We start from the raw sequence: 121,896 nt of genomic DNA on the forward strand, positions 1-121,896 counted from the left end.
CAGTTCAAGAATACAACTCACTACCACCTTCTGAGGGGCAATTAGGGATGGACAATGTGATTGCTGGCCTAACCAGCGACACCCACATCCCGTAAATGAATTTTTAAAAAGTTGGATTTGGATTTATTGTCACGGTTACACGAGGTACAGTGAAAAGTATTGTTCTGGATACAGTCCAGGCAGATCGCTCCATACGTGTCAAAGAACATACGATAAATACACAATGTAAATACATAGACACAGGCACCGGGTGAAGCCCATAGAGGGTTAGCTTCTGGCTGCTTTGAGTAAAGAGTCAATAGTTCTGCTCCTTTATTTTCCTTGAACATTGCATACAAAACTCTATCACCACACACCACAAATGCCACCTGCAATCTCCTTACATAGCAGTGTCAATTATTGGATACTTAACATCAATTTGACATGTGATTGGAATGCCTCTTAACCCATTCCTAACAGTCTCGCCTTCCTTGGCGAGAAAAATAAATTTGGTAAATATTTGGGCAGCACGGTAGCATTGTGGATAGCACAATTGCTTCACAGCTCCAGGGTCCCAGGTTTGATTCCGGCTTGGGTCACTGTCTGTGCGGAGTCTGCACATTCTCCCTGTGTGTGCGTGGGTTTCCTCCGGGTGCTCCGGTTTCCTCCCACAGTCCAAAGATTTGCAGGTTAGGTGAATTGGCCATGGTAAATTGCCCTTAGTGTCCAAAATTATCCTTAGTGTTGGGTGGGGTTACTGGGTTATGGGGATAGGGTGGAGGTGTGGACCTTGGTAGGGTGCTCTTTCCAAGAGCCGGTGCAGACTCGATGGGCCGAATGGCTCCTTCTGCGCTGTAAATTCTATGAAATCTATGGTGTCCCCCCCGAAAAAACAAAATTACAAGAAACTCAAAAACACATGCAATTTCCCCCTTCCTGCCATCTTTTTGTTATAATTCATTTTTGTAAAGAAGAAAAAAGTCACAGAAACAGGTGTTAGCAGTTTTAGTTACTGTGGTATGAAGATTCTAAAGTACTTGTTCTTTTTCACCAAACACCCTTTATTTCACTTCCACAGCCTCTGCACAAAACTCTTAACAACACACCACCTGACGAGGCCACCTGAAGTCCCTTTACATATCAATGTCAATTAATGGATACTTGACTTCCGGGTGCGGCGATAACCAGCTGAGTCGCACGTTTCGGCAGCTCCCGGTGGAACGGACTTTTGGGCTCTTAATAAGAGCCCCAACGGCAATTTTAACGGCTAAAAGTACTGTGCGGTGAACCAGAAGGGAATCCCCCCTGAATACGGATGAAAAAAGGAGAGGAAGGTGGCCGGATTGCGGTGGATCCTTTAGAGCAGCGGCAAGGAAGGCAAGCAAAAACCAAGATGGCGTCGGAAGGTGGCAGTTTAATATGGGGCCCTGAACAACACGAGTTTTTGAAACGCTGCGTGGAAGAACTCAAAAAGGAAATGAAGAAGGAGCTGTTGGCCCCGATATTACAGGCGATTGAAGGGCTAAAGGAGGAGCAAAAGACCCAGGAGCGGGAGCTTCGGGTCGTGAAGGCAAAGGCTGCCGAGAATGAGGACGACATACAGGGCCTGGTGGTGCAGACGGAGATGCACGAGGCACACCATAAACGATGTGTGGAAAGGCTGGAGGCGCTGGAGAACAACGCGAGGAGGAACAACCTAAGGATTCTTGGTCTTCCTGAAGGTGCGGAGGGAGCGGACGTCGGGGCATAGGTGAGCACGATGCTGCACTCGTTAATGGGAGCGGAGGCCCCGGCGGGTCCGCTGGAGGTGGAGGGAGCATACCGAGTGATGGCGTGAGGACCGAGAGCAGGAGAAATTCCGAGAGCCATAGTGGTGAGATTCCTCCGTTTTAAGGATAGAGAGATGGTCCTTAGATGGGCAAAGAAAACTCGGAGCAGTAAGTGGGAGAACGCGGTGATCCGCGTACACCAAGACTGGAGTGCGGAGGTGACGAGAAGGAGGGCGAGCTTTAATCGGGCCAAGGCGGTGCTTCACAAAAAGAAGATAAAATTCGGAATGCTGCCCGGCAAGACTGTGGGTCACATATCAAGGGAGGCACCACTACTTTGAGACGGCGGATGAGGCGTGGACTTTTATCGTGGAAGAAAAATTGGAATGAGCGGGTTATTAAAAAAAAGAACGTTTGAAACAAAGTGGTGGGGCGAGTATGGGGGGCGAAGAGGGGGATAAAAAGGGGGGAAAGAGGAGCTTTATGTTATTAATCCTGCGATGTGGTAACTTTTCTCTCTTCCACAGGAGGTGGTGGGGGGAGGAAAGGAGGTGGAGGAGATGGGGCGTTGGCCATTGGGGGCGGGGCCAAGGGGGAAGCGCGGGCTCGGTTCCTGCGCTAGGATAATTATGGCGGGAATAGGGAAGCAGGAAGGAGGGGGCGTCTCACGGTGCAAGCCCAGGTCACAGGTGGAAGCCAAGGTCGGCCAGAGTTTGCTGACTTCTGGGAGCAACATGGGGGGTGTAACTACGTTAGTGGGGGATCTAGCGGGGGGGGGGTGGGTGGGGGAAATTATTGGGCTGCTGCTGCTGGGGAGAGGGGGGAGCTGGCATGGGGTGGGATGGGCGGGGGGGCACCGCCTTGGGTGGACACAGCTGCGTGGGAACCGGGTGAGGAGCTGGAAAAAGGGGGTGGCTAATCAACAAGGGGGGGGTGGGTAAAAAGCCCCCCAACCCGGCTGATCACGTGGAACGTGAGAGGGCTGAACGGGCCGATAAAGAGGGCACGGGTACTCGCACACCTTAAGAAACTTAAGGCAGACGTGGTTATGTTACAGGAAACGCACTTGAAACTGATAGACCAGGTGAGACTACGCAAAGGTTGGGTGGGGCAGGTGTTCCATTCGGGGCTAGATGCGAAAAACAGGGGGGTGGCTATATTAGTGGGGAAGCAGGTAATGTTTGAGGCAAAGACTATAGTGGCGGATAGCGGGGGCAGATACGTGATGGTGAGTGGCAAACTACAGGGGGAGACGGTGGTTTTGGTAAACGTATATGCCCCGAACTGGGATGATGCCAATTTTATGAGGCGGATGCTAGGACGCACCCCAGACCTAGAGGTGGGAAAGTTGGTAATGGGGGGAGATTTCAATACGGTGTTGGAACCAGGGCTGGACAGGTCGAGGTCCAGGACTGGAAGGAGGCCGGCAGCAGCCAAGGTGCTTAAAGATTTTATGGAGCAGGTGGGAGGAGTAGACCCGTGGAGATTTAGCAGACCTAGGAGTAAGGAGTTTTCGTTTTTCTCCTATGTCCACAAAGTCTATTCGCGAATAGACTTTTTTGTTTTGGGAAGGGCGTTGATCCCGAAGGTGAGGGGAACGGAGTATACGGCTATAGCCATTTCGGATCACGCTCCACATTGGGTGGACTTGGAGATAGGGGAGGAAACAGAAGGGCGCCCACCCTGGAGAATGGACATGGGACTAATGGCAGATGAGGGGGTGTGTCTAAGGGTGAGGGGGTGCATTGAAAAGTACTTGGAACTCAATGATAATGGGGAGGTCCAGGTGGGAGTGGTCTGGGAGGAGCTGAAGGCAGTGGTTAGAGAGGAGCTGATATCAATAAGGGCACATAAAGGAAAGCAGGAGAGTAGGGAACGGGAGCGGTTGCTGCAAGAACTTCTGAGGGTGGACAGGCAATATGCGGAGGCACCGGAGGAGGGACTGTACAGGGAAAGGCAAAGGCTACACGTAGAATTTGACTTGCTGACAACGGGTACTGCAGAGGCACAGTGGAGGAAGGCACAGGGTGTACAGTACGAATATGGGGAGAAGGCGAGCAGGTTGCTGGCCCACCAATTGAGGAAAAGGGGAGCAGCGAGGGAAATAGGGGGAGTGAGGGATGAGGAAGGAGAGATGGAGCGGGGAGCGGAGAGAGTGAATGGAGTGTTCAAGGCATTTTATAAAAAATTATACGAAGCTCAACCCCCGGATGGGAGGGAGAGAATGATGGGCTTTCTGGACCGGCTGGAATTTCCCAAGGTGGAGGAGCAGGATAGGGTGGGACTGGGAGCACAGATTGAAATAGAGGAAGTAGTGAAAGGAATTAGGAGCATGCAGGCGGGGAAGGCTCCGGGACCGGATGGATTCCCAGTGGAATTTTACAGGAAATATGTGGACTTGCTCGCCCCGCTACTGATGAGGACCTTTAATGAGGCAAAGGAAAGGGGACAGCTGCCCCCGACTATGTCTGAGGCAACGATATCGCTTCTCCTAAAGAAGGAAAAGGACCCGCTGCAATGCGGGTCCTATAGACCTATTTCCCTCATAAATGTAGACGCTAAGATTCTGGCCAAGGTAATGGCAATGAGGATAGAGGATTGTGTCCCGAGGGTGGTCCATGAGGACCAAACTGGGTTTGTGAAGGGGCGACAGCTGAATACGAATATACGGAGGCTGCTAGGGGTAATGATGATGCCCCCACCAGAGGGGGAAGCGGAGATAGTGGTGGCGATGGATGCCGAGAAAGCATTTGATAGAGTGGAGTGGGATTATCTGTGGGAGGTGCTGAGGAGATTTGGTTTTGGAGATGAGTATGTTGGATGGGTGCAGTTGTTGTATAGGGCCCCAGTGGCGAGTGTGGTCACGAATGGGCGGGGATCTGCATACTTTCGGCTCCATAGAGGGACAAGGCAGGGATGCCCTCTGTCCCCATTATTGTTTGCACTGGGGATTGAGCCCCTGGCAATAGCATTGAGGGGTTCCAAGAAGTGGAGGGGAGTACTTAGAGGAGGAGAAGAACACCAGGTATCTCTGTATGCAGATGATTTGTTATATGTAGCGGACCCGGCGGAGGGGATGCCAGAGATAATGCGGACACTTCGGGAGTTTGGAGAATTCTCAGGATATAAACTGAACATGGGGAAAAGTGAGTTGTTTGTGGTGCATCCAGGGGAGCAGAGCAGAGAAATAGAGGACTTTCCGCTGAGGAAGGTAACAAGGGACTTTCGTTACTTGGGGATCCAGATAGCCAAGAATTGGGGTACATTGCATAGGTTAAATTTAACGCGATTGGTGGAACAAATGGAGGAGGACTTCAAGAGATGGGACATGGTATCCCTGTCACTGGCAGGGAGGGTGCAGGCGGTTAAAATGGTAGTCCTCCCGAGATTCCTCTTTGTGTTTCAGTGCCTCCCAGTGGTGATCACGAAGGCTTTTTTCAAAAGGATCGAAAAGAGTATCATGAGTTTTGTGTGGGCCAGGAAGACCCCGAGAGTGAGGAAGGGATTCTTACAGCGTAGTAGGGATAGGGGGGGGCTGGCACTACCGAGCCTAAGTGAGTACTACTGGGCCGCCAATATCTCAATGGTGAGTAAGTGGATGGGAGAAGAGAAGGGAGCGGCGTGGAAGAGATTGGAGAGGGCGTCCTGTAGGGGGACTAGCCTACAAGCTATGGTGACGGCCCCATTGCCGTTCTCACCAAAGAAATACACCACAAGCCCGGTGGTGGTGGCGACTTTGAAAATTTGGGGACAGCGGAGACGGCATAGGGGAAAGACGGGAGCCTTGGTGGGGTCCCCGATAAGAAATAACCATAGGTTTGCCCCGGGGAGAATGGATGGGGGATTTGGAATATGGCAAAGAGCAGGAGTAACGCAACTGAAAGATCTGTTTGTGGATGGGAAGTTCGCAAGTCTGGGAGCGCTGACCGAGAAATATGGGTTGCCCCAAGGGAATGCATTCCGGTATATGCAACTGAGGGCTTTTGCGAGGCAACAGGTGAGGGAATTCCCGCAGCTCCCGACGCATGAGGTGCATGACAGAGTGATCTCAAAGACATGGGTGGGGGACGGTAAGGTGTCAGATATATATAGGGAAATGAGGGACGAGGGGGAGATTATGGTAGATGAGCTGAAAGGGAAATGGGAAGAAGAGCTGGGGGAGGAGATTGAGGAGGGGCTGTGGGCGGATGCCCTAAGTAGGGTAAACTCATCGTCCTCGTGTGCCAGGCTAAGCCTGATTCAATTTAAGGTGTTACACAGGGCGCATATGACTGGAGCACGGCTCAGTAAATTTTTTGGGGTAGAGGATAGATGTGCGAGATGCTCGAGAAGCCCAGCGAATCACACCCACATGTTCTGGTCATGTCCGGCACTACAGGGGTTCTGGGTGGGGGTGACAAAGGTGCTTTCGAAAGTAGTGGGGGTCCAGGTCGAACCAAGCTGGGGGTTGGCTATATTTGGGGTTGCATAAGAGCCGGGAGTGCAGGAGGCGAGAGAGGCCGATGTTTTGGCCTTTGCGTCCCTAGTAGCCCGGCACAGGATACTGTTGATGTGGAAGGAAGCCAAGCCCCCGGGGGTGGAGACCTGGATAAATGACATGGCAGGGTTTATAAAGCTGGAACGGATTAAGTTCGTCCTAAGGGGATCGGCTCAAGGGTTCACCAGGCGGTGGCAACCGTTCGTCGAATACCTCACAGAAAGATAGAGAGAATGGAAAAGAAGAAGGCAGCAGCAGTTCAGGGGTGGGGGGGGGGGGGGGGGGCGGGTGGGGGAGGAACCAGAAGGACTCTCAGGGTTGTTAATATATATGTATAATATGTATAGGTCGTTGCTATAAATAATTGTATATTGGACTGTTAAATCATATTTTTGGAGAGTGTTTATCTGAGATAAGGCAGTTGCCATTTAGTTTTAGTTTTCGTTTTTGTTATATATTATTTATTCTTTGTTTATAAAACAGGTCATTGTTATTTATACTGTTATATTATTGCGTAAAGGATACACAATGTACTGTGATGGTTGACCAAAAATTTTCAATAAAATATTTTTTTTTAAAAAATTAATGGATACTTAACATAAATGAGACAACTAATTGCAATGTCTCTTGTATTGGATTGGATTGGATTTGTTTATTGTCACGTGTACCGAGGTACAGTGAAAAGTATTTTTCTGATTTTTGGAGATGTGCTTAACCCATTACTTAAAAGTCTCCCCTTGCTTGGAGAAAAAATAATAATTAGGTGAAAACAAAATTTCAAGAAACTCAAAAACACACACATGATTTGCCCCCCTTTTGTTTTTTTTTGTTTGGATGAGAAAGAAAAAAAAAACAGTCACAGAAACAAGCGCCCTTCATTAACAATATCCAAACGTTTCTGTGAACTCGCCCCTCTTTTCGTAAAACAGTCTGACAGTTGATAGCTCCTGTCGACCCATTTAATTTTTGTTATTTCCCCTCTGTCCAACATCTGCTTCAAACTTGCGGTGTCTATCCGTAACCTCTTTTCATTGACACGTTTTGCAGAGTGCACATTTTCCCACAAGGATTTATTGTCAATGTGACAGTCAATAGGTATATTACCCAAATCCCCTAATTCCAAAATTTCTGTCAATATCATACTTATATAAAAAGCCATATCCACCACCTCTACAAGGCTTAACGTCTCAGCAGCCTAAGTGCTTTTTAACCACTCTCCTTATTTTCTTTGTTTCCCACACAAGCGGGCAACATTTACCATTGTTCCCCAAAAGGAAAATTATAAAACCTCCTGCGCTTGAAACCCCATCACATAAATTTGCGTAGGACGCATCACTATAAACTATGAGTTTCAAGTGCTTACGGTCATATAAAACCGGGAACTTCAAAACACACTCCTGCATTTTTAGTTTGGCCAACGCTTTATTTGCTCTTATTATGTCTTCCACTTTGGGATCATTCATTTTTGTACTCAACTCTAAGATATCAAAACTCATGTCCGGTCTAGTCTGTCTACCTAACCAGTTCAGTTGCCCAATTAAACTTCGCAGTTGCTCTTTTTCTATCTTTGAAACCATTGCGTCTTTTTGTGAAACTCGGCCACGACTAATTGCTATTGGGGTGATGCTTTCCAAATAGGATTGCTGACATAAAGTTGCCCCTAACTTACTCTGTCCAATTTCCAGTCCAATATATTTAAATGCACCGGAAGCCTGACTTCCAACCCTGAATTCTTTCCTCAAACCAGAGATTACAATAGCTTCAAAATCACTAGCCCCACCCCACAAAAAATCATCGACATGCATCATAAAAATGCCAGAAAGATTTCCTTTATAGTGCCAGTAAAACATTGCAGGATCTGCTTTCGACTGGCAACAGCCTAACTTTAACAAAACTGACCTTACCGAAAAATACCAGACTCTAGATGCATCATTTAATCCATATACACATTTGTTCAACTTCCAGAGTATCCTTTCTGCGTTAGCTGCTTCTTTAGAACGGAGAAAAATGTCTCTCTGGAGCTGATGCCCCTGCAAAAAGGCAGCTTTTATATCTATAGATTTGCATTCCCATGCCTCTGTGGCTAATAGAGCCAAGAAGATCTTTAAAATAATCATTCTCTGCTACCAATTGTTAGCCGTTTTAGTTACTGTGATATGAAGAGCCTAAAGTTCTTGTTCCTTTTCACCAAACACCATTTATTTCACTTCCACAGCCTCTGCACAAAACTCTTAACAACACACCACCCGACAGAGGCCACCTGAAGCCCCTTTACATATCAGTGTCAATTAATGGATACTTAACATAAATGAGACAACTAATTGCAAGGTCTCTTAACCCATTACTTAACAACAGGCGCCATTCATTAATAATATCAAAATTTTCCTGCAAACTCACCCCTCTCTTCGTAAAACAATCGGACAATTGATAGCTACTGTCGACCCATTTAATTTTTGCTATCTCCCCTTTGCCCAACATCTGATTCAAACTTGTGATGTCTATCCTTAACCTTTTCTCATTCACACTTTTTATGGTGTGCACAATTTCCCACAGGGATTTATTGTCAATGTGACACTCAGTGGGTATGTTCTCCAATCCCCTAATCCCAAACAGTCTGTCAATATCTGGGATATATAAAAGACCATATCCACGCCTCTACAAGGCTTAATGGCTCAGCGGCCAAAGTTCTTTAGACCACTCTCCTTATTGTCTTTGTTTCCCACACAAGGAGGCAACATTTACCATTGTTTCCCAAAAGGAAAATTCTAAAACCTCCTGCGCTTGAAACCCCATCACATAAATTTGCACAGGACGCATCATAATAAACTATGAGTTTCAAGTGCTTAAGACCACCTAAAACGGGGAACCTCAAAACACACTCCTGTATTTTTAGTTTGGCCAATGCTTTATTTGCTCTCATTATGTCTTCCACTTTAGGATCATTCATTTTTGTACTCAACTCTAAGACATTAAAACTAGCGTCCGATCTACTCTGTCGACCTAACCAATTCAGTTGCCAAATTAAACTTCGCAGTTGCTCTTTTTCTGTCTTTGAAACCACTGCATCTTTTTGCAAAACCCGACCACGACTAATTGCTATTGGACTGATGCTCTCCAAGTAAGATTGCTGACATAAAGTTGCACTTAACTCAGTCTGTCCGATTTCCAGTCCAATATATTTAAATGCACCGGAAGCCTGACATCCAACCCTGAATTCGTTCCACAACCCAGAGATTACAATAGCTTTGAAATCACTAGTCCCGCCTCACAAAAAATCATCGACATGCATCATAAAGATGCCAGAGAGATTTCCTTTATAGTTCCAGTACAACATTGCATGATCTGCTTTCAACTGGCAACAGCCTAACTTTAACAAAACTGACCGTACCGAAAAATACCAGACTCTAGATGCATCATTTAATCCATATACACATTTGTTCAACTTCCAGAATACCCCTTCTGTGTTAGCTGCCTCTTTAGGAGGACGGAGAAAAATGTCGCTCTGAAGCTGATGCTCCTGCAAAAAGGCAGCTTTTATATCTATCGATTTGCATTCCCATGCCTTTGTGGCTAACACAGCCAACAAGATCTTTAAAATAACCTTTCCTGCCATAGGTGAGTCTACCCTTAAATGCTGATCTTCTAAGTTTTCTTCAAATCCCCTCACCACAAGCCCGGCCTTTGCCTTATAAGTTCCATCTGGAAGAACCTTTTCCGTGCAAATCAATCTGGGGGATAGAGCTCTTTGACCCCTATCCGGTACTTCCGTGTATACCCCAAATTCATTTCAACTATGCAGTTCTTGTTGTTTGGCATCTTTGATAACTTTTTCGTCTAATTTACTGGAGGCCACCAAAATCTCACGAGCATGTGGTCTTCTACTCCTAGTAGCATTTGTAGTCTTCCCCATCTTCCAAGAGCTTGACAAACTATATCCCCTATCCCGCCTGGTATCTTGTTCTGTACTGCTACTGCTTGATCTTTCCCTCCTGCTGTGGCATGTCCTTTCACTAGTTCTCGACCTTTTCCTGTGAACCTGTTCACTATCCAATTTACCATCTGAACTGGCACTGCGTTTCTGTGCTCTCCATTTTTGAACTTTGTGTTCCCAATCCATTGTCCTGACACCCTCCCCTGTATGCTGTACATTAAACCAGTGTTTCTCCTTTCCAGTGGCCTTCCCTGCTCTACTAAGAACAGTTGCATCCTTCCATTGGCTAGACACTTCAGGCAAGTATGTCACTTTTGTACCAACTTTTTGCAGTTGTCCTTTCGGAAAAATGGCCTGTTCTAGTTCATCAGAAATTTTGTGTTCCTCTACAGAAACCTTGTCTATCTCAGTTAACTGGTCCTCATAGTTCTGTAACACGTGCATATCAGATGACCCTGGTTCCTCACCATATACATCTGCTCTGTTTAAATTTGAAAGTTTGCAATCTGTACCCATTATCCTTGATGAATGTACCCTAATAGCCTGATTGCCATGTTGCAAAACAATTGTTTTGCCATCCATGCCTATGATCTTCCCTGGGCCTTTCTATTCATAAAAATTGTCTCTCTTATAGTATACTTTGTCTCCTTGCTGAAAATCGGTATTTAATGGCTGTACATTATGCCTTCAAGCTCTCTGTGAATTCTTTCAGAGACTTCTGCTTCCAAAAAAGCTTTCCTATTGCTATGTAATGCATTTAAATGCTCAGCAAAGGCAGAGCAAATTGTACTCCCTTCCCAAGATGGTCATCCAAAATGGACGGAATTATAGGATTTCTACCAAACACTAATTGATTGGAAATATAGCCCCTAACCATCTGCAACAAATTCTTCGAATGTACCGCCCATGCGAAGGCTGAATTTAACTTGCAATTTGGTCGATCTGCCAAAATTTTCCAGAGCATGTCATCTATTACCGCATGGTATCTTTCACACACACCATTGCTAAGTGGGCTTTGCGCAGCCGTATTCATAACTGGGATATTCATGTTTTCACACATATCCCGAAACTCATCATTAGCAAATCCTGCCCCCCCCCCCCCCCCCCCCCCGCTGTCTGTAAGGAATTTTCCCCCCGCTGTCTGTAAGGAATTTTGCCGGTGGGCCCATTCCTTATTTCATAGAATTTACAGTTCAGAAGGAGGCCATTTGGCCCATCGAGTCTGCATCGGCCCTTGGAAAGAGCACCCTACCTAAGCCCACACCTCCACCCTATCCCCCCACACCTCCACCCTATTCCCGTAACCCCACCTAACCGTTTTTGGACACTAAGGGCAATTTAGCACAGCCAATCCACGTAACCTGCACATCTTTGGTCTGTGGGAGGAAACCGGAGCACCCGGAGGAAACTCACTCGAACACGGGGAGAACATGCATACTCCGCACAGACAGTGACCCAAGCCAGGAATCGAACCTGAGACCCTGGAGCTGCGAAGCAACTGTGCTACCCACTGTGCTACCGTCCTGTCCCTATCCATTTTCCATTATCTGATCCAGGATTACTCTCATTTCTTCACTGCGTACCATGGTTGATTGACTAACTCTGGTCGCTAAATCTGCAAAATGCAAAATAAATATATTGTTAGCTTTATCCCAGATCTTAAGATCCACAGCCACAATGTTGTTAAAATCCCGGGCCAAAGGTAGGGTTATTATCGGTCGTTATGGTGTCCTGCTGTACTTCCTACAAACCTCACAGCGATCACTAACCTGTCCTATCAGCTTCATCCCTTACCCCTACATCCTATAATAAATTTTTATCAGCTGAAGTCCCATTTCCAGCTGCCAATAACACATCCTTAACTACTGCACCCGAAATATTATTTGTCAGTAATGGAATACAATAGTGTCCCCGACTGTGTAAATTGTAGGTCCACCGTCTTTCCAAAAACTGTTGCCTTATCCTGTTCCATATTCAGTTTCATGTGTGCTTTCTTCATCGATGGTCTGCTCAGAAGCAAAGGTATTTCACTTGATACAACATCCGTGCTAATGAAATGATTCACTCCGGCAATATTGCAAGGGATCACCACTCTTTTCAGCGACTTCAGGGTATTATCATCCCCAAATCTGAAACTTGTGGAACTTTCAAATTCCTTAACCTTATTACGACTTTCAGCATTCAAAGAGTCCAGGTAACATTTTAACCCGTCAATTCCACACACAGTAGATGTACAGCCACTGTCCAATACAGCACAATTGAAGGATTCTGCAACCAAAACTCTCATTACCGGCGTAAAACTGCTTGTTAATAGGACAATACCTTCTTTCTGGTCACTATCTTTTTCCTCTTCTGACTCTTCCGTGTCACGTGTAGCTTCAAACACTCTATTGTACCGTGTTGGACAGTTGAAAGCATAATGGTATTGAGAGACACACCGAAAATATCGATTTATCATACCCCGGGCATTTCTGGGGTTCATTTTCCTCTTACCATTCTCCATGTCCCTCCTGTTATTGGTTTTAAATGGGTTTCCTCATAATTTCCGGGTCCCGATCTCCTTCTATACTCTCGTAACCTGTTTGTAGCCGTACGATCTCGCCATCCTGTCAGTAGTGCATCTATCGTCTGCTTTATTGCTGACTGACCCATTTTTGCCATAAGGGCCATAGGAATTCAACGTTTCCCCAAAAACTTTTTTAAGGCCTCTGTCGTCTGATCGAATAAGGTATCATTATCTGTAAACTTAACTCCTATCAAAACCAGGATCCTATCCATATTAGTTACTCTAGCACAGTCCAGTAACTTAAATGCCAACACGGACTGTGGAAATTTCAGGCGGTGTTTGTGCAGCCTTCTGTATAGTCTGCTAAATTCCATTATATGGTCCTCCATAGAGATATCCTCTGTTTTCCAGAATCTATCAAATTCTGACCAGGCTTCATAAGCACTTAATAAGTCATACTTTTGATAAATCTTATCCATAAAACACAATAGAGTCTCCAGACCTTCTTCTGAGTCTAACTCTTCCAATTCCAGTTCAGAAAACACTGGTCCTGATTTTACTCTCGTAAGGTAGAGAAAGAGCCAATGCCTTGTTTCCTCTTTCCCAAGGCAGTTACCTCAGTCCACATAACAACTTCAGTTCTCCATTTGTCATACGATCCCCTTTCAGAAAATAATGGTAGACAGTCATATCCTGACATCTTGGGCGGGAGTCTCCGACCCCCCCCCCGCCGGGTCGGAGAATCGCCGGGGGACGGCGTGAATCCCGCCCCCGCCGGCCGTCGAGTTCTCCGGCACCAGATATTCGGCGGGGACGGGAATCGCGCCAGGCCGGTCGGCGAGCCCCCCCCCCCCCCGGGCGATTCTCCGGCCCGCGATGGGCCAAAGTCCGCTGCTGTAATGCCGGTCCCGCCGGCATGAATTAAACCACCTCCGTTACCGGCGGGACCAGGTGGCGCGAACGGGCTCTGGGGTCCTGTGGGGCGATCTGGCCCCGGGGGGTGCCCCCACGGTGGCCTGGCCCGCGATCGGGGCCCACCGATCCGCGGGCGGGCCTGTGCCATGGGGGCACTCTTTCCCTCCGCGTCGTCCATAGCCTCCGCGATGGCCGGCGCGGAGGTGACCCCCCCTGCACATGCACGAGGATGATGTCAGCAGCTGCTGAGGCTCCCGCGCATGTACGGACTTCCGCCGGCTGGCATGGCGCCAAAGGCCTTCCATGCCAGCCAGCGGGACGGCAACCACTCCGGCGCGGGCCTAGCCCCTAAAGGTGAGGGCTTGGCCCCTAAAGGTGCAGAGAAATCCATACCTTTGGGGGGGCCCGACGCCGGAGTGGTTCACGCCACTCCATCACGCCGGGACCCCCCGCCCCGCCGGGAAGGGGAGAACCCCGCCCCTTTAGTCTAGGTTCAGCCATATTTTTTTTTTTTTCTTCTCACTCACTCCTTGATTGATGCAGAATTTTTTTTTTCTTCTTCATGAAAAGTTGTATCTTTCAACCCATTACTTTTTCCCAGCAACCATCCTCTGCTACCAGTTAGCTTCTGTTGAGTAAAGAGTCAAGCGTTCTGCTCCTTTCCCAAGACACCTTTATTTTCCTTGAACACACCCTATACAAAAATCTTATACCACACACCACAAATGCCACCTGCAACCCCTTTACATAACAGTGTCAATTAGTGGATACTTAACATCAATTTGACATGTAATTGGAATGTCTCTTAACCCATTGCTAACACGGAGTGTAGTACTACTCAGCAGAGACGATGTGTGAAGATTCAGTCTGTAAGAGGGTAATTTAGGAGTCTGGTAACAGCGGGGAAGAAGCTGTTTTTGAACCTGTTAGTTCGTGTTCTCAGACTTTTGTATCTCCTGCCTGATGGAAGAGGTTGGGAGAGAGAATAAGCCGGGTGGGAGGGGTCTTTGATTATGCTGCCTGCTTTCCCCAGGCAGCGGGAGTTGTAGGCAGAGTCAATGGGTGGGAGGCGGGTTTGCGTGATAGATTAGGCTGTATTGATGACTCTCTGTAGTTTCTTACGGTCTTGGGTCGAGCAGTTGCCATACCAGGCTGTGGTGCAGCCAGATGAAATGAAATGAAAATCGCTTATTGTCACAAGTCGGCTTCAAATGAAGTTACTGTGAAAAGCCCCTAGTCGCCACATTCCGGCGCCTGTTCTGGGAGGCTGGTACGGGAATTGAACTGTGCTGCTGGCCTGCCTGGGTCTGCTTTAAAAGCCAGCTCTTTAGCCCTGTGCTAAACCAGCCCCAGGTAGAATGCTTTCTATAGTGCATTTATAAAAATTGGTAACAGTCAATGTGGACATGCCAAATTTCCTTAGTTTACTGAGGAAGTATTGTCGCTGTTGTGCTTTCTTCGTTGTAGCGTCAATGTTGGTGGACGAGGACAGATTGTTGGTGATGTACACACCTAGGAATTTGAAGGTGTCAACCATCTCCAGCTTGGCACCATTGATGCAGATAGGGATGTGTACGATAATTCGGCTCCTGAATTCAATGGCCAGTTCCTTAGTTTTGCTGACATTGAGGAGAGATTGTTGTCGTTACATCACTCCACTCGGTTCTCTATCTCCCTCCTGTACTCTGACTCATTGTAGTTTGAGGTCCGACCCACTTCGCTCGTGTCATCAGCAAACTTGAAGATGGAGATTGAGCCAGATTTTGCCACATATAGGAAGTATAGTAGAGGCCAATTACGGATCATTGCAGTGACCCGGTATTGACGACTATTATGGAGGATGTGTTGTTGTTTATCCTTACTTATTGTGGTCTACGGATCAGGAAGTCAAGGATCCAGTTGCAGAGGGAGGAAACAAGTCCTAGATTTTGGCACTTTGATATGAGTTTGGTTGGGATTATGGTGCTGAAGGTGAAGCTGTAGTCAATGAATAGGATCTGATGTGGGAGTCCTTGTTGTCGAGATGCTCCAGGGTTGATTTGATTTGATTTATTATTGTCACATGTATTAGTACACAGTGAAAAGTATTGTTTCTTGCATGCTGTACAAACAATGCATACGGTACACAGGGAAGGAAGGAGAGACTGCAGAATGTAATGTTACAGTCATAGCTAGGGTGTAGAGAAAATATCAACTCAATACGAGGTCGGTCCATTCAGAAGTCTGATGGCAGCAGGGACGAAGCTGTTCCGGAGTCGGTCGGTACGTGACCTCAAACGTTTGTATCATTTTCCTGACGGAAGAAGGTGGAAGAGAGTATGCGTGGGGTCCTTAATTGTGCTGACTGCCTTTCAGAGGCAGTGGGAATTGTAGACAGAGTCAATGGATGGAAGGCTGGTTTGTGTGATGGACTGGGCTACATTCACAACTTTTTGTAGTTTCCTGCAGTCTTGGGCAGAGCAGGATCCATACCAAGCTGTGATACAACCAGAAAGAATGTTTTCTATGGTGCATCTTTAAAAGTTGATAAGAGTCGTAGCTGACATGCCAAATTTCCTTCGTCATCTGAGAAAGTAGAGTCATTGGTGGACTTTCTTAACTGTAGTGTCAGCATGAGGGGACCAGTGCAGATTGTTGGTGATCTGGACATCTAAAAGCTTGAAGCTCTCAACCCTTTCTACTTCGTTCCCATTGATGATTGATGTAGACAGGGGTATGTTCTCCACTACGCTTCCTGAAGTCAATGACAATCTCCTTCATTTTGTTGACATTAAGGGAGATATTATTGTTGTCGCACCAGTTCACCAGATTCTCTATCTCATTCCTGTACTCTGTCTCGTCATTGTTTGAAATCCGACCCACTATGGTGGTGTCATCCGCAAATTTGAAAATCGAGTTGGAAGGGAATTTGGCCACACAGTCATAGGTGTACAAGGAGTATAGTAGAGGGCTGAGGACACAGCCTTGTGGGGCACCGGTGTTGAGGATGATCGTGGAGGAGGTGTTGTTGCCTATCCTTACTGATTGTGGCCCGTGGGTTAGGAAGTTCAGGATCCAGTCGCAGAGGGAGGAGCCGAGGCCAAGGCCACGGAGTTTGGAGATGAGTTTTGTAGGAATAATGATGCTGAAGGCTGAGCTGTAGTCAATAAATAGGAGTCTGACATAGATGTCTTTGTTATCAAGGTGTTCTAGGGTAGAGTGCAGGGCCATGGAGATGGCGTCTGCTGTGGACCTGTTGCAGCGGTAGGCGTACTGTAGTGGATCAAGGCAATCCGGGAGGCTGGAGTTGATTCGTGCCATTACTAACCTTTCAAAGCGCTTCATAATGATGGATGTCAGAGCCACTGGCGAAAGTCATTAAGGCACGCTGCTTGGCTTTTCTTTGATATAGGGATGATGGTCGTCTTCTTGAAACAGGTAGGGACCCCAGATTGTTGTAAAGAGAGGTTGAAGATGCCTGCGAATACCCCCGCCAGCTGACCCGCGTCTAGGTACCCCATCCGGGCCAGTGGCTTTCCGTGGGTTGACCTTCGAGAAGGCTGCTCTGACATCTGCAATGGTGACCTCAGATACAAGTTCATCAGAGGGTTCTGGGGTGGAGGGCGTGCTCTCGCTGACCTCTTGCTCAAAGCGTGCATAGAGTGTGTTGAGCTCATCAGGGAGGGGTGCATTGGAGCCGGTGATTTTACATGCCTCCATCTTGTAGCCCGTTATGTCTTGCGGACCTTGCCACAGTCGGCGGGGTTCCGTGTGGCTAGCCTGGGACTCGAGCTTGGTCCGGTACTGTCTTTCGGCATCTTTTTTTTTGGCAGGCAGAATAGAAATAATTTTATTGGTGCACAAGTACAAGTCAGGAAATATTTAATTTCCAACATCAAACTAGATTACAGAAACAAAAAAACTCAAAAAAGCAAAGTACAAAAAAGGAATGGAACAGAGGGCAAACAGGTCAAATCAAACAGGTCAAATCAAGCAGGTCAAATCAAACAGGTCAAATCAAACAGGTCAAATCAAACAGGTCAAATCAAGCAAGTCAAATCAAACAGGTCAAATCAAGCAAGTCATGTAAAAACTGAACAACTTGCAATGTTTCTGAAAACATTTCTTGTAAAACAAAACAGCTCTAAATATGCTGCAGGAAATCATACAAGCATAACTTCAGACTTGTAGTTACATGGTCAAGAATGTTTGCCCCCGCGTTCCCAATACAACGACTTGCTAACCCGGTGCAATCTTAGGAACTGACTTTCTCTGCAACAAATGATCAACACTTGGTAAGTGACTGTGCGACAAAAGATTCCCATGGTTATCCGATCAGGAGAGCTGGCCAAATGCCTTTAACAGGAGAAGGAAAACCAGCATATGGCCCTTTGAGAAACAAATTCTTTATTAGCACGGTTATAGGCAATGCATCCACCTTATTTCCAAGTCTTCGGTCAACAGTCCCAAACAAGCTCTTAAGCATGACTGGCAGGCTGAAATTTCTTTATACGGTAAGACATGCCGAAAAAGCGCAGTCACAAAAAACACACACGGTTTAATTGATTAAAACAAAACGCGGAGAAGAGTGCCAGCTCCTAATCATTTGCAGAGCACCCAGTCGACATCACCCAAAAGCATAAATCAACAGCTTAAAAATATAACCCAAGAAAAAGTTTTAAGTACCATATACCAGATTTAAAACAGATGACCATCAAATTAAACCAGGCTTAAATTATATTTATATTGATTTCTAAATCCCGGCGTTGGACTGGGATGAGCACAGTAAGAAGTCTTACAACACCAGGTTAAAGTCCAACAGGTTTGTTTTGAATCACTAGCTTTCAGAGCGCAGCTCCTTCCTCAGATGAATGACGAGGTGGGTTCCAGAAACATTGATATAGACAAAGTCAATGATGCAAGACGATACTTTGAATGCGAGTCTTTGCAAGTCATTAAGTCTTTACAGGTCCAGATGGAGCGACCGGAGAGAGGGATAATCGCAGGTTAAAGAGTAGTGAATCGTCCCAAGCCAGGGCAGTTGGTAGGATTTTGCAAGCCCAGGCCAAATGGTGGGGAGCGAATGTAATGCGACATGTAGCCAAGATCTCGGTTGAGGCCATAGTCATGTGTGCGGAACTTGGCTATCAGTTTCTGCTCAGCGATTCTGCGTTGTCGCGCATCCTGAAGGCCGCCTTGGAGAACACTTACCTGGAGATCAGAGGCTGAATGCCCTTGACTGCTGAAGTGTTCCCTGACTTGAAGGGAACATTCCTGCCTGACGATTGTCGCACAATCTTCGTTCATCCGTTGTCGCTGCATCTGCATGGTCTCGCCAATGTACCACGCTTCGGGACATCCTTTCCTGCAGCGTATGAGGTAGACATCGATGGCCGAGTCGCATGAGTGTGTACCGCGTACCTGATGGGTAGTGTTCTCACGTGTAATGGTGGTATCCATGTCGATGATCTGGCACGTATTGCAGAGGTTGCCATGGCAGGGTTGTGTGGTGTCGTGGTCACTGTTCTGAAGGCTGGGTAGTTTGCTGCAAACAATGGTCTGTTTGAGGTTGCGTGATTTTTGAAGGCAAGTAGGGGGGGTGGGGTTGGCCTTGGCAAGATGTTCGTCTTCATCATTGATGTTTTGAAGGGTCAGAAGAAGATGTCGTAGTTTCTCCACTCCGGGGAATTACTGGACAACGAAGGGTGCACTGTCGGTTGTGTCCCGTGTTTGTCTTCTGAGGAGTTGGTGCAGTTTTTTGATGTGGCGCGCTGGAACTGTCGATCGATGAGTTGAGCTCCATATCCCGTTTGTACGTCCAGTACTTCCCTGGAGCTCAAGCAGGGGTAATGCTGGGCCAGCATTTATTGCCCATCCCTGGGCAGGTGGCATGGTAGCTCAGTGGTTAGCACTGTCGCTTCACAACTCCAGGGTCCCAGGTTCAATTCCCGACTTGGGTCACTGTATGGACTCTGCACGTTCTCCCCGTGTCTGCGTGGGTTTCCTCCGGGTGCTCCGGTTTCCTCCCACAATCCAAAGATGTGCAGGTTAGGTGGATTAGCCATGCTAAATTGCCCTTAGTGTCCAAACAAATTAGGTGGGGTTACGGGGCTAGGGTGGAGGCGTGGGCTTAAATGGGGTGCTCTTTCCAAGGGCCGGTGCAGAGTCGGTGGGCCGAATGGCCTCTTTCTACACTGTAAATTCTATGATTCTATGATTCGACACATTCTTTCTTAAAGCTACATTGCAGTATTTTGATTTTAACACAATGCCAACTTTAATGAGATTTAACATTCCAGTAATTCATACAGATTAAGGTTGTTCATCATTAAGCTTCGGTATAGTACAGTTCGATGACTTAAGCCTCACTAATTGCACAACTACGTCAACCAGGTAAGGTCTAACAGCACAGTAAGGCTTTATGATATGGATTAGTTTTTCCAGATCATTGAAACTGAGACAGTAGGGATGGAACTCCTGCGGATTTGCTGACAGTGAGATGGAGGATATGATGTAATTTTGGAAGAGGTTTGGTGACCCAGTCTGAAATAGGTGGATAATGAAGCTTTAAAAAATTTAATTTCTGAGCAATCTGGGTAAATCAAAAAGCCAGTTTAATTGCACCGTAGGAAACTCCAAAACTTAAGTGCTGAATATTTAGTTTATTGCAAATGCGCTTACCCTAGTACTAGCAGCACTTTATCAAAGGAGTTATTGTTCTATAAAGACTAATTAGTTATGTCTAGTTGCCAAGGCCACCAGCAAATTTCTGATCTAACTTAGGCCGGGTTTGGCCATGAAGTAAATATTTCCTGGAACAGACTTGTGGAGATGCAGCTTCGAATAAAGGAATGCGGTGGGGTTGAGTGATGGAGACTTCCTTGCACCAGATATTCCTGGACCTCAGCTCAGAGTTTGGACCTGATGCAGTTCTCCCCAGACATACGGGGGAGGATTAAATACAATCACTATTACCAGCGAATTAGTTTTAGGCAGATTAATAGGGTTGAAGTAATATGTTCTAAGTCCCCTGAACCTGATGATTTTCACCCCAGGAGCTTAAAGGAGATAGCTACAGAATCATGGGTGCATTGATTGTCATTTTCCAAAAACCCTTGGGTTCTGGAACGGTGCCAAAGGATTGAAAACCTGCCATTGTGTTACCCTTATTCAAAAAGTGATGGAAACAAACTGCAGGAGACTGTTCCGTATTGGGAGAATATGAGAATTGATTATTAAGAGAGAATAGCAGTGCATTTGGAAAGTCATAATCTGATCAAGCAGAGTCAGCATTGGCTTCATGAAGGGGAAATCATGTCTGACAAATTTACTAGAGTGCTTTGAGGAGACATCAGCTAGAGTCGATAGGGGAGAACCAGTCGATGTGATATATTTTGATTTTTCAAAAGGCATTTGATGAGGTGCAACGCAAAATACCATTGCGCAAGATTTGAACTCATGGTGTTCAAAGTAATATTCTGGAAAGGTTAGAGGATTGGTTAACCAACATGAAGTAACGAGTAGCAATAAGTGGGTCCTTCTCAGATTGGAGGCAGTAACCAGCGAAGTGGCACCGGGATCAGCGCTGGGGCCGCAGCTCTCCACAGCATGTGTCAATGATTTGGAGGAAGGAACACGGTGTGCTGTGGCCAAATTTGAGGATGATACAAAGGTGAGAGGGAAGGCCGACTGTAAGGAGGATGTAAATAGTTTACAGAGAGATGATAGGTTAAGTGAGTGGGCCGAGTATTGGCAAATGGAATTCAATGTTGGAGAATGTTCATTTTGGAAGAAAGAATGAGAAGGCGGGATTATTATTTCAATGGAGGGAGATTGTAGGAAGCTGTCGCACAAAGGAACTTGGGGGCTGTAGCACCGCCAATATGACGCGAGGCAGGTTGAGGTAATGTCAATTGAAGGCTTTATTAAGCAGAACTTTATTCCCAGCAGCGTGGTTACAGAATGCAGCTGCTGAGGGAAATGGAGGGAAAAGCTGAGTTCTTACACCGGCATTTCTGGGTGGAGTCCAGTAGGTGGCAGATCCTATCAGGATCTGGCATCCCTCCACCAATAGCCTGTCGACACGTGGTGTACCGTATTACCCCTAATACATACCACCACAGGAGGTATGTGGTGAGGAGACGCAAAAAGCTACCCTACAGCTGCACAAGGTAATAGGGAGGGCAAATGGAATGCTGGCTTTTATTTCAAGGGGGCTGGAGTACAAAAGTAAAGCTGCTGCAGTTAGAATGTTGTGTGCAGTTTTGCCCCCCCTTTTTTAAGGAGAGCTATATTATCATTGGAGGCAGTACAGAGGAGGCTTATTAGGATGATCCTGGGCGTGGAGGGACTGCCACGTGGGGAAAGACTAAACAGATTGGGTCTGTGCTTCTTGGAGTTCAGAAGAATGAGAGGTGACCTGACTCAAACATATCTGATTCTGAAGGAGTTAGGCAGGGTAATTGTTGGGAGGATGTTTCCACTCATGGGAGAGTGTAGGTCCAGAAGGCATCGTCGCAGAATAAGGGGGTGCTCATTAAGACGAACGTGAGAAAGAATTTCTTCTCTGAGTGTGGTGAATCTTTGGAATTCTTTATCCCAGGAAGCTGTGGAGGCCGAGTCCTTGAAAATTCGCATGGCTGAGGTCAACAGGTTTTAAATCAATGGGGGAGTTAAAGGTTATGCAGCTAAGGGCAGGAAAGTGGACTTTGTGAGTGCCAGATCAGCCTTATTAAAGGGCAGAACAGGCTCAAAGGGCTGAATGGCCTCCTCCTGTCCTTATTTCATGCAGTCTTATGGTTTTTCTGAGGGTGGTTCATGCTGGCTTCTTGGTTTCACGACCCGCCTCCCAACTCCTGACCCCCAATTAGAACTCTTGCCTCCCCCCTCAACCCCTAAGACCGGCTGCATCAGTGACCCTAGAGTGTTCTTTCAGACACCATCTGTGGAGAGAAAAGGGAGCTGACATTTTGAGTCTGGGTGACTCTTTATCAAAGCTGGAGAGAACTGGAAATAGGCCGAGTCCCTGAACATTGTCGAGGCTGAGATCGATAGGTTTTTAATCAGTAGGGAATTAAGCATTAAATAGATAAGACTCCAGTTCTCGCCAGCATTGATGGAGAGTCATCCAGGCTCCAAACGTTAGCTTCCTTCACACTCCACAGATGCTGTCCGACCTGCTAGCGATGGTCCAACATTTTCTGTTTTTGTTTCAGCTTCCAGCATCCGCAGTAATTTGCTTTGAGCTTTCTTTCAGCCCTCATTTCCTATTTCCTGTGTTTTGAATTGCCAAACAGTGTTCAACAGCAGCCTCCCAGAACTCAATGCAAGTCCCCTTTAGAAGGGACAGACTTCCTTTAAGAACAGAAGAGTGGCTGCAGCACTGTTTGGCATCTGCTGAACATAGAGGCAGTGCAGCAGGCACTCACTCCTGTGTTCTGTGTGTAACTGAGGTGACAGCACAAGGTTTACGTGTTGCCTACCTTCACTAAACCTGACACGGGCAAGTCACGAATTGTGATTACTGTGGCCGTAAAATGCCACAACCCGATTTCTAGTCTTAAGATTGTTATTTACATCAATAAATTGAAGGGAAGCCTCTTGTGCATTACCTTACCAAAAGCTTTTTGGGCCTCTAGGCTGGCAAAGGCCAATGGGTCAAGCTGGTAGCTATCAAATCAATCAGGCATCCCTCATCGAACATCTTAGTGACTTACTCAAAACATGTAATCCAGGACCACCTGTTTTGAAACCATGTTGAATGACCCTTGACCTGATCAGACATTGAGTGAACTTTGGGTCAGGATTCAATTTAATGGGTCCAATCTGGAATGGTTACTGACACTTACGTCTTAGATTCAAGCATGAAGAATTACATTTATGACACTTTCGATGGCTCACAGCAAATGATCTAGTGAGTAGCCAAGATATACGGACCAGGGCAATCCCAGGTTAGAATCCCTAATTAAGGTAGCTGATTGTGTGTGGATGAAAGCACCAGTGCAAAGCCCCTAAATTAGGGAGTAATTCCCCAGCTCCAGCAACTGAGCACCCTTTGCCACCCTCAGTGCTTCTTCCAAGTGATGCTCAAACATGGAGGAGTATTGATTCATCAGCTTAGGGGGCGGCATGTTATGCGGTAATCGGCATCAGTTTTCCTTGCCCATGTTTGACCTGATAACTTGGAATTAAATACTTCCAGTCAAAGCCAGAGCATTCTGCACAGGACCTGGAATCTAATCCAAAGATCCATCCATTAGCCACGTCATCAGCAATTTCACATTCTGTTGCAATGAAGACACAATTATATATCTGCGCGGTCAGTGGTTATTCGTATTTGTTCAGGTGCAACATTTTTTAAAGTAAAAATATTTGTGGTAGTCAGAAAACAGATTTTCATTTGCAGTCTTGTCTTGTCTTGTCTTTCATCCATCCTCATTCTGAGGATTGGCCGCACTATGACCAATCTTTCTCCACTGACTTCTATTCTTTGCTGTGCTCACTGCCTGTCCTGTCGAGAGGCTAGTCCACATTCTGATATTATCCATCCATCCTTGGCTCTTCCTTCGGCATCTTTTCATCTATTTCTAAACAGTTCCTCTTGTTCACATCACATGTCCAAAGTATGAGGGCTTCCTCGATATCACTGCCTCAAACAAGTTCCTGTTCACACTGGCTTAGTTGAGCACCCACCCCTTGGCCGTCCATGACGTGTGTAATATCTGTCAGTCTTTTCATTTCAAACGTTCTTATTCGAGGCTCAGCATTCTTCCTGTTGGTGCAGCTTTCACAGGCGTACATTGTCACTGGCTGCACACGGGCTTTCTAACATGAATCTTTACTTGTAGGTTAAGTAAAAGCAGGTAAAGTCGCCCTAGTCCTAGCTGACCAGAGGCTACTTTCCCCTTTGAGGAGGACAGCTGACTGGTGGTTCCCGGGTTCGAATCCCGGCTTGGGTCACTGTCTGTGTGGAATCTGCACGTTCTCCCCGTGTCTGCGTGGATTTCCTCCGGGTGCTCCAATTTCCTCCCACTAGTCCCGAACGACATGGGCCTGGATTCTCCCAAAATGAGACTGTCTCCACGCCGGTGTAAAAACGGTGGAGTTTTACTCCAGAAATTCCTGCAAAACAAGTTCAATGAATTCTGAGCCCTGCAGGGGGCTAGCAGGGACCCCGAGTGAATCTCGCAGATTTTGCTGCAGATACGGGTCCCCCGCACTTCTGCGGCCCTGCCGTGTTCCATGGCAGACTCGGATCACGGAGCCACACCGAAGAAAGAGACCCCTCAATCAGCGCGTGCCCGACCCTCAAACCCTGCGCTTTTAATCGCCGGCCGCCTATAAGCAGCCCCCCCGCCCACCCCCCCCCCCCCCCCCACCCCCCCACCCCCGGTCTCTGATCCGCCTTTCCCCAACCAAGGCGACCGCGGACTGAGTCCGCAGCAGCCACGCGAGCACCCGACCGGCAATAGGTGGTTTCCATGCCATCAGGAACTCGGCCAGTCGGGGGCAGAGAATGTCGGAGCGGGCCTCTGGCAATGGCCCCCCGGTGGAGCGACGTACTCTTCGGTGCCGCCGATTTTCGGTGCCTGGAGAACCGCCGAACCAGCGCCCGGCCCGATTATGGCGTCAAAGTGGATTCTCCGCCCCCTCACCGGCAGCGATTTTGGTGTAGGGCTGCGGAGGATCCAGCCCGTGCTGTTAGCTGAATTGGACATTCTGAATTCTCCCTCTGTGTACCCGAACAGGTGCTATAGTGTGGCGACGAGGAGATTTTACAGTAAATTCATTGCAGTGTTAATGTAAGCCTACTTGTGACACTAATAAAGATTATTATTATTAGTTAACCTGAGCATCACCACACTTCAGGCACGGGGCAAGGTTGAGAAGGCAGTGCCTTCATGAATAACCTTTAGATTAAGTATATCAATGGGAAGAGAATTACCAGGGAAAGTGTAGGGCCCATTCGACACCAAGAGGGCAATCTGTGGGTGGAACCAGAGGACAGCACGGTAGCATTGTAGATAGCACAATTGCTTCACAACTCCAGGGTCCCAGGTTCGATTCCGGCTTGGGTCACTGACTGTGCGGAGCCTGCACGTTCTCTCCGTGTGTGCGTGGGTTTCCTTCGGGTGCTCCGGTTTCCTCCCACAGTCCAAAAATGTGCAGGTTAGGTGGATTGGCCATGATAAATTGCCCTTAGTGTCCAAAATTGCCCTTAGTGTTGGGTGGGGTTACTGGGTTATGGGGATAGGGTGGAGGTGTTGACCTTGGGTAGGGTGCTCTTTCCAAGAGCCGGTGCAGACTCGATGGGCTGAATGGCCTCCTTCTGCACTGTAAACTCTATGATTAAAAATTATGATCTATGACATTGCTAGGGTGTTGAAAGAATACTTCAGCCAAGAGAATGAGGAGGTAGGTATGGATCTCAGGGAGAGAGACTGCGAGGTTCTTGAGCAAATTGTCATAGGGAGTGACAAGGTATTGGAGGTTTGGTAGGCTTAAAAATTGGACAAATCTCCAGGTCTGGATGAATTGTATCCCAGGATGCTGTGGGAGGTGAGGGGGCAGATTGCTTGGGCTTTGACCCAAATCTTTAGTTCCTGTCTGGCCATGGGGGAAGCGCCAGAGGACGTGAGAGCAGCTAATGTGGTTGCACTATTTAGGAAAGATTGCAGAAAAAAGCCAGGGAATTGCAGACCAGTGAGCCTCACGTCAGTGGTAAGGAAACCATTGGAGACAATTCTGAAGGAGAGATCTATCTTCACTTGGAGAGGCAAGGTTTGATCAGGAATAGTCAGCATGGCTTTTTCAGAGGGCGGTCATGCCTAATAAAGCTGATTGAATTTTTTTGAAGGGGTTACCAGGTGTGTAGATGAGGATAGTGCAGTTGATGTAGTTTACATGGATTTCAGCAAAGCTTTTGACAAGATCCCACATGGAATATTGATAAAGAAGGCTAATGCGCTGGGATACAGGTGAACTTGATAAGGTGGATTCAAAATTGGCTTAGTTGTAGGAGACAGAGGGTGATGACAGACGGCTGCTTTAGTGACTGGAAGCTAGTATCCAGTGACGTACCACAGGGATCTGTGCTGGGTCCCTATTATTCATCATTTATATAAACAACATGGATGACTGTGTGTGGGGGTAGGGTCAGTAAGTTTGTGGAAGACACTAAGATTGGCCGGGTGGTTAACAGTGAGGTTGAGTGTCTTGGGTTACAGGAAGATATTGACGGGATGGTCAGATGGGCAGGAAAGTGGCAGATGGAATTTAACTGAAGAGTGTGAGGTGTTACACTTTGGAAGGAGTAATGTGACAAGGAAATATTCATTGAATGGCCTGACACTGGGAAGTTCTGGGGAACAAAGGGATCTCTGAAGATGGAAGGGCAGGTTAATAGGGTGGTGAAAAATGCATATGGGAAAATTGCCTTTACCAATCGAAAGCAGGGAGGTCATGTTGGACTGTATAGAGTATTGGTGAGGCCACAACTGGAGTACTGTGTGCAATTCTGGCTGCCACGTTATAGGAAGGATGTGATTGCACTGGAGGAGGTGCAGAGAAGATTCACCAAGATGTTGCCTGGGATTGAACATTTAAATTACGAAGAGAGGTTGGATAGGCTTGGGGCGTTTTCACTGGTGCAGAAAAGACTGAGGGGCGACCTGATCAAGGTTTAAATGATTACGAAGAGCATGGACAGGTTGGATAGGGAACAGCTGTTCCCCTTAGTTGAAGGGTCAGTTATGAGGGGACACCAAGGTCAAGGTAAGAGGCAGGAGTTTTAGGAGGGATGTGAAGAAATCCTTTTTACCCAGAGGGTGGTGGCGGTCCGTGTTATAACCCCCTCGAAGACCACAGGTAAACCATCATTGATCTCCCCATGGGACTTGTGGAGTACGAGCTTCCCAGATCTGGGGCAGAGGCCATCAGAATGAGGCTTAGAATGGACCAATATAAAAGCCGGCCCTAAGCAGGGCCTGATGTGGTTAGTTCTCCCAGCAAGGACTGTACTGAGAGCGAGATGCTGCTTTGAGCAGAACATTGCAAACAGCTAAATAAACCTCTGTTTATTCACTGCTGCCTTCCTCAAGTCACTAAAGTCTGGAATGCAAAAGAAACAGACTGTCAGACGGGCGGTTCCATTGCGATTTTCAAATTCAAGTCTGAAGCTCAGTCAAGGTGTCATTTACAACTCTTAGCTCAGGGCTTTCACTGAACCTCGGGCTCCATTGTTTGGCACCAACTGAACCCCCTTCCCCCGGGCCCAGGCTCCAGGTCAAGGAAGTATAGGACAAGCAGAAACCTTGGATTGGATTGGATTTGTTCATTGTCACGTGTACCGAGGTGCAGTGAAAAGTATTGTTCTGCGAGCAGCTCAACAGATCATTTAGTACATGGAAAAAAAAGAAAATACATAATAGGGCAACAAAAGGTACACAATGTAAATACATAGACACCGGCATTGGGTGAAGCATACAGGGGTTTTGTGTTAATGAGGTCAGTCCATAAGAGGGTTGTTTAGGAGTCTGGTAACAGTGGGGAAGAAGCTGTTTTTGAATCTGTTCGTGCGTGTTCTCAGACTTCTGTATCTCCTGCCCGATGGAAGAAGTTGGAAGAGTGAGTAAGCCGGGTGGGAGGGATCTTTGATTATGCTGCCCGCTTTCCCCAGGCAGCGGGAGGTGTAGATAGAGTCAATGGATGGGAGGCATGTTTGTGTGATGGACTGGGCTGTGTTCACGACTCTCTGAAGTTTCTCGCAGTCCTGGGCCGAGCAGTTGCCATACCAGGCAGCCTGATAGGATGCTTTCTATGATGCATCTGTAAAAGTTGGTAAGAGTCAGTGTGGACATGCTGACTTTCCTTAGTTTCCTGAGGAAGTATAGGCGCTGTTGTGCTTTCTTGGTGACTGAATAATGCATTAAAGAGGTGTTTCTCGGCGCTAAGACCCCACTATTCAACAGCACTTTGCCTTCTCTTTGGCCTCGGCGAAGAACTCCCGTCAAGGCCACTCTTTAAGTCATTTCCTGCACTGGCATGCTGAGCTCACCAGTGCAGGAAGACTACTCATGGATTGGGGGTGCCATTTTTAAAGGCCTCAAGACACCCTCTCACACTCTACCCAATGTACCACATCCAGGGTTCTTGAGCTCCAGCTCACCCCATCTTTTATGGACAAGGCCCCTCCCTGGATCAGACCCCTGGCATGAGCAACAAGGAACCTGGGCAGCTTTAAACTACCAGCCTGGCACTCTGGCAATGCTCCTGCCAGCCTGGTGGGGGCTGCCTGGCACTAACATGGTGCCTGGGTGGCAGTGCCAAGGTGCACAGCTGCCATGGGGAATGCCAGGCTACCACCCTGCCCAGTGCCCAACCACCCCGAGCTGCCATCACCACTGGCTCACGACTTTATGAACCAGTTCCAAACGTGTCCTAATCAGCCTAATAGCTCATTTAAATTTGCAGGCCTGGATCTCACTCAGTGGGAGCGCGGTCCAGATCACGGCACACGTCGAGATTCCATTGAATCTCAAGAGACGTTTCGACTGTCGCAATTTGTGATGAAGGCCTCGCGCAACATGTGTGTGTGTGTGTGTGTGTAGGTATGTGTATGTGTGTATGTTTGTGCGTGCGTGTGTGTATGTGTGTGGGTGTGTGCTTGTGTGTGTGTGTGTGCACATGTGTGTATGTGTGTGTATGTGCGGGTGTGTGTGCATGTGTATATATGTGTGTGTATGTGTGTTGGGTGAATACGTATGTGTGTGTGCATGCGTGTGTGTGTGTGTGTGTGTGTGTGTATATATGTGTGTGTATGTGTGTTGGGTGCATACATGTGTGTGTATGTGTATGTGCAAGCGTGTGTGTGTGCATGTGTTTGTGCGTGTGTGACTCTACATCAGCCTCTTCCTACTCTATTTACTTCACTTCATCTTTCCAACTTAACCTTTTATTCATTTTCCCTTCATGTAATTATCTATGATGTGGAGATGCCGGCGTTGGACTGGGGTGAGCACAGTAAGAAGTTTTACAACATCAGGTTAAAGTCCAACAGGTTTGTTTCAATGTCACTAGCTTTCGGAGCGCTGCTCCTTCCTCAGGTGAATGAAGAGGTATGTTCCAGAAACATATATATAGACAAATTCAAAGATGCCAGACAATGCTTGGAATGTGAGCATTAGCAGGTGATTAAATCTTTACAGATCCAGAGATGGGGTAACCCCAGGTTAAAGAGGTGTGAATTGTGTCAAGCCAGGACAGTTGGTAGGATTTCGCAGGCCAGATGGTGGGGGATGAATGTAATGCGACATGAATCCCAGGTCCCGGTTGAGGCTGCACTCATGTGTGCGGAACCTGGTGGGTACAACCACACAACACTGCCATGGCAATCTCTGCAAGACGTGCCAGATCATCGACATGGATACCACCATTACACGTGAGAACACCACCCACCAGGTACGCGGTACATACTCGTGCGACTCGGCCAACGTTGTCTACCTCATACCCTGCAGGAAAGGATGTCCCGAAGCGCGGTACATTGGCGAGACCATGCAGACGCTGCGACAGCGAATGAACGGACATCGTGCGACAATCACCAGGCAGGAATGTTTCCTTCCAGTCGGGGAACACTTCAGCAGTCAAGGGCATTCAGCCTCTGATCTCCGGGTAAGCGTTCTCCAAGGCGGCCTTCAGGACGCGCGACAACGCAGAATCGCCGAGCAGAAGCTTATAGCCAAGTTCCGCACACATGAGTGTGGCCTCAACCGGGACCTGGGATTCATGTCGCATTACATTCATCCCCCACCATCTGGCCTTCGAAATCCTACCAACTGTCCTGGCTTGACACAATTCACACCTCTTTAACCTGGGGTTACCCCATCTCTGGATCTGTAAAGATTTAATCACCTGCTAATGCTCACATTCCAAGCATTGTCTGGCATCTTTGAATCTGTCTATATATATGTTTCTGGAACATACCTCTTCATTCACCTGAGGAAGGAGCAGCGCTCCAAAAGCTAGTGACATCGAAACAAACCTGTTGGACTTTAACCTGGTGTTGTAAAACTTCTTACTGTGTAATTATCTAGTTTCCTCTTAAAATGTATCTATAGCATCAGCCTCGACTACTCCACGCAGTTGTAAGTTCCACTATTGACTCATGGGTTTCTCCGGAATTCCTTGTAGGATTTACACTTGGATTAGGGCTATTTTACACGAAGGACCTTATTATTTTTTACACCCCCTCACGAATCAAAATATATTTTCTCCTTGTTGAATGTTTTCACAATTTTACATCGTCCTTTCAGGCCATTCCTCAATCTCCTCTTCATCCAGTTTTGAAAAGACGAAGGGCAATTGAATTACGGAAAAGGTGAAAAAAATATGGAGTTAGCAAAGTAAACTAATGGGATGATGACTAATATTTCAGTACAACTCTTTTCAATGCTCAGATTAAAATACACCTTTGCCTGTCAACACTAAGTCTTTCCAACTGTGATTTCCCAGAAGTATCAGCTGCCATCTGGGCGTAGCCTTTTGTTTATTGTGAAAGTATCGTTTTTTGCTTTTATTGGAATCGGGACAAAGTTAAAGATCAGTCAGTAGTTTAATTCTCTTTGTTGATGGGGTATGGGCCCTGCTGGCTCGGTCAGCAAGAATGGCCTGTCCCTGATTTCCCGTGAGAAGCTGGTGGTGAGCTGCTTTCTTGAACCGCTGCAGTTCATACCATGTAGGCACACCCATTGGGCTGTTAGGGAGTTCCAGTTCCGTGGGCGGTGCAGTCGCACAGTGGTTAACACTGTTGCTTCACAGCACCAGGGCCCCGGGCTCGATACCCGGCTTGGGTCACTGTCTGTGCGGAGTCTGCACGTTCTCTCCTTGTCTACGTGGGTTTCCTCCGGGTGCTCCGGTTTCCTCCCACAAGTCCTGAAAGACGTGCTGTTAGGTGAATTGGACATTCTGAATTCTCTCTCTCTGTACCCGAACAGGCGCCGGAATGTGGCGTCTAGGGGCTTTTCACAGTAACTTCATTGCAGTGTTAATATAAGCCTTCTTGTGACAATAATAACATTTATTATTATTTTGGCCCAGTTAAAGTGAAGGAACGGTGATATATTTCCAAGTCACGGTGGGGTGTGGCTTGCAGGGGTAACCTCCAGGTGGTGGTGTTTCCATGTGTCTGCTGTCCTTGCCCTTCTAGGTGGTAGAGATCATGGAAAGGATGTCCCGAAGCGTGGTATATTGGCGAGACCATGCAGACGCTGCGACAATGAATGAACGGACATCGTGCGACAATCACCAGGCAGGAATGTTCCCTTCCAGTCGGGGAACACTTCAGCAGTCAAGGGCATTCAGCCTCTGATCTCCGGGTAAGCGTTCTCCAAGGCGGCCTTCAGGACGCGCGACAACGCAGAATTGCCGAGCAGAAGCTTATAGCCAAGTTCCGCACACATGAGTGCCCCCTCAACCGGGACCTGGGATTCATGTCGCATTACATTCATCCCCCACCATCTGGCCTGCAAAATCCTACCAACTGTCCTGGCTTGACACAATTCACACCTCTTTAACCTGGGGTTACCCCATCTCTGGAGCTGTAAAGATTTAATCACTTGCTAATGCTTGCATTCCAAGCCTTGTCTGGCGTCTTTGAATCTGTCTACATATATGTTTCTGGAGCACACCTCTTCATTCACCTGAGGAAGGAGCAGCGCTCCGAAAGCTAGTGACATCAAAACAAACCTGTTGGACTTTAACCTGGTGTTGTAAAACTTCTTACTGTGTAATTATCTAGTTTCCTCTTAAAATGCATCTATAGCATCAGCCTCGACTACTCCACGCAGTTGTAAGTTCCACTATTGACTCATGGGTTTCTCCGGAATTCCTTGTAGGATTTACACTTGGATTAGGGCAATTTTACACTGAGGACCTTATCATTTTTTACACCCCCTCACGAATCAAAATATATTTTCTCCAACCCCCTTGTTGAATGTTTTCACAATTTTACATCGTCCTTTCAGGCCATCCCTCAATCTCCTCTTCATCCAGTTCTGAAAAGACGAAGGGCAATTGAATTACGGAAAAGGTGAAAAAAATATGGAGTTAGCAAAGTAAACTAATGGCATGATGACTAAAATTTCAGTCCAACTCTTTTCAATGCTCAGATTAAAATACACCTTTGCCTGTCAACACTAAGTCTTTCCAACTGTGATTTCCCAGAAGTATCAGCTGCCCTCTGGGCGTAGCCTTTTGTTTATTGTGAAAGTATCGTTTTTTGCTTTTATTGGAATCGGGACAAAGTTAACGATCAGTCAGTAGTTTCATTCTCTTTGTTGATGGGGTGTGGGCCCTGCTGGCTAGGCCAGCAATGGCTGCCCGTCCCTGATTTCCCGTGAGAAGCTGGTGGTGAGCTGCTTTCTTGAACCGCTGCAGTTCATGCCATGTAGGCACACCCATTGTGCTGTTAGGGAGGGAGTTCCAGTTCCGTGGGCGGCGCAGTCGCACAGTGGTTAACACTGTTGCTTCACAGCAGCAGGGCCACGGGTTCGATACCCGGCTTAGGTCACTGTCTGTGCGGAGTCTGCACATTCTCCCCTTGTCTGCGTGGGTTTCCTCCGGGTGCTCCGGTTTCCTCCCACAAGTCCCGAAAGACGTGCTGTTAGGTGAATTGGACATTCTGAATTCTCTCTCTCTGTACCCGAACAGGCGTCAGAATGTGGCGTCTAGGGTTTTTTCACAGTAACTTCATTGCAGTGTTAATATAAGCCTTCTTGTGACAATAATAACATTTATTATTATTTTGGACCAGTTACAGTGAAGGAACGGTGATATATTTCATCGTCACGGTGGGGTGTGGCTTGCAGGGGTAACCTCCAGGTGGTGGTGTTTCCATGTGTCTGCTGTCCTTGCCCTTCTAGGTGGTATAGATCATGGGTTTGGAATGTGTTGATGAAGGAACCTTGGTGAGTTCCTGCAGTGCATCCTATCGATGGTGAACATTGCAACCTTGAATGACCTCCTTCAGTCTTGTGTGATTCTATGTCTAGGAGTATCTGGGTCAAGAAATCCGCAGGGATACTGCAGTGTGACTTTCCGATTCTCTGAGTAGTGTAATTTTGTTTAAATAAAGTTTTATCAATCTGAAATGTTAATTCTACGTAATTATATAGTTGTAACCCTCCATATTTTGAAATAATTAATCAATGCGTGGGGATATTTATGTTAATTGTGGGAACAAAATAGACAGCGATATAAATACCATTGTGGGTGACATTTAGGTTAGACGTAAGTAAGGGATTGGTCTTCAGTCACCAGTGGCCCTGCACCCTACAGCCACTTAGTGAATTGGCAACTCTACGCCACTAACCACTCAAAGGATCTGAGGGGGTTTAAAGCCTTGTGTTGTGGTTTTAGCTTTCTATGAAGTACCAGCTGCTGCTTTCTGCACCTCTGTCTGAGGCAGCTGGTGTAAGGGACAGGTATGTGAAAAAGCAGTGACTGCTCTTCATTTTTCAGGCAGGGGTGACAGATGAGGGGGGTCTTTAATATAAGGGATCTCTGAAATGGGGGGGCTCTTATATGGGAGGGGCTCTGATATTGGGGGTCTCTGATGTGGTTTCTGATGGGAGGGTCCGGGGAGGGGGGGGGGGGGTCGGGTCGCCCTCATGCGTGCGTGCTGTGGGGTGGGTGACCCAGCAATTCCCGTGATGGGTGCAGGGGGAAGGATGTCTCTACTTGTGAGGGGGGGGGCAAGATCTGTGTTGCTGGGGAGGAGGGAGGGCATCCTCCAGCCCTCGGCATCGAGCTGCCCTCTCAAAACGGTGGCCCAAATGAAGATTTCCCCTTTACACCTCACCTGATCCTTTAAACATTTACTCATTGACCAGGCTCTCAGTCATCTCACCTCTTCCCCAGTCCCCCCCCCCCCAACCCATCCAAGGTTCAGCCTTCCTTTCCACCTTTATTTCCATCTGTGGTCCCCATGGACACATTTTGCTACATTAAGGACAGAATTTATACGTACCTTTTTGTTGTTGATGGTGGCCCGTATGGAAGTTGAATTATATAAATTTGTAACTTTTTGTGTGTGGATCTCCTCCAAATAATGTCAATGTCCTTGGGACCCTCTTTATAAACCTCTGATGGCTGGTATCAGCCACTCCATGAAATCATTATACTCAGATTACAAGAAATATTATTCATTCATGCAAAATTACATCAATTATACAGAATCCTTCCTTGTAAGAACACCCAAAATTACCAAAGTCCAGAGAAATGCTGGAGTGCGCCTACGATACTATTGGGGTTTAAACACATGCAGATTTCCCAACTCTTCCAATCCAATGAAAACTCTGGAAAATGGAATAAATATTGGAGAAAACCTGTAGATTTCCCCCCCCCCCTTCCGACCCCCCCCCCCCCCCCCACCACACCATGTATTTATTTATACAATTTGTAATCTGATCGAGTGTTTGAATGGTCAATCTCATTAACTGCATGCTTCATATTCATTCCTATTGCAAGGTGTCAAGTAGCTTGAATAAAGTAAAGACTTAAGATTTGGATAAAAAATCTTTGAATAATGGGATGAAAGGGGAACTGATGAGAGTGCAGCTGTCTGCGAATTAGCTGAGAAGCAGGGTGAACAACAATTTACTTCAGTGAAGTGGGGAACAACGGAGCATAAAATTGTAGGTGTTAAAACTGCAGGAGAGATGAGTTCAAAGTGGAGACTTAAGAATACAGTTCACACTTATATGCTAAAACCCTTATTTCTAACGCAAGTTGTTTCGATAGAAGGAGATCAAAAGGAAAATATGGTATATCAGTTGCACATAGCTCTGAACTGACAGGAGAAGTGGAGAGGAGAAAGAGAAGCTGCTGGAAAACCTGATCATAGCCACACCAAACTGGAAAGAGGAACTCTCCCAGAAGGCAGATTGCTAGGCTACAAATTGCTGATTTGAAAACCTCAGACAATTACAAGGTTAAACCGAAGAAAGGTTTCCTGAACCTAAAGGTAACTCCATAGAACCATAACATTCTGACAGTGCAGAAGGAGGCCAAACAGCCCACCGGGTCTGCATCGACCCTCTGAAAGAGCATTCCACCCAGTCCCACACCCCACCTTATCCCCATACCCCACCTAACCTGCGCATCTTTGGACACAAGGGGATTATTGTATCTTGGCCAATCCTCCTAACCTGCACATCTTTGGACTGTGGGAGGAAACCGGAGCACCCGGAGGAAACCCACGCAGACATGGAGAGAAAGTGCAAACTCCACACAAACCGTCACTCAAGGCCGGAATTGAACCCGTGTCCATGGCACTGTGAGGCAGTGGTGCTGACCACCGTGCCACAGAGCCACCCACTCATGGGTGGTAACTATTTTCTGGCTTTAGCTCATGAAGTTATACTGCATGGGTTGTTGGTTTGTGACGAGACATTTCTCAGTGTCCAGTGATGTAGATAGGTGGTAACGAAATGAATTCCAGAATATAATTGTAGTTAAGTGTACCTTTGGTGAAAATTGTGACTTTTCCTGTTGTGTGTGTTTACATAATTATAGTACGAAGTCTTACAACACCAGGTTAAAGTCCAACAGGTTTGTTTCGATGTCACTAGTTTTCGGAGCGCTGCTCCTTCCTCAGGTGAATGAAGAGGTATGTTCCAGAAACACATATATAGACAAATTCAAAGATGCCAAACAATGCTTGGAATGCGACCATTAGCAGGTGATTAAATCTTTACAGATCCAGAGATGGGGTAACCCCAGGTTAAAGAGGTGTGAATTGTACCAAGCCAGGACAGTTGGTAGGATTTCGCAAGCCAGACGGTGGGGGATGAATGTAATGCGACATGAATCCCAGGTCCCGGTTGAGGCCGCACTCATGTGTGCGGAACTTGGCTGTAGGTTTCTGCTCGGCGATTCTGCGTTGTCGCGCGTCCTGAAGGCCGCCTTGGAGAACGCTTACCCGGAGATCAGAGGCTGAATGCCCTTGACTGCTGAAGTGTTACCCGACTGGAAGGGAACATTCCTGCCTGGTGATTGTTGCGCGATGTCCGTTCATTCGTTCTTGCAGCATCTGCATGGTCTCGCCAATGTTCCACGCTTCGGGACATCCTTTCCTGCAGCGTATGAGGTAGACAACGTTGGCCGAGTCGCACGAGTATGTACCGCGTATGAAACGACTACACGATGATCTTAATAAGTTCCATCCAACCATCAGACTCACCATGGACGACTCACCAAAATCAGTTGCATTCTTGGACACACTCGTCTCCATCAAGGACAGTCACCTCAGCACTCGGCCAACGTTGTTCAGGAACGTTCCCTCCCAGTCGGGGAACACTTCAGCAGTCAAGGGCATTCAGCCTCTGATCTCCAGGTAAGCGTTCTCCAAGACGGCCTTCAGGACGCCCGACAACGCAGAATCGCCGAGCAGAAACTTATAGCCAAGTTCCGCACACATGAGTGCGGCCTCAACCGGGACCTGGGATTCATGTCGCATTATATTCATCCCCCACCATCTGGCCTGCGAAATCCTACCAACTGTCCTGGCTTGACACAATTCACACCTCTTTAACCTGGGGTTACCCCATCTCTGGATCTGTAAAGATTTAATCACCTGCTAATGGTCGCATTCAAAGCATTGTTTGGCATCTTTGAATTTGTCTATATATGTGTTTCTGGAACATACCTCTTCATTCACCTGAGGAAGGAGCAGCGCTCCGAAAGCTAGTGACATCGAAACAAACCTGTTGGACTTTAACCTGGTGTTGTAAGACTTCGTACTGTGCTCACCCCAGTCCAACGCCGGCATCTCCACATCATACATAATTATAAACATTCTTTTATTTGAATGGGTACAAGATTGAACTTTCCTCACTGGTTTTCATATCTTTCCTCACATTATACCAAATTGACAAAATACATTCTTAAGACCCGCATTCCAAGTAACCCTTCTAGGTTTTAAGAACCTGGAACATACAGTGCAGAAGGCCATTCGGCCCATCGAATCTGCACCGACCCACTTAAGCCCTCACTTCCACCAATAACCCATCCTAACCTTTTTGGGCACGAAGGGCAATTTATCATGGCCAATCCACCTAACCTGCACGTCTTTGGACTGTGGGAGGAAACCGGAGCACCCGGAGGAAACCCACGCAGATACGGGAAGAACGTGCAGACTCTACATAGACAGTGACCCAGCGGGGAATCGAACCTGGGACCCTGGTGCTGTGAAGCCACAGTGCTAGCCATTGTGCTACCAAACTGCCTTAATACCATTGGGGTACTAAGGATATCTTATTTCTTCTTCCAAAAATAAGGTACTCAGTCCAGTTGATGTCGGTGTCCAAAACACACTTTATTACTAAAATTTCACTCAATACACTTGTGCAAGAACTGAATCAAACCTTAGAGCAAAATAATACATACACTTGTCAGAATACAGCAAAAAATCATTAAAAACATTAACACAAGAAAAAGGTAAAGAAAATACTTCAAAATAAAAGTAATTTCAACAGATTATTAAAGAATTCCGGAAGGCTAGAATTCCTCAGAAAAATTATTCATACAATCATTTTCTTAAAGAAATCCTTATCTATAGTTTAGCCCCATACTCATTTTTCATTGTTTTTTGGTCTCAGCTGAGACCCCCTGATTCATTCAGAAAGATGTCAATCACTCAACAACTGATTAGTTAATTAGACATTAATCATTTACTCAAGATTAATTAATGTTTCCCATGCGCTTTCTCCCGGTTTAAAGTCTTTATGTCATTATTAGTTTCTCGCCTAACTATGTTACTAGATTGTTGCAATTCTCTGAATGTGTCTTCATATTGTTTCTTTAGGTGGGGCTTACATAGTATATCCTTCAAAACATTGTTAGTATCTGCAGACATGACCTCTAGGGTTCAATAGTTCACTCATTTATTATAATATAATAATCTTTATTGTCACAAGTAGGCTTACATTAACACTGCAGTGAAGTTACTGTGAAAAGCCCCTCATCGCCACATTCAGGCACCTGTTTGGGTACACTGAGGGAGAATTCAAAATGTCCAAATTACCTAACAGCACGTCTTTCGGGACTTGTGGGAGGAAACCGGAGAACCCGGAGGAAACCCACGCAGACATAGGGAGAACGTGCAGACTCTACACAGACAGTGACCCAAGCCGGGAATCGAACTTGGGACCCTGGCGCTATGAAGCAACAGTGCTAACCACTGTGCTACTGTGCCGTGCCATATAAGTTGATTCTACTTTTTGCAGACTCAGTATTTCTAAGAATCATTTTGTTCTCCAGTATGTGTTTAGTTCATTCCTTAAAGGCCCCAAACAATTAGTAAATCCTACAGATACCCTCACATCTAACATCAGCGGAGTTCTTAACAAAGGACATTATGCTGGTACATAAGTTCTACATTTTCTTCTCTGCACCACGTAATTAATGACCCAAATGATCAAACACACAAGAATCGTGACAACAATTACACTGCAAACAACCTCCAACCTACCATTATTGCCTTTTGGGTGCTCAATCCATGGTACATAGACAGAAATCTTGGCTACATTAGATATTGCAGAGGGCTGATTGATTTTATCATATGCACAAAGAGCAAAATAGACAGTTGTCCCATTTTTCAATTCTGTATTTTCAGGAACAAATGCGACAGTTTCCCTCGAGCCAAATGGTTGCGGGTTCATGCTGGTCAAGTTAACCGGCGCAGTTGTTGAGAAATTGTCCCGTAGCTGTAGGAGGCTGTCACTCATTCTCATCTCATAGCGAGACGCTAAGAAACAAAAACAAAAAAGGAAATTAATGCATTCACAAAGCATCATAAAAATATAGGTGATCTTCGACTTGATAAATCGGATAGTATTTACTCCACCTCGAAATGCTGCTTGAATAAGGCTGAAAATATGACCGGGCGATAGGGGAAGGCCATTTGACCTGTCAAGCCTGTGTGAGATATCTCCACTGGTCATCAGCATTCATCAACAATCTGTTCAAATCACTGCTGCATAGAAATGGTCTTTATAAGCAACTTCAATTGAGCAACAATTACCTGCTCCCTGATCGTAGTCTTCTCCTGGCGCTGTCCATTCCAGCTCAACTTTATTTTTGACGATTGTTGCTTGAAGGTCTGTGATTTTGCACGGTGGAACATCAACAGGGGGTGTTCCTGCGGGAACTGAAATTGCTCCTCCTGATTTGACCCTGCTGAAATCTCCTAACTCAGTCGCAAGACCTTCCAAGTTGATTGGAGGCTGTGGTGGGTTTATTTGAATCACGCCTACATGGAAAGGGAGACATGTCTTTCTTATACCCAAACGTAACTGGCAATACCCTTCAACAAAAAGACTTGATCTACCTGAGTAGCCTGCAATTTCCCACAGGACAATTTTCTGGCTTTGGCTAAACAATCTGAGGCCAAGAAAGGTACCGTTTAATGACAGACAGTTTGAGGATCAATCAGCAAATCCTTCCAACATACCCCAATGGTGGGCATTAAGAATGGGAAAGAGTCAAAGGAACATAGGAATTCGGAGCAGGAGTGGGCCATTCAGCCCCTCGAGCCTGCTCCGCCAATCAATAAGATCAACGCTGCTTTTGATTGAAATGTCAACCCCACATTCCCGCCTAACCCCGATGACCTTTCATCCCCTCGCTTATCCAGAATCTAACTCTTAAAAGTACTGAAAGGTTCTGCTTCTGCCGCGTTTTGAGGGAGAGAGTTCCAAAGGCCCACGACCCTCAGGGAAAAAATTCTCCTCATCTCCATCTTTAATGAGCGACCATTTATTTTTAAACAGTGACTCCTAGTTCTAGGTTCTCTCCCAAGAGGGCAGCACGGTAGCCTTGTGGATAGCACAATTGCTTCACAGCTCCAGGGTCCCAGGTTCGATTCCAGCTTGGGTCACTGTCTGTGCGGAGTCTGCACATCCTCCCCGTGTGTGCGTGGGTTTCCTCCGGGTGCTCCGGTTTCCTCCCACAGTCCAAAGATGTGCGGGTTAGGTGGATTGGCCATGATAAATTGCCCTTAGTGTCCAAAATTGCCCTTCGTGTTGGGTGGGGTTACTGGGTTATGGGGATAGGGTGGCGGTGTTGACCTTGGGTAGGGTGCTCTTTCCAAGAGCCGGTGCAGACCCGATGGGCCGAATGGCCTCCTTCTGCACTGTAAATTCTATGATAACCTCTCCACATCCACCCTGTCAAGACCCCTCAGGATCGTAACTATTTCAATCAAGTCGCCTCTTACTCTTGTAAACTCCAGTGGATACAAGCCCAACCTGTCCAACCTTTCCTCACAAGACAACCCGCCCATCCTCGGTATTAGAATTTCCAAAGATTCATAACCCTCTGAGTGAAGAGATTTCTCCTAATCCCAGTCCAAAATGGTCAATGCCTTGGGCGGAATCTATCCGCCGCGCCCGAATTGGGGCGCGACGCAGCCGGCAATTACGGGTAATTACACACTACGTAGCAGGATTTGCCCGGCTTGCCACGCCTCCTGTAATCTCGCGAGACGTCACGATTTGGATTCCGTCCACAATGAACGGGATCAGTATTTGGCAAATCGGCATGTTAGATGGAGTCTCACTCTATATACATATACCTGATCCACCCAAGGAATTGGGATCAAATCCCTTTGCAATAGAGTCCTGTTGGATGGCATGGTCTTTTACGGCATGGCACACCCGGTTAAATGAGTTCGACACGGGACTCAGTTGCAATTCGGTTAGATCGCGTCCCTTACCCTGAATTGAAGATCTTGGGGCTGGATTCTCCGTTTGCCGACGGCAAAATCATGAAACTCGATTGGGTGGAGAATAACTTTTGACGCCGAAATGGCGGTAGATGCTGGTTTGACGCTAAATCGGATGCTCCGACCCCCGCAAAATGGTGTAAAAGCGGCACTCAGCACGCAGCTGAAAGTACAGTACGCTTATCATTAGCGGGCCTGACACTTGATGTTCCGGGGCCTCCACGATACACCGCCTCTGATGGGCCGAGTTCCCGACAGCGTGGTTCACTTGTGGTAGGAAATGGCGTGGAGTGACTGCAGGCTGCTGGCCAGGACACCGGCCGTGCTGGTCATGGCGGGGAGGGGGGGGACCTTGCCAGGGCCAGGGGAGGGGAGGAGGAGTGGAGGGTAGGGGGAGGGCGGGCCGAGCAGCCGTTGTGTTCCCCCCCCCCACACACAGGATTGGGGCGGTGCCCAGGCACCGAACGCAATTACAGCATCCAGCTTGCTCACCACCCACTCCAGCCTCTAGTTCTACACAGTGGCACCGGCCGTATGGGTGCGCCCACCCCACGCCCTGCCACAGCGTGCACCCCCTGCCCCTGAAGACCCCGCGCAACCAGCAGCCACCCACCAGGGGACCATCCAGAGCCACACTCAAGGCAACCCCTAGTGAGGGCAGTAGGGATGGGTGCCAGGATCAGTGGTACCCACAGGGCCAGATACCGACGGGGCAGAGGTGAGGGGGGGGTCATGCGTGGGTGGGGCCCGCAGTGCCAACCGGGGCCACGATGTAGCCCATGGTACCTGGGTGGGCACAGGAGTATGCGGCATTCTAACATGTTGGCCTTTCACCCCCTGCAGAGAATTTCGGACACCAACCCATAATGCTGGTCGCCATGGCGATGGCTGCAGCTCTGCGAGATGACCTGCGGCAGCATGAGCGGTGCCCTCTCAGAGAGGAGGAGGTGGCTGCAGAGGGGCAGGGCTCAGGCTTGGAGGGCTGGCCGCCCAACAAGCCGAGGAGGAGGAGAAGGTGCCAAGGGGGCACCGCATGAGACCTCGCGTGTACCGCAACCGCATGCACCGGACCGGGCATGCAAATACTACGGAGGAGCAGAGGGACAGATAGCACATCTGGCACCGCAGGAGTGTGGGGGAGGGCACCCGCTCCCGGTGACTGTCAAGGTGATGATCGCGCTGAATGTCTATGCCACGGGGTCGTTCCAGTCGCTGAGTGGGGACCTGTCCGCGATATCGCAGACATCGGCGCACAGGTGCATACGTGCTGTCACGGAAGCCCTATATGCCCAGGCGGGCCAGTACATCCACTACCATGTGGACCACAACCACCAGGATCCCCGGGCAGCGGGGCTCGCTGCCATCGCCGGGATGCCCCGGGTCCAGGGGGTGATCGAGGGGATGCATGTCGCCCTACGGCCACCTGCGGATAACAGGCCGCTCTACACAAACAGGAGGGGCTACCACCCCAGGGGCTGTTTAGCACAGGGCTAAATCGCTGGCTTTGCAAGCAGACCAAGGCAGGCCAGCAGCGCGGTTCAATTCCCGTAACAGCCTCCCCGAACAGGCGCCGGAATGTGGCGACTAGGGGCTTTTCACAGTAACTTCATTTGAAGCCTACTTGTGACAATAAGCGATTTTCATTTTCATTTTTCATTCATTTCATTTTCATGAACGTACAGCTGGTCTGTGACCAACCTCTGCGCATCATGCCCGATACCCGGGCAGCATGCCCGACTCCTTCATACTGGCACACTCGGTGATCCCCGACATGTTTGTGGGGTACCAACCCGGCTGCGGGGCTGGCTACTGGGCGACAGGGGATACCCGTTGTGGTCATGGCTGATGACGTCTATCTGGAGGCCACAGACCGACGTGGAGACCCACTACAACGATGCCCATACAACCACCAGGAGTGTGGTGGAGAGGTGCTTCAGGGTCCTGGAAATGCGCTTCAGGTGCCTGGACCGCCCTGGCGGGGCACTGCAGTACGAGGCAAGGAGGGCCGGCCGCCTCGTGGTGGCCTGCTGCATCCTCCACAATATAGCCCAGCAGAGGGGTGATGCGCTGGAGGAGGATGAGGAGGAAGGGCAGACCGTGTCAGACGAGGAGAATGCGAGGGAGGGGGACAATAAGCGGGACATGACACCCCAGGCAGGCACGGGAAGCTACACAACGCCATCGCCATGACCAGCACGCACGGGATTCCCTCGTCGCCTCATGTTTCACCGACTGGGGGGGGGGGGGGGGAGGGGAAGGGGGGCAGCTGGTCAGGGGCACAGACACCACCATCCCACACCCACACCCCCTCACCACCCACACCACCAAATCCCCTCACCTCCCACACCACCAAACCACCCGCGTGCACACCCTCTCCACGACACATACCTGTGGCGCAATGAGCTGGGAGCACTGGCTTGGCAGTGACAATGGGTCTGGTCCATGGGATGGAGGATGATGACAACCCGCTCTGCGACGAGTTCCGTGCTCCACATCGTTAGACAATGTCTGACTCAAGCCCACAGTAGCACCTTCCACCTGGGTCATCCCTGCATGCGAGCTGACCAGTCCATCACACGGTCCCATTGAATCCCTGGGGTGGGGTGCTGGGAACAGTCGGGGCGGGGGGGGGGGGGGGGGGGGGGGAGGGGGGGGGAGGGGGAGCACGGTCCACCAACGGGGCCTGCACTCGTCACCCACCCCCCACTCCCACTGACCAGCACTGACCATCCCACCCCCACACTCATCAGACAGAGCACTGGGGCAGGTTTCAACGGTGTTAACAGGTGTTTATTGTGGACAAATATACACAGTCTGTGCCCTAGCTCATATTACTAAACGGTGCCCTGCACCCTTGCCAACTTAACTGGTGTCTAACTTTCTGTCCTTACAGGCCGCTGGTAATGTAGTTCTAATATCTCTGTTGAATAGCATTGTGGTAAAAGTCCTGAAACTAATGGAATTGCTCTGTATGATAATAAAGCTAAATGTATGTCAAATTGTGAATCATTCGCTTTACTGATGGGTTGTTTAATGATGTGAACACCTTTTTCTACCTCCCATTGGATTGTGGATAGTGTGGGCTGGACGTCACATGTCGAAAATTGTTGTTGTTTGAAAATTCTGACCATTCCCAACCAGCAAAACATGGACCATTATCGGACATTACCGTTTGTGGAATCCCATGTCGCGAAAATGTTTCTTTACATGTTTTGATGGCTGAAGACAATGTTAGATCTGGAAGTTTCATAACCTCCGGGTAGTTTGGATAGTAATCCATGATGAGAACGCAGTCATGACCAGTTGCATGGAAGAGGTCGATCCCTACTTTTGTCCATGGTGATGTGATGAGTTCATGTTGTTGAAGTTTCCCTTGCATTGTGCAGGTTGGTGTCTTTGACAGGTTTTGCATGTTATGACCATGTCAGTGATATCCCTGTTGATCCCAGGTCAATAAACCGCTTACCTTGCTCTCCTTTTACGAGTTTCTCAATACCGAGGTGTCCCTCGTGAATTTTCTGTCGGATTTCTGAACAAAGACTTTGCGGGGTAACAATTTGATCTTGGCTTAACAATAGACCATTCACTGTTGTTAAATCTGTTTGAATGTTGTGGTATTGAGGACAACGCCCTTTCGGCCACCCATGTTGTAGATGGTGCATTACCCACAGCAGAGTTGCTGCTTTCTTTGTTTCTTGCTGTATTAACTTGAGTTTTTCCATCAGATCCCAGAAGATTCTCCGTGCATAGTTGAGCCTGAGCTTCTATGTCTCTGATGAATTCCATTGGTGTGCTCTCTGTGGCAATGGAACGTGATAGAGTATCTGCAATGATAAGCTCTTTCCCTGCTGTATTTGTCAAGTTGAAATCATACCTTCGGAATTTCATCATGATACACTGGAGTCTAGGTGTCATGTCGTTTTTCTCAATGATGTGGACCAACGGCCTATGATCCGACTCCACAGTAAAGGTTGGCAGTCCATAAACATAGTCATGGGGCGGGATTCTCCACCGCGCCACATTTATGCCCCGACCCGCCGGCGGGATTCTCCGTTACGCCAGCCGATCAATGGGGTTTCCCATTGTGGGCAGCCCCACGCCATCGGGAAACCCCCGGGCGACAGCGTAACGGAGAATCACGCCGGCGAAGAATCCCGCCCATGGAATTTAAGTATTCCGGTCAATAATACAAGATATTCCTTTTCTATCTGTGCATATCTGCACTCTGTTGCAGGCATAGCTCTTGAAGCATATGCTACAGGTATCCAATCTGAGTGTTTATCTTGCTGTAAGAGAACTGCTCCTTGGCTTGCATCAGTGGATATTTTAGTTGCTCTTTATCGGGTCGAAGAAAGGGAGTATCGGTGCGGTCATTAGTTGTTGTTTCACACCTGTCCATTCGTTTTGATGGCTTTGTGTCCATTCAAATGTGGTTGATTTTTTGATCAGATTTCTTAATGCAGACGTTCTCGATGACAGGTTTGATATAAACTTGCCCCAAAAATTGACAAACCCAGAAGCCTCAGAAGAGCTTTCTTATCTTCTGCCGTTTTCATATTTTGAATTGCTGCCATCTTTGTATCGTCAGGTTTGACTCCTTGAGAGGATATGGTCGCTCCCAGGAATTTCAAAGATGATTGTGCAAATGTAAACTTTGCCTGGTTCAATTTTAATCCAAACTTGTTGATTGTCCCAAATACTTTTCTTAAGCGTTTGATGTGTTCTTCCTTGGTCGTGGACCAAATGATGATATCGTCAACATACACCCATACATTCAGATATATAGATCACTACAGAGGCGGCCTGCTGTGACTCCTGCCCTATGACAAGGATCCCCTTGGTGCACGTCTCCTGGGGCGACCCGGCCTGGCTGAACCCCTCTGCTGCTCGGGCGTCACGGTTGGCGTGGTGCCGCCCTGTTCTGCCCGCTGTCCACCAGATTCACCAGGGACAGGAGGGGGGGGTGAAGTCCGAGGTGCTGCGCTGTTCCAGCACCTCCCCTGCGGGAGTCCCAGTCCCAGAGAGAGGTGTCCCAGCACCTCCTTCTCCCTCGGGGTGCCCGATGGCCACCGGGCTACTCTATGGGATGGGGGTGCGAGCGGAGCCATCCACTGAGACCCCCCATGCCAACTGGTGCTGCCAGTTCTGGGCATCCTCTCTGGTCTTGACCAGGGTCTGCACGTTCATGGCCACGGAGCACAGGGTGTGGACCATCTCCGTCTGGGACTGTGTCACCACGCTGAGGGTCCGTGCCACATCAGCCAGTGACTGGGCCGCGTCCCTCTGGGACTGGGACACCTCTCTCTGGACTGGGACACCCCCCTCTGGGACTGGGACACCCCCCTCTGGGACTGGGACACCTCTCTCTGGGACTGGGACACATCCCTCTGGGACTGGGACACATCCCTCTGGGACTGGGACACATCCCTCTGGGACTGGGACACATCCCTCTGGGACTGGGACACCACCCTCTGGGACTGGGACACCCCCCTCTGGGACTGGGACACCCCCCTCTGGGACTGGGACACCTCCCTCTGGGACTGGGACACCTCCCTCTGGGACTGGGACACCACCCTCTGGGACTGGGACACCCCCCTCTGGGACTGGGACACCTCCCTCTGGGTCTGGGACACATTCCTCTGGGACTGGGACACCCCCCTCTGGGACTGGGACACCCCCCTCCGGGACTGGGACACCCCCCTCTGGGACAGGAACAACCCCCTCTGGGACAGGAACAACCCCCTCTGGGACTGGAACACCTCCCTCTGGGACTGGAACACCTCCCTCTGGGACCGGGACACCTCCCTCTGGGAACGGGACACCTCCCTCTGGGAACGGGACACCTTCCTCTGGGACTGGGACACCACCCCCTGGGACTGGGACACCCACCTCTTGGACGCGGCCACCCCGCCCAGTGTTTGCACCACGCCAGCCATCGCCTGGGCAATGCCGCTGACGCTCTCAGCCATGGCCTACTGTGACTGAGCCACGCTGAGGATCGCCGCTGCGATGTCCAGGTGGCTCTGGCACATGGCTGCTGTGAGAGGGCGGCACTGCCCTGAGCCTCAGCCCTTAACTGGCACAGAGTGCCCCAGGTCTTGCACACTCTGACCCATATCCGACACCACCGCCCCCATTGCCTCCACCGCGGACGTCACACCCGTGCGTTGTCGGCTTGGGTGGCAGCCATGACCGTCGCCCACTGCTCCTGCAAGGGGGACTCAGCAGGTGCTGGTAGCCGGCTGTCATCCCCTCCTGTAATCTCTGGGTCTCTGACTGCATCTCCACTGTGGTTTAGACTGGATGTTCCAGGAGCCCGGGACACGTCTGGGGCTGGTCATCCCTCCGACGGTCTGGCCCCTCAACTGCCCCTTCCTCCAACCGCTGTACCGGAGGCGATGCGTGGTGCGCACCAGATAGTGTCCCAAGAGCCTCTTCACTAATGTGCACAACTGAGGTGATGGTCTCTGAGATGGTGGAGTGTGTTGGAGACAGCTGTGATGGAAAGTCTGTGTCCTCCTCCGACCCGAGCTCCAGGGTCTCCAGTTGTGGCTGGCATGGGTGCGGGCATGTGGGGCAGGGTGGGGGATCAGCCGTCCCCTGGGGGAGGGGGGGGGAATATCTGGGTTAAATGTGTTTGGGGGGGGAAGGGGGGTTGTGCCAGGGCCCCAGCGCTACCTACTCACCCTGGCCGCCCTGATGAGGTCATGCAGTTTCTTCCTGCACTGGATGCCAGTCCGGACAACGTTGCCCATGGCGCAGACCGCCTCTGCCACCTGTGCGCAGGCATGGCGAACGGTGATGCATGGTGGCCTTCCTCCCGGGCCAGGGTACAGGGTCAACCGCCTCTCCTCCACAGCGTCCAGGAGGGTGTCCCGCTCAGCGTCCCTGAACAGTGGCTCTGCTCTCCTTCTAGCCATCTTGTTGGCTGGGACGGTGTGTGTGTGGGGGGATGGATCGTTTCAGTGCGGCTGCAGCGTATGAGCCTCTTGCGCGGCAATCACAGACCCGACGAATCCAGCTCCGTTTCTCTTGGAACCGGTTGCGTCCACGTGGTGATGGTGCGTGCCCATTTAGAGTTGTTGTATCGGTGCAGCTGTTGCATCGTTTCTGCTGTCATAAAACACCACTGTTTCCACGCCGGCGTCTGCACTTAGTCTCAAAATCAGAGAATCCAGCCCCTTTACATTAAGATATCCCAGCCAGGGGAAACATCTGCCCAGCACGTAATCTAGCAAGTAGCATGTTTTCCCGAATAGTTATAGACCTTAAAAACTATCCCTTACATTTCTCTTTCCACAAAACTGCTTTCCCTGCAGAATGTTTCCAGCATTTTCTGGGTTCATTTCTCCCTCTTGTTTTATCCTGAATTTCTTCTCTTTGTTTAACTTTCTTCTTAACCTGACTGTTATTTCTCTCTGCTGGTTAATTTGCTTGTTTTATTTTATTTTGTATCATTTCTCTAGTTTTGTACCATTTATCTAACCATTCCATTCAAGCTCTCTTCTGTTTCTTTCTGAACGTTATTAACAATGAATATTTGTGGTCTGATTAGGTTCGTGATTAATAAAGGGGATCAGAGGATATGGGGAGAAGGCAGGACAATGGGGATGAGAAACATATCAGCCAGGATCTAATGGCAGAGCAGACTCGATGGGCCGAGTGGCCTAATTCTGCTCTTATATCTTATGGAATATTTTGCTGTTTTGGCTCTGATCCCTTATAAAAGGAACAGAATACATCAGCCTCCCAGATAGTTCCAGGTGGCAAATTCAGTGTGGCTTGGATGAGGCAAATTATTTTTATTCTATAGCAAATGTTTTGGTGGGATTGTGTTGATTCTTAACATTAATGAACTCAACACCAGCTACGATTCCGGAGATACTGCCATCCGTTACAGTTCAACATTTGCTGGATTACATCAAGATCATACAATGATATCTCTCTCCAAGGATTAACATATATTGATTATAAAATAGAATCTTCGGTCTGTACACATTCAGGACCCTGACCTTCCTGTTGCTTTCCATTTTAACAAAAGACCCTGCTCTCATGCCCACATGTCTGTTCTTGGCCTGCTGTAATGTTCCAGAGAAGCTCAACGCAAACTGGAGGAATGCCTTCCGGCCTGAACATCGAATTCAACAACTTCAGAAAATCAGCCCCACCTCGACCCATTTGTTTCCATTTCATTTTAACTGTCTTTTACCATTTCTTTTTTTCTTAATATACATTTCATTTCCCCCCCCCAATCTTATCCACCGTTCCTGCACCTTTCTCCTCTTTGCTTCCCCCTTCCCCTCCCCCCACATCTACAGTTCACCCTCTGATGTTAGTTTCCCTGCTGTTTGACCTTTCACACCTTTTGTTCTCTCTGGAGACTGCCATTAGCACTCTTTCCCCTTGGTTTCTGTGGCCATTAGCACCCGGTTTCCCTGGGCTTCTGTGGCTATGACTCATCTTTCATTCTCACTCCACAGTATAAATATTTCCCACTTTCTCTGTCTGTTAGCTTTGACAAAGAGTCATCGGACTCGAAACGTTAGCTCTTTTCTCTCGCTACAGATGCTGCCAGACTTGCTGAGATTTTCCAGCATTTTCTCTTCCGTTTCAGATTCCAGCATCCACAGTAATTTACTTTTATTACTGGTACCATGTTAGAATACGCAAGGTGGTATTGTATAGAATTATTTAACATTGGGTTTGCATTGTTGTGTGGAATCTTAGAGAGATGACGGGGGTCTTGGCTGGAGGGCCGCTGAGATCCCTGTGTCTCCTCTTCAAGAAAGTCCAATGGATCTTGGGCGCGATCTAACAACCATGTCGTACCCGGCATGAATCGGAGCCGGCCGGTTATATCGCCGGACAGTCCGAAATTGGGAAATCGATGAAAGATAGGGATCCTGGAAGGGGAAGCCTGAAAGGGGGCATGGGAAGGGCTGAAAAGGGGGCCCCTCAGCGATCCCATAGTGGGGTGCCAAAACATGGCAGTTATGGGGCAATGCCCATGTGTGTGGGGGGTGACATTGCCCATGGGTGAGTGGGTCTCCAACATTAGCCAACGCCATTATTTAACTTAGGACTTAATATGGGTTGTTAGGATCGGTATGATTTCCTGCAATTAATTACGAGAAGGTTTATGCATTATGCAAAATATCTTCCCAGCTGCAGCTACAACTGACAGCACTCAATGCACACGGAGAACTTACACCTCAATAGTTCATCACAGTATAAAATCATACACCACTGCAATTGGCTTTCTGCACAATCTTCTTTGGCATTTTACCATTTTCCGTGTATCCTGGTATGTAAAAGGCACGTGCCCCTGTTCGGATTGCCTTCTTTGTAGCCCCGTCCTTTCCCTCTACACGCACTTTAAAGTTGTATCTTCCAAATCCAGAAAACTTAAAGACCTTCTTGGTGTAGATACCATCATTCTTGACGACATCAGCACCTACAAGCAGGAAAGGGTAAACATCTGGGCACTGAGAGGAGAATGGAATAACAATACTGTGCTTGGGTTCATTCATTGATGACAAGTGCAAAATAGAATGATCAGGGAAGAGCTCATTTCAAATCCTAACATGCATATTTCACTGATGAATTACTGTAATTGTAGCATATTGATACACATTGCATCATTTATTGATGTAAATAACAATCTTAAGACTAATAATTGGGTTGTGCCATAATCCAGCCACAGTAGTCACAATTCGTGACTTGCCCGTGTCAGGTTTGGTGAAGGTAGGCAACACGTAAATCCTGCGCTGTCACCTCAGTTACACACAGAACACAGGAGCGAGTGCCTGCTGCACTGCCTCTATGTTCAGCAGAGTGTCAAACAGTGCTGCAGCCACTCTTCCATTCTTAAAGGAAGTCTGTCCCTCTTAAAGGGAAATTGCATTGAGTTATGGCAGGCTGCTGTTGTATACGGTTGAAACACAGGTTATGGAATTCCAAGGCTGATAGAAAGCTCCAGGGTCACTCGGGTTTACACAAGTCAATGTAATGATAACAATAAAACTGTCAGTATCGAAAACAACATAAATCGAATAAAAGGTTTACTCAAACACCCATCACCTCCCAAACACCATCTTCCATCCAGTCCTGGACCCTCGGCTGGGTCCCCTGCTGACCAGTTGCCTAAAACGTGTCTGGGGAGAGCTGACGTAAGTCCTCTGTTTATGTATCAGGTCCGAACTCTGAGCTGAGGTCCAGGAATGCATCACGTAAGGAAGTCTTTGTCACTCAACCCAACCGCATTCCTGATGTTAATGCTTTATTCGAGGCTGCATCTCCACAAATCTGTTCCAGAAAATGTTTGCCTCATGGCCGAACTTGGCCTAAGTTAGATCAGAAATCTGCAGGCAGCCTTGCCTACTAGACACAGCTCATCTGTCTTCATAGAACAGTGAATCCTTTGATAAACTGCGGCCAGTACCAGGGTAAGCCCATTTGTAATAAACTAAATATTCTGCACTTCAGTTATTATATTTTGGAGTTCCCCACACTGCAATAAAACTAGCTTTTTGATTTACCAAGATTGCCCATAAAGTTATGTTTTTTTAAACTTAATTATCCACCTATTTATAATAATCTGTATTATTGTCACAAGTAGGCTTACATTAACACTGCAATGAAGTTACTGTGAAAATCCCCTAGTCGCCACACTCCAGCGCCTGTTCGGGTACACAGAGGGAGAATTCAGAATGTCGAAATTACCTAACTTTCAGACTGTGTCACCAAATCTCTTCCAAAATTATGTCATATCCCCCATCTCACTATCAGCAAATTCACTGGAGTTCCATCCCTATTGTCTGTTTCAATGATCTGGAAAAATTAACTCACATCATAAAGCCTTTCTGTGCTGTTAGACCTTACCTTGTTGACGTAGTTGTGTAATGAATAAGGATTGAGTCATCAAACTGTGCCATACCTAAGCTTAATGGTGAATTATTTTTATTTGTATGAATTACTGGAATGTTGTTCAGAAGTCTTTAAGTTGGCATCTCTTTTGTCAAAATTCTGTAATGTAGCCTTAAGAAATAATGCACTGAAGTATTGTTGGGGAACATTTGCACATTTGTGCTCCAGTGAATCCAGCATTAGCAGCAAGCAGAAGCCAAAACCGCGATGCTGATTGGCTATCAGGATGGCCTAAGGGCTAGAATTGTAAGTAAAAGTAGAAGGTGACGTTAGTTTATTGTAGAAAAACCAAAGCACACTTCCTATTGGTCAAGGATTGTAAATGTTGGGTACAAGCTCAGGTTAGGTTGTTTTCGGAAAGCCAGAAGCACTTTTTCAATTGCAAACATTTGTTTAGAAGTTATTAGTTGTGTCGACTTGGGCTGAATGTTGCAAAAGCTACTTGCGAAAAGGGTATAAAAATAGGTCACGTATCAGGGGTCTTGCCGGGGGATAGCATTTGTCAGAGAACAAATTTAGGAGTTAATACCTGGCAGGCCGCTGGGTGGTGAGCATTTATTCAAGACATGGCCAGTCCACGGGTAATTGTCAAACGTTGGGGATTCTTGTAAGAATCCAGAAGTTACCTATTTTTTATTCGTTCTTGGGATGTGGGCGTCGCTGGCTGGGTCAGTATTTGTGGCCCATCCCTAATTGCCGTTGAATTGAGTGGTTCGCTAGGCTATTTCGGGGGGAGGGAGGCGCAGTTAAGAGTCAGCCACATTTCTGTGGTTCTGGAATCAAATGTAGGACATACCAGGTAAGGAGGGCAGATTTCCTTCCCTGCAGGACATTAGTGAACCAGTTGGGATTTTACCACAATCGACAATGGTTTCAGGGTCATCATTAGACTTTTAATTCCATATTTTTGTTGTATTCAGATTTGACCATCTGCCCTGACGGGATTCGAACCCGGGACCCCAGAGCATTACCCTGGGTCTCTGGATTACTAGTCCAGTGACAATACCAGTGACAATATCACTCCACTTTTGTGGGCAGCACGGTAGCACAAGTGGCTTCACAGCTCCAGGGTCCCAGGTTCGATTCCCCGCTGGGTCACTGTCTGTGTGGAGTCTGCACGTTCTCCCCATGTCTGCGTGGATTTCCTCTGGGTGGTCCGGTTTCCTCTCACAGTCCAAAGACATGCATCTTAGGTGGATTGGCCATGATGAATTGCCCTTAGTGACCAAAAAGGTTTTGATTGGTTATTGGTGGAAGTGAGGGCTTAAGTGGGTCGGTGCAGACTTGATGGGCCCAATGGCCTCCTTCTGCACTGTATGTTCTATGTTCTCTGTACACAACCACCTCCTATGATAGTCATAGGTTTGCAGTAAGAATCAATTTACTTATTAGTATCCAGCTTGAGGGCCTTAAGAAAAAAAAAGTGAACAATCTTTCTCAGGAAGTTGCTTTCAGTTAGAAAGAGAGAGAGAGCGAGAGAGAATAAAGCACTTAGCGAGTAGCGGAAAAACATGCAGTTCCAGCAGTTAAGGTAGGCTGGGAACATAGAGCTAAATTTTTAATGCTGAAAAAGGGTTTTACATGTATGTTATAAGTAGATTGACTATGTTTAAAACTTGAAGAAGAACTGTCTCATGAGACCAGGGTAAAGGAACGAAGAGGAAAAGACCCCAGATGTCCGAGGATTCACGACCATGCCTTGACTAGTGACATTAGATTGTATAATACAACTTACGAGCTTGCATTCCAAAATAAGTTATTATCCTTTTTTGTGGGTAAGGTTATTCCCCAGCCATAATTTTCTTATTCTGGTGTTTAGGATCGGGTCCAAATCCCAACAGTCCTTTTTTTGGAAGACATTTGATGTAGCAGAAGTTAAAATTGGAAAAAAAATCCACATTTCAAACATTTACAATTTCAGTATATGTTCGATTTCACAGTGTTACATTGTGTATCCTACCTGTACCATCATCAGAAAGGCGCTCTTCAATTGGACGACCAGTGGGCCGTTCAATAATGGCTGTCACATTTGCAAACATGACTGGTGAAAATCCCTGACTGATTTCTGCATAGATTGTCCTTCCACCGTAAGAATCCTTTTCACTGATAAGCACATTGACTGTCAACGGGGGAATCTTCTCATCTGCTGCTCGGGATGTTACTGTGATAGTTATGATCTGGTCGCTTCCAGGATTCAGGATGCTGTACTTCCAATGTCCTGCCTGGGAAACAAATATTCATTGTTAATTATAGGACAGATAGGGGTTCCCTGAACTTGTCAATGTTTTTTGGAGCAGCACAGTAGGCTTATATTAATACTGCAATGGAGTTACTGTGAAAATCCCCTCGTCGCCATACTGCAGCGCCTGTTTGGGTACACGGGTGGGAGAGTTCAGAATGTCCAATTCACACCTAACAAGCACGTCTTTCGGGACTAGTGTGAGGAAACCGGAGCACCTGGAGGAATCCCACGCAGACATGGAGAGAACCCCTGTGCAATAGTCAGGATGTGGGGCAGAACATAAATCAGGAGATTGAAAAGGCATATAAAGAAGGCAATATTACAGTAATCTTGGAGGACTTCAATATGCAGGTGGACTGGGAAAATCAGGTTGGTAGTGGATCCCAAGAAAAATAATTTGTGGAATTGTGTGTCACTCTTCTGTTCTTAAAGGAAGTCTGTCCCCCTTAAAGGGAAATTGCATTGAATTATGTGAGGGTGCTGTTGAATACTGTTCGGTAATTAAGTGTGTCTTAGAAGGTTTTTAGGATCAATATGTAGACAGTCTATATTGGACCTAGTACTAGGGAACGAACCCGGCCAGGTCATCAAAGTTGTAGTGGGAGAACATGTGGTAAACAGTGCCCACAATTCCGTCAGCTTTTGGATACTCATGGAAAAAGACGGGTGTTGTGCTAGGGTGAAGGTGCTAAATTGGGAGAAGGTTAACTACAACCAGATTAGGCAGGATTTGGAGGCTGGTGTTTAGGAGAGGCTGTTTGAGGGTAAATCCACATTTGGCATGTGGGAGACTTTTAAGGAGCAGTTGATGGGTGTGCAGGATAGGCATGTGCCGGTAAAAAGGAAGAACAGAATTTTGGATGACCAGGGAAATTAAGAATATTGTCTAAAAGAAAAAAGATGCATATGTGAGGTACAGGCAACTAAAAACCAGATGAAGCACTTGAAGAATAGAAGGAAAGTAGAAACGAGCTCAAGCAGGGAGTTAGGAGGGCAAAAAGGGGCCACAAAATGTTCTTGGCAGACAGGATTAAGGAGAATCCCAAGGCATTTTATACGTATATTAGGAACAAGAGGGTAGAAGGAGAAAGAGTTGGCCCACTCAAGGACAAAGGAGGGAAATTATGTGTAGAACCAGAGGAAGTAGGTGAGGTCCATCATGAGTATTTGGCATCGGTATTTACCAAGGAGAGGGACATGCTGATTGGTGGTGTCTCAGAGGGACGTGTAAACACTTTAGAATAGGTCATTATTACGAGGGAGGAAGTGTTAGGTGTTAAAAAGCATTAAGTTCGACAAATCCCCAGGGCCAGATGGCATCTATCCCGGATTACTAAGAGAGACAAGAGATTAAATCGCTGGGCCTCTGACAAAAATCTTTGTGTCCTCATTGGCCACAGGTGAGATCTCAGAGGATTGGAGGATAGCCAAAGTTGTACCATTAGTTAAGAAGGGTTGCAAGGATAATCCAGGTAATTATAGGTCAGTGAGCTTGATGTCAGTGATAGGGAAATTGTTGGAAAAGATACTCAGAGATTCGCAGAGATAGTGGGCGGAATTCTCTGTTAATGGGGTTATGTCCCCACGCCCGGGAGAAAACGGGCGTGAATCACTCTGGATGTTCCTGGAGAATCTTGTCCCTCTCTCTCGTGAATACTGAAACAAAACATTCATTTAGGGCCTCCCCTATCTCCTCAAACTCTAGGCACAAGTTACCTCCACTATCCCTGTTCGGTCCTACTCTCACTCTGATCATCCTCTTATTTCTCACATAAGTGTAGAACACCAGGTTTTTTCATGCCCCCTTCTAGCTCTCCAAGTCCATTTTTGAGTTCATTCATAGCTACCTTGTAACCCTCTAGAGCTATGCCAGATCCTTGCTTCCTCAAGCTTACATAAACTTCCTTCTTCCTCTTGACTAGAAGCTCCATTCTCTTGTCATCCAACACTCCTTCACCTTACCATTCCTTCCTCGTCTCAGTGGAACAAAACTATCCAGCACTCGCAGCAAGTGCTCCTTAAACAACCCCCACATTACTGTTGTGCATTTCCCCAAGAACAACTGTTCCCACATTATGCTCCTCAGCTCCTGTCTAACAGCAGTGTAATTTCCACCCCCCAAATAAATACTTCCCATGCTGTCTGTTCCTATCACTCTCCATGACTGTGGTAAAGGTCAAGGATTTGTGATCACTGTCACCGAAATGCTCTCCCACCGAGACATCTGACACCTGGCCTGGTTCGTTGCCAAGCACCAAATCCAATATGGCCTCCCCCCGAGTCAGCCTATCTACATATTGAGTCAGGAATCCTTCCTGTCCACTCCTGACAAAATCTGCTCCATCCAAACCATTTGATCTAAGGAGGTTCCAGTCAATATTAGGGAAGTTGAAGTCACCCATGACAACAACTCTGTTACTTCTGCACCTTTCCAAGATCTGCTGCCCAATCTGTTCCTCCATCTCTCTGCTGCTGTTGGGGGGTCCATATAAAATTCCCAATAAAGTGACTGCTCCTTTCTTGTTTCTGACTTCCACCCATACTGACTCAGTAGACAAACTCTCCTCAACCAACTCCTTTTCTGCAGCTGTGGTGCACTCCCTAATTAACAGTGCCACTCACCCACCTCTTTTACCTCCCTCCCTATTCTTCTTAAAACATTTAAACCCCAGAACATCTAACAACCACTCCTGCCGCTGTGAATTCCATGTCTCCTTAATGGCCACAACACGTAGTTCCAAGTACTGATCCTTGCTCTAAGTTCATCTCCCTTATTCCTGACACTCGTTGCATTGAAACAGATAAGGGGATCAGGGATTATGGGGAAAAGGCAGGAGAATATGGATGAAAAAAATATCAGCCATGATCGTATGGCGGAGCAGACTCGTTGGGCCGAGTGGCCTAATTCTACTCCTATGTCTTATGGTCTTATAGTAAATGAGCCTTCACCCTCAAAGGGATGAGACAATGCAGTAGACGCTATGGCACAGTTGTATAGCGCTCTGGGTAGACCACATCTAGAGCACTTTGTTTAGTTCTGACAATCAAACATCAGGAATGACATAATGATCTTGGTGAAGATACAAGTACAGATTCTCCAAAATGTTTCTGCAGCTAAAACGATTAACACATGAGGAAAGGTTACAAAGATTAAGGTAGTATTTATTTGAGTATGGAAGATTAGGGTGATCTAATTGGGATCTAATTAAGACAATTAAAAATTTGATCATGTGGTTAAACTCCACTGCGAGCATCTAGAACAAAGGAGATCAGTCATAAGGGAGTGAAACCCCTTCTTCAACAAGCAGTAATTGAATCCTGGAGTTCTCTGGGGCTAGGAGGCAAAGTAAACTTTCAAAACTAAGGTCGATTGATTTTTGGGAAGCAAGGAATTCGAGGGGTATGGAATCAAGCTGAGTAAATGGTGTTAAGATACAGGTCAGCCATAGTTTATTGAAATGGCACAACACGTTTAAAGAGCTGACGGTCTTTGTCTTTTCATATGCTATCCAGGCATCAGACCATAAGATCACAAGACAAAGGAGCAGAACTAGGCCAATCGGCCCATTGAGTCTGCTCCGCCATTCAATCATGGCTGATATTTTTCTCATCCCCATTCTCCTGCCTTCTCCCCATAACCCCGACTCCCTTATTAATCAAGAACCTATCAATCTCGATCTTACAGACACTCAGTGATTTGACTTCCACAGCAAAGTGTTCCACAGATTCACCACACTCTGGCTGAAGAAATTTCTCCTCATCTCGAGGAGCTATAGTTTGAAATTGTGTCCTCTGAGAAATATGCGTGCGCGAGAGTCAGGTGAACTCAGGATTGAACTGTGATGCCACCATGAGTTAAGTCCCAAGGCTGACATTCAGATTGAATGAACATTTCCCAATGCCCGGCCTTCTCACCAATTGATGGAAACAGAAGTCATACATTTCCCACCGTAGAAACGGCCAGGAAGACAACCCATTGGCTTCTTTCAATTTGCATCGTGGACTCAACTGGCCGATGACAGACAGCACATGAAGGACTGTTGTACGGAATGTGACCTTGTCAAAATCAAGGATAGATAGCAGCAGGAAAGCTGAACTTAGCACTACCAGACAAAAACAATTTGTTTGAGAGGAATTACATTGCAGAATGTAAAGAATAAAGAATGCATTTTGATCCATACCTGTGCGGTGCCATCAATGTTAAGACGGGCTGTGAGTAAAGTCTCATCTATCACAAAGTCATCTTTGTTGTAAACCTTTCCACTGGGGTCAGCTACAAATATATCTGGGATCTGCTTCTCCCATGTAACTACAAAAAATGTATCATTCCCAACAGTCTTATCGATAGGCACTGTATCATTCATCCAATCTCCATCATAAATCATTGTTCCAAAGCTTTCAAGCTGGAATCAAATAAATAGAATTATTATATTTTACTATTGGGTTGGCAAAGGAACAATTCGAAATTCATTTTCTGAGCGTAATCCGACCTGAATAGACTGTTGACTAATGTCATCATTTCCTGATACTAATCCAGTGAAGGCATCGATTAATCCACTTGTATCCACGTTGTCAGTGGCTGCAAAATGTAAACCCCCTGAAGAATGGAAAGAGAAAAACATGTCATCAACATTGAAAAAACATGTGGTTCATGTTAGCTTCTGCCTGCTGTTGAGTAAAGAGTCAATAGTGCTCCTCCTTTCCCAAACACCTCTATTTTCCTTTAACGCACTCTACAAAACTCTATCACCACACCACACCAAAAAAAGTGCCACCTGCACTCCTTTATATACCAGTGTCAATTATTGGATACTTAACATCAATGAGACATCTAATTGGAATGTCTCTTAACCTATTCCTTGAAGTTAATGCCAATTAAGAGAGGAATTCCTGCAATGTGATAGAAACTTCCTAATGAAAACTGGTTGTCAATTAAAGTATTCAAAAATTTGGCCCAAATTTTAACCCAGCCGTTCAGCATGAGCAATGAGTGTGGGGGTGAGGGAGAGGGTGTTAAGGGATACGTGGCCATAATTGTGGGGTACTAAAAACACTGCTGAGAGGGCAAGAATAGGTTGGTGGGTCCCCTTTCCTATGTATTGTAGTGTCACTTCCTTATCTATATTCATCTGTTTGCGCACATTGTCACACACACAGGCATGTATTGATACATTATTGATACAGCCTGAGTGCATCCTGGCATTAAAAGGAGTCACGATTTGAAGTTAAATAAGGTCTTTTAGGATTTTAAACTGAGTAAGGGTATTTTTAGGCACCAAGATTCAAAGTCATTTGGCATTCGTTTACTCCAGGGTATAAATACGCAGGAGAGCTATCGTACTTTGGATTCTCGCCCTAACCCCTGGTTAGGCGCGGTCTCCCCTTGTGGCAAGTAAAATAAATTAACTGTTGATGTGAACCTGTATTTTGTTGTCTGAGTCTTACTCGGAGAGAGGTTTTCGACAAATGCCACCAATCTCCCATCAGGTGTCTCCCCAGTAATTGGAACGCAATTTCTTATTTCAGCTGAGAGCTGGCCAAATCATTTTAAACATCCTAATGTTTCCACCACAATGGAAGGGCCTTTCAGCGTTTATTACCTGTCATGTTTGACAGCTGTTCCAACTCTGCGGCCGCACTTGGTCCTAATGCTATAGTGTGGACAACTGCCCCACTTTGTTTAACCTCGGCGAAGCAACTGCTTATTCCACCGTCCTCCCCATCAGTCAACAAAACGATTTCTTCACCGCGCGTGGCACCGTCGTCATCGCGAAGTACCTACAAAACAGTTAGTTCCTGTCAACATGGGGAAAATGTAATAACAGCAAATAATGTGTTGTTGAAAGTTCCTTCAAGCTTTTCAGATGTTACCTCGAATCCAGCCTGAACACCGGCACAGATATTTGTTCCGCCTGAAGCTGATGTCGGTAGCAGTAGGACAAGTTCTTTCCTCACATCATCATTATCAATCAATTTCAAATGTGTTTGAATACTGGCATCGCTGCTAAAAGTGACAATTCCAACTTTCGATTGCACTTCAACGATCTGCAGTAAGAATATCGCTGCTGCTTGTCCGAGTCTGTTAATACGATTCTCCTATTTAATAGAGAGAACAATGCAATTGTTCTGCAATCTCAGGACAAAGGAACGTGAACAAAGAACAAAGAAAAGTACAGTACAGGAACAGGCCCTTCGGCCCTCCAAGCCTGCGCCGACCATGCTGCCCGTCTCAACTAAAATCTTCTAAACTTCCGGGGTCCGTATCCCTCTATTCCCATCCTATTCATGTATTTGTCAAGATGCTCCTTAAACGTCACTATCGTCCCTGCTTCCACCACCTCCTCCGGCAGCGGCTTCCAGGCACCCACTACCCTCTGTGTAAAATACTTGCCTCGTACATCTCCTCTAAACTTTGCCCCTCGCATCTTAAACCTTTGCCCCCTAGTAATTGACCCCTCTACCCTGGGAAATAGTCTCTGACGATCCACTCTGTCTATGCCCCTCATATTTTGTAGACCTCTATCAGGTTGCCCCTCAACCTCCGTCGCTCCAGTGAGAATAAACCGAGTTTATTCAACCTCTCCTCATAGCTAATGCCCTCCATGCCAGGCAACATCCTGGTAAATCTCTTCTGCACCCTCTCTAAACCTTCCACATCCTTCTGGTAGTGTGGCGACTAGAATTGAACACTGTACTCCAATTTGTAGCATGTGTGGTTCAATGCAAATAACAACAACGATGTATTGAACAGTGGCTAACTCTACAAAAGCTTGATCTGGACTGAGGGAAAGTATGCCGATGACATCACAAACTATACACGTGACTAGATTCTTAAATTGACCAAGTAACAATACAACCCCAAATGTATAACAGCAATATGCTGCACTAAGTAATTTATTTGACTTAATTTTTATACATTGCATTAAAAAAATAAGATTTAAACTTGGAGCTGCTCAACTGTACCAGATCCAATTTCAAACAAAGAACAAAGAACAAAGAAATGTACAGCACAGGAACAGGCCCTTCGGCCCTCCAAGCCCGTGCCGACCATGCTGCCCGACTAAACTACAATCTTCTACACTTCCTGGGTCCGTATCCCTCTATTCCCATCTTATTCATGTATTTGTCAAGATGCCCCTTAAATGTCACTATCGTCCCTGCTTCCACCACCTCCTCCGGTAGCGAGTTCCAGGCACCCACTACCCTCTCCGTAAAAAACTTGCCTCGTACATCTACTCTAAACCTTGCCCCTCTCACCTTAAACCTATGCCCCCTAGTAATTGACCCCTCTACCCTGGGGAAAAGCCTCTGACTATCCACTCTGTCTATGCCCCTCATAATTTTATAGACCTCTATCAGGTCTCCCCTTCGTTCCAGTGAGAACAAACCGAGTTTATTCAACCGCTTCTCATAGCTAATGCCCTCCATACCAGGCAACATTCTGGTAAATCTCTTCTGCACCCTCTCTAAAGCCTCCACATCCTTCTGGTAGTGTGGTGACCAGAATTGAACACTATACTCCAAGTGTGGCCTAACTAAGGTTCTATACAGCTGCAACATGACTTGCCAATTCTTATACTCAATGCCCCGGCCAATGAAGGCAAGCATGCCGTATGCCTTCTTGACTACCTTCTCCACCTGTGTTGCCCCTTTCAATGACCTGTGGACCTGTACTCCTAGATCTCTTTGACTTTCAATACTCTTGAGGGTTCTATCATTCACTGTATATTCCCTACCTGCATTAGACCTTCCAAAATGCATTACCTCACATTTGTCCGGATGAAACTCCATCTGCCATCTCTCTGCCCAAGTCTCCAAACAATCTAAATCCTGCTGTATCCTCTGACAGTCCTCATCGCTATCCGCAATTCCACCAACCTTTGTGTCGTCTGCAAACTTACTAATCAGACCAGTTACATTTTCCTCCAAATCATTTATATATACTACAAAGAGCAACGGTCCCAGCACTGATCCCTGTGGAACACCACTGGTCACAGCCCTACAATTAGAAAAGCATCCTTCCATTGCTACTCTCTGCCTTCTATGACCTCGCCAGTTCTGTATCCACCTTGCCAGCTCACCCCTGATCCCATGTGACTTCACCTTTTGTACTAGTCTACCATGAGGGACCTTGTCAAAGGCCTTACTGAAGTCCATATAGACAACATCCATTGCCCTACCTGCATCAATCATCTTAGTGACCTCCTCGAAAAACTCTATCAAGTTAGTGAGACACGACCTCTTCTTCACAAAACCATGCTGCCTCTCACTAATACGTCCATTTGCTTCCAAATGGGAGGAGATCCTGTCTCGAAGAATTCTCTCCAGTAATTTCCCTACCACTGAAGTAAGGCTCACCAGCCTGTAGTTCCCTGGATTATCCTTGCTACCCTGCTTAAACAGAGGAACAACATTGGCTATTCTCCAGTCCTCCGGAACATCCCCTGAAGACAGTGAGGATCCAAAGAGTTCTGTCAAGGCCTCAGCAATTTCCTCTCCAGCCTCCTTCAGTATTCTGGGGTAGAACACCTCGTCTTTTTGGATCTCAATGTGACCCAGGCTATCTACACATCCTTCTCCAGACTCAACATCTACCAATTTCTTCTCTTTGGTGAATACTGATGCAAAGTATTCATTTAGTACCTCACCCATTTCCTCTGCCTCCACACATAGATTCCCTTGCCTATCCTTCAGTGGGCCAACCCTTTCCCTGGCTACCCTCTTGCTTTTTATGTACGTGTAAAAAGCCTTGGGATTTTCCTTCACCCTATTTGCCAATTACTTTTCGTGACCCCTTCTAGCCCTCCTGACTCCTTGCTTAAGTTACTTCCTACTTTCCTTATATTCCACGCAGGCTTCGTCTGTTCCCAGCCTTTTAGCCCTGACAAATGCCTCCTTTTTCTTTTTGACGAGGCCTACAATATCTCTCGTTATCCAAGGTTCCCGAAAATTGCCGTATTTATCCTTCTTCCTCACAGGAACATGCCGGTCCTGAATTCCTTTCAACTGACACTTGAAAGCATCCCACATATCAGATGTTGATTTGCCCTCAAACATCCGCCCCCAATCTATGTTCTTCAGTTCCCGCCTAATATTGTTAGAATTAGCCTTCCCCCAATTTAGCACATTCATCCTAGGACCACTCTTATCCTTGTCCACCAGTACTTTAAAACTTACTGAATTGTGGTCACTGTTACCGAAATGCTCCCCTACTGAAACATCTACCACCTGGCCGGGCTCATTCCCCAATACCAGGTCCAGTACCGCCCCTTCCCTAGTTGGACTGTCTACATATTGTTTTAAGACGCCCTCCTGGATGCTCCTTACAAACACCGCCCCGTCTAAGCCCCTGGCACTAAGTGAGTCCCAGTCAATACTGGGGAAGTTGAAGTCTCCCATCACCACAACCCTGTTGTTTTTACTCTTTTCCAAAATCTGTCTACCTATCTGCTCCTCTATCTCCCACTGGCTGTTGGGAGGCCGGTAGTAAACCCCCAACATTGTGACTGCACCCTTCTTATTCCTGATCTCTACCCATATAGCCTCACTGCACTCTGAGGTCTTCCCGCAGTACAGCTGTAATATTCTCCCGAACCAGTAGCGCAACTCCGCCTCCCTTTTACATCCCCCTCTATCCCACCTGAAACATCTAAATCCTGGAACGTTTAGCTGCCAATCCTGCCCTTCCCTCAACCAGGTCTCTGTAATGGCAACAACATCATAGTTCCAAGTACTCATCCAAGCTCTAAGTTCATCTGCCTTACCCGTAATACCTCTTGCATTAAAACATACGCACTTCAGGCCACCAGACCCACTGTGTTCAGCAACTTCTCCCTGTCTGCTCTGCCTCAGAGCCCCACTGTCCCTATTCCCTAGTTCTCCCTCAATGCTCTCACCTTCTGACCTATTGCTCCCGTGCCCACCCCCCTGCCATACTAGTTTAAACCCTCCCGTGTGACACTAGCAAACCTCGCGGCCAGGATATTTATGCCTCTCCGGTTTAGATGCAACCCGTCCTTCTTATATAGGTCACAACTGCCCCAGAAGAGCTCCCAGTGGTCCAGATAACGGAAACCCTCCCTCCTACACCAGCTGTTTAGCCACGTGTTTAGCTGCTCTATCTTCCTATTTCTAGCCTCACTAGCACGTGGCACAGGGAGTAATCCCGAGATTACAACCCTAGAGGTCCTGTCTTTTAACTTTCTGCCTAGCTCCCTGAACTCCTGCTGCAGGACCTCATGCCCCTTCCTGCCTATGTCGTTAGTACCAATATGTACAACTACCTCTGCCTGTTTGCCCTCCCCCTTCAGGATGCCCTCTACCCGTTCGGAGACATCCTGGACCCTGGCACCAGGGAGGCGATTGAGGAAAGCAGCCACTGATAATTGATTTTTATTTCAGCAAACAGACTGTTTGGCCCTGGATGGTCATTGTTCTTCTAGCTGCACTCAGGCAAGTGGAGAGTGTTCAGGCACACTCCTGATTTGTGTCTTGTACATGCTTCTGTAGACATGAAAGAGACTCCAAGATGAGATGTTGCCCCCCTGGTGCCAGGGTCAAGGATGTCTCTGAACGAACACAGGACATTCTGAAGGTGGAGGGTGAACAGCCAGAGATCGTAGTACACATAGGTATTAACGACATAGGCAGGAAAAGTGATGAGGTCCTGCAGAAGGAGTTCAGGGAGTTAGGCAGTAAGCTACAAAGCAAGACCTCTAGGGTTGTAGTCTCAGGATTATTCCTTGTGCCACATACCAGTGAGGCTAGAAATAGGAGGATAGTGCAGCTAAACATGTGGCTAAACTGATGGTGTAGAAGGGAGAGACCATTGGGATTTCTTCCAGGGCTGGTGGGACCTGTACAAGAAGGAGGGTTACATCTGAACAGGAGGGGCACGGATATCCTGGCTGGGAGGTTTGCTAGATTCACTCGGGAGGTTTTAAACTAATATGGCAGGGAGGTGGGAACCAGAATGTGAGCTTAGAAGATGTCATAACTGATGGGGGAGTAGAGAACCAAAATAAGAGAACATCATCATCCTCAGGCAGAGCAAAAAAGGTGACAAGTGTGAGAAGGGAGGTGGTCAATGCAGGACAAGGTAAATGAGCTTGTTGCGCACATTGAAATTGGCCGGTACAATGTTGTGGGCATCACAGAGACGTGGCTGCAACTGGATCGGGGTTGGGATCTAAATATACAAGGATATGTGTCCTATCGAAAGGAAAGGCAGATGGGCAAAGGGGGCGGGGTTGCATTGTGTAGTGGTATGTATTAGGGGAAATGTGGTACCTGTGAAGCCAAGAGGCTATTGGCTGACAGGTCCCGGGTCCTGGTTGGATCTGCCGACTTCTGGCTCCACCCTGAAGGCGGAGTATAAGAGCTCGAGCTTCTCCCCGCAGCCTCATTCTGTTGCTGAGCTGCTGGGGACAAGTCTCGCTTAATAAAGCCTAGATAGACTTCATTGCTTCTCGTCTCGCGTAAGTCATTGTACGCTACACATTGTCAGCAAGGAATGAAGTTAAATTGACAGCAAGGCGCGATATAGAGTCAGAAGGCATACAGACCACCTAGCAGTAGTCAGGATGTGGGGCGGAAAATAAATCAGGAGATAGAGAAAGCATGTAAAAAAGGCAATATTACAATAATCATGGGCGACTTCAATATGCAGATGGACTAGGAAAGGTTGGTAGTGGGTCCCAAGAAAAGGAATTTTGTGGAATGCCTGAGAGATGGGTTTTTTGGAGCAGCTTGTGACAGAGTCTACAAGGGAACAGGCAATTCTGGAATTGGTAATGTGTAATGAGGCAGACTTGATTAGGGAACTTTTTTAAAGAAAAATTTAGAGTACCCGATTCACTTTTTATCCAATTAAGGGGCAATTTAGCGTGGCCAATCCACCTACCCTGCACATCTTTTGGGTTGTGGGAGCGAAACCCACGCAAACACGGGGAGAATATGCAAACTCCACATGGACAGTGACCCAGGGCTGGGACCGAACCTGGGACCTCGGTGCCGTGAGGCAGCAGTGCTAACCACTGCGCCACCGTGCTACCCCTTTGATTAGGGAAATTAAGGTGAAAGAAACCTTAGGGAGCAATGACCACAATATGATAAAATGTATCCTGAAGTTTGAGAGGGAGAAGCTGGAATCAGATGTAACGGTATGACCATTAAATAAGGGTAACTACAAAGGCATGAGGGACGAGCTGGCCAGAGTTGATTGGAAAGGGAGCCGGGCAGGGAAGACAGTGGAACAGCAATGGCAGGAGTTTTGGGGGGTTATTCGGGAGGCACAAATGAAATTCATCCCAAGGAGGAGGAAACATGCTAAGGGGAGGACAAGGCTTCCATGGCTGACGAGGGAAGTCAAGGACAGCATAAAAGCAAAAGAAAAAGCATACAAAGTGGCGAGCATTAGTGGGACGCCAGAGCCTTTAAAAGCGAGCAGAGGACAACGAAAAAAGCAATAGCGGGGTGGGGAGAAGATGAAATATGAGAGCAAGCTAGCTTGTAATATAAAAAAGATAGGAAGAGTTTTTTCAATATATAAAAGGTAAGACAGAGGCAAAAATAGACATTGGACCACTGGAAATGTGGCTAGAGAAGTAATAATAGGAAGCAAAGAAATGGCAGAGAAACTGATTAGTTACTTTGCATCAGTCTTCATGGTGGAGGACACCAGTGGGAATGCCAGAGCTCCAGGAGAATCAGGGGGCAGAGATGAGTGTAGTGGCCATCACTAAAGAGAAGGTTCTGGGGAAACTGAAAGGTCTGAAGTTGGATAAGTCACCTGGACCGGATGGGCTACACCCCAGGGTTCTAAAAGAGATCGCTCAGGAGATTGTGGAGGCATTGGTGATGATCTTTCAGGAATCACGGAGGCAGGAAGGGTCCCAGAGTACTGGAAAGTGGCTAATGTAACACCACTGTTTAAGAAGGAAGGGAGGCAGAAGATGGGAAATTATAGGCCGGTTAGCCTGACTTCGGTCATTGGCAAGGTTTTAGAGTCCATTATTAAAGATGAGATCGCAAAATGCCAATTCGGGGGAATCACAAATTTTAGCCAGGGAAGTGGGATGCGAGTTTTCGGAGATGGGAGGAGATGGGAGTCAGGGCATCAAAGGATTTGTTTCTAGGGGGCTGTTTGCGGGATTGAAGGAGCTGGGGGCGAAATATGGGTTGGGGCGGAGGGTAATGTTTAGGTATGTGCAGGTCCAGGATTTCGCTAAAAAGGAGATATAGAGCTTTCTGGTGGTGCCGGCCTCCACATTGTTGGAGGAGGTGCTAATGACAGGGGGAATGGAAAGGGGGTGGTGTAGTCAATTAATGGGCCGATTCTGGGAGAAGAGAAGGCCCCGCAGGAGGGGATTAAGGCAAAGTGGGAGGATGAGCTGGGAGAGAGCATGGAGGAGGGGTTGTGTTGTGAGGTGCCCCGGAGGGTAAATACCTTAACTTTGTGCGCGAGGTTGGGCCTGATACAGCTGAAGGTGGTGATAAGGCGGACCTCACAAAGGCGAGGATGAGCCGACTCTTTGAGGGGGAGAGGATGTTTGTGAATGTTGCGGGGGTGGGGGGTGGGCACAAACCACGTTCATATGTTTTGGTCCTGTCCAAAGCTGGAGGAGTATTGGAAGGAGGTGTTCAGGATAATTTCGAAGGGGGAACAAGTGAGGCTTGAGCCGGGTCCTCTGGAGGCCATATTCGGGGGATTGCCTTTGCCTCGCTTATCACTGGAAAGCAGATCCTGTTGGGGTGGAGGGTGGAATGGTTCAAGACTCTGAGTCTGTACTCTTTGAATTTAGAAGGATGAGGGGGAATCTTATTGAAACTTACAGGATACTGCGAGGCCTGGATAGAGTGAACAGGGAGAGAACGTTTCCACTTGTAGGAAAAAACAGAACATGAGGACACAATCTCAGACTAAAGGTCTGATAGAGGCCTCATACAGATATGAGGAGGAATTTCTTCAACCAGAGGGTGGTGAATCTGTGCAACTCTTTGCCGCAGAAGGTTGTGGAGGCCAAATTACTGAGTGTTTTTTTTTTAAATAATTTTTATTAAAGGTTTTCATAGAATATCAATAACAAAATGACAAAGAAAAAAGAACCCAACAGGGGTAAGTACAAAACACAATCTAAAAAAGCAACCCCCCAAATCCCTCCCTCCCGTACCTAAATAATAAATTAACATTAACACCCCGACTTAAGACAACAGGTGTATACACCCCCTCAGACCCTGCCAGTGTAAATAACATAAACAAAAATAAAGTAAACACCCCCCCCACCCCCCGAGCTGCTGCTGCCATTGACCAATGTCTAGCGTTCTGCCAGAAAGTCTAAGAACGGTTGCCACCGCCTAAAGAACCCTTGTACCGACCCTCTCAAGGCGAATTTCACCCTCTCCAATTTAATGAACCCTGCCATATCGCTGATCCAGGATTCCACACTTGGGGGCCTCGTATCTTTCCACTGAAGGAGAATTCTCCGCCGGGCTACCTGGGACACAAAGGCCAGAATTCCAGCCTCTTTCGCCTCCTGCACTCCCGGCTCCTCTGCCACCCCAAATATTGCGTGTCCCCAGCCCGGTTTGACCCTGGATCCTACCACCCTCGACACCGTCCTTGCTACGCCCTTCCAAAATTCCTCCAGCGCTGGGCATGCCCAGAACATATGGGTGTGATTTGCTGGGCTCCTTGAGCACCTAACACACCTGTCCTCACCCCCAAAGAACCTGCTCATCCTTGTCCCGGTCATGTGTGCCCTGTGCAGCACCTTAAACTGTATGAGGCTGAGCCTCGCGCATGAAGAGGAAGAGTTCACCCACCCTAGGGCATCTGCCCACGTCCCCTCTTCGATCTCCTCTCCCAACTCCTCCTCCCACTTACCTTTCAACTCCACCACTGAGGCCTCCTCCTCCTCCTGCATCACCTGGTAAGTTTCCGAGATCTTCCCCAATCCCACCCACCCCCCCGAGAGCACCCTGTCCTGTACTGTGTGTGGCAGTAGCGGTGGGAATTCCACCACCTGCCGTCTGGCAAACGCCCTTACCTGTAAGTACCTGAAGGTGTTCCCCGGGGGGGAGCCCGTACCTCTCCTCCAGCTCACGCAAGCTCGCGAACTTCCCGTCCACAAACAGGTCCCCTAACTTTCGTATGCCTGCCCTGTGCCACCCCGAAAACCCTCCACCTGTTCTTCCTGGGGCGAACCGGTGGTTCCCCCGTAATGGGGCCCACGCCGAGGCCCTAACTTCCCCCCTATGCCGCCTCCACTGCCCCCATATTTTGAGGGCCGGCACCACCACCGGGCTCGTGGTATACCTCCTTGGAGGGAGCGGAGGCGGCGCCGTTGCCAGCGCCCCCAGACTCGTACCCACACAGGATGCCGTCTCCAGCCTCTTCCATGCAGCCCCCTCCCCCTCCATCACCCACTTGCGCACCATTGTCGCATTGACGGCCCAGTAGTACCCACAGAGGTTGGGCAGCGCCAGCCCCCCCCTATCTCTACTCTGCTCCAGGAACACCCTTCTCACCCTCGGAGTCCCTCGCGCCCACACAAACCCCATTATACTCCTGTTAACCCGCCTGAAAAAAGCCTTCGGGATAAACACGGGGAGGCATTGGAACAGGAACAAAAACCTTGGGAGCACCGTCATTTTAATTGAGTGCACCCTACCCGCCAGGGACAGCGGCAATGCGTCCCACCTCTTGAACTCCTCCTCCATTTGCTCCACCAGCCTTGTAAAGTTAAGCCGATGCAGGGCCCCCCAGCTCCTGGCCACCTGGACCCCCAAATATCTGAAACTCCTCTCCGCCCTTTTTAGTGGGAGCTCGCCAATCCCCCTCTCCTGGTCCCCTAGCTGAACTACGAACAGCTCGCTCTTCCCCATATTGAGCTTGTACCCCGAAAAGTCCCCGAATTCCCTAAGCATCCTCATTACCTCTGGCATTCCTCCCACCGGGTCCGCCACATACAGCAGCAGGTCGTCCGCATAAAGCGACACCTTGTGCTCCTCCCCACCCCGCACCAACCCCCTCCAGTTCCTCGACTCTCTCAGTGCCACAGCCAGGGGTTCAATCGCCAGTGCGAAGAGCAGGGGGGACAGGGGACACCCCTGTCTCGTCCCTCGGTGCAACCGAACGAACTCGGACCTCCTCCTACTTGTGGCCACACTCGCCATCGGGACCTCGTACAACAGCCTAACCCACCTGACAAACCCCTCCCCAAACACAAACCTCTTCAGCACCTCCCACAGGTACCCCCACTCTACCCTATCAAAGGCTTTCTCAGCGTCCATCGCCACCACTATCTCCGCCTCCCCCTCCCTCGCAGGCATCATGATAATGTTCAAAAGCCTCCGCACATTCGCGTTCAACTGTCTCCCCTTCACAAACCCCGTCTGGTCTTCATGGATGATCTGCGGCACACAATCCTCAATCCTCGTGGCTAAGACCTCCTACATTTAGCAAGGAAATCGGTCTGTAAGACCCACATTGCAGGGGATCCTTGTCCCGCTTCAGGATCAAGGAGATCAGTGCCCGGGACATCGTCGGGGGTAAAGCCCCCCCCCCCCCTCCCTTGCCTCATTAAAGGTCCTAACTAACAGCGGGCCCAACAGGTCCATATATTTTTTATAGAACTCGACCGGGAAACCGTCCGGCCCCGGTGCCTTCCCCGCCTGCATGCTTCCTATCCCTTTGATCAGCTCCTCCAGCCCAATCTGGGCCCCTAGTCCCGCCACCAGCCCCTCTTCCACCTTTGAAAACCTCGGGCGAAATTCTCCCTAAACGGCGCGATGTCCGCCGACTGGCGCCCAAAACGGCGCCAATCAGACGGGCATCGCGCCGCCCCAAAGGTGCGGAATGCTCCGTATCTTTGGGGGCCGAGCCCCAACATTGAGGGGCTAGGCCGGCGCCGGAGGGATTTCCGCCCCGCCAGTTGGCGGAAACGGCGTTTGTTGCCCCGCCAGCTAGCGCGGAAATGACATGTCGGGGCGGCGCATGCGCAGTGGGGAGAGTCTCTTCCGCCTCCGCCATGGTGGAGACCGTTGCGGAGGCGGAAGGGAAAGAGTGCCCCCACGGCACAGGCCTGCCCGCGGATCGGTGGGCCCCGATCGCGGGCCAGGCACCGTGGGGGCACCCCCCGGGGCCAGATCACCCCGAGCCCCCCCCCAGGATCCCGGAGACCGCCCACGCCGCCTTGTCCCGCCGGTAAATAGGTACTCTAATTTACGCCGGCGGGACAGGCAATTTCTCAGCGGGACTTCGGCCCATCCGGGCTGGAGAATCGAGCGGGGGGCCCGCCAACCGGCGCGGCCCGATTCCCGCCCCCACCCAATCTCCGGTACCGGAGACTTCGGCAACCGGCGGGGGCGGGATTCACGGCGGCCAACGGCCATTCTCCGACCCGCTGGGGGGTCGGAGAATGACGCCCCTCAATTGGTCCAGGAAACGGCCCAACCCTCCCTCCTCCCGTGGGGGCTCGGATCGGTACAATTCCTCGTAAAAGTCCCTGAAGACCCCATTGATGCCAACCCCACTTCGCACCACGCTCCCTCCCCTGTCCTTAACTCCCCCGATCTCCCTAGCTGCGTCCCGCTTCCGAAGCTGATGCGCCAGCATCCGGCTTGCCTTTTCCCCATACTCGTAGACCGCCCCCTGGGCCTTCCTCCACTGTACCTCCGCCTTCCTGGTGGTCACCAGGTCGAATTCGGCCTGGAGGCTGCGCCTCTTCCTCAACAATCCTTCCTCAGGTTCTTCCGCATACCTCCTGTCTACCCTCACCATCTCCCCCACCAGCCTCTCCCTCCGCTCCTTGTGGGCCCTGATGGAGATCAGCTCTCCCCTCACCACCTCCTTCAGTGCCTCCCATACCATCCCCTCTCGGACCTCCCCGTTGTCGCTGGTCTCCAAGTACCTCTCTATACTTCCTCGGACCCGCTCGCTCACCTCCTTGTCCGCCAACAGCCCCACCTCCAAGCGCCACAGCGGGCGCTGGTCCCTCTCCTCCCCCATCTCCAAGTCTACCCAATGCGGGGCGTGGTCCGAAATGGATATTGCCGAATACTCGGTATCCTCAACTCTCGCTATCAGCGCCCTACTCAAAATGAAAAAGTTGATTCGAGAATAAGCCTTATTGACATGTGAGAAGAATGAAAATTTCCTAGCCCCCAGCCTTGCAAATCTCCAAGGGTCCACCCCTCCCATTTGGTCCATAAATACCCTCAACACTCTAGCCGCCGCCGGCTTCCTACCCGTCCTAGACCTGGAGCGATCCAGTGCAGGATCCAACACCGTGTTAAAGTCTCCCCCCATTATCAGGCCCCCCACTTCCAAGTCTGGGATCCGACCCAACATACGCCGCATAAAACCCACATCGTCCCAGTTCGGAGCATACACATTGACCAGTACCACCCTCTCTCCCTGCAACTTACCACTTACCATTATGTACCTACCGTCATTATCTGCCACAATGCTCGACGCCTCGAATAACACCTTCTTTCCCACGAAGATCGTCACCCCTCGATTTTTGGCATCTAGCCCCGAGTGAAACACCTGACCTACCCACCCTTTCCTCAGTCTTACCTGGTCTGCCACCTTCAGGTGTGTCTCCTGGAGCATAACCACATCCGCCTTGAGCCCCTTCAGGTGCGCGAACATGCGGGCCCGCTTAACCGGCTCATTCAGTCCCCTTACATTCCAGGTTATCAGCCGGATTAGGGAGCTACCCGCCCCCCTCCGCCGCCGACTAGCCATGACCCCTCCTCGGCCAGCCACACGCCCGCACCCCACACCTGGCCCGTTCCCCAGAGCGGCATACCCCCGTCTTGACCCACCCCACTCGCTCCAGCTCTTCCTTGATCTTAGCAGCAGCAACTCAATTCCCCCCCCCCCCCCCCCCCCCCCCCCCGGCTAGGACCCATCCTAGCTGGTTTACTCCCCCCATTGCACTTCCGCAAGTCAGCTGACTCCTGCTGACCCCGGCCACTCCCGCCTCCCCTTCGACTCCTCCCATTGTGTGGCACACCCTGCTCTCCCGCTCCCCATTCACAGGCTCTCCCCCTCCGTTCTAAGTGCGGGAAACAATCCTCGCTTCCCCGCCCCGGTCCCGTCCCCCCCAGTCTTCAGCGCGGGAAGAAAATCCCGCGCTCTCCACCTACCAGGCCCCGCCACCAACCAAAACAGTGCCCAACCCGCCCCATCCACCCTCCCCAACCCGAAAGAGAAAAACACAGAGAAAAAGAAACCCAAAACAATGAAAAGGCCCCCCCCCCCACTCCCGAACCAAAAATAGGCATAACATATCCACGGCAGTCCCCAATCGCCCATCCCGACCCTCAGTCTGTGTCCAGCTTCTCGGCCTGAACAAAGGCCCACGCCTCCTCCGGAGACTCAAAATAATGGTGCCGGTCCTTGTAGGTAACCCACAATCGCGCCGGCTGCAACATGCCAAACTTAACCCCCTTCCTGTGCAGCACCGCCTTCGCTCGATTGTACCCAGCCCTCCTCTTCGCCACCTCCGCACTCCAGTCCTGATATATCCGAACCTCCGCGTTCTCCCACCTGCTGCTCCTCTCCTTCTTGGCCCACCTGAGCACACACTCCCGATCGACGAACCGATGGAACCCCACCAGCACCGCCCGCGGAGGCTCGTTAGCCTAGGGCCTCCTCGCCAACACTCTATAGGCCCCTTCCAGCTCCAGGGGCCCCTGGAAGGACCCCGCTCCCATCAGCGAGTTTAACATGGTGACCACATAGGCCCCCACGTCCGGCCCCTCCAGCCCCTCCGGGAGGCCCAGAATCCGCAGATTCTTCCGCCTCGACCAATTCTCCATCTCCTCGAACCGCTCCTGCCATTTCTTGTGGAGCGCCTCGTGCGCCTCCACCTTTACCGCCAGGACTAAGATCTCGTCCTCATTGACAGAGATCTTTTGTTGAGCCTCTTGGATCGCCACCCCCTGGGCCGTCTGTGTCTCCAGCAGCTTATCAATAGAAGCCTTCATCGGCTCTAGCAGGTCCTTTTTAAGCTCTCTGAGGCAGCGCTGGATACCCTCCTGTTGCTCCTCCGCCCACTGCCTCCACGCTGCCTGGTCTCCGCCCGCCGCCATTTTGTCCTTCTTCCCTCCCTTCTTCAGGTCCACCACCACCTTTTTTGTCACCCCGCTCCTAGTTAAAGCCATATACTGACGGGGAACTATTATTAACTCCTTCCCACACCGGGAAACGTCGAAAAAGTGCCCTTGGGGGCCCTGAAAAGAGCCCAAAAGTCTCGAGAGGGAATCCTTTTGGCAGTGTTCGCTTCACCAATCTGCCCCAAAATGTCCGTGGAAACTCCTGAAAAAGGTCTAAGTGTCCGTTCCAGACGGGAGCTGCCGAATGCGTGACCGACTCCTCCATGGCCGCCACCGGAAGCCTCGTCCCCGCTTCTTCAGTGGTCCTGGTGAGATCTTTTCACAGTTGTTCCCTCTGCTGTTAGAATTCACTTTTGATAAAGGTCCTCAGGACTGTTTGCAGCTTTAAGCTTGCCCTTCCCCCGCTTGCATGCTGCAAACTGCTGCAAATGCTGTTTATCCTGTTGCAGCCAAATCTTCCACTGCTTCTGCCGGGCCTGGCAGCCAAAAGACACAACACTCCTGGGGGACACCATCAGGAGAGTGTTGCAGTCCTCTTGCCACACCGGGAAATGTCAAACAAATGCCGTGGGGGCCCTGCAAAAGAGCCCAAAAGTCCGTTCCAAGCGGGAGCTACCGAATATGCAACCTAGCTCTGCATAGTCGCACCCGGAAGTCATTACTGAATGTTTTTAAGAAAGAGATAGATAGGTTCTTGATTAATAAGGGGATCAGAGGTTATGGGGAGAAGGCAGGAGACTGGGGATGAGAAACATATCAGCAATGATTGAATGGCGGAGCAGACTCGATGTGGCGAGTGGCCTGTTCCTATGTCATGTGGAGAGGATTCAGGCGCCAGGAGATGAGTCAGTCACCACAATGCCCAGCTTCTGAACTCCTCCAGCTTCCCGCCTGAAACGACACGACAGCCCAGACTGGGGTCCAAAACAACACTTTCGATGAAATATACTTTATGAAAGGTCTTACCGAATCCATGCTTCCGGATGTATCAAGGACTAAGGAGATCACACGGTCTTTGGCCTGTAGGATTGTAAATGTCGGTGTCACCGAACCAGTGTGGGGTGGGCGATTGTTTCTGAAATCCTCTGACTCTCTGATCACTTCCCAAATGCTCCTGTAATTGCACATTTTGTTCTGCATGGTCGGTGCATCAGGATTGTGACTTTTTTTGTCACAGAATTCAGTCACCTGGATATTAAAGAAAAAATGGCATGGGTTAAAGGGGCTTCAGGGCAAACCGCTCTGATTAAAAACCAGGCTGACACATAGGGGGCGGGTCACTTTTACCTTTGTCACCCAGTCAGTGAACTGTCCCAGCCTGTTATAAAACCCTGTGGATTGGCATCCCACTGACTCTATTGGATATCGGGTAGATTCTCTAACATGAAGGAATCAAAAATCAAGGTGTACATCTGGGGGCACCGTTCATAATAAAATCATAATGGGCCACATTGTCTGCTCTCCGGATCATCAGACACCGGACGTGTAGCTAAGGTACACATCGGGAACTTGAAGCAGTTGTGATGTGAGAAAATTTCCTGGGAAGTTTCAATCTCGATGAGCAATTCCCCTGCTCTGCAGGACCCTCCATGAATGTCTCTGACTCTGAATTAGTGTTGGAGACTTGGAACAGTTGCGATGTCCTTTTCCACCTCGTTACCCAGGAAATGTTCAATTGAAAATTCCTGTTCTAACACCTGGGTAATGACAGAACTGATCCCCAACCACTCATGATGAACCGCTGACTTGCCCTTCCTGGACCCCAGACTAGCCCGCTGGCCCTTCCTCTACACGTCCTGACCCTTTAACTATTCTCCTGACAATGCAAATAACTTCCTGCCTCCCCCCCCCCCGCAGCTAACCATACTGACCACCCACCTACCCTCCCGATCTGCTGCCCACCCACCACAATTACGCAACTACCCCTGGCATGATGTGACTAGCCCCCTCATCGAGCCGACTAACCTCCCGACCACCTGACTACATGTCTGACCACACCCAAGCACTCTCCCGATGAGAAAACCTACTCACCAACCTACCCTTTACTCACACTTAACCACTTACTCTCCACCTACACTTATCTACCTACCGCCTACCCACACTTACCCACCTACCCTCTACCCACACTTATTCACCTATCCCTTCTCCACACTTACCCACGCACCCCCTACCACATCTATCCACCGACCCACCTACCCCTACCCACACTTACCCTCCTACCCACACTTTCCCCCTACCTGTATCCACACTTGTCCATCTACCCCCAACCCAAACTTATCCATCTAACCTCTACCACACCTTACCCACCTACCCACACGTACCCAACCTCCCTGCCCTTACCTTAGACTTATCCATCTACCCCCACCAGATAGGGTACTATTCAGTGAAGCCACATTCAAAGCTGAGAGGGAGTTGCCGAGTGAAAAACCAGAATGTTATCAGAAGTGATTCTAAGGATTGTAGCCGGTGAAGCAATAGTTGAAGTATTTGTGGAGAATTCAGTGGCTGGATCTCAAGAGTTTGTGTAAAAGCATGCAAGACGAAGGAATTCTGAAAGGAGAGTTGGAAAATCTGGAGGAGGATCCTTGTTAAAACAGTGGGGAGGAGGCCTTATTTGAAAGGAACATCTGGAGGCCGATCATTGATGATAACATCTGAGGGAAAGCATTGTTTGAAAGATGTTAAAGCAAGTCTTTTTGAGGGGGCAGTTTAGAATGACTTGTGTAACAATCATCTGGGTGGAATTTGAGGAGATATCCACAGAAGTTTAATTGAGTAGCGTCTGCCCTTGGTTTCAGAGGGGAATGCACCTAACAACTGTCAGCATGTGGGGTTAAAGAGGCTGTGCGTTTATTGAGGCCATTATAATATTACATTTATTATGTAAACTGTATTATCATTTAACTCTACCTACATTTGTGAAGATAAGGGGGAGTAGAGGAGTGTTGTATTATAGACAAACTTTTCATATTTAATAAATGTTTTTACTTTGTTGTTAAACACTAATTGGCATTCCGAGAACTCTGTTCCTCCATGTTTTCTGACAAAAAGTACAAGTTCCCTTCTAAGCCAGGGATCTATTCTGGAATTTTCCTGTCCAGTTATAACATTAATTGGCATCATAAGGGATATGATAAAATGAGAATGAGTTGCTGGAACAAAGTGTTAATGATATTTGAGAAAGTACCTCTTAGTGACATTACTTACCTGTGGCAGCCCCTGTATGTACATTATTGAAGAGGTTGCAGTCTGGTCTTTATCTGGATAAAATTGACAATCGCCTTTTGGTAATCCTGAGTTGGGATCAATTTCACATGATTTACAGTCGCCACCTGTGCAATCGCAATTCTTGCCGATTATTTCCTTTGAACATCTGAAAGCCAAAATAATCAAAGAAACTATTTATTTCTGAGTAACATTTCTAGAATGAGAATCATTTAATAAAATAGAAACAGAAGCCGGGGTGTTCCGATGTGGGCCCAGAAATTCCTGCCCAATATCAACGGACCTTTGGTTGGTCCATCAAACTTTCCGCCCTTTGGGATCGGAAAATCCTGGCCATGGAAAATAGGCAACTGACTGCACAGCACGAGGCCACTCAGTCCATCATATCCTTACTGAATAAGGAAAGAGTCATAGAACATAGAACATAGAACGATACAGCGCAGTACAGGCCCTTCGGCCCACGATGTTGCACCGAAACAAAAGCCATCTAACCTACACTATGACATTATCATCCATATGCTTATCCAATAAACTTTTAAATGCCCTCAATGTTGGCGAGTTCACTACTGTAGCAGGTAGGGCATTCCACGGCCTCACTACTCTTTGCGTAAAGAACCTACCTCTGACCTCTGTCCTATATCTATTGCCCCTCAGTTTAAAGCTATGTCCCCTCGTGCCAACCATTTCCATCCGCGGGAGAAGGCTCTCACTGTCCACCCTATCTAACCCCCTGATCATTTTGTATGCCTCTATTAAGTCTCCTCTTAACCTTCTTCTCTCCAACGAAAACAACCTCAAGTCCATCAGCCTTTCCTCATAAGATTTTCCCTCCATACCAGGCAACATCCTGGTAAATCTCCTCTGCACCCGATCCAAAGCCTCCACGTCCTTCCTATAATGCGGTGACCAGAACTGTACGTAATACTCCAAATGCGGCCGTACCAGAGTTCTGTACAGCTGCAACATGACCTCCTGACTCCGGAACTCAATCCCTCTACCAATAAAGGCCAACACTCCATAGGCCTTCTTCACAACCCTATCAACCTGGGTGGCAACTTTCAGGGATCTATGTACATGGACACCTAGATCCCTCTGCTCATCCACACTTTCAAGAACTTTACCATTTGCCAAATATTCCGCATTCCTGTTATTCCTTCCAAAGTGAATCACCTCACACTTCTCTACATTAAACTCCATTTGCCACCTCTCAGCCCAGCTCTGCAGCTTATCTATATCCCTCTGTAACCTGCTACATCCTTCCACACTATCGACAACACCACCAACTTTAGTATCGTCTGCAAATTTACTCACCCACCCTTCTGCGCCTTCCTCCAGGTCATTGATAAAAATGACGAACAGCAACGGCCCCAGAACAGATCCTTGCGGTACTCCACTTGTAACTGAACTCCATTCTGAACATTTCCCATCAACCACCACCCTCTGTCTTCTTTCAGCTAGCCAATTTCTGATCCACATCTCTAAATCACCCTCAATCCCCAGCCTCCGTATTTTCTGCAATAGCCTACCGTGGGGAACCTTATCAAACGCTTTGCTGAAATCCATATACACCACATCAACTGCTCTACCCTCGTCTACCTGTTCAGTCACCTTCTCAAAGAACTCAATAAGGTTTGTGAGGCATGACCTACCCTTCACAAAGCCATGCTGACTATCCCTGATCATATTATTCCTATCTAGATGATTATAAATCTTGTCTCTTATAATCCCCTCCAAGACTTTACCCACTACAGACGTGAGGCTCACCGGTCTATAATTGCCGGGGTTGTCTCTGCTCCCCTTTTTGAACAAAGGGACCACATTTGCTATCCTCCAGTCCTCTGGCACTATTCCTGTAGCCAATGATGACATAAATATCAAAGCCAAAGGTCCAGCAATCTCTTCCCTGGCCTCCCAGAGAATCCTAGGATAAATCCCATCAGGACCCGGGGACTTATCTATTTTCAGCCTGTCCAGAATTGCCAACACCTCTTCCCTACGTACCTCAATGCCATCTATTCTATTAGCCTGGGTCTCAGCATTCTCCTCCACAACATTATCTTTTTCCTGAGTGAATACTGACGAAAAATATTCATTTAGTATCTCGCCTATCTCTTCAGACTCCACACACAACTTCCCATCCCTGTCCTTGACTGGTCCTACTCTTTCCCTAGTCATTCGCTTATTCCTGACATACCTATAGAAAGCTTTTGGGTTTTCCTTGATCCTACCTGCCATATACGTCTCATGTCCCCTCCTTGCTCGTCTTAGCTCTCTCTTTAGATCCTTCCTCGCTACCTTGTAACTATCCATCGCCCCAACTGAAACTTCACACCTCATCTTCACATAGGCCTCCTTCTTCCTCTTAACAAGAGATTCCACTTCTTTGGTAAACCACGGTTCCCTCGCTCGATGCCTTCCTCCTTGCCTGACCGGTACATACTTATCAAGAACACGCAGTAGCTGATCCTTGAACAAGCTCCACTTATCCAGTGTGCCCAACACTTGCAGCCTACTTCTCCACCTTATCCCCCCCAAGTCACGTCTGATGGCATCATAATTGCCCTTCCCCCAGCTATAACTCTTGCCCTGCGGTGTATACTTACCCCTTTCCATCAAAGAACAAAGAACAAAGAACAAAGAAATGTACAGCACAGGAACAGGCCCTTCGGCCCTCCAAGCCCGTGCCGACCATACTGCCCGACTAAACTACAATCTTCTACACTTCCTGGGTCCGTATCCTTCTATTCCCATCCTATTCATATATTTGTCAAGATGCCCCTTAAATGTCCCTATCGTCCCTGCCTCCACTACCTCCTCCGGTAGCGAGTTCCAGGCACCCACTACCCTCTGCGTAAAAAACTTGCCTCGTACATCTACTCTAAACTTTGCCCCTCTCACCTTAAACCTATGCCCCCTAGTAATTGACCCCTCTACCCTGGGGAAAAGCCTCTGACTATCCACTCTGTCTATGCCCCTCATAATTTTGTATACCTCTATCAGGTCGCCCCTCAACCTCCTTCGTTCCAGTGAGAACAAACCGAGTTTATTCAATCGCTCCTCATAGCTTATGCCCTCCATACCAGGCAACATTCTGGTAAATCTCTTCTGCACCCTCTCTAAAGCCTCCACATCCTTCTGGTAGTGTGGCGACCAGAATTGAACACTATACTCCAAGTGTGGCCTAACTAAGGTTCTATACAGCTGCAACATGACTTGCCAATTCTTATACTCAATGCCCCGGCCAATGAAGGCAAGCATGCCGTATGCCTTCTTGACTACCTTCTCCACCTGTGTAGCCCCTTTCAGTGATCGGTGGACCTGTACTCCTAGATCTCTTTGACTTTCAATACTCTTGAGGGTTCTACCATTCACTGTATATTCCCTACCTGCATTAGCCCTTCCAAAATGCATTACCTCACATTTGTCCAGGTTAAACTCCATCTGCCATCTCTCCGCCCAAGTCTCCAGACAATCTAAATCCTGCTGTATCCTCAGACAGTCCTCATCGCTATCCGCAATTCCACCAACCTTTGTGTCGTCTGCAAACTTACTAATCAGACCAGTTACATTTTCCTCCAAATCATTTATATATACTACAAAGAGCAAAGGTCCCAGCACTGATCCCTGTGGAACACCACTGGTCACAGCCCTCCAATTAGAAAAGCATCCCTCCATTGCTCCATTAACGTAAACGTCACCGAATTGTGGTCACTGTCCCCAAAGTGCTCTCCTACCTCCAAATCCAACACCTGGCCTGGTTCATTACCCAAAACCAAATCAAACGTGGCCTCGCCTCTTGTTGGCCTGTCAACATATTGTGTCAGGAAACCCTCCTACACACACTGTACAAAAAACGACCCATCTAATGTACTCAACTATATCTTTTCCAGTCAATATTTGGAAAGTTAAAGTCTCCCATCATAACTACCCTGTTACTTTCGCTCTTATCCAGGATCATCCTCGCCATCCTTTCCTCTACATCCCTAGAACTATTTGGAGGCCTATAGAAGACTCCCAACAGGGTGACCTCTCCTTTCATGTTTCTAACCTCAGCCCATACTACCTCGGAAGATGAGTCCCCATCTAGCATCCTCTCCGCCACCGTAATACTGCTCTTGACTAGCAGCGCCACACCTCCCCCTCTTTTGCCTCCTTCTCTGAACTTACTAAAACACCTAAACCCCGGAACCTGCAACATCCATTCCTGTCCCTGCTCTATCCATGTCTCCGAAATGGCCACAACATCGAAGTCCCTCTTCCTTTTTTATTCATTCATGAGATGTGTGCACCATTGGCTACACCAGCATTTATTGCCCATCCCTAATTGCCCTTGAGAAGGTGGTGATGAGATGCCTTCTTGAACCGCTGCAGTCCATGTGGTGTAGGTACACCCACAGTGCTGTTAGGGAGTGCGTTCCAGGATTTTGACCCAGCGACAGTGAAGGAACGGCGATGTTGTGAGTCTGGTGTAGCCACCCCCCGTCCTCAAGGCGGGTTCTGAGGCCGGGGTGGGAGTATATAATTGAATGGACAGGATTCCCCCGCGCCCCTGTCTGCTCAAGCCCAGAAGCAATTTTAAGTTTGAGCAGGCAGGGCCTCGGGTGCGAATCCTGCTCATTTACCAATTAGAGTCGGGGGGGGGTCCACGTTTGGTTGTGTCGAGTCGAGCCTTTTGTGGGGCCAGTTGTGGTGCAGCAGTCAGGAGTGGGGGAGTCCTGTCAGGGGGTGTGGGGAGTCCCACGGGGGGGGGGGGCGGTTAATCCCATGTGATGGGGATGGCCTGTGGGGGGGTCGCAGTGCAGGGCATTTTGGAGGATGAAGTGACGTGGAAGGAGGTGGATGAGGGGATGGTGGTTGTGTCCGATTGGGAGGAGCCCTGTGGAGGGATTGTGGGGGAGTCTCATAGGGGGTCCCTATGGAGGGAGTCCCATGGGGTGGCAGAGCAGGGGCCGTGTCGGTGTACCCAGAAGCTAGAACTGGTTTTAATTGTTCTAACATGTGGCACTGTCGGAATCATCCAAGGTTTGCAATTTACACCATAGTTTTTGGGTGGTTCCCAATGCAGAGAAACATTGCCCATCGGAAGTTTACTCTTCCCAGGCAATTACCTTGCAGTCCTCACCTGGGAATTTGGATTGGGTTGGATTTGTTTATTGTCATGTGTACCGAGTGAAAAGTATTGTTCTGTGTACAGTCCAGACAGATCGTTCCATACATTAAAATACATAGGGCATACATAAATACACAATGTAAATGGTTTTTATGATATTCGACAATGGTTTCATGATCATCATTAGACTTCTAAATCCAGATTTTTAAAAATTGAATTCAAATTTCACCATTAGCCAGGGTGGGATTTGAACTCGGGTCTCCAGAGCATTAGCCCTGCGACACTGCCTCCCCTATGCTGATGCTGATTATGATCCACAATGCAGAGTGTCCGTGGAACTTGATCTTAGATTGAAGGCATTAAAAGTGCCTGGAATATTTCCCTAGATTTGAGTTAGAGAAAGAAATCTATGGTATAGCCCTCACAGTGAGATAATTATGTGATTAGAGGTTACCCAGCTGGGAAGGTAAAAAAGTAACAATCCAATAGAAGCTTAGAGTTTTCTATAAGAACTATAACCCTGTGGAGAGTGTGATGTATCATAATTAATGAGGAACCATTTATTCCCATAGTTTAAGGAATACGGTGTTGACAGAAGAAAAATAGTATTTAGTCAAGAGTATATTTTAGTCATTTCATACAGTAAATGCATAATATATAAAATTTTAATGTATCATCCTTTCAGCTATCGAACTGGAAGTTCCAATTTCTCTTTAAAACCTATGGGTCTCTACAGAGATTGCAATATATGTCAGAGGATCCAAATTCATACGTAATTGACAAGGTGCCTCATGGCAGACTGGTACAAAAGGTGAAGTCACACGGGATCAGAGGTGAGGTGGTAAGATGGATACAGAACTGGCTCGGTCACAGAAGGAAAAGGGTAGCAGTAGAAGGGTGTTTTTCTGAATGGAAGGTTGTGACTAGTGGTGTTCCACAGGGATCGGTGCTTAAGCCTCTGTTGTTTGTAGTATACATAAACGATTTGGAGGAAAATGTAGCCGGTCTGATTAGTAAGTTCGCGGATGACACCAGGGTTGGTGGAGTGGCAGATAGTGTTGATCATACAATTTACAGTGCAGAAGGAGGCCATTTGGCCCATCGAGTCTGCACCGGTCTTTGGAAAGAGCACCCTACCCAAGCCCACATCTCCACCCTATCCCCACACCTCCACCCTATCCCTGTTACCCCACCTACCCTTTTTTGGAGACAAGAGGCAATTTAGCATAGCCAATCCACCTAACCTGCCCATCTTTGGACTGTGGGAGGAAACCAGAGCACCCGGAGGAAACCCACGCAGACACGGGGAGAACGTGCAGACTCTGCACAGACAGTGACCCAGCAGGGAATCGAACCTGGGACCCTGGAGCTGTGAAGCAACTGTGCTAACCACTGTGCTACCGTGCTGCCCATACGTTGAGGACTGACAGAAGATACAGGACATAGGTAGGTTGGAGACTTGGGCAGAGAAATGGCAAATGGAGTTTAATCCGGACAGATGTGAGGTAATGCATTTTGGTAGATCTAACATAGAGGGGAAATATATCGTAAATGGCAAAACTCTTAGGAATATAGAAAGTCAGAGAGACCTGGGCGTACAGGTCCACTGATCTGTGAAGGTGGCAACAAGTGGACAAGGTAGTCAAGAAAGCATACGGAATGCTTGCTTTCATTGGATGGGGAATCAAGTATAAAAACTGGCAAGTCATGCTACAGTTGTATGGAACCTTGGTAAGGCCGCACTTTGAATATTGCGCACAGTTCTGGTCACCACACTGCCAGAAGGATGTGGAGGCTTTGGAGAGGGTGCAGAGGATGTTTACCAGGATGTTACCTAATCTGGAGGGTGTTAGCCATGCAGAGAGGCTGAATAGACTCGGACTCTTCTCATTAGAAAGTCAGGGGTTGAGGGGTAACCTGATAGAGGTCTACAAAGATTATGAGGGTCATGGATAAAGTGGATAGGCAGGCACTCTTTCCCAGGGCGGAGGGGTCAGTCACCAAGGGGCATAGGTTTAAGGTCCATGGGGCAAAGTTTAGAGCAGATGTGCGATGTAAGCATTTTACGCAGGGGGTGGTGAGTGCCTGGAACGCTTAGCCAGGGGAGGTTGTGGAAGCAGATACATTAACGGTGTTCAAAAGGCATCTTGACAAATACATGGGTAGAATGGGTATAGAGGGATACGGCACGAGGATGTGCTGCGGGGTTTGGCAAAGGTTGGTATCCTGACTGGTACAGGCTTGGAGGGCTGAAGGGCCTGTTCCTGCGCTGTTTGTTTGTTCTTTGTTCTAATGAGGCTCAGGTCTTATTCAGAGGAAGAAAATGCACCTGTAGCAGACAAAATGCTTTGGTTCACGATGCATAATGTGGGTGGAGCTTGCGCTCAGATTGAAGGCTGAGGTTGTGAAGAGTTATAAGAGGCTGGAAGATTTGCCTAGCTTGGACCCAGAGGAAGAAATTTACAGTGTAATCCTCACAGTGAGAGATTGTTATTAATGAGTGCCCATAAGAAGGACCCATGGAAAGTGGACCTGGGCAATCCATACTCCACACCTGGATAGCCTACATTGCACAATTTATAATGGGTACGAGTCAACGTGGCTAGGAAGAACCTCACCACCTATGATGAGTCATTGGCAGAAACAAGAGTCCTTTCCCGTCCATGACATAGCAACACCAAAAAGCTGCCTAAACAATTTGCTGCCTTAATTGTGCCAATACATTTACCACAGCAGATTTCTTGGATATCATACTTTTATCTGGAAAAGGTACATTTTTCAGTGACAATTAGAATGGACCTACCTTGTTGCTTCATACTTTCCATTAGATAAATAGTAAGGCACCAGCTGATTATATTCATCAAAAACTCCCCACTGAAGATGGGCCCATTCATGAACAAAAACTTTATCTGCAGAAACAGAAGCCCTTTTGTTTAAAGTGAGACCAATGCTGTCACTTTCTGTGGGGTATAAATAGAACTGGTTCTTGGGATATATTAAATATTGGCATTTTCCACTCGTATGTAAAATACCCTCAGTGGTATGAAGTTACTTTGTGATATCGCAGAATGATCAATTCTCTTTCCCATTAGTTAGTGGTGGTATTGATTTCTGTCGCAATATTTCTGAGTATTGGTTAGAATTAATCTGGTCAAGGGTTTAGCTGACGTAGTATCGATTGACCTGATGGGAAAGGACCTAATAAAAAATATATTGTTTCATTGGTAACACTGCTGTTAATTCTTTCACCAAAGCCACATACTCACAATTTTGTCTTAATTTTACCTCCTTTGTTAGTTGTCATAGAAACCACTGCACTCAAATTCATCATCTTCAGGGTCATCAAGTGGGATGATGGTCTTTTTTCTTATTTATTCATTCACAGGATGTTGGTATCACTGTCTAGGCCAACATTTATTACCCTTCCCCAATTACCCTTGAGATGTTGATGCTGAGCTGCCGTCTTGGAACCGCTGCAGTCCATGTGGTGTAGGTACATCCACAGTGCTGTTAGGGAGGGAGTTTCAGGATTTTGGCCCAGTGATAGCGAAGGAACGGCGATATATTTCCAAGTCAGGATGGTGTGTGGCTTGGAGGGGAACTTGCAGGTGGTGGTGTTCCCATGTGTCTGTTTCCCCTGTCCTTCTAGCTGCTACCAATCACGGGTTTGGAGGGTGCTGAATAAGGCACCTTGGTGATTTGCTGCAGTGCATCTTGTAGATGGTACACACTGCTGCCATTGTGCACCAGTGGTGTAGGGAATGAACGTTTGTGGATGGGGTGCTAATCAAGCATGCTTCTCTGGATTGGATTGGTTTGGATTAGTTTATTGTCACATGTACCAAGGTGCAGTGAAAAGTATTTTTCCAAAAGCAGCTCAACAGATCATTAAGTACATGGAAAGAAAAGGGAATAAAAGAAAATACATAATAGAACACAAAGTATACAATGTAACTACAAAAGCACCGGCATCGGATAAAGCATAGAGAGGTGTAGTTTTAATGAGGTCAGTCCATAAGAGGGTCATTTAGGAGTCTGGTAACAGCGGGGAAGAAGCTGTTTTTGAGTCTGTTTGTGCGTGTTTTCAGACTTCTGTATCTCCTGCCCGATGGAAGAAGTTGGAAGAGTGAGTAAGCCGGGTGGGAGGGGTCTTTGATTATGCTGCCCGCTTTCCCCAGGCAGCGGGAGGTATAGATGGAGTCAATGGATGGGAGGCAGGTTCGTGTGATGGACTGGGCTGTGTTCACGACTCTCTGAAGTTTCTTGCGGTCCTGGGCCGAGCAGTTGCCATACCAGGTTCTGATGCAGCCGGATAGGATGCTTTCTATGGTGCATCTGTAAAAGTTGGTAGGGGCTAATGTGGACATGCTGAATTTCCTTAATTTCCTGAGGAAGTATAGGCGTTGTTGTGCTTTCTTGATGGTCGCGTCGACGTGGGTGGACCAGGACATATTTTTGTAGATGTGCACCCCTAGGAATTTGAAACTGCTAACCATCTCCACCTCGGCCCCGTTGATGCTGACAGGGGTGTGTACAGTACTTTGCTTCCTGAAGTCAAGACCAGCTCTTTAGTTTTGCTGGCATTGAGGGCGAGATTGGTGTCGCTGCACCACTCCACTAGGTTCTCTATCTCCCTCCTGTATTCTGACTCGTCGTTATTCGAGATCCGGCCCACTATGGTCGTATCGTCAGCAAACCTGCAGATGGAGTTGGACCCAAATTTTGCCACGCAGTCGTGTGTGTACAGGGAGTAGAGCAGGGGGATATGTACGCAGCCTTGCGGGCCCCCGGTATTGAAGACTATTGTGGAGGAGTTGTTGTTCATTCTTACTGATTGTGGTCTGCGGGTCAGAGAGTCGAGGATCCAGTTGCAGAGTGGGGAGCCAAGTCCTAGGTTTTAGAGCTTTGACAAGAGCTTGGCTGGGATTATGGTGTTGAAGGCGGAGCTGTAGTCAATAAATAAGAGTCTGATGTAGGAGTCCTTGTTGTCGAGATGCTCGAGGGATGAGTGTAGCACGAGGGAAATGGCGTCTGCTGTGGACCAGTTGCGGCAGTGTGCGAATTGCAGTGGATCAAGGTGTTCTGGGAGTATGGAGGTGATGCGCTTCATGACCAACCCTGGAGGGTATCTAGTTTCTTGAGTGTGGTTGGAATCTCACTCATCCAGGCAAGGGATGACTATGTAATCACACTCCTGACTTGTACCTTGTAGATGGTGAACAAGCTCTGGGGAATCAGGAGGTTAGTTACCCGCTGCAGAATTCGTAGCCTCTGACCTGCTCTTGTAGCTGCAGTATTCACATGGCTGGTCCAGTTCAATTCCTGAGCAATAGTAACACCTGTGGAGATTGATAGTGGGGACTTCGGCAATCATAATGTCATTGAATGTCAAGGGGGGATAGTTTGATGCCTATTTATTGGAAATGGGCACTGCCTGGCATTTATGAGCCACCTATCTGCCCAAGCCTGAATGCTGTTTAGGTCTTATTGCAAATGAACACAAACTGTTTCAATGGACAAACTGTTTCAATATCTGAGGAGTCGCGGATTGTGCTGAATATTGTGCAGATATCCCTATTTCTGACCTTATGATGATGGAGGGAAAGTCATTGATAAAACTTCTTACGTTGTTGAGCCTAGGACGCTCCCCTGAAGAACACCTGCGGTGATGCCTTGGGACTGAGATGATTGACTTCCAACAATCACAACCATCTTCCTTTATGCAGGTATGACTCCAGTCAGCGGAGAGTTTTCCCACATATTCCCATTCAGTCCTGTTTTGCAAGGACCCCTTGATGCCACACTCCTGTCTTGATGTCAAGGGCAGTCATTCTCATCTCACCTCTTGATTTCAGCTCCTTTGGCCATGTATGGACGAAGGCTTTAATGCGGTCAGGAATTGAGTGGCCCTGGTGGAACTCAAACTGAGGTTATTCCTGAGTAGATGCTGCTTAATAGTGGTGTTGATGACCCCTCCATCACTTTGCTGATAATCAAGACTAAACTAATGGGGCAGTAATTGGCTATATTGTTTTGACATGCCCTTAATGGACAGGACATACCTGGGCAATGTTCCACATTGTCGGATAGATGCCAGTGTTGTGCTAGTTATACAGCGGTTAACCAATGTGCAGCATCTACAGTACTGTTGTAGTGGAACAGCTTGGCTAGGGGTGCGGCAGGTCCTGGAGCAAAGGTCTTCAATTCTATTGGCGGACTGGTGTCAGGGCGATAGCCGTTAAAGTGTCAGCAGTTTCCTGATACCACATGAAGTGAATCAAATTGGCTGAAGACTGGCACCCAAAATACTGGGTGTCATAATATACACACAGGTATATGATGGTGCACAGACAGGCAGTGATTGACACACAGGATGATCAGTGAACACACAGAACACAGCAGCCAATCACCAGACAGGACACGACCACTATAAAGCCAGGGGGCACTAGTTTTCCCGCGCTCTCGGGATCCAGCCTCTGAGACAGTCAGAGCCCGTAAGCAGCAACTAGAACATCCACCATGTGGTAGTAAGATAGTCTGGTCAGGTTAGCCTCAGGTCTCCAGTCAAGTCAGCATAGTGTCAACCCACAGTTAAAGTATGTATGATAGTTAAGAATTCAATAAAATCGAGTTGCATTTCTTCTTCAAGTGTTGGAAGCCTGTCTCTCTCACTGCTGCAGTAAACGCAGTCCTCGCAGATCCGGCATACCCAACACATCATAGTACCAGTGAGTCATGCTCGAGTTTGACGGACCCACCTTGAGATAGTCTACCTTTGACCAGCAATCAGCCATCCGGTAACATGGACAGCGTCCGCCCTCCCCCGCAGCTCCACATCGCCGGCAACCTCGGTGCTAACTGGAGGATTTTCAAGCAGAAGTTCCAGCTGTATCTTGACGCCACCGACCTCGAAACCGCAACGGATGACAGGAAGATTGCTCTCTTCCTCTCTACAGCCGGGGACCACGCTATCCACATCTTCAACTCCCTCACCTTTGCTGAAGGCGAGGACAGACAAAGTTTAAAACTGTCCTGCTGAAGTTCGACAGCCACTGGGACATCGAAGTCAACGAGAGCTTTGAACGCTATGTGTTCCAGCAGAGGCTTCAGGGTAAGGATGAACCTTTTCAGTCCTTCTTAACCCATCTCCGTATCCTCGCTCAGTCCTGCAACTACGGCTCCACTTCCGACTCCATGATCAGCGACCATATTGTTTTCGGGGTCCACTCCGATCCCCTTCGCCAGCAGCTCCTTAAAGTTAAGCAGCTCACCCTTCCCATCGCCATCGAAAGCTGCGTCCTCCACGAGCACGCTAACAACCGGTACTCCCATATCAAGGCGGCAGAGATGGCGCGGCAAGGCCCCCACGATGCGGAGCGGGTGCAGGCCGTAAAACAGCTCCAGGGCCTGAGTCTGGATGAGGGCAGCCATTTTGCACGTATTCCCGGGCTCCTGCGTATGCGCACAACGACCAAGGGGATGGCGAGGCCGAGGATCGAACTGCGCATGTGCGCACATCTTTCGACCGCACCGCGCATGTCCGGTGGTGCATGGAACGTCCTGACATGCACCAACTGTGGCTCCGCCCACTTAAAGCTGCAATGTCCCACGAAATCTCAACGCTGTCTCCAGTGTGGCAAACTTGGCCACTACGCAGCCCTGTGCAGATCTGCTCAACTGCCCAATACATAGCGATCCCAGTCGCAGCGCAGGAACGTCCGGTCAGTGCAGCAACCCGTTGCAAACTCCGACTTCGACATGGTTCCAGATCCCGACACCAAGGATCTCACATCCCCCTTCTGGGTGGGCATCATCACCAAGCATACGATGCTTTCCAAAAAAAAGGCTAACCCACTCCCAGTGCTGAGCATTGTTCCGGACAACGAGTAGTGTGCCACCCTTACGGCCAACAAATCTCGCATACGCTTCAGGCTGGGCACCAGCGCTTCAGCGAACCTCATTTCGAAGTCTGACCTGCATACCATCCACGTCAAGCCCAGCATTCTTCCATCGGCCTGCCAGCTCATCGACTACAATGGCAATGCCATTGCTGCCAGTGGCTCATGCCAGCTTGTGGTTTCTCATCGTTCCTCAAGAGCCACCCTGCGTTTCGAAATAATAGCGTCCAACAAAGCTTCCTTGCTCGGTGCTCAGGCCTGCAAATTCCTGAATCTTGTGCAGCGGGTTCACTCCATGTCGCCCACTGAGGCATCAGCCTCACCAGATGCCAACTTTCAAACCCAATTAGATGACATCATAGCACGATACCACAACGTCTTCAAGGGTATGGGCACACTCCCCTACACATACAAGATACTTCTGAAGCCGAATGCCACACCCGTGGTTCATGCACCGCGTCGGGTGCCGGCACCCCTTATGAACCGCCTCAAGCAACAGCTGCAAGACCTCCAGGACCAGGGCGTCATTTCTAAGGTCACGGAACCCACGGACTGGGTTTAGCTCCATGGTTTGTGTCAAAAAACCGTCAGGGGAACTTCGCATTTGCATCGACCCCAAAGATTTGAACCGTAACATTATGAGGGAACACTACCCCATCCCTAAGCGAGAAGAGCTCACTAGCAAAATGGCTCACGCCAAGTTATTTACGAAGCTGGATGCCTCCAAGGGGTTTTGGCAGATACAGCTAGACGCATCCAGACGAAAGCTCTGCACTTTTAACACCCCATTTGGTTGTTACTGTTACAACGGGATGCCCTTTGGCATCATCTCCGCCTCGGAGGTGATCCACCGAATAATGGAGCAAATGATGGCGGGCATCGAGGAGGTGCGAGTGTACGTTGATGACATCATTATCTGGTCCATAACTCCTCAGGAACACATCGATCACCTCAAGCGAGTGTTCCACAGGATCCACGAGCATGGCCTCCACCTCAACAGAGCCAAGTGCTCGTTCGGCCAACCAGAATTCGGCGCCCGTCACAAAGACTGAACTTATAGACTGACTGTTGCATTGCCTTGTGCTTCATTTACACATCTGTACATATTGTTTCTTCCTAATTTGTTATATGCACTCGATCTGCACTAGATACCTTCCCATGTAAATACGTTCACGTATTTTGTATATAGGTCAGCTCCTACTCATGCAAATACGCTCACATACTTTGTACATAGTCAGGCTCATACACACACCCACTATTTATTGACACATACACACATTTTTTGAAAGGGGGGAGATGTCATAATATACACACAAGTACATGATGGTGCACAGACAGACAGTGAGTGACACAAAGGATGACCAATGAACATACAGAACACTGCAGCCAATCACCAGACAGGACACGGCCACTATAAAGCCAGAGGGCACTAGTTTTCCCGCTCTCTTGGGATGCAGCCTCTGAGACAGTCAGAACCTGTGAGCAACAACTAGAACATACACCATGTGGTAGTAAGATAGTCTGGTCAGGTTAGCCTCAGGTCTCCAGTCAACTCAGCATAGTGTCAACCCAGTGTTCAAGCATGTTTAATAGTTAAGAGTTTAATAAAATAGAGTTGCATTTCTTTAAGTGTTAAAAGCCTGTCTCTCTCTTTGCTGCAGTAAACGTAGTCCTCACAGACCCAGCTTCCCCAACACATCAGATGGCATATTAATGAAGCTGGGCAGGATAGTAATCCCACAGAGCATGCGAGAGCTGGTCCTCGGCCAAATCCACGAGGGTCACCTGGGGTCGATAAAGTGTCGCCATCGAGCCCGAGAGGCAGTATATTGGCCAGGCATCAGTCAGGATATTGCCAACACGGTCCTCAATTGCCCAATGTGTCAAATGTTCCAGCCGGCTCCGCCCAAAGAGACTCTACAGCCGCATGAACTGGTGTCCTCCCCATGGTCCAAAGTTGGTATTGACCTCTTTCATGCAAAGGGCAGAGACTATGTCCTCCTCGTGGACTACTTTTCCAACTACCCCGAGGTGGTCAGACTGACTGACCTCACTTCAGCAACTGTCATCAAGGCATGCAAAGAGACTTTTTCCCGTCATGGCATTCCACTTACAGTTATGACTGATAATAGCCCTTGTTTCTTCAGCCAGGAGTGGACGGATTTTGCCTGGCTGTACAATTTTACGCACGTCACTTCAAGCCCCCACTACCCCAGTCGAATGGGAAGGCTGAAAAGTGGGTCCACATTGTTAAAAGACTGTTGTGCAAAGCTGCTGACTCGGGTTCGGATTTTAACCTGACGCTGTTAGCCTACAGGGCAACTCCTCTGTCTGCTGGCCTGTCCCCAGCACAGCTGCTAATGAACCGCACATTATGGACGATGGTGCCAGGTATCCACATCCCAGACCTTGACAATTTTCCGGTCCTGCAGAGGATGCAACAGTCTCGGGCTCAATGCAAGTCGGCGTACGACATCCACACCACAGATCTCCCTGCTCTGGCTCCTGCTGACCGAGTTTGTGTTCAGCTACCTGACGGTGGCTGGTCTGCCGCGACTGTGGTGGTTAAGCAAGTGGCCCCGAGATCGTTCCTCGTTCGTATGCATGATGGCTCCTTTCTTCGGCGTAATAGGCGGGCACTGCGGCTACTTCCACGCCCGCCACCTGAATGTGATGTCCCGCCTCGCATGCTGGTTCCTCAGGATGCGCCCTTCTACGAGGCCACCAATCTGCCAGTTCTTTTACCGACCTCTACATTGGAGGCAGTTCCGCCTGTTCAAGTGCAGACGGCCCCTGACCCACCCGTGAGGCGGTCAACCAGAATTCGTCGCCCGCCACAGAGACTGGATTTATAGACTGAATGTTGCATTACCTTGTGATCCGTTTACACATCTGTACACATTGTTTCTCCCTAATTTGTTATCTGCCCTCTATCTGCACTAGACACCTTCCCATGTGAATACGTTAACATACTTTGTGTATAGTCAGGCTCCTGTACACACACACTCACTATTTATTGACCTACGCACATTTTTTTAAATAAGTTTTAAAAAAAGTGGGGGGGGAGATGTCATAAAAAACAGGTATATGATGGTGCACAGACAGGCAGTGATTGACACACAGGATGACCAGTGAACACACAGAACACAGCAGCCAATCACCAGACAGGACACGACCACTATAAAGCCAGAGGGCACTAGTTTTCCCGCTCTCTTGGGATCCAGCCTCTGAGTCAGTCAGAGCCCGTGAGCAGCAACTAGAACATCCACCATGTGGTAGTAAGATAGTCTGGTCAGGTTAGCCTCAGGTCTCCAGTCAAGTCAACATAGTGTCAACCCACAGTTAAAGTATGTATGATAGTTAAGAGTTCAATAAAATCGAGTTGCATTTCTTCAAGTGTTGGAAGCCTGTCTCTCTCACTGCTGCAGTAAACGCAGTCCTCGCAGATCCGGCATACCCAACACATCACTGGGGACCTCCGGGGGAGGCCGAAGTGGATCATCCACTCAGCAGTCCTGGCTGAAGATAGTTTATTAGGTTTAAATTCCACCCGCTGCTCTGGTAGGGTTTGAACCAGTGTCCACAGCACACGTTGGCCTAGGCCTCTGAATCACTAGCAGACCACATTATAATCATAGATCATAGATCATAGGATTTACGGTGCAGAAGGAGGCCATTCGGCCCATCGAGTCTGCACCGGCTCTTGGAAAGAGCACCCTACCCAAGGTCAACACCGCCACCCTATCCCCATAACCCAGTAACCCCACCCAACACTAAGGGCAATTTTGGACACTAAGGGCAATTTATCATGGCCAATCCACCTAACCTGCACATCTTTGGACTGTGGGAGGAAACCGGAGCACCCGGAGGAAACCCACGCACACACGGGGAGGATGTGCAGACTCCGCACAGACAGTGACCCAAGCTGGAATCGAACCTGGGACCCTGGAGCTGTGACGCAATTGTGCGATCCACAAGGCTACCGTGCTGCCCGTGCTATAATCTTTATAGTAGGCTTACATTAACAATGTGAAAGGCCCCTAGTCGCCACATTCTGGCGCCTGTTCGGGTACAGAGGGAGAATTCAGAATGTCAAAATTACCTAACACTACATCTTTCGGAACATATGGGTGGAAACCGGAGCACCCGGAGGAAACCCACGCAGACACGGGAAGAACGTGCAGACTCCTCACAGAGAGTGACCCAAGCCGGGAATCGAACCTGGGTCCCTGGCACTGCGAAGCAACGATGCTAATCACTGTGCTACTGTGCCACCCACATTTAGCACAATAAATGTGTTTACTCACTTAAATTAATTTACCTTTTCGGCCATAGATTTCACCCAGACTGCTGTTTAGTATAAAATTTGGGGTGAAGTGAATATACCGGCCTTTCTCTCCACATCCACCGTATTGTAGAGTGTAAGGGCGATCGTCATGTTTCAGATACGGTTCAGCAATGATCACATCAGCCTAGGGAAAGACAAATAAACATTTTCATGAGAGAATCACTGTACCTGTGCTTGTGCGTGCACGCATACACACACACAACAAAACACACACACACACGCATGTTTTGGTACTGGACAAGACCCCAATCAATTAATGTTAAGAAACCAGGTGAAACCCCAACAATTTTTCAATTTGTAAAATGTGAGGAAAGGATATTTCGCTCCAGGAGGGAATCCACTGACAAATAGGGGTCTTTGGTATAAAAAAAACTGTATTATTAACACAGGAGTAACCACATTAACATCCCAAAAAACAGCTTTTCAATTAACAGTTAAATAATTCTTAAACTCAAAGGAAACACTTTGACTACTAACATATACCTTCTCTATCACCAATTAAGCAAAGCCCGTTACAGGTCAAAAGCCACTTGTAAATAAAGTGAGCAAAGACAGGGTTACTTGCTGTACTCTTGTGGAGAGCTTTAATGGAAAGACCACTTGGAGAGAGAGAGACCCTTACAGGAAGAGTCTGCAGATTCTTCTGTCTTTGTGAGACAAAAAAAATCCTACAACCAAAACTGCTTGCTGTGGCCTGGCTCCTCCCAATAAACCCGTGCAGACACAGGGAGAATATGCAGACTCCACACAGAGAGTGACCCAAGCCAGGGATTGAACCTGGAACTTTAGCGCAGTGAAGCAACAGTGCTAAACACTCTGAACACACCCCGACACACACACACAAACACACCTACCCAACACACACATACCTGACACACACTAACACATATCCAAACGCACACACACACCCTGACACATGCACACACACACACACCAACACACACACCAATATAGAATCATCAAACACAACACATTCACACCCGAATAAACACACACCCCCAACAAACACAAGCGCGCACACACCCAACACACACACTAACATACACATTCCCACATACACAACACATATGCACTCACACATACATACACACCCAACACACAAACCCAACACACACATACCAAACACATACACGAACGCACAACCAACGCCCACACCCCAACACACACACATTCCCACATATACACCCCAACATACATACACATCTGACACAGTCACACACATCCAACACACACATACACCCTTCATACACACCCCAACACACATTCCCACATACGCGTACACACACTCGTACACATTCACACACAATTAAGGAGTGATGAGTAATGTAAATATCCTGGCAGTTCCTGTGGTTGAACTTCTGTGGGGCTTCTTCAAACTGTTGCAACAACTTTGGCCTCCGTTCCCAAAGTGCAAACATTCCGAATAATTATGGTTGTGTCAGTAATAGACTAATTACACAGTCAGCAGCCGCGGTGTTGTGTCACCATAGTTGCCGATTCACTTTTCCCGGCTGCCGTGCTCCCCCACCCCTGGGTTTCCCGGAGGTGGGGGTGGCTTCAATGGGAAATTCCAAGCGGCGGAGAAATGGAATTCCGCCATCAGCCGAGAAACACGTGACTGGGGGTACGGAGAATCCTGGAATGCTTCACCCTGACCCAGTGCTGTTAAAAACAGAATAACTGTTTGCTTTCTCATATCCAAAATAGATAACCCCACTTCCTGTGTGTCTGCCAGAATAATAATGTGATATAAATAGAGCTGTTGACTTCCGGTGGTGGCATGTAGAGGGGAAGTCTCTTGGGTGGGGCTCCCGTTTGAGATGTATTTGTAACAATATGTATATATGTATACACGTAAAAGGTTAATTATTACATCTCGGTGTAATACAAACTCTAGAGGGCACCACCAGTTCCCAGTATAAATATATTTTTTTAATAAATGTTTTTTTGTTGGGTTTTTGAACAAAGTATATTTACTGTTATGTACACAGAATAGAATACAGATATATATATATACACAGAAGAGAAGGGAACACGCACAAAAACCCCCCAAAAAAGTTAGAACAAAATAACTGGTAGTGTATTATGCGTTAGCTCAACAACAGCAGCCCTGTACAACTGGCAATGTTTTTAGCACATAAGTAGGCATCTGTTTGTGGGGGGCGGGGGGTGGGGGGGAGAACTGGGGGGTACATATACATTTGGGTGCTGGAGAAACAATTATAGAACAATTACAGAGGGCAATACACTAATGGATCTGGTGTTGGTGTTGTCGCTTGCTTCTCCCGGACGACTTTCGCTGCCGTTGTCGTCTCGCAATCACCTCCGCTTCAGCCGTTCATCCCGTCTTTCGCCCGGATTTTCCTTGTTCTCTGCTCCTGTAGTTGCCAAGTTTGTTATCGTTTCCCGTGCCCTCCTTCCGGCTGCCATTCCCTTGCCTCTCCCCCACCTCTCTGGTTCCCCCCTATTCTTCCTTGTCTCCTCCCTCTTCCCCCCCCTCCCACTTCTGCCCCCTCCCCCCCCTCCTTTTATCCTGTGGTTCGCTTTTCTTTTCTCTTAGGTTTAGCTGCTATCCCCCCCACCCCCCAGTCTATCCCTCCCTCCCCCGCCTCGGCTACTTTCCCCTGACTCTTGGCTACCTGGCTATTCTTCTGCTTGTTTGTTGGCCCCAAACAGATCCCGGAACAATTGGGTGAATTGCTCCCACGTTCTGTGGAAGCTGTCATCTGACCCTTGGATGGTGAATTTGATTTTCTCCATTTGGAGAGATTCCGCGAGGTCGGACAGCCAGCCTGCAGCTTTGGGTGGTGCTGCTGACCGCCAGCCGAACAGGATTCTACGGTGGGCGATCAGGGTGGCAAAGGCAAGACCCTCCTCCCCAGGAATAGATCTGGCTGGCCTGATACCCCAAAGACAGCCACTTTCAGGCATGGCTCCACCCTCATCCCCACCATTTTGGACATTGCCTCGAAGAAGGCTGTCCAGTACCCCGCAAGTCTGGGGCAAGAACAGAACATGTGGACTTGGTTGGCCGGGCCTCCTTGGCACCGTTCACGTCTATCCTCCACCTCCGGGAAGAACCTATTCATACAAGCTCTATGTACCACTTTTAGTTGCGTCAGGCTGAGCCTTGCGCACGTGGGGGTGGAGGTGGAGTGCTTCACTCCAGAGTCCCCTCCCGATTTCAATCTCACATTTATTTCTTGTTGCGTCCAGTACGGTGTCAGCCCTCTCTACCAGTCGGTCATACATGTCGCTACAGTTCCCTTTATCTAGGATTCTTGCGTCCAGTAACTTTTCCAGTAATGTCTGTCGTGGAAGTTGTGGGTACGTCCTTGTCTCCTTTCGTAGGAAGTTTTTGAGTTGCAAGTACCTTAGCTCGTTCCCCCTGGCTAGCTGCAATTTCTCTGTCAGTTCGTCCATTGTTGCGATCCTGCCGTCCGTGCATAGGTCCCTGACTGTCAGTGCCCCTCCGTCCTGTCCCCACTTTTTAAAGGTGGCGTCAGTCAGCGCTAGTGTGAACCTAAGGTCCCCAGTATAAATATAAGGGGCTGGATTCTCCGCAGCCCTGTCCCCAAATCACGGTTGGCACGGCAGCGGAGAATCAAGTTCCCCGACGGATCGGGCCCGACGCCGCTCCGACGGTTCTCCGGGCCCTGAATATCTGGGCGTTCGCAAATTACGCCACACAGCTGGGGGGCCATTGCCAGAGGCCAGCCCAGCGAACCTCCGCTCCCAACTGGCCGAGTTCCCGACGTCGTGGAGGTAACATGGTATGGCCGGTCGGGACTTTCACGTGGCGGCTGTGGACTCGGTCCGTGGCTGCCCTGGTGGTGGGCGGGGGGATCTGGAACGGGGGGGGGCCTTATGTGTTGCCGGGGAAGAGATCGGGCCGGACGGATCCTCGGGCATGCGGCCTATCAGGGGGGGCCTAGTTTCTTTATGTGGGTCCGGTCCCGGGTCCGCCATGGCGCTTAGCATGGCCGCTGGAGGCCATCGCCGTGCGCATACGCGGACTAGCAACCGGAGGTGTGGGGGCCCGTATCCGCAGTCAAAGCTGCGTGAAGCACTCCGGATCCCGCTAGCCCTCTGAGGGTAAGTGAATTGGCTGGTATTTTTTTCAGGAAACTCGGGAGTGCAACACCTGCGTTTTTACGCCGGCATGGGGACACAGCCCCATTTTGGGAGAATCCATCCCTAGAACTCAGGGAATCTTAGGTAGTCAGTTGAGTGGTAGCAATAGAGAGAGATAGGTCACAGCATAGTTAAACATAGAAAACATAAAACATAGAAAATACAGCACAGAACAGGCCCTTCGGCCCACGATGTTGTGCCGAACCTTTGTCCTAGATTAATCATAGATTATCATTGAATTTACAGTGCAGAAGGAGGCCACTCGGCCCTTTGAGTCTGCACCTGCTCTTGGAAAGAGCACCCTACACAAACTCAACACCTCCACCCAACACCAAGGGCAATTTGGACATTAAGGGCAATTTATCATTGGCCAATTCACCTAACCCGCACATCTTTGGACTGTGGGAGGAAACCGGAGCACCTGGAGGAAACCCACACAGACACGGGGAGGACGTGCAGACTCCGCACAGACAGTGACCCAAGCCGGAATCGAACCTGGGACCCTGGAGCTGTGAAGCAATTGTGCTATCCACAATGCTACCATGCTGCCCTTGAGAACAAATAAATCTACACTATATCATTTTACCTTAATCCATGTACCTATCCAATAGCTGCTTGAAGGTCCCTAATGTTCCCGACTCAACTACTTCCACAGGCAGTGCATTCCATGCCCCCACTACTCTCTGGGTAAAGAACCTACCTCTGATATCCCTCCTATATCTTCCACCTTTCACCTTAAATTTATGTCCCCTTGTAATGGTTTGTTCCACCCGGGGAAAAAGTCTCTGACTGTCTACTCTATCTATTCCCCTGATCATCTTATAAACCTCTATCAAGTCGCCCCTCAGAGTAGATAGAACTGTAGTTCATTAGTTATTACTTAAACATAGATTACTTTATTGATAGTTATAGATCTGTGGAGTGTGCAAACTCAATATAAATTTAATCGTTATTCAATAAGTCAGTTTTGCTTTAAGTTAGAGATTGGCGGTTTCTTTATAGGGCCTGGTTTAGCACAGTGGGCTAAACAGCTGGCTTGTAATGTAGAAGAAGGCCAGCAGCGCGGGTTCAATTCCCGTACCGGCCTCCCCGAACAGGCGCCGGAACATGGCGACTAGGGGCTTTTCACAGTAACTTCATTGAAGCCTACTTGTGACAATAAGCGATTTATGAAAATGAAAAATGAAAATTAACACCATCAGACCATTCTGGATTACGAAGCAAAGAGTAAAAATATATTAGCAAAGACGGATATAACATGGTACCAGTGACTGGCTACAGAAACAAACTCGGATAATTTAGTAAGATTAGAGTAAGGAAACTAAGAAGCTATTATTCGACTTGCGAAGCACAAACCTGTGACTGCAGAACTTTGATGAATCCAGGATCGATGGACAAAGCTCAAGCTCTACGAAGACACCGGATCCACAACAATCGTAATTATAATTGGCGCGTGTTTAAACAAGTGTTTCAACTGTATCTCTCATCCTCTAATCCTAGAAACTGCCAGGGACGAGCAAAAAACTGCCAAATTACTACTCGTTGCTGGGCAACAAGCCTATGTATAACATTTTGAGAATGATGGTGATAAAAAAAACTTTGAACTGTAGTTTAAAAATGTGATCATCATTGTGAAAGTGATGAAGAGTTCATCAAAAGACTGCAAAAGCGACAAAAAGTGCTGTATCAAGAATCGTTTAAAATAGGCAATGCGATGAATCAATATAAAAATAGAGGTGCCAAACTGTTCCATTGCCAAAGTGAAAATTGTTTTCAGTCCGTTGAAGCTATTGCGCAACAGAAAAATATTCGCGCTCAAATAGACGAATGTGGGCAAGCGCACCCGAAAAAACACGCAAATTATATGCTGAGCGTTTCTGCGCATGTGCGGGACCAGCACGCACATGCGCACTTCCAAAAAAGACACAAACCAGAGAAAGACTGTTCTGCGCAAGCACCAGAAGCTGCGCATTTGAAAAAAAGAGTGCACTCAGGAAGAAGATCGATTTGCGCATGCGCAATCGAAAATTACGTACGACGTCACGAACGTCAGAACGTCAGAACATTATGGACACGCCCACTTAAAGGGAAACTGCCCGAAAATTAAAAATAACAATTTTAAAGACACAAAACACAAGTTTCTGTTTACCCCGCAAGGCAGAACATTGCCTGAATTTCAACAAACAGTTGAAGAAAACATTTGCAGCACCATGTAGCAAGATGTTTGCAGCATTCAACATGAAGAAAATAATAACAAATCTAAAACTAAAGAAGATGATTTGTACATTGAAGAATACTACTCAGACAAGGCAGAGATATTCAGATATAATGATCATAGTATTAGCAACACAGTTGAAAACTGAATACCACTCTACTAATGGGAGATGAATGCAGTACCTTGATGGAAGGGCAGATCGTTGATACACTGGACGACAGTAACCTGTCAAATAAACAAGAAGAAAACGACTCCACACAGAGAGCACTGAACAACTCCACACAGAGAATACTGAATGACTCCTCAGAGAGAGCATTGATCAACTCCACAGAGAGCATTGATTGACTCTACAGAGAGAGCATTGATCGACTCCACAGTGAGAGCGATAACAGACTCCAGGATGGGAGCAATGAAAGACTCCAAAGAGAGAACAATGCAAGAAGAAGACTACGAAGGTCTCTCTAGCTTATTTGATCAACAAGAAGAAGACTGTGATTGTCTACCCACTGTATTTGTGAATAGTGACAAAGCAATCACAATTAGCATACGAGATGTGCAAGACCGCAGCGAGACTGACTGATCTCAGCTCGACTGTACAAAAGAACATGACAATCAAAGTAAAACAATAAATGATTCAATTGAAATCACATCTATTCTAAACAACCTGCAAGAAAAAGAAATCTTCGAGAAGTTCAATTGCAAAGAGGAGCACCAAGAAATCAAACAGACATTAGATCAACCAGAAGTGACTGATGTCACCAAGATCAATGAAATATCAGATCATTCAAGTGAAGCTCAGATCATAAATCTCAATGCAACATCAAATAACACAAAGAACAATGATATTAAAAAGTTTGAAAATGATTCAAACAATCCAGACGGAACAGTTATTGAGCACAAAAACAGAAACTACGAAACAACAAACTCTACACAATGGTGCAACTGTGCAACTGAAGGCCAACTGACCAGCACATTCCAAAACAATGCCAACAGTAGAAACATAACATGGACATTGTTCAGACAAAACAAATGTCATGCCAACAAATTTCATGAATTCATATTTGCTCCAAGACAAAAAAGCAAACCAGTATTTAAGGTAACTGACATACAAAATCAATAGCACAAGCACGGAAAGAAGACCAGGTCACACAACAAAAATGGTTCAACCAAAAGAACACCTGATGATGACTTATTGGTACTTCAACCACACCACGAATGAAGACTAAGGACAATCTCAATTTGTAAATCGTTTGCATTGAACTCTGTTTTCATTATTAATTTTTCACTATGTTACAAAGATATATACATATCATGTATTGTACTAATATTATTATACATTTTTTCCTTTGTTGTGCATAGAAAAGAAATGTTAAAAAAAGGGGGATGTAACGATATGTATATATGTACACACCTCAGTGTAATACAAACACTCGAGGAAACCACCAGTTCCCAGTATAAATATAAGACCTCAGGGAACCTTGGGTACTCAGTTGAGTGTTAGCAGCAGAGATAGATCACAGCATAGCTAAGACTAGATAGAAGTAGCATGTGTAGTTCATTAGTTATTACTTAAACATAGATTACTTTATTAACATCTATAGTTCTGTGGTTGTGGCATTGGATGCCGAGAAAGTGTTTGACCGGGTAGAATGGGGATACTTGATGGCAGCTCTGGAGCGGTTTGGGATTGGATCACGATTTGTGGACTGGGTAAAGCTACTGTATACGGAGCCGAGGGCGAGTGTCTGCACAAACCACATCAGCTCAGAATACTTTTCTTTCCACCTTGGGACTAGGCAGGGATGTCCTATATCCCCCCTGCTGGTTGCACTCGCGATTGAGCCATTGGCTATCGCGTTAAGACATTCGGAGGTATGGAAAGGAATAGTGCGGGGGGGGGGGGGGGGGGGGGGGGGGGGGGGAGGTAGAGCCGATGACTTGTTATTATACATGTCGGAACCAAGTGTGTCAATAGTGGGAATATTGGAGCTGCTTCAGGTGTTTGGGTCTTTCTCGGGGTACAAGTTAAATATAGACAAGAGTGAGTATTTTGTGGTGTCTCGGCTGGGGGTGGGGGCATGAGTGGAGGGGCTGCCATTCCGTAGGGCAGGGACTTACTTTAGATACCTGGAGGTGCAGGTTGCTCGGGATTGGGGGGGCTCCGTAGGTACAATATTACTAGTTTGGTGGGGAGGGTGAATGCTGGTCTGGCAAGGTGGGATGGTCTCCCTCTGTCACTGGCGGGTCGGGTACAGGCGGTTAAAATGAACGTGTTGCTGTGATTTTTGTTTATTTTTCAATGCCTGTCAATTTTTCTGCCAAAAGCATTTTTTAGAGAGATTGAAGGGATGATTCCTCATTCAGCTGGGGAGGGAAGATGGCCAGAATTAGAAAGGTGCTACTACAGAGGGGAAATCAGGCAGGGGGTTTGGGTCTTCCGAACCTGATGTATTATTATTGGGCGGCGAATGTGGAGAAGGTGCAAAGACCCATTCAGGGGGGTTGATTCCCAGTGAGTTAGAATAGAGGTGAATTTGTGTAGGGAGTCGGGATTGAAGGCCCGATGGTCCCGAGGAAATACTCAGGGAGTCCGGTAGTAATAGCTTCACTGAGAATCTGGAGGCAGTTTCGAAAGCACTTCGGGTTGGGTACAGGGTCAAGGGAAATGCCGATTCGGGGGAACCAGGGAAGTGGTGTGGAAATTTTCGGAGATGGGAGGAGAAGGGAATTAGGACACTAAAAGATATGTTTTTTGGGGGTCGGCCTGCAGGGTTGAAGGAGTTGGGAGCAAAATACGGGCTGGAGCGGGGGAAATGTTTCGATACATGCAGGTTCGAGACTTTTCTGGGAAGGAAATACAGAGCTTCCCATATTGCTGGAGGAGGTGCTGACGACAGGGGGACTTGTAAAGGAGGTTTACGGGGATATTTTGGAAGAGGAGAAGCGCCGTTGGAAGGGATCAAAGCAAAGTGGGAGGAAGAGTTTCATAGAATTTACAATGCAGAAGGAGGCCATTCAGCCCATCGAGTCGGGCACCGGCTCTTGGAAAGAGCACCGCACGCTAGGTCAACACCTCCACCCTATCCCCATAACCCAGTAACCCACCCAACACTAAGGGCAATTTTGGATACTAAGGACAGTTTATCATGGCCAATCCACCTAACCTGCACATCTTTGGACTGTGGGAGGAAACCGGAGCACCCGGAGGAAACCCACGCACACACGGGGAGGATGAGCAGACTCCGCACAGACAGTGACAGTTGGAAGAGGGCATGGAGGAGGGGTTCTGGTGTGAGGTGCTCCAGAGTGAATGCTTCCACCTCATATGCGAAGTTGGGGCTGATACAGCTGAAGGTGGTGTATAGAGTGCACGTTCAAGGGCGAGGATGAGCCGGCTCTTTGAGGGGTAGAAGATATGTGTGAACATTGCAGGGGGGAGAGGGGGTGGGGTGCAGGGTTCCGCAAACCACGTTCATATGTTTTGGTCCTGTCCAAATCTGGAGGATTACTGGAAGGAGGTGTTTCGGGTAATCTCTAAAGTGGTGCACATGAAACTGGACCCGGGCCCTCGGCAGGCCTTATTCAGGTGTCAGACCAGCCAGGGTTGGAAACGGGCGCGGAGGCAGCTGTTGTAGCCTTCGCCTCATTGATCGCCCAAAGGCGGATCCTGCTAGGATGGAGAGCAGCCTCTCCACCCTGTGCCCTGGCGTGGCGGGGGGACCTGCTGGAATTCTTGACTCTTGAGAGGGTTAAGTTTGAACTGAGGGGAAGGATGGAAGGGTTCTACAATTCAAGAATTGGATTATATCGAACATTGGGGGGTTGGGGAAGGTTGGGGGGAGGGGGACTGTATGTGTGAATGGTGACTACGGGTGTCTCCTGATTGTTTCTTATTTTTACATTTATGTCACCATGCGGGCTGTTGTTTGGGGGTTGGTGGGAGGATGGGATTGTTATTGTTGATAAGAACATAGAACATACAGTGCAGAAGGAAGCCATTCGGCCCATCGTGTCTGCACCGATCCACTTAAGCCCTCACTTCCACTCTATCGCCGTAACCAAATAACCCCTGCTAACCTTTTTGGACACTAAGGGCAATTTAGCGTGGCCAATCCACCTAACCTGCACATCTTGGACTGTGGGAGGAAACCGGAGCACCCATAGGAAACCCACGCACACACGGGGAGGATGTGCAGACTCCGCACAGACAGTGACCCAGCGGAGAATCGAACCTGGGACCCTGGCGCTGTGAAGCAATTGTGCTATCCGCAATGCTACCGTGCTGCCCGCACATTGCTGGAAGAGGAGACGGCACCATTGGGAGGGATCAAAGCAAAGTGGGAGGAAGAGTTGGGAGAGGGTATGGAGGCGGGGTTCTGGTGTGAGGTGCTCCGGAGAGTGTACGCTTCCACCTCGTGCGCGAGGTTGGGGCTGATACAGCTGAAGGTGGTATATAGAGCGCACGTCACAAGGGCGAGGATGAGCCGGCTCATCAATGACTATGTATTCGTTACTGTTTATTGTTCGTTGATGGGTGTAAATTTGGAAGAAAACGTGAAAAAGGAGGAGAATAATAAAACTGTTTTCCTTTCCTTCCGGAACTCAAACAAGTGGCGCCGTGCATTTAGGAACAGGAGAAGGCTCTGCTGCTGATCTGTCCATTAACTCTGTCTATACGCTTTGGTTTTGTAATCTGTAATACAGATAAAATACTAATCCCAATTTTGGACATTGCGATCAGCCCGCAGCCTGGGGAGAGAAAGCCAGTGTCATCTCCACATTCCATATTATGCATCTTTCGAAATTAAACACTTCGGCTGCATTCACCGCTTTCGAGCCTAAGTACGGAGGATCTGTGGCGTTTTATGTCCCAAAAATCGGCGGCGCCCCCTCACCCATCCTGTGCCCGCTGAGGGGCCAGCAGCCATGCCGCATAAAACTCCCGGCTCCCACGATAAAACCGACTGGAGAATGGCCTGGCCCGTGGCCGCGCATGCGCACAGCGGCGGCCTGCAGCGGTCACGCCATAAAACATGGCACCGGCCGTGCGCGGACCCAACCTGCCAGATACTGCACCCCTGGCCTCCCCGTGGTCACCCCCCCTAGCCCTCGCGGAAGCCCCCCCCCCCCCCCCCCCCAGCCAGCAGCACGACTGGGGCGGTGCTGGACACAGGCCGTAGCCGCCACGCCGGGTTCCCGACCGCTGAGACCACACGTCAATCGCACGGTCAGGAACCCGGCCCATCGGGGGCGGAGCATTGGGGGAGGGTCTTCAGGTGACGCCCTAAGGCCGTCCCAAGCGGAATGGCCTGGAGGTGACACCTATACGACCCATGGCCCTACGTTCACAGTGGACAGACAGCGGCGTGCACAGTTGCATGGATGCCTTGCCAGCTGTGGCAATGACGTTCCATGCCCGTCCACCCCGACTCCCCAGTCCACCTCCTGGCCACCCCCCACTACTTCCCCCGGCCCTGGCAGAACCCCCCTGGCCAGCGGCACAACTGTCAGCACACTAAGGCGATGTTGGACACTTTCGGTAACCCTCCTGTCTCTCCCTCTACAGCCACGAAGCTGGTTTCACGATTTTAAAACGCTCAAGTGAAACATGTCTTCGGGAACTCGGCCCATCGGAGGCGGAGAATCGCAGAGGCCCTGGTGGATACCGGGTCGGGCCCGCTAATGACATGCAAATGGTGTTTTCTGTATGTGCGTTCCGGGCTGCATTGACGGCGACGGAGAATTGCGATTAGGCAGCAAATAACACCCACCGCGATTTTGCCATCGAAACCTATTCGCCGCCCAATCCTGTTTCGCGATTTCGGTATTAGCCCATGGAGAATCCCACCCTTCATCTTTCCTCTTTTCCAAATGTTTAAACAAAGGTATGTAAATGTAAATAATCTCGATTGTCACAAGTAGGCTTACATTAACAATGCAATGAAGTTACTGTGTAAAGCCCCTAGTCGCCACATTCTGCCGCCTGTTCGGGTAGACCGAGGGAGAATTCAGAATGTCCAAATGACCTAACAGCCTGTCTTTCAGGACTTGTGAGAGGAGAACGGAGCACCCGGAGGAAACCCACGCAGACACGGTGAGAATGTGCAGACTCCGCAAAGACAGTGACCCAATCCAGGAATTGAACCTGGGACCCTCGAGCTGTGAAGCAACAGTGCCAACCACTGTGCTACTGTGCCGCCCCACGGTAATGTTAGGCTTTCAAATTGGAGAGAGAGAAAAATCGCAACACCCAGTTATAATGTTCCAAACAACTAACGCATTGTTTTCATGACAAAATAGGCAACGGTGTGGGTCTCAATCCCCAAAGACCATCACTAATTCTCCAATGAAATTCTGACACCACTGACTGTTCATTGCGAAGTATCGTGTCGTCAACAAGCTTGTTGTGGGACAGCTGTTGGGTGGTGGTTGACCTTCAGGTGAAGTCCACATTTGCAGAAAGTGTTCAGAAATCTAACGGGCCAGATTCCCGCTGAGAATTCTCTTGAGGCTGCTCCCCCGCCCTTGAAACCTCGGTAGAAATTCGGCCCCCACTCGAGTGTTGAAGGGGGTTTGTGAAGTTCCAGGGCAGAGCTGAGGCTGGGAGGGATTTGTCAGTCTTCACCGCTCACTTCTTACCTTCTCGTAGGATTCAGTCGTGGGTCTGTGAATCGAGCTGGAATTAAGTGACCATGTTCGAGGCAGCAGGATTTTCACATCCGAAAAATAAACTTGCTGCTTGGTCGCGTTGTGAAGGTAGGAGGAGGCAGCTGTCACTATTTGCTGTGAAAGCAAAGACAAACTTAAAATCATTGACCTTGCTTCATTAGTCGAATGGTGACATTGAAAAGGATATAACAAATTCCTTTAATTCTTCCCACTTTTCACCAATTCCTGAATTCTAAACAATAACTTACAACACCAAGTGCAAACAAGGTCACAAAACAAGGGCTATTAACTCTTTTGGAACAGCATCAATGCCTCACCTGAATATTTTCAATAAGGTTGGTATCATTTTTGATTCTGGGGTTAATAGCAATAACCAAGTCTCTATATCCATTCTTCTCCAACTTTGCTCCAGAAGAATGGATAATATAATCACACAGAATGCAGCTGAACACCAAGCCAAGGAGTTTTGGGAACCACATTGTTTCGCACTGACTGTTTGGACAAATATCTTCGGGACACTGGTTTGCTAGATTTATATAGCTTCTGATGTCATGATATGTAAATAAGGTCTCTTGGCAGTATCATTCCCACTCTGGGCAAGACATCAAGTGGGATTAAATAGATTGCAATAGTTGTAAGAGAGTCAGCAGGACATGGGCGGGGAGGAGGGAATCAACATACATTTAGTCTGCAACTTTGTACCGGGCATCACAGAATCATAGAATTTACAGTGCAGAAGGAGGCCATTCGGCCCATCGAGTCTGCACCGGCTCTTGGAAAGAGCACCCTACGTCAGCCAATGCCTCCACCCTATCCCATAACCTTTTTTGGACACAAAGGGCAATTTAGCACGGCCAATCCACCTAACCCGCACATCTTTGGACTGTGGGGGAAAACCGGAGCACCCGGAGGAAACCCACGCAGACACGGGGAGAACGTGCAGACTCCGCACAGACAGTGACCCAAGCCGGGAATCGAACCTGGGACCTTGGAGCTGTGAAGCAACAGTGCTAACCACGTGCTGCCCCCTACTCCTGGGTGAGTGATAGCGCTTTGGGAAATTTCCAGTGGCTGGTCCCATGGGGGTGAGGGAGATAAAGCTGCCGATAGCATTGGTGGGTTTACGTGCTGTGGGCAATATTCACCGTTGCCCGACGCCGATATTGTAATTGGTGATCGGGCGGAGAATCCATTTTGACGCCCAAATCGGGGGCGGCACCGGTTTGACGGTGGTTTTCTATCCTCCGACCCCCTTCGAAATGGCATCATTGCAATGCGCACCATTGGAACAGCATTGGCGCGTCAACTTAAGAACCTCCCCCAATGCTCCAACCCCGATGGGCCGACTGTGGTGGCGCTGGACACAGTCCGTAGTCGCCACGCCGGGTTTCCGACCGCTGAAACCACACATCAACCGCACGGTTGGGAACCCGGTGTGGCGGCTGCGGACGTTTCCAGTGCCGCCATAGTCAGCCGGGAGCCATGCTGCTGGTTGGGGGGGGCTTCCCCAAGGGCTGGTGGGACTGGTGAGGGGTGGCCTGAGTATTGAGCCAGCTTTTACGTGGGGTTCCTCCCTTTTAGTTATGGCTCAGTTAGTACACAGCTCAGCAGACACACATCAACCTCGTTAAGACGGCTTTATTATTCCAAGCTTGGTCACATGTACATGGAGATAGATCTGGATAAATGCCACTATCAACCTGGCTAACATTGATAAAAACATCTGAGGTATAGGATTTTCCAAAAATCAATAGCCCACCCCAGTTGGACTTGATCCAATCCTTGAAGCTGGCATTTCTATATTATCCAGTGAAATTACTTTAAACAAAATAATAACTTGTGATCAGCTCATGATTAACCCCATCCTATCACTTGTTGTTTCCCAGGATCTTGTGTCCATTATAAAGTTGTTTCTCTGACATTCCCATCCTGCGTATCACAGTCAGTTCCTGTCCACCTCATTGTTCATCCAGGGGCAGGATGCTAAAGCTGGTTTCCTCTTTACTCCATGGATTGTCTGAGACAGGATATTGGGGGGCACCGATAAGGGCTGTTTACTGAGTTGACTGTGTTATTTGCTGACCACACAACCCCGTTTGTATCAAAAACATGGGCAAGTTAGCTAGCTTAAATCCCATCATGCATTGTGGCCACTGCTTGTAGCAAGAGTTTAAAATGCTTATTACTGCTGTGTCCTAAAAATACAGGTTTAATGGTTAATAACGATTACTGGGTATACTTTCTATAATTAATCTCAATCCTTAATAAACTAACTTATGTGGAACTATTCTAGTGTTATCCTAGATATTCAGTTTAAAGCGGTCTCATCTCTGGACACCTCCTTCACCATGTGTGCCACCCACACCAACACCGCACAGGTGGCATCCATGGTGGAGGACTTGGAGGGGCGATGGTTTTGGCCATGGATCAGCGTGTCCAAGGCGTGGGCATTCTGTGAAGGCGGAGGCCAAAGCCCAGGACAGGGCTGCCTTCGCACAGGCAGACATGTGCCAGAGCCACCTGGACATTCCTGCGGCGCTCCTGAGCATGACCCAGTCACAGACTGGGAGCAGAAGCTGGCCGATGTGGCACAGACACAGAGGGAGATGGCGCAGTCACTGGCTGATTTACCAGACAGAGGTGGTCCACTCCGCGTGCTCCATGGCCGCGAGCATGCAGACCCTGGTCGAGACGGCAGCTGGCCTCCAGGACTGGCTGTGCCAGGTAGTGGGGGAGCCTCAGTAGTTAGCTCCGCTCGCACCCCAGTCCCATGGAGTAGCCAAGGCCATCGGGCACCCCGATGGCGAAGGAGGTGATGGGGCCCATGCCGGTGACTCCTGCAGGGGAGGTGCACCGCAGCACCTTGGAATCACCCCCTCCTGTCCCTGGCACACCTGGTGACAGCGGGCAGCACAGGGCTGCACCACACCTCCTGGGACACCCGAGCTGTAACCGGGCCCATCCAGGTCAAAGGGCAGGAATCACAATCGGCGGCCTCCACCCCTGCTGTGCCATCTGGAGATCCACTTAGGCATAGCTTTAGGGCCCAGAAGGTCAGAAAGTTAGAGACCAGTTAAGATGGCACGGGTGCAGGGCACAGTTTAGTGATAAGAGCTAGAGCACAAATCTGCATATATGTTTTCAATATATGTGCACAATGTTACAACCTGCCTCAGCACTCTGTCAGATGGGTGTGAGGGGTGGGTTGGCCTGGGCTGGCCAGAGAGGGGGCACGGGTTGACAGGGCCCAGGTGCTGCACCATCCCCTTGGTGAGGCAGAGCCTCCTGCGGCACATGCTGTCCGGCATCGGTTGGAAAGACCAGCGACGCCTGTGCACCTTGGGCTGTTGCAGGCCTCTCCCTCTGGGCCCCCCCTGGCCTGATGGGTGGCAAGGTCCACAAGGTGTGGGGCGTGCCCTGCACATAGGCCGCTGCCTCCAGCCTCTGTCAGCGCTGCTGCCGCCACCTTATCCACCATCTGGCCACCCGGCCAGCCAGCAGCACCACTAGGGCAAATTCCGCAGGGTCCAAGATATCATCCACACCGTGTAATATCTGTAAGGAATTGGGAGAGAGTGTGAGACTGACAACCAGCGGTGACCCTCCAGGCCCCCATTGCTCTCCTCCCTTCCCCCCATCCGGCAGGCCGTGCACACGCAACCCCAGTTGCAGCCGGGGCCTCTGCTCACCGGATCCCAGAGCCTGTACCCCAGACACCCGCATGAAATGTTACCTGGACTGGGCGCAAGCTCCCTCCCCGGTGCACTCACACATGCTCCGGCTGCGGAAATGTCCCCAGTGCTGGGTGTGGTAGTCTGTGTAGAGGTATTACGGTACCTGGTAATGCTGGAACACCATTGGTAGATATTGTATGCTTCCTATTGGTCAAGCTGTATGGTAGCTCCGCCCTGCAAGGCGGGGTATAAGAGCCGTGCCGCCCCAGCAGCCTTCATTCTGTACCTGAGCTGCTGGGGGAAACATCTAGCTTATTAAAGCCTTCAGTTGGACTACAACCTCGCTTTAGTGGTCATTGATCGTGCATCAATTTAATAAGCCAGATTTAAAAGGATGGAGCTCCGAATCAAGCCGGAGTGTCTGCAACTCAGCCCCCACGCGGCGAACTCAGTGGCAATCTTCAAGCACTGGCTGGTGTGTTTTAAAGGATATCTCGGAACGGCCGAAAACACACCCAAGGGAGAGCAAGTCCTCCACTTGAGGGTGAGTCCGGAAATTTACACCCTCATCGAGGAAGCGGAAGACTTTGATGCAGCAATAGAGCTGCTAAAAGGACATTATATTCGCCTGGTAAACCAGGTCTACGCCCGACATCTGCTAGCAATGAGGCGACAAATCCCTTGGGAATCGCTGGAAGAATTCTACCATGCGCTCCTGGTGTTGGGGATAAACTGCAGCTGCACGCAAGTTGCGGCGAGCGAATACACAGAACCCCTGGTCCGGGACACTTTCGTGGCAGGTATGCTGTCCTCCCAAATCCGCCAGCGATTGCTGGAAAAAGACACCCTAGGCCTCAAGGAGGCATGGGCCCTTGCAGGCTCCCTGGATGTGGCCTCCTGAAACGCTCGCGCTTACGTTCCCGACCGCGCGGCAGCCCCCTGGGCAGCGTGGAACCCCTCCGCAGCCGACCCCGAAACATCCCCCATCCCCCCACAAGCTTGTGCTGCAAGGCGGCCTGGCAACCCCGGGAGCCCCGCTGCTACTTTTGCGGACAGGCCAAGCACCCCCGGCAGCGCTGCCCGGCCCGCGCATCCACCTGCAAGGGATGTGGTAAAAAGGGCCACTTCGTGGTGGTATGCCAGGCCCGTGCGGTCGCCGCGGTCTCCAGCGGCGAATGCGGACCGCCACCACAAACCTCTCCACAGTCCCCGTGCGGCCAGCGGGTGCCGCCATCTTCCTACTCCAGGGCCACGTGCGGCCCCCGGGCACCGCCATCTTGTCCCGCTGACGCCACGCTCGATGGATGGGCGCCGCCATTTTGTTCAGCCCCAGCCATGTGCGACCAAGGGGAGCCGCCATCTTGGATGGACTCCCAGGACCCCAGCTCGGCTGACCACACACCGCACAAAGAAAACACTCAACTGCTGAGATTAGCCTCGGTGACCCTGGGTCAGTCCCGTCCTCGAAAACTCTCAACTGCTACAACAACTGTACTTATCAACGGGCACGAGACGTCCTGCTTTAATCGACTCTGGGAGCACGGAGAGCTTCATACACCCCAACACGGTAGGCGCTGTTCTCTCCTCGTACACCCCGTTAATCAAAAAATCTCCCTGGCCTCCGGTTCCCACTCAGTAGAGATAAAGGGGTTTTGTGTAGCAAACCTCACAGTCCAGGGAAGGGAGTTCAAAGATTGCCGGCTCTACGTCCTTCCCCACCTCTGCGCGGCCACACTCCTAGGTTTAGACTTCCAGTGTAATCTCCAAAAACTAACTTTCAAATTTGGCGGCCCTATACCCCCCCCCCCTCACTGTCTGCGGCCTGGTGACCCTCAAGGTCGACCCGCCTTCCCTGTTTGCGAACCTCACCCCGGATTGCAAACCCGTCGCCACCAGGAGCAGACGGTACAGTGCCCAGGATCGGAGCTTTATTAGGCTAGAGGTCCAAAGGCTACTGAGGGAAGGAGTCATTGAAGCGAGCAACAGTCCCTGGAGAGCTCAAGTAGTGGTGGTAAAGACCGGGGAGAAGCATAGGATGGTCATCGACTACAGTCAGACCATCAACAGATTTACGCAGCTGGACACGTACCCTCTCCCCCGCATATCCGACCTGGTAAACAGGATCGAGCATTACAAGGTCTTCTCCACGGTGGATCTTATGTCCGCCTACCACCAGCTCCCCATCCGCACTCGTGACCGCAAATACACTGCCTTCGAGGCAGATGGGCGGCTCTATCACTTCTTAAGGGTTCCCTTCGGTGTCACCAACGGGGTCTCAGTCTTCCAGCGCGAGATGGACCGAATGGTTGACCGGTACAGTTTACGCGCAACATTCCCGTATCTCGATAATGGCACCATTTGCGGCCATGACCAGCAGGACCACGACACCAACCTCCGAAAATTCCTCCAGACCGCAAAGATCCTTACCTTACATACAACAAGGATAAATGCGTGTTTAGCACCGACCGCCTAGCCATCCTCAGCTACGTAGTGCGAAATGGAGTTATAGGCCCCGACCCTGAGCACATGGGCCCCCTTATGGAGTTCCCCCTTCCCTCACTGCTCCAAGGCCCTGAAGCTGGCTAGATGGATTGTGAGCAATTCTGATGCAGGAGCTGGTCACAGACCGCTGGTTCTGTGGCTGAAATGTGACATTGTGACTCCCCAGAGCCGGTCCACCACATACAAGAGCTTGAGGGGATACTCGTTTGGATGAGGGTAGATCCCACAGAAACTGGAAACCATCCAGGGTGAAGCAGGCCACTTGGTTGGCACCCCATCCAACACCGAAATCCTCCACCACCGACCCACTGGCAGCTGTGTGAAAGATACACTGCCACTAGTTGCTAGGGCTACTTCGGCAGCCCCTTCCAAACCCGTGAGCTCGAGCAGGACAAGGGCAGCTCCAAAAACATGATATCAGCAGCACGGGAGCACAGTGGTTAGCACTGTTGCTTCACAGCGCCTGACTCCGAGGTTCGATTCCCGGCTTGGGTCACTGTCTGTGCGGAGTCTGAACGTTCTCCCCGTGCCTGCGCGGGTTTCTTCCGGGTGCTCTGGTTTCCTCCCACAAGTACCCGAAAAACGTGCTTGTTAGGTAATTTGGAAATTCTGAATTCTCCCTCTGTGTACCCGAGCAGGTGCCGGAATGTGGTGACTAGGGGCTTTTCACAGTAACCTCATTGCACAGTGTTAATGTAAGCCTACTTGTGACAATGAAGATTAATATTATATGAGAGGTGCCCACTGCTCCAACCCCCCACTCCCATAATAGCTATGTATTGAATATGGTTGTGTGAGAAACCCGCATTTGCCTCCCTACCAATAGGCCATATAGACTTGCGCAGGTCAAAGAGACACAGCCTGAGTGGGTAAGACACATCCAGAGTGGGAATTTGAAACTTGGTAATTTGGTGCAGTGAGGTAACCAGGAAAGGTAAGTGGTAAATCTAATTCTGTTGTTTTTCAGTTAAAAGTGCAGTGTAGATTAGTGTCTGATTGGCTGAAGCTGCCCCCACCCTAATTGCTGAGAGGCAGTTATCTGGCAGCCACCTGAAGCCTGTTTAGGGGCACAAAGGTACACATTGTATTCTTCTCTTTGAAGTTTAAGTAGTGTGAGTCATCCTGAAGTCTGTATAAATGACAGACAGAAAGCGCACTCAGTAAGCGTTGCGCAGGTCAAAGAGACACAGTCTGAGTGAGTAAGACACATCCAGATGGGGAATTTGAAACTTGGTAATTTGGTGCAGTGAGGTAATTCGGTGCAGAGTGGGAGAAGGTGCTTTTCCCCTACTGTTTTGTTCTCTCTCTTTCTTCTGGCCTGTAACTTTTAATCTGCAGGGAGAGAATCAGAGAGCATTTGAGACTCTCAGAAGGTAAGTAAGTGATTTTTACTCATTTTTACTTTTATTACCTTTTCAAATTGTGTGTGTGTGTGTGTGAGGGGGGGGGGGAACTGAAGTGACATCACAGAAAAGCTATGGCCTGAGTGGCTGGTTGGGAGTCTACACTAAATTTTAAAAAATTAAGCATTGGTAAACTAATTAAACATAATTACTTAATTATAATTTAGAGGGGTATCTAAGCCAGAGATCGGAGAGTACTGTATTTAGCTTTCACGTTTATAGTAGAAATCTAGTACTAGGAAACAGATAGTTAACAGTAACTTTTTGTAAAATTTTAACTTTTAACTTTAATTTACTAATTAATTGACGCAATGTCAGTTAGAGGGGGTGCAGTGCTCTGACTGTGAGGTGTGGCAGGTCCGGGAGGCTCCCAGCATCCCGGATGGCTTCATCTGCAAAAAGTGCACCCGACTGGAGCTCCTCAAAGACCGCATGGTTCGGTGTAGCAGCAATTGGATGCACTTAGGAGCATGCAGGTGGCAGAAAGCGTCATAGCAGGAGTTCAGGGAGCTAGGCAGAAAGTTAAAAGACAGGACCTCTAGGGTTGTAATCTCGGGATTACTCCTTGTGCCACGTGCCAGTGAGGCTAGAAATAGGAAGATAGAGCAGCTAAACACGTGGCTAAACAGCTGGTGTAGGAGGGAGGGTTTCCGTTATCTGGACCACTGGGAGCTCTTCCGGGGCAGGTGTGACCTATATAGGAAGGATGGGTTGCATCTAAACTGGAGAGGCATAAATATCCTGGCCACGAGGTTTGCTAGTGTCACACGGGAGGGTTTAAACTAGTATGGAAGGGGGTAATAGGTCAGAAGGTGAGAGCATTGAGGGAGAACTAGGGAATAGGGACAGTATGGCTCTGAGGCAGAGCAGACAGGGTGAAGTTGCTGAACACAGCGGGTCTGGTGGCCTGAAGTGCATATGTTTTAATGCAAGAAGTATTACAGGTAAGGCAGATGAACTTAGAGCTTGGATTAGTACTTGGAACTATGATGTTGTTGCCATTACAGAGACCTGGTTGAGGGAAGGGCAGGATTGGCAGCTAAACGTTCCAGGATTAGATGTTTCAGGCGAGTAGAGGGGAACGTAAAAGGGGTGGCGGTGTTGCGCTACTGGTTAGGGAGGATATTACAGCTGTACTACGGGAGGACACCTCAGAGGGCAGTGAGGCTATATGGGTAGAGATCAGGAATAAGAAGGGTGCAGTCACAATGTTGGGGGTTTACTACAGGCCTCCCAACAGCCAGCGGGAGATAGAGGAGCAGATAGGTAGACAGATTTTGGAAAAGAGTAAAAACAACAGGGTTGTGGTGATGGGAGACTTCAACTTCCCCAATATTGACTGGGACTCACTTAGTACCAAGGGCTTAGACGGGGCAGAGTTTGTAAGGAGCATCCAGGAGGGCTTCTTAAAACAATATGTAGACAGTCCAACTAGGGGAGGGGCGGTACTGGACCTGGTATTGGGGAATGAGCCCGGCCAGGTGGTAGAAGTTTCAATAGGGGAGCATTTCGGGAACAGTGACCACAATTCAGTAAGTTTTAAAGTGCTGGTGGACAAGGATAAGAGTGGTCCTCGGGTGAATGTGCTAAATTGGGGGAAGGCTAATTATAACAATATTAGGCAGGAACTGAAGAACCTAGATTGGGGGCGGATGTTTGAGGGTAAATCAACATCTGACATGTGGGAGGCTTTCAAGTGTCAGTTGAAAGGAATTCTGGACCGGCATGTTTCTGTGAAGAAGAAGGATAAAAACGGCAATTTTCGGGAACCTTGGATAACGAGAGATATTGTCGGCCTCGTCAAAAAGAAAAAAGAGGCATTTGTCAGGGCTAAAAGGCTGGGAACAGACGAAGCCTGTGTGGAATATAAGGAAAGTAGGAAGGAACTTAAGCAAGAAGTCAGGAGGGCTAGAAGGTGTCACGAAAAGTCATTGGCAAATAGGGTTAAGGAAAATCCCAAGGCTTTTTACACGTACACAAAAAGCAAGAGGGTAGCCAGGGAAAGGGTTGGCCCACTGAAGGATAGGCAAGGGAATCTATGTGTGGAGCCAGAGGAAATGGGTGAGGTACTAAATGAATAATTTGCATCAGTATTCACCAAAGAGAAGGAATTGGTAGATGTTGAGTCTGGAGAAGGGTGTGTAGATAGCCTGGGTCACATTGAGATCCAAAAAGACGAGGTGTTGGGCGTCTTGAAAAATATTAAGGTAGATAAGTCCCCAGGTCCCTGATGGGATCGACCCCAGAATACTGAAGGAGGCTAGAGAGGGAATTGCTCATGCCTTGACAGAAATCTTTGGATCCTCACTGTCTTCAGGTGATGTCCCGGAGGACTGGAGAATAGCCAATGTTGTTCCTCTGTTTAAGAAGGGTAGCAAGGATAATCCAGGGAACTACAGGCCGGTGAGCCTTACGTCAGTGGTAGGGAAATTACTGGAGAGAATTCTTCGAGACAGGATCTACTCCCATTTGGACGCAAATGGAGGTATTAGTGAGAGGCAGCATGGTTTTGTGAAGGGGAGGTCGTGTCTCACTAGCTTGATAGAGTTTTTCGAGGAGGTCACAAAGATGATTGATGCAGGTAGGGCAGTGGATGTTGGCTATATGGACTTCAGTAAGGCCTTTGACAAGGTCCCTCATGGTAGACTAGTACAAAAGGTGAAGTCACACGGGATCAGGGGTGAGCCGGCAAAGTGGATACAGAACTGGATAGGTCATAGAAGGCAGAGAGTAGCAATGGAAGGATGGCTTTTCTAATTGGAGGGCTGTGACCAGTGGTGTTCCGCAGTGATCAGTGCTGGGATCTTTGCTGTTTGTAGTATATATAAATGATTTGGAGGAAAATGTAACTGGTCTGATTAGTAAGTTTGCAGACGACACAAAGGTTGGTGGAATTGCGGATAGCGATGAGGACTGTCAGAGGATACAGCAGGACTTAGATTGTTTGGTGACTTGGGCGGAGAGATGGCAGATGGAGTTTAATCCGGACAAATGTGAGGTAATGCATTTTGGAAGGTCTAATGCAGGTAGGGAATATACAGTGAATGGTAGAACCCTCAAGAGTATTGAAAGTCAGAGAGATCTAGGTGTACAGGTCCACAGGTCTCTGAAAGGGGCAACACAGGTGGAGAAGGTAATCAAGAAGGCATACGGCATGCTTGCCTTCATTGGCCGGGGCATTGAGTATAAGAATTGGCAAGTCATGTTGCAGCTGTATAGAACCTTAGTTAGGCCATACTTGGAGTATAGTGTTCAATTCTGGTCGCCACACTACCAGAAGGATGTGGAGGCTTTAGAGAGGGTGCAGAAGAGATTTACCAGGATGTTGCCTGGTATGGAGGGCATAAGCTATGAGGAGCGATTGAATAAACTCGGTTTGTTCTCACTGGAACGACGGAGGTTGAGGGGTGACCTGATAGAAGTCTACAAAATTATGAGGGGCACCTTGACAAATACATGAATAGGATGGGAATAGAGGGATAAGGACCCAGGAAGTGTAGAAGATTGTAGTTTAGTCAGGCAGCATGGTCGGCACGGGCTTGGAGGGCCGAAGGGCCTGTTCCTGTGCTGTACTTTTCTTTGTTCTTTGTTCGTTGTTCTTTGACTGTCGAGGAGAATGAGGCAGGTCCCCAGCACCTTACAAAGAGCTTTTAGGGATGCGCAGCACAGATGCTGGATTTGCCATTGACACCTACGTCCCACGACGGATTCAGAAAATGGTGAGGCGTGTATAGAGAGTAGGAGGTTCATTTACCCTGGCGGCCTTTATTAAATTGTTCCGCCGTTTCCTGCACTGCATGTCCTCCTCTGCACCCCTATGGCACCAACCACCCTGGCGACCTCCTTGCAGGCTGCTGTGGTGAGTTGAGAGGGCTTCCTGTTTCCATCGCTGCGGACAGAGGACATCCTTCCTGTCCTCCATGGCCTGGAGGAGAGTCTCTAATGGGGCCAACGCATGCTGCTTCCTGGGGGCCATCGTGGTACCCTGATGTCCTGGCACGCTGGATCTTTGGCATTGGACATGATGGTGGGGCGCGCAACATCCTGGCCACCTGGCCACGCGATGCAACGTAATTGTCCTGGCGGCATTACTAACCAGGTGAGCAGCGCACGACTCAACATGCTCACCTGCCCTGCTCTCCAGCAGAAGTCAGTCTGACTTCCGGTCCAATCAATGGACTTTACCCCAGAGTGGAAAGTTATGCCCTTCATCTTTGCTCCAGATGTTAAGCAGATCTATTTTGTTATCAGATCTCTGTTACCTAATTCTGTAACAAATACATTGAGCTGGATTCTCCGCACCTCAACGCCAAAATCGTGGCCGGCGCTGGGGCAGAGAATCCAGTTTGACGCAGAAATCGGGACGGGCGCCGGTTTGCCGATTCTCCAGGCACCGGAAAGTGGTGTCACTGGGGTTTATGCCGCGCCGCCTGGAGCCATTGCCAGACGCTCGCTCCAGGATCCTCCGCCCCCGATCAGCCAAAGTCCCAACGGCGTGGATCTAACCTGGTCCTCCCAGTCGGGATGATCGTGTGACAGCTGCGGGCTCAGTACGCGTCTGCCCTGGTCGGGGGCAGGCGGATTGGAGGCCAGTGGGTGGTGCTTTTCGATGGTCGGGGAATGTTTCTCGGGTGTTGAGAGTCGGGCACGCGGCCGATCGGGGGGTCTACCTCTGAGGTCCGAGTCCACTGGTCCGCTGGAGGCCGCCACCATGCGAATGCATGGCCTCTGACCCGGAAGTGCAGGGGCCCGTGTCTGCGGCAAAAGCTGTGAGATTTACTCCAGGTCCCTGCTAGCCCCCTGCAGGGTTGGGAATTCGTGTCCCTTTAATCAAGGATTTTCAGGAGTAAAACCCCACACTTTTGATGCTGGCATGGGAACATTGTTCCAATAATGGAGAATCCAGCCCGTTGTGCCAACAAGCTGAGATATTCCCATGAAATGTGTGGGCTTGGAAAGACTGTTGCAATGAGCTTAATTATATATATTGGTGAGCTTGTTTGGTCAGATATCATTTGACTTGTCACCCGATGGATTGTTGCCTCAACAAAGTATTCTGTTCTATCAAACTATTAGAATTTGGGCAGCAATCCCAATTCTGGTTTGGACTGATGGGCTGATTGTGAAACCTTAAGGATCTTGTCACAGTTCAAACGAACAAATTCAATGAACAAATTTGCTGATGACAAATCTAATTGCACTTAATTATTCAAAATCCTGGATTTCTCCCAAGAGAAAATGGTGTGCCTTTCCACCTTTTAATTGGCTTTGCCTAAGGTGCTGTCACTCCTGAAGTGATCCGATGCCTTTCCATTGTGGGTCATCCACCTACTTTGCAGTGTAGAACTCTGCTGTCAGAAATGTTGCAGGATTTGGAAGGTATTCCAGTAAACGCATCAATTTTTAAAGATGTATTCTTTTACGGTATATGGATGTCACTGGCTAGGCTCGCATTTATTACCCTTGCGGAGGTGATGATGGGCCACCTTGTTGAACCACTGCAGTCCATGTGGTGTAAGTGCACCCTCAGAAGATGCTGCTGAAGGAGCCTTGGCGAGTGGCTGAAGTTCATCTGAAAGATGGTACACACTGCTGCAGTTGTGTCGGTGGTGGACGGTAGATGGGGTGCCAATCAAGTGGTGAGTTTTCCATCACGCTCCTGACTTGTGCCTTTTAGATGGTGGGCAGGCTTTGGGGAGTCAGGAGGTGAGTTACTCACTGCAGAACACCCAGCTTCTGACTTGCTCTTGTAGTCACAATTTTCATATGGCGAGTCCAGTTTAGTTCCTGGTTGAAGGTAACCCCCAGGATGTTGATCATGGAAAATTTAGCAATGGCAAGGGCCTTGAATGTCAAGGGAATTGCTTGGCACTTGTGTGGTGTTATTCGCCACTTATCAGCCTGAGACTCAATGTTGTCCAGGTCTTGCTGTATTTGATACAAGAATGAGTGCAGTCATCAGGGAACACCCCCCCCCCCCCCACCTTCTGACCTTATGATGGAGGAAAGGTCATTGAAGAGGCAGCTGAAGGTGGTGGGGCCCATGACTCTCTCCTGTGAAACTCCTGCTGTGATGTCCTGGGACTGGG

At 48.5% G+C, this 121,896-nt stretch overlaps 1 protein-coding gene across 1 annotated transcript; it reads right to left on the reverse strand.

The window, feature by feature from the left end:
* Positions 1 to 37,905: 37,905 nt before the first annotated feature.
* Positions 37,906 to 108,735, reverse strand: LOC140426090 (calcium-activated chloride channel regulator 1-like). Its single transcript, XM_072510433.1, has 14 exons — positions 108,546 to 108,735; positions 108,199 to 108,342; positions 95,184 to 95,334; positions 85,768 to 85,873; positions 77,837 to 78,002; positions 75,596 to 75,817; positions 60,374 to 60,598; positions 60,103 to 60,280; positions 58,993 to 59,099; positions 58,684 to 58,905; positions 54,221 to 54,482; positions 50,621 to 50,788; positions 39,634 to 39,861; positions 37,906 to 39,357 (listed from the first exon to the last, which is right to left on the reverse strand). Exons 1-14 carry the CDS (start codon positions 108,705 to 108,707, stop codon positions 38,966 to 38,968), a joined length of 2,733 nt encoding a protein of 910 aa, XP_072366534.1. The 5' UTR covers positions 108,708 to 108,735; the 3' UTR covers positions 37,906 to 38,965.
* Between the last annotated feature and the right edge of the window lie 13,161 nt (positions 108,736 to 121,896).

Source organism: Scyliorhinus torazame, chromosome 7 (genome assembly GCF_047496885.1).
Source record: "Scyliorhinus torazame isolate Kashiwa2021f chromosome 7, sScyTor2.1, whole genome shotgun sequence".
Classification (NCBI taxonomy): domain Eukaryota; kingdom Metazoa; phylum Chordata; class Chondrichthyes; order Carcharhiniformes; family Scyliorhinidae; genus Scyliorhinus; species Scyliorhinus torazame.

Excerpts from the sequence above, each read along its gene's own strand:
- LOC140426090 (XM_072510433.1), bottom strand. The coding sequence starts at position 108,707 with ATGTGGTTCCCAAAACTCCTTGGCTTGGTGTTCAGCTGCATTCTGTGT. Across the intron at positions 59,100-60,102 it reads ACAGCTGTCAAACATGACAG|GGGGTTTACATTTTGCAGCC; the intron begins GTAATAAACGCT and ends TCCATTCTTCAG. Across the intron at positions 58,906-58,992 it reads TTAGTCAACAGTCTATTCAG|CTTGAAAGCTTTGGAACAAT; the intron begins GTCGGATTACGC and ends ATTTGATTCCAG.